The sequence below is a fragment of the Rattus norvegicus genome, chromosome 1, assembly GCF_036323735.1.
Source record: "Rattus norvegicus strain BN/NHsdMcwi chromosome 1, GRCr8, whole genome shotgun sequence".
NCBI classification, from domain to species: Eukaryota; Metazoa; Chordata; class Mammalia; order Rodentia; family Muridae; genus Rattus; species Rattus norvegicus.
In genome coordinates this window covers 173,684,225-173,828,403 of record NC_086019.1, presented here as the reverse complement: position 1 = coordinate 173,828,403, position 144,179 = coordinate 173,684,225, and the positions used below count along the sequence as shown (strand labels likewise).

Genomic DNA, 144,179 nt, shown 5'->3' with positions numbered 1-144,179 from the left:
ATCTAATTTCTCACACTCCACATCCTTAGCTTTAAAAGCTGTTCTCCTATTTTCTGCGTTTTAATTAGCTTTGAGTTTTCCCAGATTATTTGGCTATAGTCCACTCACTGTCCTCTACACTCTATGGATTCTACAGAATCTCACACAGCAGCACTCTTGAGTGTTCAAGCAACTTTAGATTCCCTCATGGGGAAAGCCTCATCCTGAAGCAAGCCAATGCTGAGGTCGATACCATTTGAAGTCCCTTACACCTGCCTCACATGTGCTGTTGTCCTTAGCATAGTGGCCTGGAGAGTTGCTATTGGTGGCACCTATAAAATGTCACCCCTTGGGGTGTTTTCTCATGTGGACTACTGATTGTGTTACAATTCGGATATCAGTTTTGAACACCAGGACAGTAACTGTTTTGATAGTACCTTTTCTTCCGCAGAGTCGATTACTGTTCTCATGTTTGAGAAACAAAAATAACAAGTAACAGCTAAAGCCAAGGCCAGTCTTGTAAGCTCTGAAGAACATGATTGGTCCCTACAGGCTGTGTTCTTACTGAAATCCACTTGGACCTTATTTCTAAATCCATGCCATTCTTTTAGAACTATTTTCTCTGTCACCTGGTATTTTGTGGTTATTTTGACATGACTTATGAAACTCAGTGCTTTTTTCCTAAGAACTGTAAATAGTCTGTAAATATTCCACTGAAAAAGTTGGTTCAGAGTAAACATATAATTTGTTTCATAAAATTCACCTTTTTCCCTTTTGAAAACTATATACATATTCTGGTAGTCATTGAATACATCATCAAAGCTTTCTGAAATCAGTTTTTCCCGGGAGCTTTCAGCTTTCTTGGGTCATGTTTCTAGGTAATTCGTTAGGCCCTGATACTATGGTGTTTGTTTCCTGAGACTACTGCAGCAAAACACCATAAATAGTGCCTTGAACAACAGGAGTCCAGAGCCAAGGCCAGTAAGTGGTTCTCCTGGGGGCTGGAAGGCAAAGGTTTAATGACCGCCTTCTAGGGGCTGAAGATTGTCTAGAAATGAGTGACATTCATTTGCTTACAGAGGCATCACTTAGATCTCTCTTCTTATCTTTATGACACTCTATGTCATGTTTTATAAGGACTCAGTCATAGGGTAGTGGGGGCTTACTCTGTTCCAGTATGGCCTTACGTTAGCTAATTACATCCACACCACACTGTTTCCAAATACAGTCACTCCTGAGGTACCAGGGGTAGGATCTCAATGCATGAGTTTGAAAGCCCCTATAACAAGTTGTGTCTAGGGTTTTCTTTTCTGGATTTTTAAAATAGGAGATACAAACTTCATTCTTCTCATTTTTTTCTTCAAAGGATTTGAAGCAAAAGGCAATATAATACATTTCTCCTTAGAGTCCTGGGATTTCTCCTATCACAAAATATTCCCAGATTTTTTTATAAGCGATTATGACTTATCCTTTCTGCGTGTGTATAGTATTGAGGGTTATGAAATTAAACCACCTACATGCTAGGCAAACACTTTGCACCTGAGTTGTACCCTACCCCAGCTTGCTCCTGAAAGGTTATACAAGTTGAAGATCTTTTATCACAAATGTCACGGACCAGATGTTTTTGACATTGTAGAGTTTTGTTTTATTTTTAGATTTTGGAATATTTACACAGACTTTAGCCTACTAAGCATCCTTCATCCAATAGTACAGAATCCAAAACCAGAAAGTTTTTGATATGTCATGTTAACATTTAAATGTTTCAGACTTTGGAGCATTTCGGGTTAACTCAGGGGTGCTCAATCTGTGTTGTCAGGAAGTAAGTCAGTGATTTTCCATTAACTTTTAATAAGAGCACAGCTTCCAGCAGATACCTACATACTTTAAGTTATCTTACCAACATCCCACTCTGTATTTTGTTTTTATAAACTTTTTCCTTCAAGAACATTTTATCTATTTCCGTGTTTAGCCAGGTGGCCTGTAAGATAAATTTTAGATTTAAAAATTTGCCTTTCCAGCTTATGGCCCATTTTATTCATACGTGAAGGTATAGCCATTATTTCTTTTTTTTTTAATGTGTATATTTTTATTGGCTCTTTATTCTATTAATCAAGAAAAAGGGGGCTGGGGATTTAGCTCAGTGGTAGAGCGCTTACCTAGGAAGCGCAAGGCCCTGGGTTCGGTCCCCAGCTCCGAAAAAAAGAACCAAAAAAAAAAAAAAAAAGAAAAAGTAAATATGATTTGAAACGGGCATCAGAACATGTACTATCCCAGCATTGAGGACACTGAGGCAGCAGAAGACCAGCCAATCTACAGATCAAGGCTCCATTTTGTGTGCATATATACATATTCATATACACACATATACATACATACATACATACATACATACATACATACATACATATATACATACATACATACATACACATATTATACACTCTTTCTTACAAGGATCTTTCACATCAGTGTTTCCTTTTTAAATAAGTCACATTTTTTTACTATATTTTAGCCTTGAAAATCACTTACTTCACTCAACTTCATTTTCTCCCCCTGCCCCCACATGTATTTTACTATTTTTTTTATTATTATTAACTTGAGTATTTCTTATATACATTTCGAGTGTTATTCCCTTTCCCGGTTTCCGGGCAAACATCCTCCTCCCCTCTCCCCTTCCTTATGAGTGTTCCCCTCCCCACCCTCCCCCCATTGCCGCCCTCCCCCCAACAGTCTAGTTCACTGGGGGTTCAGTCTTAGCAGGACCCAGGGCTTCCCCTTCCACTGGTGCTCTTACTAGGATATTCATTGCTACCTATGAGGTCAGAGTCCAGGGTCAGTCCATGTATAGTCTTTAGGTAGTGGCTTAGTCCCTGGAAGCTCTGGTTGCTTGACATTGTTGTACATATGGGGTCTCGAACCCCTTCAAGCTCTTCCAGTTCTTTCTCTGATTCCTTCAACGGGGGTCCTATTCTCAGTTCAGTGGTTTGCTGCTATAGCCATTATTTCTGATCCCTTATGCAAGTATTTTCCTGCTATAAATTTCTGTGAACTTGGTGTGTATACTTCTGACAGCTTTTTGCTCCCAACCAGTTGCCTGTCAGATGTCTTTACCAGGTCTCATTCCGTTCCTCTCTCGTCACTCCCAGAGCCTCCCGTATCTTCCAGAAGTCTGTTTACTAACATACTCCACATTCTCTGTGGCCCTCGCTGCTGTTATGTATCTCTGATGTACATTTCCCCGTATAAAGTCACGGTCTGGTGGACTGCAGGCCGTAAGTTTGGAAGTCAGAGGATCCCTATCACATGACTGACAGGCAGATGCACGTTCAGATCAGATAGGGCAAGACTAAAAATGGACGCTCCCCTGCGCGAGTTATTCCTTCGGGTACCGCTTCTTCAGCAGTCCCTCAGTCACCCTGGGGGAGAAGGGCTCTGCTCTTCCATTTTTCATTTCGGCCTCTGTTCTGCTCTTCTCTTTTCCTATTCCTTCCTTGACATGCAGTCTTAATGATGGATTTACTTCGTATGTCCACTGTACATGACTGCGAAGGCCGTCATCTTTTTTTCAGATCACTTTGTATTTAGTCTGCAAGGTGATGGATTATAAAAAAGAGCACATATCCCCTTTTTTGTTACAAAAGCCACTTAAGAAAGTGTGAAGATATGAATAATGTTTTTTGACTTGAAAGTCTATTCTTGAAGTAACTATTTCCAGGGTAAATATTTCAGTTATTTAAGATTAACTTTGCCAAGTTTACAAGTTCAATAGATAGCAGGCAATCTATTGAATATTGAACCATTTCAGTGTAACATTGATTCAATATATCTGTATCTCATGCACTGTGCTGGGTGTAAGGCCACCTTGAAAGTAAGCTATGCTGTCCTCAGAGCCAGCGTAAGCTTCTCCTTCCCATCCCTCTGTGTTTGGTCTGAACACAGTAACTGTATGTCTCATGAGAGGAATGAGCCACATCACTCCTCCACTGGCACAGTCCTCTTAACCCAGCATCACATGGTCAGACAGGCTACTATATATTGAAGGTTTATTCTATTTGAAAGGTTGAGGCAAGAGGATTAGTGTAAGACAATAATCAGATTCCAAGTCACTTGATTATAACATAAGACCCTGTCTCAAACATGTATTTTGATTATATTTAAATTAAAATTGCAGTGCTACTCTGTGATAATAAATATCAATAAGTCTTATTTCTCAGTGTTCTCATCTTTTAAATAGAAATTATTAGATAATACTTAGGCTAATTGTGAGGAATAAATAAAATAATAAATGTAAAATACTTAGTAATTAGATCTTCATAAGAGTTCAATAGAGTATTATACCAGTGCTAATAATTGTTTAAAAGGGAAAAAATGTTTTTACAGTGCACAGACTCTCATTGACTGTCTTGCTTCTCTGTTGCCTTGACAAAGCATCATGACCAAGGCGAGAGTTTATGTAGGGCTTACAGTTCCAGACAGAGTTCCTGACCATTGGCAGGGAACATGGCAACAGGTAGCAGACATGACACTGGAGCGGTAGCTGAGAACTTAGATCCTTATCCACAAACACACGGCTGAGAGAGAGAAAGCTGCGAATCAGAACCAAACCTCGTAACACACCTCCTCCAACAAGGCCACACTGTAATCCTCCCTTCACCAAGCAGAGACTACGCATTCAAGCACAGGAGTTTGCTCTTTGTAAGGGGTAGGAGTGGAACATCCTCATCCAAACCACCACACTAACCTATGGTTAGAAGATAGAAGCCATCTGCTGTCTGGGCCAGTGCCTTTCAAACTTTTCTGATCATAATTCATAACAAAACCCCCATTTTATATTTATATGCATATAAAATACTTATATTCATATAATCTAAAGCTACAATACAAAATGTATCTGTTCTAAGACTTTTTTACAAAATCAATATTCATCTATATCACATGAATCAAGCATAAAACTTTTAATTATAAACTATTTTTAAAGACACTAATTTGACAAGGTGAAGTGAAGTTATTTGGAGGCCATGAAGGGATCCTGCAGTTTGCAGAAATTTACTGCTGTAGATCCTTCGTTGGTATTAAAGGTGTCTAAAAACCACTTAGGAAATCTAAGTAGCCCTTAGTACTAGCACTACTGCAGTAAGTCAGTCCTTTGGTAAAATGACTTAAAGTTGGGACTCCAGTTCTCAAAAGCCGTCCCTGACCCCATGACATTAGTAGACCCCTCTCATCATTGCAGCTTTCTTCTAAGTGCTGCATAAGCACTAAGCAGTTTTTCACTAATAACTCTGTATTTGCAGATATGCCTAATATCTTTGTTTAATGCTATTCTTTTCACTTTTTGAGTGCAAATAATTGAGTTGAAAATGTAAGAGAGACTCACAAGAGCTCATAGTTTATTGGTTTGTAAAAAATAATAAAATAAAATCAACAAATACTTAGAATGCCTGCAAATCAAGCTGTCAGCGTGGATATAAGAACAGACACGATTAGGTCACTACTGTTGCCAGAACTTGGTTCTTTAGAGAAAAGAATATCCAAATCATCACAATGCAGTGCTACAGAGTTCAGATAGAGCTCCCTATAGCTCTTGATGGTCTGAATACCTTGTAGAGAAGTTAGCAGTGTATCTGAGTCTCACAGGACAAATAGGAAGTTCTCAGGTAAAGACATGGGAGAGAGCGTGCTCAGCAGAGAGACTAGAACATGGAAGTGAAGCACACTGAGGGGTAGCTCGACTACTCGAGCTTTACTGGATTCATTTGAGTGACACAATCCCAAGAGCAAAGCGCAAATCTGTGGCAGAGCAGAAACCGTTGGCGATTCACAGCTGGCCTCGGGCCTTTGCTAGTAGTGTTGGTCCTGGCACTGATGCTGCCTGTTTGCAGGTAGCCAGAGCTTCTGCAGCCTTCCTCGGTGTCCTTTGGCTACTAAGGCCATGCGTGTATTATTGCTTCCAAGGGTGTGAGAGAAATGAAATCACCTCCAGTTAGTTTTCTTTTATCATATTAGGAGATCTTGTTTATGCAATGTTGCTTTGTAAAGCTAACAATGTTACTAGTGATTCTAAATATATAATTATTTCCTATAATTGACTGGATGGTGCCTTTGCTGGGGAAATGATGTAACTACTCGTCATTTTTGTTATTACCAGGTAAAGTTTGCCATAGTTACAAAACACTTTCTGTATAATGGAAAAAGATATTACTCAAATTACAAAAGTATTATCTCAAGTGCTGCCTATCATTTTGGTGCAAATAAGAATTTTGAGAGAAGCCATTTACTTCAGCCATCACAAATGTGTATTGGTGGTATTACGTATTGTCACAGGATCATGAATTTTTGCTTCTTGTAACTTATTTATGAAAATAAATATAATTTCTGAATGCACATAAGAAAAGGAAGAGGTGTGGCAATGCCTAATGCTCTACTGCTAAAACGCCCTCAGTTATCCCAAATGGTTGCTAGAGCTTCGCTGTTCCCTTGGTTGGAGGACCTTGCTCAGAGAACAAATGTGTTAGACAATACATGGTGCCTGCCACTCTCCTGCAACATGAGGGCCCGTGTACTCCTAATGTTGACACATGCCCTAAATTCCTTACTCTTGTTATATAGACTTACTTCTGACCTGCAGTCTTCAAAGGCTTGTTCCATTTGGTATAATGTCTTAGTGGCACCCTCTGCTGTGCTGTCCATTCCATTGCGCTTACAGTGTTTCTAAGCAGGTGCTGAGGATGCGTCCAGCAGGCTCTCAGTCCACCTGTCATACTGTGAAGCTTCCTGTCTGTTAATTAAATCTACTTGTGTTCACATTTACCTCCTATGTTAACCTGAAAAACTAAACACCTTCTCTTGCTTGGTTGCTATGATTGTTTGCTGCTGTATACATTTCATTTCTCCTGTCTTTAACTTACCTACCAGTGCATGGGTACAGAGACAAATGTTTCACTCAGTCAAATTCCAAATCTTCAGCTAAGGAACCAGTTCATAATCAAGGTACCGTATCATGTGTCCCAGTGTGTCACTTTTTTAAAATCACCTTCTCATAAAAGTGAATGCTACAAGTAAATCTTCATGCTTGTCAAATTATCTCCTTTATTCTCATTTGTGTTATGAAGTTCCTGTGATTGCATTTAAACCCATTGCCATAATGCCTCAGATGTCATAACTTTGTATTAAGCAGAAATCACCTACCCTCTTCTTGCAAACTGGTCTATTAAGCTCCACAAATGCTGATAGAGGAGGTAACACCGCATAATTGAGGCAACTTAATCATTTAGAAATAAACCTGATTTATCACTGGGGAAGATTCTGAATCAGCCTTTCCAGGTCTACACAAGGAAACCCAACTTTGGGAAGGTTTTTACCCCTTTCCCCATCTCTGCAGCCATATGTGAAAGGCTCTGTTGCTTTAAAGATGCTGCATTTGGAATAAGTATATGCCTGTTTGAATGCTGGATATTTTAATCATCTCACATATACAAGTCCTTGATTTTTCTAATTAGTATAAATTAGGTCAGCTTATATGACATGACTCTTTGGTCTTCTTACTGTGGGTTGATTCTCTCTTGAAACATGTCTACTGACCATATATTTTAACTCCTAAATTAAGTGAAATGTGTATTACTAAATTTTTTTAGTTTTTATGGAGACTCTATAAAAGAATCTTTAGTTGTTTAAAATTAGGCCATTTTTTTTTTTTTACCTAACCAGATTTGCATTCTATACCCAGCCTCTGGCTTGAGAGGATTTCTTACATTTCTAGTTTACTTCGTGATATGGTTTCTTGCTTTTCTCTCAGATTTGCTTTAAATGCCACATTTACAATGACATGAAATGAGGCATGAATGATTTCTTAAGGTTCTTCTAAATCGAAGACAGTGATTTTTAAACTACTATATCAAATAGTATTTATATTGTTAAAAAAAAATGCCTAATGAGCGTTGTGATGCATGGCTTAGATTGATTGCCCCTTACAATTGGATTAAAGCTGTCCCCACAGCGACGAGTGTGTCTCTCTCAGCAGCATCCCACAGTGTCCATCTCATTCTGTTTTTCTTGGCTTTTGTGAAGGCGTCTGGGCAAGTCTTCGTTCCAGCACCCGTTTGATCAGCTCCCCAACATCCCTCATTGATGTTGGTGCCAGGCTGGCAGGCAAGGACCATTCAGCCTCCTTCAGTAACAGCACCTACCTACAAAACCAGCTCTCGAAACGACAAGCCGCCCTTTATATATTTGGTGAAAAGTCGCAGCTTAGGGTAAGCCTTTTCTCTCACTTAGAAAACATGGGGAAAACCAAAGGCCGCTTATGAAGCCTATCACAAGCTAACTTTACCATAAGTTTTTATAGCCTAATTCCTAACCTAGATATAATAATCTCAAAAAAAAAAAAAAAAAAAAACCAAAAACCCCACCTTAATTCTAAACCATGCACAATTGTGCCACCACACCTGTAATCTCAGTACTTGGGAGGATTAGGAGTTTAAGGCTAGCCTCCACTGTATGAAAAAACTTCCTCTTCTGTGTAGAAGAGACTAAAGAGATAACTCAATCAGTAAAACAGTTGCTAAAACAAGCATGAGGACCTTAGTTTAGTTCCTAGTGCCCACGTTAAAAACTGGGATGGTCACACATTCTATAGTCTTTGCACTGCAGAGGTAAAACAAGAAAATCGCTGGAGCTCACCCGCCAGCCAACAAGGTTCAGGTTCCATTGAAAGATCCTGTTTCAGAAAAACATGGTGGATTGGGGTGGAGAGATAGCTTAACAGTTAAAGTGCTTAACATGCAAAGTGAGGCCTGGAAACCTACTTAAGTGCTGGACAGGCTTGGCAGCCTGCCTGGAATTCCAGCTGTCAAGACAGAAGCAGGATTCCCAGCACAAGACTAACCATGTTGGGAGCTCTGGTTTGATTGGGAGACTCTGCCTCAATGAATTAGGTAGAGGAACAATTGAAAGTGAATTCTGACATCACCCTGAGCCTCCATGTGTACCCATGTGCTCACACATACATGCACACCATACACACACATGGAAAAATGGAAAAAGAGAAAAGAAAAGAAAAAGGTAGGTGGCCTGCCTCTGAGAAACGACTCCCACACTTGGCCTCTGTCTGGCCTTCACACCAACATGCTCGTTCACTCTGCATATACACACATTCCCATACACACCATAAAAGGGCCAGTAAAAGGTCTTATTTTTGTTTAATTAGCTCTGTTTATGTTTATACATACATATACAAGTTGTGTATATATGTGTGTGTGTATATTTGTGGATACATGTGCATTTTATTAGCTGTGAGGATGAATATTCATAACCTCTTTTAAAACATAACGGATATCAGAAAGTATAAATACAAAAGAGAAATAAGGCTTATTTAGACTTTATTTCCCACCATCTTCATCTACTTCCCACAGGCATCTGTACGTGTAAAACAGACAAACGACCTTTGTCCTTTGACCTGTAGAATGGCAGAGATTGCTGGACTGAATTTGGAGGCAAAGGGAGATAAGGCCTTGCTTTTTCCAACTTTTCAGAACTGTATACACAGAGATATGGGTTTTAAGATTAGATAGTTCAAAAATATCAGCTGCTAATACTGTGCTAAGGAGCTTAACTATGTAAAATCTCATAAACTGTAAAAATAGCACCAGTAATTTCTTAAATTCAATGTTTTCCAAGTCATGCAATTAAAAAAATAAATGTTGACCTGGCCCAGTGTGTAAAGGTTCTTCTTGCTACCAAGTCCAATGACCTGAAAACGACCCCAGAACCTATATAACTGGAGAGCACTGACTACTCTAACCCCCAAACAAGTGTCGTAGTCTGCACCCACCCTGCCCTACACACACACACACACACACACACACACACACACACACACACACACACACACACACACACACACACACATATATATATATATATATATATATATATACCGGGTACACAATCAATCAATGTGGGTTTTGTGTTTTGTTTGTTTCTTTTGTTGTTGCTTGTTTGGGGGGTTGTTTGTTTGCTTTTTGGTTGTTTTGGGGGGGAGGGTTGTTTTTTGAGCAGGGTTTCTGCATGTTGCCCTGGTTATCCTGGAACTCATGCTGTAGACAAGACTAGCCTCAAACTCACAGAGATCCACCTGCCTCTGCCTCTGCCTCTCTGTCTCTCTGCCTCTCTGCCTCTCTGCCTCTCTGCCTCTCTGCCTCTCTGCCCCTCTGCCCCTCTGCCCCTCTGCCCCTCTGCCCCTCTGCCCCTCTGCCTCTGCCTCTGCCTCTGCCTCTGCGAGCTAGGACTAAATAAATGCCTTTAGTGCTACCACCACCCAGCAAATAAATGTACTTTTCTTCAGCTAAAATAATATTTTTGTCAACATTTATAGAGGAAGTAGAAGCATCTGTTAATTCAGAAATCTCTGTCTACACAGACCTTTGGCTGAACCATAGAGCCGAAGACTGTTTGCAAGCTGCTCTCAGCAGGAACCCACTTGTTCAGCCCTTGTAATGCCAATGACTGAGTCATCTCTGCTGTAACAGGCTGGCATAGCTAACTATCTCCCCACTGCTTAGACAGTTGCAACCAATTAGTCACCAGCCTGAAGGGTAGAGGCCATGAAACCTTTAGGTAATGCTCAGTTTTAAAATTTGTATACATGTCTTTTGATACAGAAGTTAATTGTATATCTAGAAAATAGAACTCTGTTCAACAGCCATTGAAGAATGCCTCACAGCATTCCTGGCACCAGTGATGTCCAGAATAGGCCTGTTTTTGGTACACTTACTTGATCTGTTTCCTCCCAAGGTTAGGCTGTGTGAATTCTCACTTCTGGTGTTCCCTTTCTGTATGCGACCTCACAGTGGCTTTGTGATCATGTATATTCCGTAAGAAAGGCAAATCACTTAATCTTCCCTTTCCTCCTTCCCTTTCTCCTCTCCTTTTTCTTACAGCAAATCTTACATGTGCTATATCCTAGCTATCATTTGTGATTTTTCAGTGGTCACTCCTTTGATACATTGTATCCCAACAAAGGAAGCAGAAAGGGACTTGAACCCAGGTCCTCATGCTTGCTGCCGACTGAGCTATTCCTGCAATCCTCTTTTAAAAAAAAAAAAAAAAAAAAAGTCGTTTTGTTTTTTGAGATAGGGTCTCTGTTATGTATCCCTGGCTGTCCTGGAACTCACAGAGATCCATCTGCCTGCCTCTGAGTGCTGGGATTAAAGATCTGCACCACCGGGGCTGGGGATTTAGCTCAGTGGTAGAGCGCTTACCTAGGAAGCACAAGGCCCTGGGTTCGGTCCCCAGCTCCGAAAAAAAGAACCAAAAAAAAAAAAAAAAAAAAAGATCTGCACCACCACACCCAGCCCCTCTTTTAAAATTTTAATAGGATTTTAACATCAACAAAAATAATCAAATTAATCATCAAATGGGTCAAATATATATGTCCTTTGCAACAGTCTTAATTTTTTAAAAATTTCTTTTTATGCGCATTGAACTCAGGTCCTCTGGACGAGCAGTCACTGTCTTAACTGCTGTACATTTTTAACTTTTAAATTGTAGTCAGAATAACATTTAGCATCCTAATTATTTTTAAGTTCATAGTATTAAGTACATTCACATTGTTATACAACCAGTTTCAAGAATACTGTTTTATTCTTTGAAAAACAGGTGATCCAATAGATAGCAAAGAAAAAGAGGCTAAAAAAAAAAAAATAAGAAATTAGAGGTCCTTTTAAGTTTTTAGACTTAGCCAGATTATCAACCCGAAATTGCATCTGATTCATTCTTTATTGATAAGTGTGAGGCTAAGGATGAAGCTCTCTGGGTAGAGTGCTTGCTTTGCATGCACAAAGTCCTGGGTTTGATCCCCAGTCCCACATAACCCAGGTATGGTAGGTAGCACATACAGAGGCAGGAGGGAAATTCAAGGTCATCCTCATCCTCAGCTCTGATTGAAGCTAACCTGGAATACGTGAGAGCCTATCTTTGACCGGAGGGGGTCGGGGGTACGACACATGTCTGTCCGTCCATCCTTGAGTGCATGTGCACAAGCAAAAAGCTCATACCTCACAGTACAAATTACATGTGAAATGAAACAAAAAAAAGGGATATGCAAGTAAACATAAGTAATGTATGTTTTATGAAAAAATAACACAATTAAGAAATACTCATCGGGGCTGGGGATTTAGCTCAGTGGTAGAGCGCTTACCTAGGAAGCGCAAGGCCCTGGGTTCGGTCCCCAGCTCCGAAAAAAAGAACCAAAAAAAAAAAAAAATACTCATATTTTATTGTAGGAAAAATCTTAATGACTTAAAAAGTAACTGTAATGCAATGAGATCATAATTTTTCTTTCTTTCCAAATGTTTATCTTTTATACTTTTATAATGAATATTTTATTTGCATAATAAAAAATAAGTCTATATCTACAGAATTATTGGTTCAGCTCTGGAACCCCAACAGTACATATTCCCTCCAATTAGCAATGTGTATCCTGGGAAGTGAAGTTTATGCTGCTCTTCTGTCACTGGTTCTCTTTTTGATTATTTTGGGTTTTCTGGGTGTTTTGTTCTGTTTGTTTGTTTGTTTGTTTGTTTGTTTGTTTTCCCTGAGACAGGGTCTCTCTGTGTAGCCCTGGCTATACTGGAACTCATTCTGTAGATCAGTCTGGCCTTGAACTCAGAGATCCACCTGCCTCTGTCTCCTGAGCACGGGATTAAGGGAGGGTGCCACCGTGCCGGGTAGTTCTTTCAACCTTTAGGTTTATGGACTTAGAATTGTCTTATATTTGGTGTTAGATCCTGCATCAACTTCAGTTTACCAGTCTCTGCAGTTCGCAGAGTGACAGCCTTCCTGAGCTACATCATGTACCCCTGGAAAGCACTAAACACCATTCTGGGCAACCACTAACGCCAGCTGCACTGCTGACAGGAGAACCACGCAGGCTGGCGCCCTTGACCCACTGCAGCCTTTACAGCTCTTTGGCATCAAATGAGTGTTGATTATTAAGCAGTTCCCTGGGGAAAGTTTTATTCTTAACACATTATCTGCCTAATTCTCTGTATCTTCATATTCAGAGCTCAAAGGTAGAATTTGCTTTCAACTGTGAATTTGTTCCTGTTGAGTTCCATGAAATCCGACAAGTGAAAGCCAGTTTTAAGAAGCTGATGAGGGCTTGTATCCCAAGCACCATCCCTACAGACTCGGAAGTGACGTTCCTGAAGGCCCTGGAAGATTCTGAGTGGTTCCCACAGGTAACGTCAGGGAAAGCTTGTTGTGTAACTCAGAGAACATCCAAGTGGATACCACACCTGAAAAGCCTGTGTTTTTCCCTCTCTCCCTCGTTCTTCTTCATCATGTAACCTCTGTAAAGACCTCTCAGTTCTAAGAAACAGTAGGGCCTATGTGTAAGGAGGGAAATTCTTGATTACCTGGGGTTTTCTAAAATAAGAGAATGTGGCATGTCAGTGTAGAAAAGTGTAGAAATTTTTTTGATGCTGAGGAAAGTCAGTCATGTGTCTTCATAGACCTGCTGTGCTGTTGTCAGGTCCACAAGGGTCCAGCACAGAAGGTGACCTCTGCCTGGCTGCACACACCTTTCCCCAACTCTCTCAACTCCTCCCCTTTTCTCATGTCTGCCTTTTCTGTGTCTCTAGATTTTAGATCCACCCACACACTAGCCATCAGAGACTAAATATTCCAAACCTACCTCAGGTCTAGGAAAACTAGATATCCATCATCATTTGGACAAATATCATCTAGTTGAACTTTTATTGAAAAATTAAGTGAAATGTGGTTTGCTGACACATATATGCCTACATTTCTTCCAAGCTACAGAAGGGTATGTATGACTTGCACATTGTAAACAGTGATGCCAGTTTGGCAGAGTAACCTGCTGTGTCTATGCTCATATTCCCTTGCACACAGTGGGAAACCTCTAGTTCCTCTGATGCCTAGTTTCAGTTTTTCCCCAAGCACCCTGCCTACCTGATCCTCCCAGTGCTGGAGATCAAACCCAGGGCTCCATGCACACTAACAGACATTTGTCTCTAAGTTACAACTTTAGTTCCCCCAACTCCCCACCTAGTCCTGCTCTGTCAAGGAAGAGTTATTTCTCATAGTCAGTGGAGTAAATGGTAGACACCAGGAAGTGTGTCTCACCCAGGGCAGTGAGTATTATCAAGGCACTTAAACTATAGAGAAACATGTCCACATGTGCACTGATTATAAACATCTACTGGGATGTTCACTACCCTAAGGCAGTTCAGGACACTCTTAAGTGCCCGTGGAAGAAGTGCACTGGTGCTTCGCTCTGTCCCCAGTGCCAAACTGTTCTTAACACCCAACTCCCATAGACATTTCTGATACATTCTGTTCCTTCCTAGAAAATGGTCCTGGGCCAGAAATTAAATACTGCTATTTTACTTGTGTTAGCAGTACACTCCCCTCCCCCCCCCCCCGAACACGCAGTCTGTGTGGGAAGAAAGAGATGAGGACCCTTCTCTATCTTTTGCTCCTGTCTTTAAAGTAGTCTAGGTCTGTTTGAAATGTGGGATTTTTCATCAAAGATGGGTTTTTACTACATATTATGTCATATCCTGCTCAAAGTGCTTTTTAAAACTCAAATTTGGAACATTTGGTTTTGAAATCTATACTGTTTATACTCCCTAACTACTTATTCAGTGTGGATTTTTGAGTCAGTGGCCTGGAGTTTGAAGTTAAACTGAGGCACCAGGTATGGTAGTGGATGCCTTTAATCCCAGTACTTGGGAGACAGGGGCAGGCAGATCTCTGAGTTCAAGGCCACCCAGGGATGCACAGAGAAACTTTATCTTGGAAAACCAAAAAAAGGAAAGAGGGAGGAAGAAGGAGGAGGAAGAGGAAAAGTAGAAGTAGCTGTAGTATTGGTGGTGGTGGTGGCGGCGGCGGCAGCGGCCATGGTGGTAGAGGTTGTTAAGCTGGGGAGATAGCTCAGCCATTAAAGGCCAGACTCACAACCAAGCTGAGCACAAACAAGTCTCTTCCTGTGCAGTACACAATATAAACAGTGTCTTTTTAACATAATTGACTTAACTTAAAATCCATCTTTTTAAAAGTGTAAGTGCAGTGTTTATAGCATATTCCCAGTGTTACACAACCATCACACTAGTGCGAGGGAACGTTGAGTCTGTGAAACAGAAATTATTGTCATGAAAAAACAAACCCAAAGTTCTGTAACGAATTAGAACTTCTGTCTTTCCCACTCCGTAACATTTTAGTTTTTCCACTTCAAGGAATTTGTACAAGGCCATTTCATTATATCTCATTTAATACCTTAGATTTTTGTTTATTAGCATTTATTATACCTAATTTAGCATTCATATGTAAATATGGTATATTTTTATCACATTCACACTTTATTACTCTCATTGTTTCTCTCCTACCTTGCCGATTCCTTCCCTCTTCCCTTCTGTGAGCCCCTTCTATTGTCATGGTTTGGTGTTGCCTTTGGTAATCCAGTGCATCTCATTAGGGTTGCATGGTAAGGGCTTATTTACAGGGCCATGGGAACCTTACCAAACTACTCCACTGAAGAAAATGTCTCTTCTTTCCCCCATCCCCCAATCCCGGTCACCCATTAATCACCTACAGCAATTCCTCCCCCTGGGGTAATATATTGATAGGCCCAGTCATATGCAGGTCTTCTATAGGTAAGCACAGCTGCTGTGAATTCCCAAGTACAGCAGCTGTGTCCTTTCCAGAAGACAGGATTCCATAACATCCGTTTCTTCTGTCAGGAGCGTACATTCTTTCTGTGCCCACTTCCATGATGTTCTCACTGCCTTGGAGGTATGATATAGATGTTTCATTTAGGACTGAGCATGCCACAGTCAGTTATTTTCATCCCGTTTGCTAGTTAAGTCCCAAAAGTTAACACCACCAACTAGAAAAAGAAGCTTGCTGACCAAGACTGACAGCAACACTGACCTGTGGGCATGAGCATAATAGTTTAGAAAGCAGTTTAACAGATATATCATGGCTACTTAGAAAAACAATGGTAGTAGCCTTCCCACTAGGACATAGGACCTCTCCAGTCATGGGTGTGACTTGCCCAGGTTTGCAGTACCAGCCATGAATTCCCTTCTGTGGAGCAGGCCTCAAATCCAGTCAGGGGCAGTTGCTTACCACTCGAATGGAATCGCCACTACTGTACCAAGGGCATGCATATCTTGCCTGTACAGTTGGTAGTGTTACACACAGGAACGACAAGTGACTAAGACTGTAAAGGGTAACACTCCCAACCCGCATAACATCTTCAAGTCCTGTGAGTGCCAGCCAGGAGGAGAGAAGTTCCCACTCAGGTTCTGCTTGATTTCTCAGCGTTCTATAACCACTGGATTATCTTTAAATATATCTGCTGGGCTGGAGAAATGGCTTAGTAGTTTCAAGCATGTCCTATTCTTTCAGAGGACCCTAGCACTCCCTTTGCATGATTTACAGCTGCCCATGAATCCAACTCCAGGAGATCTGACACCTTCATCCTGCAAAGATACCTGCATGCGAGTGGCACACACACACACACACAACACATAATGTATTTTTAAATAATAAAATAATCTTTTGCAAATAAAGAGTTATAGAGATGGCAGTTAAGAATTCTCAGGACACTTATAGAGGCCCCACATGGTCTTACAGAATTTGTGAGACTTTTAATGCTATCAGAAGCAAACTAGCTAATGTATTAAAATATGTAAGTCTGAATCATTCAGAACATGAGAAGGTTATAAGGATATCATTGTCAAGCTGTTCCTTGAGAAGTGGTAATGTTTGAGGAAGATAGGAGCCATTAATAATACAAAGAAGCTTCGTTTAGTCAGTGGTCATAGCTCATGATGCAGAGTAAACAAAATAATAGAGAAGCAACAATATGGGGCTGGAGAGATACTTCAGTGGCTAAAATCACTGGCTGTTCTTTCAGAGGACCTGAGTTCAAATCCCAGCACCCACATGACAGCTAAAAACCATCTATAATTCCAGTTCCAAAGAATCCCAACAGCCTCTTCTGGCTTCCACAGGCATAAATCAGAAAAATATACCCTCACACATAAAATAAAATTAAATAATAAAAAAGAAAGATGTGCTCAGCGGCCTCCCCAGCCTCGGCTCTTACTTAGGACTGACTGAAACATGAGAATTTGGACTCTGACCCTGGCTTCATAACTTCAATTATTATTTCCATCTATCAGTTATTTGAAAAGCAGTTAGGGTTGGGGATTTAGCTCAGTGGTTGAGCGCTTGCCTAGGAAGCACAAGGCCCTGGGTTCGGTCCCCAGCTCCGAAAAAAAAGAACCAAAAAAAAAAAAAAAAAAAAAAAGCAGTTAGAGGAATTCTCATCCCTTTGGTGCCCATGAAGTAGATTCATTGATGCTAAGAAATGAGAAATATACTACCATATTGGTCTTACATCTCCACTCCCCTGAAAAATGTAAACCAGAAACTACCATTTTACCTTGGGAAGTGTGCTGTTTGTAAGATTTTAAAGTCCTTTGAAAAAACAGCAAAAGTGTTATAGCTGACACTGTAAATCTAAAATTATTTTGAGGAAGCCAACGAATAGAGGCTCTTATGAACAGGCCTAGTGACCTCAATTTAGCAGATCCTGCAAAGTAAAAGAACTGGCTCTCAAAACTTGCCCTCTGACCTCTACACATGCCCAGAGCACACATGCCTGCACTTACACACATACACCATAAAGTAAATAGGTGAATGAGTGAGTCTCACCCCCATTTATACTATGAGAAATGTAATAAGTCTAAAAAGTAAAATTCCCAAAGACACAGTGCTTCCTCTAATTGTAGCCTTCGTTTCTCTCTTAGCTTCACAGGATAATGCAGCTGGCTGTGGTTGTGTCAGAAGTACTTGAGAACGGGTCTTCAGTTTGGGTGTGTTTAGAAGAAGGCTGGGATATCACTACACAAGTAAAGTGTTACACATATTTTTCAATATTTTATATTTGTATTTCAATGTAGTTTTTACCTTCAGGGTTTAATTCAATGACTAATATGTTTATGGACAGAGAAAGGCCCCCTGCTAACCAGCCCCTGCAAGCCATCCAACAGCACTGCCCTTATAGAGATCTGGGTCACTGTCAGACCTTCCACTTCTTCAGGTGTACCAGGCAGGCTTGCAGCTAGAGCCCTTGACCAATAGAAGGAAACATAGACTTTCCTTCCTGGCTTTTCCCATCCTTTTTCTAGTTTTCTCTAAGCCCATGTTTACTCCAGAGTGAAAAAGAAAATTTGTGTTAATGTCAGCAACATTAAGACATTAACCTACCAAAGAGTAGGATATGTTTGACCTGATTGTCTGATATCATAATCAACAAACTAGCCAGTTAAGTATTGAAAGCTTAATTCTATGAAAGAAAACTTGATGTACCAAAAGTGAATTTGGGGCTTTGTTTTTACTGAAAAGTTTTTAAAATACATTGGATTGGCCATCTTGAAGCAGCGAGTCAGCACGTTTGCCCTTCAGGTAACATTGCTTGTGAATTAGCTGTCGCCAAGAGGAAGTGCAACAGGACTATTTTAGGTCTGAAATTAATGAGGTGTCCATCTGCTCTTACCCTAGGTGACATCCCTAGTCCAGCTACTCAGTGATCCCTTCTACAGGACAATAGAAGGCTTCCGGATGTTGGTTGAAAAAGAATGGCTCTCTTTTGGTCATAAGTTCAGCCAGCGCAGCAGCCTGGCCCTTAACTCTCAGGGCAGTGGTTTTGCTCCCATCTTCTTGCAGTTCTTAGACTGCGTGCACCAGGTAAGTCAGCGAGTTTAGAGTGATTTGACATGAAGAAAACGCTGTGCTGGGTACTTGCTGCCACAGCTCAGTCATAGGACACAGTGGGAATGGAGAAGAGATCTGGCCAGCTTCTGAGATTGGTAGTAGTGAGTTGGCTGTTGAGCTGGCCCCCAAGTAAGGAAATCAGCACTCTAAGTTACCATCTCCACAGAAGGGAAGTACATGTTGGCATGGTCCCCAAGTGTGGACTAAACACCAAAAGTCTCTCTGTATGGCATGCCCTGAAATGCCACATGTGGTCTTCCCAGTCTGGGTGTCTCTACTACATGCATGGGCAGAAACAAGCCTTAGAGCTTTGAGAAAGGAATAGGGCGGGCAGCTAGGCTGATAAGATTGGGAGCAGGGCTTGTTCAATGAAGGAACCAAAGTACAGCTGATATAGAGGCTGGACTGTGTGTAACCCATCAGATGCAGTGAGGGAAAGGAGAGCGCACAGTGCCCAGCTCTCCCATCTTCCTAGTGTGGCAGTTAGCTCCCTTTGCTGAAGCCTTGCTCCCGTTGGAATGAAGAGCAAGGTGGCAGGAAGCTTCCACCATGAAAGCAAAGTTGGCCTAGAAGAGCAGCCCTGTTCTGTCTGCATCACCACCCAGGAGATGAAGGTTCTCCCACATCAAAGATGGCAGTGAGCCTTTGAATGCCTACTGGGAAGAAAGTTAAAATTGCTCTCAGAATTGAAAGTGGCCTCTCTGAAGAAGCCAGATTGGCATATGATTGTATTTTGTTGGTTTTGTTTTTGTTCTATTAATCATCTGCTTTTTAAAATAAGAGCTTTGTTGAACTATCATTTATATACAAATCACAAATTTAAATGTAAAGATTTTTTTAGGATATTCTCAAAATTGCAAGATTATTACCACAGTTTTAGACAGTTTTTAACACCCAGCATATGGTCAGTAATCATTAGCAGTGACTTTCCATCCCCCTGCCCTGTACACACTTGGGACCTGTGTCTGTGATACCTCTCTCTTCTCTTTTTGGAAAAAAGCCCTGTGTCTTAGCCCACCTGCCAAGCAACATGTGAAGCAGTTGTAACAGGAGAGAACCTACACTTTGAAACTCTTTGCAAGAAATAGCATATGTTTGAACGTTAGCCTTTGCATTTGTACTCCTTTTGGCAAATAGATGGGGGAAATATTTGGGGGCAGTTGTGCTTACCTGAGACAGGAGAGAAATGCAGATCTCTTACCTCTTATTAGGTAGCCTTGAGGATTGGGGATTTGCTTTGTATCTTTTTTTTTTAACGATTTATTTATTTATTTTATGTAAACACACCAGAAGAGGGCATTAGATCCCGTTACTGATGGTTGTGAGTCACCATGTGGTTGCTGGGAATTGAACTCAGGACCTCTGAAAGAGCAGCCAGTGCTCCTAACCACTGAGCCATCTCTCCAGCCCATGAAACTGTAACAGTAGGCGGGGAAATTCATTATTTTCCTTTAGTGGAGGAATATTTCAGAAGAAATACAGTTTTTGCAGTTGAGTTAAGCTTAAATTAAATTGCTAAATGTAGTAAATCTCTGTGTTCATCTTACCAAACTCTGTATAGCTAATCAATGCCCGTATGAATGTCATTCATAGTTGATGACAATATAAAGCATACTGTCCTCCCATAGAAGCATCATTGAACCCCACATACAATTCCCTTTCTTAGAGTGCAGGTTTTCTGTTTTACTATTGGCAGTGAGGCATGAGGGTGCAGTCTATAAGAGGTAACATGCGGTCTCTGAGTTCCTTAAGCAAAATTAATTAGTGTGGTGGTTTGAATAAAATTGGCCTCCATAGGCTCATAGGGAATGGCACTATTAGGAGGTGTGAACTTGTTGGAGGAGGTAGGCTTTGTCAAATACTCAAGCCAGGTCTAGCGCAGCATTCACTTCCTGATGCCTGCTAGTCTGGGTGTAGAACTCTCAGCTCTTTCTCCAGTAGCATGTCTGTCTATGTTCTGCCATGCTTCCACCATGACAGTAATGGGCTAAACCTCTAAAACTGTGAGCCAGCCCCAATTAACTGTTTTCCTTTATAAAAGTTGCTATGGTCTTGGTGTCTCTTCACAGCAATAAAACTCTAAGACAATCAGTTTAATATAAACTGCAATGAGGTATAAGTTCTATGTCTGCTAGCTTTAGGATAAATTATAATAAATTAGGGTAAATTTTTAAAATCTCTCTGCTAAAGAAACCTGGCATAAAAGTTTAACTTTTTGAGACAGAGTTTCTTCTCTGCGTAGTCTTGCCTGTCCTGAAACTCATTCTGTAGACAGGCTGCCATTGAACTCACAGAGATCCTCCTTCCTCTGCCTTCAGAGGGCTGGGATTAAAGGCGTACACCATCACCTCCTGGCCAAAATCAACTTTTAATGAAAGCTTGATTGTTTGCAGGTCAGAGCTTCATGACCAATACAGTATGGTATTTGGGGTCTAAAGACTGGACTACTGTATCAGTCCTAGCTGTGTCATGCTAAAAAATTTAAGTGAAAAACATTTTTTAATGTGTCTGAACCTGCCTTTGACATAATAGCTCAGACATACTCTCCTGAGTGTAGACAAGCCGTGACAAAGGGCACGCGTGGCCTTAACTGTGGTACTTTAGGACTTGACCACAATAGGCATCAACTTGGATGAATCAAATTCTTTTATCTCACAAAGAGATTATTTATAACTGAAAACAGAGGACTCTAAGGAGTCTGTACTTAACAACTAGTGCTTCTGACTCTTGCTGATTTAATTATACAGTGGTGTTTCATCATCTCCTGCACACTGGTTCAAGGCATTAGAAAATGCCTTCTCTGAATATCTTTCAAGTAAATACTAGTGTTTTATATGCTCCTGACTTTACCAAATAATTTTAATTAATGCTGTCTTTATACTTTTAGGTACACAAAACAGAAACAGACCTAACTACACTAAAAAAACAAGTTCAAAATTTCACAGCCACGAGCAAAACCTTCCCTGGATAGAATGTGCTCCCTGCTCGTTCTAGAATTTATAACACTGAATACAAAAGGCAATTCATGGACACGTTCCAAGATATGTCTATTAGTATTAACAAAGTTACAAAGAAAACAGATGAAGCACCATTCTTAAATTAGAAATCCCTCATCATATAAAAAGCCGTTGTTTATGCCAGTGTACCCAGATGTCAGATGAAAAGTAATGCTACATCACGGTTTCATAACAGCAACATCTGCAATTTCGTTACTCGTAACAGTAATTGGCCTAACCAAAGTGATACTATGACAGGATGCTTCCTTTCCTTGAAATAACTGAGCCAAGTCTTTCAAAGAGAAAATATATCCAAAACATAAAAATGAAATTTTTACCTAAGTTTATTTTTAAAATGCATTACCAGGGCCAACAAAATGGCTCAGAGGCTAAAAGTGTTTCCCACGAGGCCTGAGAACCTGGGTGTAGTCCCAAGAACCCATATGGTGAGTGAGTACCCACTCTTATATGATGTCTTCTGACTCCACGCACCAACACTAGCACAGGGGCACCTGTTTCAGGAGAGCCCAACAGAGATGACCACTCAAACAGCAGTTTATAGTCAACTGAAGGTCTTTATTCCAGCTATCTGGGACTACACTCAGTCATTCAGAACCTAAGCAAACCCCAAACACTTAGAGTAGGAGATTTTATAAATCAAAAACCATATTCTGGTATCTCAGTCAGCAGTCGCAGGGAGATTGTATACAAGCAAGCAATTTAACAGAAGCTCAGGTAACTGTTTAGCTGGAGGGGGAGGTTTGGTCAGGCAGGAAGTTTAACGGAGGCTAAATTAAGTTAGCCGGGGTGTCTTGACCTCCGATTCCTAGAATAGAACTGGGTAGTTTTCTATGGGGTTCTCCACCAAGGGGATCAAATTCTAATTAAACCTAACATGGCCTCATCCAGAGTACAAGATGACGGGATCTCTGCAGTGTACAGCTCTGTCACATGTGCACAGACACACACTAAACAGATAACTGCTTTTAAAAACAAACAAAAGCTGTAGGGCCAAAGGGGAAAGTATGTGTTCTCATTGTGTGTGACTTTGGGAACCCAGCAGTGCTGGCTGTGCCTTCAGAGTTTGTTCACATTGTGAATTGGCTCACTCTGGCCTGATGTGGTGCTGCTCCTCCTCACGGTTACGCCAACACTGAAGGTCCCAACCCAAATGCAAAAGCTATTCTCCTGCTTCAGACCAGTCCCTTCCTTGTAACCATACCTGGGGAGCAGTACAGCTGCTCCCAGACATTGCTGAAGTTCATATATGTTTATTGGTAAATAGCTATAACTAATATGTATATTGGTAAATAGCTATAACTAATATGTATATTGGTAAATAGCTATAACTAATGGCTGCATGGTAAATTCAAGAATGTTGCCTGCTTCCTATACAACTGGAAACTGCTAAACTTCACATATGTCAAATGGCTTTAAAACAAAGCAATTTTCCATTGTCTTTTAATATCGTGAGCTTTAAAGCCTTATGTGAAAGGATAATACAAAATACACAGTTAGTCCTTCCTAAATCTTACTTTTGTGGTCACAAGTTATTGTCAGCTGCTTACTGGTAATCAGTGTACCTTAGCCATACCCATCAGTCTCACATGGTGCTGCTGCACATAGAACTCCAGTTTGATGTCTCTTAACACCTGAAAGCAGAATCCAGGTTTGCTGACTTAGTCCCCTGGTGTGATATTGTCTGTGTGACTTAGTCCCCTGGTGTGATACTCTCTGTGGTTTGAGTTGTAGATTTTTATGGATCTTTGTTACGTTTATAGAGAACATGGACAAAAATAGTGACTATAAATTTATATTTCTCTAAATTCCATTTCAGATTCAATTCTTAGTTATAAGTGAAGCTAGCAGGTTCTTATCCAGATGGAAATTAAACTCAAATGCCTAATGTTCAGTCCTTTAGTCTGTACTTTGAATTGTTAGCAATATAAATGCGAAATTATTTTTTAAAGAGAATTCAGATGATACCTCAGAGAAACCTACAATTCAGTAGAATTAGTTTTCTGACTGGCATGCTTATAATTCCCAGCATGATATAATACAGGGTTAAATTGTTTGATGCACATGTGCCTTGATGCCCTGAAAATCTTGTGATGAATAATAAAAAATATTGATGAAGCCCCAAAGATGCTCTTCAAGATCAATAAAAATTGATGAACCCCTAGCTAGGCTGACCACATGGCAAAGGAGGGATTAATTGATTACCCATGTTAGAAATGAGCATCACGATAGTTTATAGCAGTAACTACCAATGCTCCTCTTTGACTTGATCATTTCATTCTCAGCAGTTTACAAGAGAGATGAAAGCTTTATTCTACACACACACTTGCAACACACCTCTCTGTAACTTCTGTACATACAGTAGCCAAAACCATGGAGAGCTCCAGTCTACCAACAGGCGAATGAGTAAGGTGTGGGCTGTGGGTGCAGTGGAGTACTGTCTGCAGTAAAGAATGGACAGATCACTAAGCAGCATGGAGCCACCTCAGATAACTATGCCTGGTGATGTCAGGCAGGCAGAGCCCAGCCATGTAAGTGAAGCAAGACAGTCTCTCCTTAGAAAGCCCCGATGCCTGCGACTTCATTTGTTAACAAGGAGCAAGTCAGTGGTTTCTTGGGGAGTTTTCAGCGTTCTATTCTTCAGCATCATTAAATATCAGAAGAGTTAGGGAAGACTTCACACAGGTGTATGTGACACGGGTGGGTTCTAAAGAGAATAGTCATTGAAAGAAGTGTCCCTCAAGCATTTTTGTGGAGTGAATTCTCTCATAGAGACCTGAACCTTTCTTCGTCTGGAAATGGTGACTTGGGGTGGCCTATGACAACTGAATGTTTGTTCCCATGTTTTGCTGGAGTAGTTTGTCCTTGTATGTTGGTGTAAAAATATAAAAATAAAAGAGTATAGTTGTCTTTTACCCGACTAGGTCCAGCACTGCGGTGCCCCAAGATATCTGCTAGCTATCTTGGCGGAAACACATCCCAACCGCACACTTTCCTACACTCAAACCCTCACATAAAAGAACACACAACACAATAATCTTAGATCCAATTGATAAGATATAATTGCCCACTTAAACATACAAAGCCCGGTACCATCCATCCCTAGGAACATTAATAACAACCTGTAAATACACAGCGCAGAATCTTACCATCACCTGCCATGGCTTCACACACTCTCCTCTGTCCTGTCTCCTCCTTTCTGTTCTAATCTCCTCTTCCTTCAAACTTCTCTCCCGCCCATCCTTCCTTCTCCAATGACAGGCCTCCTTCTATCCTGTACCTGCCCCTCACCTGTACTTTACAAATTCAATGGGGAGGTGGTTCTGGTGAAGTCACCTGAGTTCTGAGTATGTGACTAGGCTGCTGTCCTTGGGGCAGTGGAATTAGCATCAAAATACAGATAACTCCAGGGCAAACCACAACACTTGTAGGCTACTCCTCCTGAGCATACTGCAGTTTCTGCCTCCCCAGGGTCTGTCCTCATCTTCCCCTCTCCACTGTCTGGCTACACAACTATGAATCACCAGCTCTCCGTGTTGTACACTAGTTCCATCCAGAATCTTGAACTAGAAAGCTTTGTATGACTTCAGAGGACGGTCGGGGAGGAACCCTGAAGTCTGAATGTTGCTTGAGAAGGGAATCAGAAGATCTGGATGAAGAGGGGTAGCTCCATGGTGCAGTGCCCGCCCGCTGTGTGAGAGCCCTGCACTCAGTTGTCAGTACCACCAAGAGGAAACAAGGCTCTGCATGGTGGCGCACACTTCAGGCTCACACTCGAGAGCCAGAGGCAGGCGGATCCATGAGTCTGAGAGCACCCTTCTCTGCATAGTGACTGGGACAGCCAGAGCTACAAAGTGAGGCCCTGTCTACTCAACCAAAAAAATATAGCATTTGAATGAGAATTACTGTTATTATAACATAGTCAACAAGACCCTAACAAAGCAAGAGGGAACATTTTTTAATTTTCCATTATAGAAATGGAGGCAAGTATTACTTAATCTAATAACTTTTTTCTTATGACAAGGTTTCAGGCTGAAGAGAAGGCGCTCTCTGACCACTGACTTCTCCTCGTTACAACAATGAAGTTGCAAGTGGTTAAGAGCACATCTTGCTCTTCCTCAGGACCTGAATTCTGCTTCCAGAACCCGAGTCAGGTGGCTTGTAACCCTCGCTGCAGGGGAATCATGCATCTCTGACCTCTGGGCACTTGCACTCCTGTGTACATGCCCTCCCCCCCACACACACACATAATTAAAATAGTAGACTTCTTTTTTAAAGACAGGGTCTCACTATGTAGCCAGGAGCTTCCAAGTGATCACCTCCCTAGTACTGGGATTAAAGGTGTGCGCCACCAACCAGGCCAGAGGATCCTATTTCAATGTACAGTGATAATGCTATAAAATAATGTTGTATGACTTGAGTTTTATTTAATTTTAGCTTTAAACTTCCCAGTTATTCATAGTCTTTCTAATTAGTTTTTATACTATAGTCACAGGAAATTCATAGGGTCTAATTGCTATTTTTTCACTAATGAGAAAATTCATACTACAGATGGTTACAGTTCTAAAGGCTACACTCCCCAGTATTCAGAACATGTCCAGAAAGAGGCACTATTGTGTGCAGGCCCACTATGTATACTTCAGATGCTTTTAGCATACTTTCTGTTTTACTTAGCATTACTTAATAAGATAAACATTTAATTCAATAAAAAAATCACTAAGAAAGTATTCTGTGAGAGAGAGAGAGAGAGAGAGAGAGAGAGAGAAAGAGAGAGAGAGAGAAGAGAGAATATCACAGAAAACTAGGTATCTAACCAGATGATAAACTTTTTAAATGTTTATTTTTAATAGGTATTTTTGATACCTTCATACTTGAACACTGCATCTACAACACCCTCACCCCTCCAACTCCTACCTGTCTTCCCTTCCCGGACTCATGATCTCTTAGTTATTGTTACATATGTACACCTGTGTGTGTATGCTAACATGTATGTGTATAGCTTACTGTGTTCCTTTAACTTTGTTTATATATACACATGTCAAGGGCTGACACCTTGGGATTTGACAGCCTCTGGAGAAGCTCATCCTCGGATAAGATTGACTCTCCCTCTCTCAGCAGCCACTGTCTACCTGGAACTCTTCATCTAGGGGTCCAGCTGTGTGGAGCTCCCATCTACAGTCGCTTGTCAGCTGGTGTTGTCAGCTGGTCTTGTTCACACGACCATATTCAGAGTTCCTTTCTCCTGTCTATCTAGAGGACACTGTATAACATAAAGCATCCAGACCTCTGGCTCATACAGTCTCATTAGTCCATTTGGATGTGTTTTTACACTGTTTGCCACACAGTTGAAGCCACATGTTGTGTTAATTTATATTTGTCAGGTTTTTGACACAGTATAATGTTGTGAATGGAACCAAACAATGCAGCATTCAAATTTGGGCCTAAAAGTTTCTGCTGTATGGTGTTGCCTCCTCATGTAAAGTGAGAGCAACAAGGCCTGTCTTGTTGTAGAAATTATATAAGAAGTCCTAGTCTAGTGTCATGCATAGTAGGGACTCAAAAAACCTGCTCCTCCCCATCTCTGTAGTGGTGGAGGTTCAAGCGTTTGTCAGATGATGACCGGAGGTCTCCTCATCTCTCAGCTAAGTGTCCTAAGCACGGCTGTTACTTTTCTGTTGGATTCTTACTCTTTGTTTGTATATTTCAGGTTCACAACCAGTATCCAACTGAGTTTGAATTCAATCTCTATTACCTAAAGTTCTTGGCTTTCCATTATGTGTCTAATCGCTTTAAAACATTTCTCCTGGATTCAGACTATGAAAGACTAGAGCATGGTATGTATTTATATGGCCCTGTCCTATCTTTTTTGTTAGTTTTGCATGTTTTTAATGGAAACTTCAATGATGTAACTGATCCCAAGCAACTGAGTGTAGAGTGATCGGAGCTACTGCCCAGCTCCAGGGAGAAGTGCTCTCTTAGCTGTTAGTTACAGCAAGTACTTATTCTTGTCCTACCTTTATAAAGTTAAATATGGGAACTGTTAGAACTCTTAAGCACTGCCATTGTGCAGGAGACATGTTTAATTCATAGTATATCCATTTTGTTCACTCTGATAGAAAGGACCTGTCCTTGGTGGCAGTTTGGGTAACAGTTCATGCAAAAGGCTCTAAACCAAACAGACACTAAGGTAAATTCTAGAACCCCTGGTCACAGGCTATACCGTGGGAAAGTAAGAACCCTCTCTGAGCCCCAACCTCCTCATCTGTAGGATAGGGACAGTGGTAAGGTACAATGGGCCATAGTGCACAGGAGGAAGCAGTGAACAATGTCTCAGCGTATTACTGTCATCTAAGAAGCACTTGAGGAATTGTAGACAGCACTCTCATATTAGTCTCTAATAGCTATGACCGTGAAAAGGAGATTCTGAAAATCTATGACAGCAATTCCTCCGGGGTTGTTGTTAGGAAAACAGGGAAATATGCATTTTTTGTTAGCACATCAAGGAAGGAAGGAAGAAGAGAGGAGAGGAAAGGAAAGAGAAAGAAAAAGCAGCCAGCCCTTGTTCCAGGTGGCTTAGTCAGAAGAATGCTTGCCTGGTATGCCTAGAGCCCTTGGTCCCCTTATGTACATCATGTAAACCAATATAGTGCTACATGCCTGTAATTCTAGAACTCAGAAGATGGGAAAATAAAGGAAAACAAAGTTGATGGTCTCTGTACATCATGTAACAGTATTTAGAAAGAAGACCTTTCATAATTAATTAAAGCTTTACCAGTGGTCTCTGTTTAAAAGCTGAAGTCAAGAAGTACTACTTCAAAAGTGTTGTTGAAATTGTCTATAATACTTCCTTTGGGTGAAGGAAAGAACCCTGGCCAGACCATTTATCCCTAGGTCTTTGTCACACATTATATCACAGCCAAAAACAGTCTCTAAAGCAGCATATGGTGAGGAGGTAGTGAGCAGAGCTGGTGACAGCTCTGGATCTGCCCTTCAGCCAGCCTGGGTGCGACAGGCTCAGTCAGTGTTCACTGAAAGGTGTATCACATGCATATATGGCTGACAAGCTGGTCAGCCAATTACCTTCCTCCCATGCAGATGTGGCCAGAGACCAAGATGCCTGCTGTACCAGATGAAGTCTCTAGTTACAGAAACACCAGAATCTGGTGTTCTCTGACCTGACTAGAATTAACTGGGGACATCCAGGCAGCACCTCCAGCCAGCTGAGTCAGAATGTGAGGGCGGGACCTGGGCAGCCAGAGCTTCTTAGAGCTTCCACCATGTTGACAAGACAAGAGTGTTCCACTGACCCAGTAAGATAGCATCAAAACTAAGACAGCAAGACAGTGGGTAACCAGCTTCCCCCTCAGCTGCTGTCAGCCTGCCTGGAAACTGACCAGGGCTGGCTGTCCTATCTGTGATCTAAAACAGATTAAACAGGAGATGAAAGGAACTGGATTAAGAGAGTGTTTTACCAAACATGTTGACAGGTGGCTGTGATTATTTGAAAGTGAAGTTATTTTCAGGCCCAGCAGTGGTGCAACACATCATTTAGTCTCAGCACTCAGGAGGCAGAGGCAGAAAGATCTCGATGAGTTTCCAGGCCAGGCTTGTCTACAAAGTGTGTTCTAGAACAGCCAATGCTATACACTGAGAAACCCTGTCTTGTGGGGTAAAAGGAAGGATGAATGAATGAATGAACTATTTTCATCCTGTGTCTTACATGTTTTTTATAAACCGCCTAACCTATTTGGAATCCTAGAATGTCATTACCACAGGATTCTCTGTCCAAACTGGCTCATACGCCAGTCCAGTCTGGGTTACCTAGTTAGAGTCTGTGCTTGCTGGGTAGACAAACCAATTGTACATCCTATTCAGTCAAACTACATTAGTTACCAACAGCTTAAGAACTGTCCTCCTCTTCCTGCCACCACTGCTGTACCTCGTTAGTCCTAACTCAAGGTTTCATCAGGAAAGCCTCATCACCATGGCCACGGTCTCGAAAGAACAGTGTGTTACTGTTTTGGAAATGGACCTCAATAGGGCTGATGCTGCAAACATTTTTCAGAGTGTTCCTACATTTGTATATTACTCTGAGACAGTCATCTGGGTACTGTAAAACACAGGGTGCATTGTCTGTGGTCCCAGTCATCGGGTAGCCCCAAGATAGAAGGGAAGAGTGTGTCCTGAGAAACAGAGGCCTGTCTCCGGGTGCTTCTTCCCCTAGTAAAACCATGAGATGACTTTAACAATTCAACTGTAAACTCTTAAACAACTTGAATCTGAGGGCGTGCGTCCCGAGAAATTCTGATACAATTGCTCTGAAGCAAGACATGGGTGTTGGGATTTTTCAAATATTGGCTTTTCTAATGTGATCGTGGTTGAGAACCACTGAGCAGGACTCTGCAGTTAAGAGAGAAAGAGAGGACAACAGAGCAGGAAGGAGACAGCCCCAGTCTTGGGTCCCACAGTTACAGGGGCTTTGTATGGCCAAGGGCCTGAGGCAGCCTCTTGTAGTATAAAGTTAACTTCACAGCATCGTTCCCTGCAAAGCAAAGTAGCACTGCCTTTCCTGGATTGTCCTTGCCTCATCTGGCGTGTGTCCCTCCCCATGGAAAACAAAAATACTCAGCAGGCATGGTGGTACACACCACTGTAACCCCAGCGCTGGGAGGCAGAGGAAGCTGATCTCTTGGGGTTGAGAGCAAGTTCTAGGACAGCCAGAACTACAGAGAGACCATGGGGAGGGAGGGAGATATAAGAATCTAAGTTTATTTAGTCACTTAAGATAGAACATACCCTCTGCTATCCAGAGTCTCAGTGAATAGCATTTATAACCAAAAACATGCTTTAAATTACTTCATAATAAGTGTTTTTAAAAAAACATAGAATTATGTTTTGAGCTAAGCTTCCTCAGTTGGCTGAGTCCATTTTCTATTAAGAAATGTGTAGCCTGTCTGCCGGCTCCTGTCTGTCTGCCGGCTCCTGTCTGCCGGCTCCTCTGTGGCTGACATTCAGAAGCAGGCTGCGCGGAGGGCCCCGTGGCCCAAGCTTCATCCAGGATGGGCCAGCCTGCCCCTGGGTTTCTTAGCTTTTAAAGTCTCTGCGCTTTCGTTCCTACTTTCAGGAATGTAAGAAATACTTCACTTTTTCTTCTCCGTGTTTCATACCTTTAGAAAAAAACTTCACTTTTGTGTTTTGGTTGATTTATTTTTAATTTACAGGAACTCTGTTTGATGATAAAGGCGACAAGCACGCCAAGAAAGGCGTCTGTATCTGGGAGTGCATTGACAAGATGCACAAGCGGAGCCCCGTTTTCTTCAATTACTTGTACTCACCAGTGGAAATAGAGGTAGAGTTAAGGAATCATTTGTCTTTTCTAAATGTTTTATACAAAAGTTTCCCTTCATTTTAGTATATGTAAGCATTTGAGTGGGTTTTATCCCAAATGTATTTAAAAGTTTGAGACAGTATAAGTTTGGGTTGTAACAGAAATGGGAGACTATTCACTGAGTACTTGATGAAAGTCTAGTCCTTAGCACTTAGAAGGGATAATGTCAACACACTCAAAGCAAAGAGCTTTCCCTGTGTAGGATTAAAGGTGACACCAGGCCATAGCCGAGATTTTTTTTAAATGTTTAAGTATATAATAAGCCTGAGGAAGAGCTGTAAGGAAAGCACTGACATTTGGACTCCAGCCCAGAGAACAGCATATCAAAGGGGCAGCAAGGCTTGGTCACATGCATCTGCATGACCTAGTCCCAAACCTGCAACAGGCAGGCTTCGCTGCCTAAAGCTAGAGCTGGTAACTCAGATCTCCGGAAGAACAACAAGTATTCACAATAGGTGAACCATCTCTAGCCCATACCTTCATCGTTTACTTATTCATGGGGCTGTGTGGGGCCCACGCCTCTGATCCAGGCACTTAAGTGATAGGAGCAGGAGGAATCATATGTTTAAAAAGAAATGCCAGCCTCTTCTACATTGTGAGTTCTAGGCCAACCTGAACTGCATAGCAAGACTTTGTTTCAAAGAAATCACCAAAAACTCATCACTGGATGGGAACAGTTTTATACAATACATGAAATATTTGGGGTCTGGGCAGATGTGATAAACGGAACTTCAGTGCTTAGGGAATGCAGATGTCCCTGCCCTAGCCCAAGCATTTAGAACTCTATCTGGCCTTTCTCCAGTGGGACCTTCAATAAGAAACCAAATGCTTGTTTCTAAGTGGTATCTTAGTTTGTGTATCATTGCTATGAAAGGACACCATGACCAAGACAACTCTTAGAAAGAAAGACATTTAATTGGGGCTTAGAGTTTCAGAGGTTCAGGCCATTATCAGCATGGCAGCACGCAGGCTGGAGAAGGAGCTGGGAATTCTACATCTTGATCCAAACGCAGCCAAAAGGAGGCTCTCTTCCCAGGCAGCCAGGAGGAGGCTCTCTTCCCCAGGCAGCCAGGAGGAGGCTCTCTTCCCCAGGCAGCCAGGAGGAGGGTCTCCTCCTTACTGGACAGCTTGAGCATAGGACCTCAAAGCCCACACCCACAGTGACTCACTTCCTCCAACAAGGACTAACCCTGCCACTTTGCTTGGGCCAAGCGTATTCAAACCACCACAGGTGGCTTCTCATCCTGTCCTTGCTCCACATTCCCGGCCTGCATCCAGCTATTCAGGCTACTTGCCAAGTCAGCCCAGCTCACCAGTGCTGAATGCCAAGGCCCAGAGCAATCAAGTAGCTGCTCAGCAAAGGATGAACAGTTTAGCTTTGTGACCTAGGGGATACAAAACATTCATGTAAGGCCAGGGTGGGAGGAGAAGGTTAAGCTGAGGTTTGTAAGCTGAGGGGACCATCTTCCCCACCACTTCCTATGAATAACACAAGGACCTTCTAGATCATTAGCAGGCTACATTTATTGGGGAAGGAAGGTTTTAACATGTTTTATTTGATGATTTATAAATATTTAGATGAATGCATATACACTCACCTGACACTCTGCAAATGTGAGGGGCTGCCTAGTAGTAGTACCAAGTATTTCAGGGTTGAGATGACGTTACATTTCAAAATTTTCCTTCAACAGGCTCTGAAGCCTAATGTAAATGTCTCCAGCCTAAAGAAGTGGGATTACTACACAGAAGAGACCCTGTCTGCAGGTCCTTCATACGACTGGATGATGCTGACCCCCAAGCATTTTCCCTACGAGGAGTCAGATGTAGCTGGAGGAGCTGGGCCCCAGAGTCAGAGGAAAACAGTGTGGCCATGCTATGATGATGTGACCTGCAGCCAGCCAGATGCCCTCACAAGACTTTTCAGTGTAAGTCAGCCGTGTATAGACACACCTTCAGTACAAGAGCAGCTTAAACTAACTTGCATACTTATGTCTGTCATGGCCCCCTTAACTCTGGGCTGTGTCACAGATGGCATTCCGAGTCTGAAGAACCCAGCCTTGATCTCATGCTGCAGTGCACATCACACCACACTGTTGGCAGAGGCATCCATAAAAGTGACTGCAGAGCTACAGGGAAGCAGCTGAGAGAACGGGCATTTTCCTGGGCTGCCTGAGGTAGCTGCAGGCAGTAGCTTGCACAGTGCTTTCCTGCCCTTGGATAGAACTATGGAGAAATAGTTGATGGTCTGGTGGGACACTTTATGCAGGCAGGATGGAGCGGAGCCATGCTGGCAGTCGCCATCCAGGAGCAGCCTTGTGTTCTGATGCGCATCAGGCAGTTCCTGAAGAGCCCTCTCTGTTTGCAAGCCAGGAAGAATATGTTGCCGTGATGGCTGTCTCAGGCCCCTGTCAGAGGAAAATCATTTTCATAAGAATCTCTTGGTTTATTCTTTTGCACATCTGGTTTGAGTCTCCAAAGTTGAGGGGCTCCTCTTTCTCAAGAGAAACTTGTAACTAACTGCCCAGTCATTAGGGTTGGGACATGGGCCCACAGTTGGCCTTTAGCTGTGGTCATCGGATTTCCTACAGGCTGTCTAAGAGCGAAGGTGTTTGAGACACACACTACATTTCTTACTATTTAAGTCAATCTGTTCAAAAAACGCTGCTGAGGCCTAATAAATCCTGAAACCCAGCTACACTCTGGCCACGCTGCTCATCTGGGCCTGCTACAAAGGAAACCTGTGCCTCCGGGTATATCCTGACCGTCTGTGAAATATTGTTCTGTCAAAACTATCTTTTTCATTTCTCTGCAGGAAATTGAAAAATTGGAGCATAAATTGAATCAAACTCCTGAGAAATGGCACCAGCTATGGGAAAAAATTACCATGGACCTCAAGGAAGAGCCAAGAACCGATCATGTGAGTTTGCAAAGGACCCTGAGCCTGGGAGGGTTCTAGGTCAGATGGAGCCCGCAACTTACAACCCAGCCATGCTTGTGGCCAGAGAAAATGGTAGAAAGAGAGGTCATGCCCTGGGGGACCCAGATGACCAAATGCTTCCTGAATGTCTCATCCCCACAGTGACATAATGCACATGTTTCAAGCACTGAGTCCAGGGGAAATTACTGGGTTCTCTATCTCGGTGCCACTGTGGTCTCTGTTGACCTACCACAAGGGACAGGGAATGCCAAGCCCATGGACGCTCCAGAGAAACAAGCAAAGAGGAATCTAAGATGACAGCTTATGCTACTTTCTGTTTCCCGCATTTCCTTTTCTGTTTGCTTTCTGTTTCTTGTACCCCATTTTCCTATTTCTGCTATTAGAAATGTTTATCAAGCACGTATCCCAAGGGACTGAGCCTATGCAGTTCACAGTGAGTGTGGTTTGTACCTTATGCATGAAGAGGAAGGCAGAGAAATCTCACAGTTCCTAACTGGCAGGGCCACCACTCAAACCCACAGTAGAACAACTCCCAGCCCAGCACAGGGAAGTGAGGAGCCACGGATGTTCTGAAAAGCAAGATTAGTGCAGTGAGAAGACGGCCCGTGATAAAAGGGCCTCCTCTGCATGCGCCTTTCCTTCAGCCTTACCTCCCACCACTGCTCAGGAACTTTGCCACTTGGACATAAAGCATCATCAGCCAGAAATAATATACTGTTTCTAGATTTTTATGAAAGTAATATGTATTTTTAAAGCAACAGTACATAGAAGGCTATCAAAAGATGTATAAGCTAGAAATAAGAGATGTGCTGTATGTGATGTTTTAAAGCCTGCCTTGTTGGCATACATGCCATCCATTTGTGTCATTTTGGCAGCTGTCTAAGGAGTAACAGTTGTTGGGCTGGTTTGCTTGCTTACCAGTCCCCATATAATAAATATTTAGTTTATTTCTACTTTCCATACCCCAAACAAAAAGACAAACACAGGATAAATGTGTTTGTACACATGTTGACTCACTAATGAGTTTTTACTCTGAGATACATTTATATGAATGAAATTATCAGGCTAGTCTCTTAAAGCCACTAGGAAACTTTCCTAGCTCCTGTTCTGTCTTTTTCAGTCCCTAAGACACTCGTCAAGGTCCCCAGGAATTGCATCTACCAATGTGCCTTCCTATCAGAAGAGGCCTGCACTGCACGCGCTGCACCGCAGCCCGACAGAGGATCAAAGTACCACCACTGCCCCGTCCAATGGCGTAGAGCACAGGGCGGCCACCCTTTACAGCCAGTACACATCCAAGAACGACGAGAACAGGTGACAAAGCTGGATCCCTAAGCCACAACCTGTTAGCCTAAGCAAGCCCTATGCAAACCGCCTTTGCAGACTCAAATGGATTCGCTTTCATTCTTTGGGTTTTAGCTTTCTTAACTGCTTCATTTAAATGGTTCTGTGAGGGACCAAGATTTGAGAGAATGTGTGTCAGGAAACATTTTTTCAATAGTATGTATCACCAATCCTACTCATCTTGGCTGAGAGAAAAGAATTCACCCACATAAATTAGGGATGCCAAGGGCATGCTAGTGTCTCTCATGACATTGTCTTCAGACTTCTGTCTCCAACTCCCATTTCCCTCAGTATTACAGAATTCCTTGCAAAGCAGAAAGTGTGGAAACCAAGAATTCCTAACCAGGGGAGTGTTGACCCCATCAAACAGTCAGCTTCTCCCCAAAGGGATAGGGACTGACTCCAAGGAGAGCTTTGACTAGGGAGACAGAAACCTGACAAAAGACAGCATTCTTGGGTTTTTCTTTTTTCTTTTTTTTTTTTTCTTTTCTTTTTTGTCTTTTTTTTTTAAATTTGGGTTTTTTTTTAATTTATTTACATTTCAAATGTTATCCCCTTTCCTCCTCCCTCTGCTTCTTTGAGGGTGTTCCCCCACCCATCCACCCACCCCTTCCCGCCCTACCCTGGGTCCAGCCATGGCAGGACCCAGGGCTTGTCCTTCTATTGGTGCCCAACAAGGCCATCCTCTGCTACATATGCTGCTGGAGCCATGAGTCTGTCCATGTGTACTCTTTAGATGGTGGTTTAGTGCCTGGGAGCTCTGGTTGGTTGGTATTGCTGTTCTTATGGGGTTGCAAACCCCTTCAGCTCCTTCAATCCTTTCTCTAACTCCTCCAATGAGGAGTTCTCAGTTCAGTGGTTGGCTGCAAAGAGTCCGTCTCTAAACTGTTTTGTTTTTTTCTTCTAGATCCTTTGAAGGAACATTATACAAAAGAGGAGCCTTGCTGAAGGGGTGGAAACCCCGTTGGTTTGTTTTAGATGTAACAAAACACCAGGTAAGGCCTAAAGACACTGCTCTGCGAAGCTCGACTCAGCCCCTGCTTGTGTTTCTCACACACGGTCTGCTCACTCAGGGCCTCCTCACCTATGCAGATGGTGGCTCTTCCAAAGCCCTACATGCCCCTGAGCCTGGTAGTAATCTTTGGAAGGAAGTTTTAAAGCAGCCTCTACCTGGAGCACAGCTAAGGCAGAGCAGTTGAGCCCAGTGTGCTCAGAGCACTGGAACTCTTAATACATAAATGTCTCTTCTTAGCATGCAGGTCTGAAAGCATCTGGGAGCTTTAACCTGGTGCATGAATGTAGGAGCTTGTGCTGCCCCTCCCCTCCAGGGTGCAGCTGCCCTTCATCCCTGCTGCATTTATGACTGCATTTACTCAACAGTTACTGCACCCCACCTCACTGCACTGGTTATTAAGCAAGGGACTATTCTTCAAAGATGGGAGCCCTGGGAGGGAATGTGCCCATGCAGTGCTGAGATTCACAGCAGACTAGGCTAGACCTTCCTTAGGACATCTCTGTCATGCTTTAGCTATTGCCCTAACTGCTACAGGTTCAACCTCCCATCATGCCCTTTGCTCCTGTGCTCTCTCCCCATCTGCCCCATAGCACCCTTCATTAGCAAGACCAGTGAAGCCCCTGACTCAGGCCGACTTGTTTGTGGTCAGAATGCAGTGTCAGGAAGGACCTCAACTGTGGGCAGCTTCAGGTGCACCCCTTCCAGGTCCAGGCTGGTCTGGGGCCACCTTTTCCTCTGGTTGAAGTGCTTTCTCGGTTTTTTGTTTGTTGATCCGTGTGAAGACTGGTGAGATTTTTTCAAATATACAAGCAGAAGCCCTTTTTAGAGCTGCATTTTAAGGTAGCAGTGTCCCCTGAAATCATAGAACCTTCACTGTGTAGAAAAGTTCCATTAAACCACTAAATATAACATAGGAAAAATCACGATTTTACTGTAATTTAAAATTACATCAAATTATACTTGTATTCTTACCAATCTTCTGGATTTCTTTAGCACGGAAAGTATATGGTTTCTCCATTTAGTCCTGCTGACACTGGGCCTGGGGTGGGGGCGAGGCATGAGCCACAGTGATGGAAACACCAATCACATTGCCACCATGCATACTGGGATCCTGACTGGGCCAGGAAGGCCTTCACCAGCAAGCTTTTAAAATACTTCATCATTCCTTCTTATTCCAAAGTAATTCATGGTTGTTGTGCCAAACTTAAACATCTCCAAGAGCTGGCAGCTGGGAGCTGTTTGTGATGTCCCTTGGCACCATTGTAGACTGCATTCCTCTCCACCCAACGTGCTGCTGCTTTCAAAGCCGTCCCTCTCCTTTGTCCGTCTCATGCTATGCGGTCACTTAGAGCCTGGAAAGCAGAGGTGGGAGGGGCTGCACACACATCACACGTCCTTCACTTTAGCAGCAGCACGAAGTTCTTTCTAAAGAGGTTTCCCACAAGGAAACTACAGTGGGAGTCCTCACTGCCCTAAGTAGTCCTCAGTCGGAGTAAAGACTGACTCCTCATTTGTTGGTCAAGGCTGGGGAGACCCCGGCTGTCTGTAGCTCAGTGATGTTTCTTGTGTGACTTGCATTTGAGATCCTTTGACCTTTTCAGATTGAGATCAGCATCCAAGAATTCCTCTTGGTTGTTTGTTTTGTTTTTGGAGACAGGGTTTCTCTGTGTAACAGCCCTGGCTGTCTTGGAACTCACTTTGAGGACCAGGCTGACCTTGAACTCAGAGATGCACTGCCTGTGCCTCTCAGGTGATGGGATTAAAGGTGATTACAAGGGGCTGGGGATTTAGCTCAGTGGTAGAGCGCTTACCTAGGAAGCACAAGGCCCTGGGTTCGCTCCCCAGCTCCGAAAAAAAAAAAAGAACCAAAAAAAAAAAAAAAAAAAAAGGTGATTACAAGAGGCAGCCAGTGTTGTTAACGCCGGAGTGTTCCTCCATGCGGTCAGCACCAACAAGCAGGGTGTGGAGGAATGGGGTCAGACAGTCTGGAAAGCCATGTCACTTCCCCTCTGTGTCCTGTCTCTCTTTTCCGTCCCAGCTTCGATATTATGACTCAGGGGAAGACACCAGCTGTAAAGGCCACATTGACCTGGCTGAGGTAGAAATGGTCGTCCCTGCTGGCCCCAGCATGGGAGCCCCAAAGTACACAAGTGACAAGGCTTTCTTTGATGTAAGTTCCTCTTTCCTGTCCTGCATGTCTCTCCATGGCCTCCAAACACTATAGGGCCCAAGGAGTTGTAGTCACTAAAAAGAGAATTAAGGCTGTGGGTGAGTGGCAATGAATTCCCATGACTTTCCTGTATCACACTGCCCCAGCAGTGTCCCCTCCTCTGCCTCTGCCTCTGCCACAGCCCTGTCACTGCCCTGGCTAGGTGGGGTGGACAAGAGGGTGGGCAAGGACAAGGAGAGCCGACATCATCCCAGAGTTGCCTTTGATGATGGGGACGGGGTCCCAGGACCAGCTGGTGCCTCTGGCCTCTTACACAGCACCAAAGCAAGAAGAGTGTGTAAAAGCTCTCTGGGGAACTGGGCCACCCCCCTTTTCAAGTGGAGCCACGACAGAAACCCAGAGCCAGGGAACAGCACTGTAGCCTGTAGAGGGGTGGCGAATGTCACCTTCATCAAACTGTCTTCATGTTAAGGACTAGTCAGGGGACTAGAGATAAGTCATCTGTCACATGGCCCTTGAGATACCCGGAGACCCACTCATGGCCTTAGAACCAGCAGTTCTGTCTGTCCAGGATGGGATTAGTTTGCCGCTCTCCCAAAGCCAGAGCAGTCCTGCTTTATATCCGCCCTCTTGTCGTTTGGTTCTGTAGCTCAAGACCAGCAAGCGAGTGTACAACTTCTGTGCCCAGGACGGACAGAGCGCCCAGCAGTGGATGGACAGGATCCAGAGCTGCATCTCCGATGCCTGATGCCCGTGACCACACAAGCAGGAGAGGCAGAGGAGCAGCCTCATCTGCCTGACAGACAGGGCGATGGTGGCCATCCCAGGGCCTGGGGTTACCCTGTCCCCTCCTGAAGCAATCGCCTTGTCACACAGGTCTGGGAAGGAGCCCTGGCCCTCTCCCTGCCGCATCCCCACAGGATTTAAGTGGCTGGGGCTCAGAGGATGCCTCCGGACGTGCTGCTGCCACCTCCTAGGCAAGGTGGCTCCCCCACCTGAGTCCTCAGTGAAGGCTCTTTGTTCTCCAAAGCCATAACGTCCTTTGAGAACTTTTGACAACAGAAATCCAAACCTCCAAAGGTCACCGTGCATCTGCAGACGTCTCCCATTAGACACACCTGCTTTTACTGCCTGATCTTTGAGAAGCTCAGTTCCCTGGTGCTGCCAAAGGGTGCTTTCCTGGGCCCTGCCCGGGAGCTTCACTCCTCAGTGGCAGGCAGAGAGGGTTGCAACAGTGGCACAGTATGACCTGGGTCAGTGCAGCAAACACTGCTTCAAACCCCCAGACTCTGAGGACACAGCACCTGGGTCCCCTGTTCCTGACAGCTTTCTGTAAAGTAACAAGCAGGAGCAAAGCATGCAACCCCACGGAACACTAGCACTGAACTAACCAGGAACCAGTTGGACAAACAGACCAGCTGCTGCCAGCACAAGTGAGACAAGGCCAGATAACCAGATGGCACTGCTGGTGAGAAGAGCTGCTCTTACAGTCTCCCAACTACGATAACCTTGTTTTCCTAAGGCTGAAACTCAAGGGCGCTGTTCCCCTGTGGTGAGCCTGAGCGGCCGCAGCTGCCGCTAGGCCCCGTGGCTTGGTCAGTGTGTCTGTCTGTGAAATGTTAATATGTTAGATACAAACTAATATTTCAAAATATGTATATATGATTTCTACATAATGATTTTTCAGATAGCTTGCTTATAATTTAATATAAAAATAACTAAACTGATTCATAAGATTTTAGTAATAAAAGGTTGTTTCCTTTTTAAATAAAAAACTACTTTGTAGATTAAAATAAAATTTTCAAATTAAAAGTTATCAACACACTAGAAAATAGAACTGTGTTAATATATAAGAAATTGGGAGATAAAAATGAAGGAGTTTTTTATCATTCATTTTATAAATTTGCCACCTGTGAAAATGGTTTTTGCACATTATTTGTATTTTCTTTGTATATGAAATAATTTTTGTAAGCTCTGGAGTCATTGTGCTTTCAGCTCTTTGTGGCTGCGCCCTCTACTGCTTTTGTAACTGGATTCTTTTAACTCCATGACGGCATTGTGTGCCGTATGCGCACTAACCACCCAGAATTAAATGTATTTCTTAAGAAAAAGAACCTGTCGAGTGCCGTGAAGTCGGGTTCGCTCTGCACTGTACACTTCTCAGGAGCACCAGGGGGGGCAAGGCTCCATCTAAACTGTGACCATATGGGCCTCGGAAGCAGCAGAAGCTGGACTGCAGCCATGAGCCTCTGGGTCCCTCTCACATAGCTCTACAGCATTAAGGAAAGTCTCAGGCATCTTCTGCTGCCTCTCCTGGGCCACAGTTCCCCTAGTGTATGACAGATCATAATGATTTCAGGCAGAAGACACTGAAGTCTTGGGGGTCACAGTTGAGGAATTGGTTTGTGTAGGGGACATTTGTGCAACAGTCTTTGGAGTTTATCATCTCACACAGCTGAAAGGAATGTTGGTCTCTGGGTCAGCCAGGAGCGTCAGCACCTTGAACAAGACAGTGCCTCCTCAGTGGCCAGCCTAGGACCTGCACAGTGCCACGCTGTGTCCCTGAAACTCAGGAGGGAAACTGGAGTGGGGGCCGAGCAGGTTCTGCGCTCACAGCATTGAGCTGTTCTCCATGGCTGCAGTCAGAACTAAAGGGGGAGCCACGGCTGTGTCTGACCCTACTGTGGCTCTGGAGAGGTGCAGTTGTGGGGCTAGCACAGGTCCCATGGCCAAGTCCTGTATCCTCTCTGGTCCCTACTCACTGTCCCTATTCAGCGCTCACACTGTTGACAACTGGTTCCCTCCATGGAAGCTGGCATCTTTAGTGACTTGGTCATGACTTAGGAGTTGTTGAGTGATACCACCATCGGATGAAAACATCGTGAGAGCCCCAGGTGAAAGCAGGGGAAGCCCTCGCAGGAGTGGAGGTGTGGGCCGTCACACGTAGCCCATGGTTAATGGCTCCTTATATAACCCACATTCAAAATGCTATTTCATAGTCATCGATACAAAACTCATCTCCAGGTGGTTCCTACTAAATCCTCAGAATCCAGGGTGTACTTTACACATACGTCTCAGCTTGGACTGGTTCTGTCTTTTCTTAGATATTAGTTCTGATATGCAAATTGCATGTCATTTTTCTACACAGTCCTATACCAAGTGGCTTGTCCAACAATTCAGTTCGGTTTTGATACTAACTGCCTAGAGACGGCACAGTCTGGTGGGTGCATGAGACCAACGACACATCTGTATGCTCCCAAGCCGCCTCCTGACACTCAAGAATTTGCTAGAGCAAAACACTGAAAGACGCATCTGCCAGTTTATCCTAAAAGAACAAACCCAGGAGGACCATAGCTCAGCAGCCTGGCGCCCAGTTGGCCCTGACCCCCTAATCTGACTGTTGAAGGGTTCAGTAATTCAGCCACATGACCACCCCCCCCCCGAAATGAGAGGAGAGACTGAAAATTCCTACCCTCTCTTTTCCTGCCACACCTTTTTAGTGATGAGCCCCCGTCCCAAAGCTACCTAGCAGTTCTGCCCTATATTGTCCCTTAGTATGAATGCAGACATGGTGGAAAAGGGTTCGTTACAGATAACTAGGCCCTCCTGTCACTCAGAATAGCGGCCATGTGGCGTCTGTTTGCACAGCCCTGTGTATTGAATCCTTACACTTCCACAGTCCTGCTCCTGCTGCTGTACCAGATAATGCAGTCGAGGCTGTACCTGTTCACAGCACAGCTGATACCAGGACAGCAGCAAGACACTTGGGTTGCCATCTTTTAATTAATTGTATGACCTTGAGCCAATCCCTTAATTCTGCTGGGCTTTGACCTATGACATAAAGGTGCATGAGGCCCAAGAGGGTTGCTCATTTGTAGATGAGGCCCTGGGTTTGGTCTACACAGATTCCAAATGCAAACTTAAATCGAAGTTTAAAAGAACTACTGAAAAGAAAAGAAACGAATCATCTTGTTAAAATGGGGATTTCAAAGGGCAGGGATGCTGCTTGGTGACAGCATGTGCTGAGCATGCATACACCCTGGCTCCCATCCCCAGCACCAAAGCAAATAGAAAAGGTTCTAACTGAATGTGTCTGTGGCGGGGCTGCCATACAAGAGTGTAGCAGGCACGCTGTCTCTATCCTCAGAAGCAGGTACCATTGAGGGGACATACAGAAAGAGTCAAAAAGCCACAATGCAAACCAAACCTTTGATTCATCTTCCAGAGACACCGGCCAATTCTGAGCATAGCTTGTTCTTCCTATTTGCACAGTCTAAGTTAGCCAGACATCCCATGACCAAGTTCCAGAGACCTACTGAATGCCCAGTCCAAGGGTGTGGGTCCCTCCCAGTGTGGTACTGGGCCAGGAGGCATTACAGGAATAAGAGAGCAACTGAGTCAGTTAAGCTTGTCCTCACACTCTGAACGGCTAGTGCCCAAAGACCAGTAGACAAGAGGAACTACTGAATGCCCAATGGAACTGAGTTTTGACACTGTTGCCTTGACCATGGGGGTGTTCAGCGGTGGCAGATCTTGCTACCATATTGGGCATTCAAGGGAGGGGCACGTCTATGTTCATGGCCTTCTAGTCATATGCTAGTTAGAGTACTGAGTCATTTGCAGGCAGTGACAAGGACGGGCACCTGTGAGCTGTACACATCACCCCCATCTGTTTACTCACGGCCTGTTCTATCTTGGGTGCTTTCTGAGGGCATTAATATGTAGTACAAAACCCACGTGTTAGCCAGATGGTAGTGGTGCACACCCTTAATCCCAGCACCAGGGAGGCAGAGGCAGGCAGATCTTTGAGTCTGAGGTCAGCCTGGTCTACAGAGCTAGTTCCAGTTTAGGCAAGGCTACACAAAGCAAACCTGTTGGGGGCGGTGGGGAGGCCATGTCTGCTCCCACATAGATACCTAGCCACACAGGTCTCCCCACCCCATCTCACCTCTTGTTCCCTTACTGACCAAATATCTAGGCTTTAGGGCTTCCCAAGTATATGTATGTACGCCCAGCACCATGGACCACCTTTCCTTAACACAAAAGACAGCCAAGCTCTGCTGGCACGAAGCTCTGCCCACATGGAAGGTTTTTCTCTGCCTTAGACGTTTTCCTCGTGGTGAACCACGCATCCGTGTGTGTTGAGGTCAGATGACAACCCCGTGAGAGTGGGGTCTCACTCCACCATGTAGGTTCTGGGAGTGGAGCTCAGGTCCTTAGGCCTGGTGGAGGACACCTTTCCATGTTTAAAGCACCTCAGCAGCCTTCCCTGCCTTTTCTACGTTCAGGAGGCCATTGTCCATCTTTACACTTGGCCCCATTAACCAGACTCGGGCTTTTCCTTCTCTTTCAGCTGATCGAGCAGGACTGACTCTAAATGACCATGTGTCCATGCAGGAGAACAGGCTCTAATCTCCTCATTCAACTTGCTCGTTCCCTCTGGCCCTGCCCAGACTCATTCCTAGACGGAAGTTTTTTCTGTTCCAATGGATTGGTGTGCCCACCTCTCTATGACTTTGTGAATCGGACAGAAACCCACTCAGGAATAGCAGCTTCACATAGCCACCAGTGTGCAGACCTCTAGGAGCCCCAAGTCCTATGCCGCGACTTCTGCACAAGGTTTGCTCTGCACTCAGCAGTCTGGCAAGCCACCGCACCACAGCCCGAAACTTCGGCTGAGTTCTTTCCTCTTGTGGGGCCCTGCAGCCTTTCCTGCCACCCAGAATGAACACATTGCCTCTGATCTCTGAAAAGGTCACTTGGTACACTATTTCCTTTATTGTGGCATTTCTTTAGCCTGGATGGGGACATCCCAGCATATTCCCAACTACTGGATCCCTCGAAACAGTGGCTTTCAGCTCAGTGTGGTGGCACATGCTTTTAATCCCACCATTCAGGAGGCAGAGGCAGTCCTGGTCTACAAACAAGTCCAGGACAGCCAGGACTTGAAAGCCAGACACAGAGAAAGCTTGTCTTATAAAACCGAAAACGAACAAAAAACAAAAATAAAACCAATGGTTCTCAACCTTTCTAATGCTTCAACCTTTTAGTATAATTCCTCATGTTGTAATGACTCCCCAACTATAAAATTATCTTGTTGCTACTTCATAACTATAATTTTGCAATGGTTATGAATCAGTGTAAATATCTGATATGCAGGATATCTGCTATGTGACCCCTGTGAAGAGATCATTCAATCCCCAAAGGGGTCACAACCCACAGTTTGAGAACCACTGCCTTACAACCTTCACTGTTGCCGGTCTCTTCATACTCCTGGGCACCACATGCCTGTGAGACAGGTTTTTATACAAGGCACTCCTGGTGTATCCCAGTGATCCACTGTGACAGCATTGACACGTGAGTGGATCAGAAATGTGGAGACCCATTCCAGACGGGCCTGGTCTTTAGACCATTAACAAGAAGCAGGAGAGGTAACACAACCATGGCAAAGCCACAAATGTATAACAGTATCTCAGGCCAATGCGAGATACACCCAAGCCTGTTTCCTAACTAGAAAGGAAAGGTCTCATTTGTCAGTGAGACCAGACCCACAACCCTCTCCTGTGGGCAGCCTAGAGCCTGCTGGCAATGAGGGTCTTTATTTATTAATCTGTGCTATGAACTGTCTCATATCTGAACGGCCGCCAGGCAGGGTGACCACTGAGCAAGTCTCAGGTGGTCTACAGTCTCCCTCGGGGCCCATTGTGTACTTACAGGAGGCAGACTGGTAACACGTGAAGAAAGAGTAGGGGCCAGCACCCCCAAATCCTTTAGCTTGCCAGTGTGGCGCTAACCTCTGACAACCATTGCAGAGAGACGCCATTTTTATTTATAACCATCATAGTTAAGGCAGCAGACTGACAACTCAGGAGGAGTTGGTTTCTCGGATTGCCAACAGATGGACCATGATAATGCTTTGATAAGGTCAACGCACGCTCCCTTTGCTAGCCTTTGACATGTGTTATGGGCTGCTGCCCTTCCCTGTAAACACACAAATAAACAGCTTATATATCAGGCCCTGCCTTAAATGGAATGAACTAGAAAATATCATCCTGAGTGAGGTTACTCAATCACAGAAAAACACACTTGGTATGCACTCACTGATAAGTGGATATTAGCCAAAAAGCTCAAATTACCCAAGATGCAATCCACAGACCACAGGAAGCTCAAGAAGAAGGATGACCAAAATGCAGATACTCCCACTCCTTCTTGAAAGGGAAAAATATTCATAGGAGGGGATATGGAAGCAAAGTTTAGAGCAGCGACTCAAGGAATGGCCATTCAGAGCCTGACCCACATGTGGTCCATATATATACTGCCACCAAAACTAGATAAGATTGATGAAGCTAGAAAACGCATGCTGAAAGGGACCGGATATAGATCTCTCCTGAGAGACACAGCCAGAGCATGTCCAATACAGAGGTCAATGCTAACAGCAAACCACTGAACTGAGAACAGGAACCCCTTGGGAGGAATTAGAGGAAGGATTCAAAGAGCTGAAGAGACTTGCAACCCCACAGGAACAACAATGCCAGCCAACCAGAGCTTCCAGGGACTAAACCACTACCTAAAGACTATACATGGACTGACCCAGGGCTCCAACTGCATAGGTAGCAGAGAATAGCCTTGTTGGAGCACCAGTGGAAGGGGAAGCCCTTGGTCCTGCCAAGGTTGGGGCCCCAGTGCAGGGGAATGTGGGGGGGGGGGTTGATGGGGGTCACCCATATGGAAGAGCGGGAGAGGAGGGGGGCTTATGGACAGGAAACCGGGAAAGGGAATAACATTTGAAATACAAATTTAAAAATAATCTAAAAAAAATTTTTTTAAAAAGGCCCAGCCTAGTTACACTGAGGCAAGCCACTTAAGGGTGGAGGGGTTTCCTTTGGCTCCTGGCTGGACGGCACTGTCTGCTGTGCGGGGAAAGCGTGATAGCGGGGGTTACAGATGGCTGGTCGCTGTGCACCCAGCCCGGGAGCAGGGAAGGATGCGGACACTCGGCCTGCCTCCCCCTTTTAACTCATCCTGGGACTCTAGCCAGGGGCTGGGGTCACCACATTCAGAATGAACCTTAGAGCCATAGTTGAATCTCTGTGGAACTGCACAGACACACTCAGAAGCATGTTTCCATGACTGCTTAAACCCCATCAAGTTGGCTGTGGACCTGAGCAGACCATCATAGCCCCTATTACGGTTTGCGTAAGGAGCTTCCGCAAGGCCTGTGCACTGAAGGCTCACTCCTCAGTCTCTAATCTGTTACACGCCAGGGCCACTAGATACGTCAACGTCACTGAGTGACGCCCACATTGGTGCAGACTCCCAGAGGATGAGCCAACTCTGGCTCTCCACTGGGAGCACTCACATGCCCAGGGTGCTGCCTTTCAGCCCCTTTAACTGAACACCTCAAAAACCTAAATTCAGGTGGGCCAGGCCTGGCCCCAGCCAGTTCACTGTCACTATTTTCTCAGAGTGTAGTCTTATTCATTTATCAGACCTAGCAATGTCTCCAGATTATTCTAGAATTCAGCATCTAATCCTTAGCAAGCCAAAGGGTAAGTGGAGATGCCTTTGCCTTAAGAGTTGAGGCCTCGGTTACTGTCAGCCCAGGACACAGCTCTCAGCAGGATGGTTGCTGCCTATAGCTTAGGCCAGAGAGGCCATGGTGCCAGTGTCCCCAGGGACACAAACGCCTAATTCTCACTGGTGACAGAGCCATAGAGCCACCCGCCTCACCCCTCCCCCACCCCTTCAGCTGCTGCTCAGTGGCCTCTGGTCCTGCACTGCAGCAGACATGGTTTCTTTATAAGCCACCACAGGGACCTCCAGTCTTCACACCTTCATGGCCAGCTTATGTTATTGACAGACAGAGCACCATAGTCCATGGTAACCGGCAAGTCCTTCAAAAACCACCCATCCATCCCCACCCTCATAGATGCCTCAAATGCTGAACCTGCTACGGCGTCCTCTCCTAGGGGAGACTTTTCCCAGCCACCTCTCGTGATCTCTATGAATCTGTTGGATCTGTCCCAACCCCACCCACACATTTAGACCGCTTGGACCATTTTAGATGCCCCAAGAAGCAGACACCCAACTGGGATCTGATACGCAAGAGATTTATTTCTAGGGAAACGGCTGTGAGGGACAAGGACAATGGAAGGCCATGACCAGGACACAGGTGTGACCCCATGAGGCACACAGAGAAGGCAGGAAGGCTATATGGAGAACCACCAAGCTCTAGGAATATACCTTCTATAGAGCCATTTGCAAGCTGTGACAACCACATGGGGTTGGGGCGTAGCTCAGTTGGTAACGTGCTTGCCCAGCATGGGTCCAATCCCCAGCACCACAGACCTATGGCCCCTGCACTGGTTGTGGGAGAATCAGAAATTTTTAGTCATTCTCAGCTACATAGGAAGTTAGGGCCAGCCTGGACTAACTACATAAGAACCATCTAAAAAAAAATAAAATAAAAATTGTCATAAAATTCTGCATCTTCCAAGAATGGAAAGCCTTAGTAACCAACAGGAGCCACCCATAGCCACCATGATGCTCCTCAGAGCAGCCGGGCCACTGGACAGCGGCACTCAGCTCATCCGAGAGGGAGCCGCCAGCAACATAGAGACTTAGCTCTCTTGGAGCGTTCTACCCAGAGGAAAAAGTGGCAGCGCCTGTGTACACAGACGCTTCTGACTGTGGGCAGTTAACCCCTCGTTTCTCTGAATGAGGATTGGCTTCACCTCAGTGATGAAAAAGGAACCCCAGGAGCCTGAGGACCTGAGTTCAACCCCTAAGGGAACAGACTCCTCAAGTGGTTCTCTGGCCTCCACACGTGTGCTGTGGGGCTCAGGTGTTCATGTAACACACACACACACACACACACACACACACACACACATGCACATGCACACACACATGTGCACACACAAAATGCAATAAAAATTGTATTGTAAAAACTGCAGGGGTTGGGGATTTAGTTCAGTGGTAGAGCGCTTGCCTAGGAAGTGCAAGGCCCTGGGTTCAGTCCTCAGCTCCAAAAAAAAAAAAAAAAAAAAAAAACTGCAACAGCCAAGAGGTGATGGCACACCTTTGATCCCAGCACTCAGGAGGCAGAGGCAGGCAGATCTCTATGAGTTCAAGGCCAGCCTGGTCTACAGACCAAGCTCCAGGATAGCTAGGGCTGTTCTACAAAGACACCCTATCTCGAAAACAAAAACAAAAACAAACAAACAAAAAACTTGAATCCATAGATGGCTCCTCTCTTAGCAATGGTTTGACTGGGTTTGTTTGTTTGTTACTTTACAATAATACAGAATACCAATTCAGTAGAAACCATAGTTCAGATCTTGACCTTACATCTTTTCCCAGGATAAAGGTCTATCAAATCCTTCTCCTGTAGGGCAGAAGAGTAGGACATCAAAGCCGGTGCATTGTCTGCCCATCACCCAACAGCATCCATTTACTAGTGCTGTCAGGCCACTTAGTGGCTACAGTGGGCCTCGGAGAAAGATCATAGGCCACCCCAGGGTCACCCTCTCTTGCTGAAGTCCCCAGGCAGCCCCCATTCCCAAGGGGACACCACTGATGTTCAGCAGTGTGCTGGGCCCTGGGTTGCTAAACAAGGGCCATGCAGTCCACACATCTTCATCTGACCCTAGTGTCTACTTAGGGTGGATTAAACAGAAAAGACCCCTGAGCCAAGGGAAGTCCGTGTATGCAATACTATACCTACTAAGCTCAAACTGAGAGCTCGGTGGGGTTTAGCCGGCTGCACAGTGACATCAGGACCTGCTGGTCCCCAGCTCTCCTGGGGGATCTACAGTTTAGGATTCAAGAAATTCACACTGTAAGGTCAAGGTCAACACTTGTGTGACAGCACAAAAATGGCCTCCACACTCTAATCCCCAGGATGTGACCCGTTGTACCCATGGTAGAGGATGAAGTAAGGTTGCAGGTTGGCTGACTGACCAGTGGGGGATATGCTGGGGCTGTGCTAGCAGAAAGACGCAGGCAGCCACCCAGGCAGCCACCCAGGCAGCCACCGAGAGCCCTGGAGATGGAAAGAAGCCTTGAGCAGGGAGCACACACCCTCCAGAAGCGCACAGTACCATGCTGCCTCTAGTCGCTTGCCATAGCATCATGAAGCTACTCATGCACCATCAGACGGGAGCTGAGGATGTGAGGAGGGAGGAGCCCTGGACGAGGAATCAGGTGAGGGTGGCCCAGGGTTAAAAGTCAGACATGGAGGGGCTGGGGATTTAGCTCAGTGATAGAGCGCTTACCTAGGAAGCGCAAGGCCCTGGGTTCGGTCCCCAGCTCCGAAAAAAAAGAACCAAAAAAAAAAAAAAAAAAAAAAAAAGTCAGACATGGGGCAGGGGTACCTCAGAGAGTGAGGGCTGATGTCGGAGGATGGGGAGATGCCATGCACGTGTCAGTGCAGTCATGGGCATGCACCAGCAGTAATGTAGAAGGTGTGTGCATTCACACGCACACAGACCACACCCTGGTGACATTAACACTCACAGGACACGGACCCACCCTCACCTGGTTCTGCCAGGTTCTGGTGGCCTCTTAACACCACTAGCTGAGTTAGTCCTTGGGGGGACTAGGAGCCTTACCATGAAGGTAAAAGCATTTCTCTTCCCAGGACCCCAGTATGTGAGAATCCTCCAACCCTCAGCCTCTTCCCCACCCCAAGCACAGGATGGTGCCTACCGTGAACGAACTGGTCATACGAAAGCCCTGACCATTGTCTATCTATTCAACTTGTGTCCCTTCATGCTCTCTGCGGTGATGCTCAGACACTCTGGGTCCTAAATAAAGTCAGCAAGCACTATGTCCAGGGTAGCCAGAGCTGTTTGCGTAAGGGCAGGCAGAAACCAGCAGAAAGGCACAAGGAACACATGACCTTCTGTGGAGAAGAGACTCCTTGACCAGTGGCATTTATGTTGACTCTTACATGTGGTGGAGGCTGGGCAGAGAGGGCGTGGGGGAAGGCAAGGAAAGAAACCCAGCCAATCTCCAGGATCTCCGGGGCGAGGCGTGCTCAGGGCAGGCAGGTTGGGAACTGTTGAGTCTGTTCAGACTTGAGGAGGCAGAAAATCTGGGTAGACTAGGCCCTATCTGGTGGGAAGGCTGGCCGGGCAGGGAGAAGCCAGGCCCTGACAGGACACTTGTATTAGGGAGATTTTTCAGGGGGTTAAATGACCTAGTCTAAGGTCACACTGCAGAGCCGAATGGAGCTAGGATTTGAGCCCAGAATTGTTGGATTTTATCCTGTGTGCCCTTCTTCTATCTAGGCCAGAGGGGGAGGGAACCTGTCAACCCTGCCTGGGCCAAGCTTCTGGACAGCTGTTCAAGGCTGGGAATCCCCTCCTGGGGACCAGACGGGACATAAAGTTCCTTCTCTAGGAGGGAACTTGAGCCTTCTAGTAGAGAACAGGGCCCCAGCTGATTTAGCCACTCATATCCTCTGCCACATACAACCAGAGCACTGGAAAGGCTGTTCAGTATGTGGTGGACTTCAGTCCCTTCCAAGAGGAGCCCAGCCCAGCTTGGCCCCGCCGCTGCCACACAGCCCAACCATAGCTGAGCCTTCTAGGAAATCCAGGCCTGGGCAGGAAACAAATGAGTTTGCTCTGGGCTCAGGGGGTGGTGCCTGGCGACCCTATGTGGGTCAGACTTTTCTCTCTCCAGGCTCCTGTAGCCTCTTTTCCTGCTTCCAGCATCCTCTCTGCAAGCCTTGGCCTCAGCCAGGCAACGGTTCAACAACAGATGCCTGGACTGTTCCCCCCTCTCTGGCCACAGCAGATCCATCTCCTCATTCCCCGAGGTCCCCTGAGGTTCCACGTTCTGTACAGCCCCAGCCAGAGGAATGTGAACCATTCCCGGCATCTCCTCCCCTGCGGCCAGCCTAGAGAGAGGCTGGGGCCTCTGGGCCCTGCTGACAGGAAATTAGCTGGGCTTGGCCTTCCCCACTGCCTGCTCTGCGGACCCTGACCTGTGTTTTCTGAAACTTGATCCTGCGAATTTCAGAACCTCTTCCAGGTCCCCAGGAGGCCTTGTGGATCTCTGCACATCCAGCAGGCCTGTACCCCACATACAGGTTGGCCCCTCCTGCCCTGCAGAGGGCTGGACCTGAGACTGGGCTGGATGGAAATCTGGAGCTGTGTCCTGAGCAGACCCCACTCCTCTAGGCCATCAACCCCTGACTCCCGCAGGGCACAGCCAGGGACAGTGGCTACAATATGAAGTACTGGAGAAGGAGGCATCCCAAAGACCACTTGTGAGACTACTGTGGGCTGAGGAGCAAGAAGTCAAGATCAACTGCAGACTGGAGTGTCAAGGGCCACTCGTGTGGGACAGCAACGTGTGTGAGAGCTCTGCAAAGTGATTATGGATAAAGACAGACACTGACCACTACAGGCCTGACCATGAAGAATGAGGGACAGACATTTCCAAAATGACCTTCTAGGTTCCCCAAACTGCACGCCTAGTTGTGTGATAGCCCTTCTCACAGAGCTGCTGATCACTGAGGGACGACCAGAGCTCAGGCTGGGAGAAGGGAACAGTAAATCTCTGCAACCCAAGGCACCAAGAGCAGAAGATGAGCTTTCAGGGACCCTCAGAGGAATGTAGGAGGCAAAAAAGCAGAAGTGGAACCAAGCCCTGGGACAGCAGCACCGTGAGAGAGCACCCCACCCTTCAGCACACTGGTGTGTTTGGCTGTGTGGCGGAAAGTGAGCCATGCAGGGGGACAGAGGGTGGGCCAGGGCCAGGCTGCAGAGCCAACAAAAGGAGCAGAGAGTTTAAGAAAAAAAGGTGAACTCCAGGCCAGGCTGGGATGCACACCTTTCACCCCATACTCAGGAGGCAGAGGCAGGTGGATCTCTGTGAGTTGAGGCCAGCCTGGTCTACACAGTAAGTTCCAGGACAGCCAGAGCTACACAGAGAAACCCTATCTTGAAAACCCCAAAAAGGAAGAGGAGGAGAAGGAAGTGGGAGAAGAGGAGGAGGAGGAGGGGGAGAAGGAAGAGGAGGAAGGAGAAGAAGAAGGCTCCAGAGGGAAGGCTAGCCAGCTGGGCAGCCTGAGCTACAAGAGAAAACATTCTCAAGAATAAAAGGCTAAGGGTAGGGGTCAATGGTAGAACACTTCCCTAGGAGGTGTAAGGCTGGGTTTGATGCCCAGCATCCAAATAATTAAATAAACGAACAAGCAAGCTGTGGGGAGGGATCTGGGGTCCTGGGGTTACCAGTGACTTGGGTGCCATTGGTGGAGTGGAGAGGGTAGAAGGCGGGCTACAGAGGGTAGGGAGAGGTGAGTGGTGAGGAATCAGGACAGGTGTGCAAGAACCACCTGGGGCGATTTCCTGGAGAACAGGAGGAAGGTGCAGACAGAGGCCTTTGTTTCCAGGCCACCTAGTAGGGCCATGGGGAGCAAAGGTTTCTGCTGAAGAGGACTTCATCTGAGCTGGCAGGAGGACTTGCCAAGGCCATTCAACATTGCCTGAGCTAGAGCAATACACAACCCTTATTTACCCAAAGAGGCAGGGACAGCTTTAGGCCACCCCATCCGACCTGAGGAGGAGACACTGATGTGAATCCTGAGGTTGAAAGAAGGTGGGAGACGCTTCCGGCCCCCAGGGGGTGGCTCCAAGGTGCAGCAGGCACCTGGGACAGTCTCTAACCCTGCAAAGGGGTTTCTGTCACCGAGTTGGCATTGGTCCCACTGTGAATGTCCTCCATGTCCCCACAACTCAGGCCTTGTGACCTCACTGCCTCTGAGCACTTTCAGCCATGTTAAGGTCGAGACAGAAGTACCATCTCTACCCTGAGGGCCTGTTGTAGCCGTTAGCCATTGCCTGGGGATCTGCTAGATGGCATCTCTGAGGCCAGAGGCCACGGGTCCTTCCTTGTCAAGGGCCTTCGAACAAAGAACCCAATGTCAAGACACCCCTGTCCCCATTATGCCAGAACATTGAAGAACACTGTGGAGTCCTCTCAGCTTCTCTCCAATCTAACAGTCTGCTCCTCCTAAGTCCTTCAGTCCGTCCTTCACAGGCGTTACCTAGCACCATGACCCAGACCCCTCTCTCCTGTCCCCAATGAGCTTTGGTTGCATGACTTCAGATGCCATCTAAATGACATACTTGCCAACTTTATGTCCAGCTCGGACCTTTCCTGAACCCCACACGCATCCAACTCCCTTCAATATCTCTACTTGCAGACACCCTAACTTGAAATGACTGAGAGTAAATACTGCACCCTACCCACAAAGGACTCACCCTTTAGAAACAGAAACTCTTATCTTTCCTGTCACCATGGCCAGTTTTAGGAGCACCATTTGCCTTTTCTCATCTGGCACCTCAACTGGCAGTCGGTCAAAATGTGCCCTCAGCCATGCCTCTGCCCCTGCCTCCAGCAAAGCAACCACCAGCTAGGAGCAGAGGGCCATCTCCTCATTCCCTTTGCTTCCCTGCCTGACACCCTCACCTTTCTACCTTTGTCTGGGGCAAAGGTCAGAAGTGAGGCATCAAGCATGGTGAAGTTTAGTGACCTGGGCCTCCTCTGACCTTGGGTCAGGGCCTGGGGCTCCTCTGAGCTTGGGTCATGGCCTGGGGCTCCTCTGGCCTTGGGTCATGGCCTGGGGCTCCTGTGACCTTGGGTCATAGCCTGGGGCTCCTCTGGCCTTGGGTCATGGCCTGGGGCTCCTGTGACCTTGGGTCATAGCCTGGGGCTCCTCTGGCCTTGGGTCAGGGCTTGGGGCTCCTGTGACCTTGGGTCAGGGCTTGGGGCTCCTCTGGCCTTGGGTCATGGCCTGGGCCTCCTCTGGCCTTGGGTCATGGCCTGGGGCTCCTGTGACCTTGGGTCAGGGCCTGGGACTCCTGTGACCTTGGGTCAGGGCCTGGGGCTCCTGTAACCTTGGGTCAGGGCTTGGGGCTCCTCTGGCCTTGGGTCATGGCCTGGGGCTCCTGTGACCTTGGGTCATAGCCTGGGGCTCCTGTGACCTTGGGTCATAGCCTGGGGCTCCTCTGGCCTTGGGTCATGGCCTGGGGCTCCTGTGACCTTGGGTCAGGGCCTGGGGCTCCTCTGGCCTTGGGTCATGGCCTGGGAATCCTGTGACCTTGGGTCAGGGCCTGGGGCTCCTGTGACCTTGGGTCATGAAATCCCTCTCCTAAGAGCCTGGCCTGCAGGATCTCTGCATGGTCACCCCCACCCACCCTGAACAGGTGTCTCCCCGCCTTAACATCACACTTGACAGTTTTTATTCAGACATCTTCCCAGTTCAGCCTAGTCTAAGGAAAGGACCGATGACCCGGGGTGATAACAGAGAGAGGCCAGACCAGGTGAACTTCTAGGGAAAATCCTATATTTACTATGTCTTGCCTATGCGTACTTGGAGATTCATATGGTTAGAATCAGAAGCATTGTGGGAGAGAACTTATGCAGTAGAAAAATTACGTGACCTGTCATAAAAAAAAAAAAAGAAAAAGAAAAAGAAAAGAACCACCCTCATTAAACTTCTTAGTGACCAAACAACGCCTTCCCTTGAACCCCATAAAAGGAGCCCCAACAACACCTGGGCCCCTGGAGTACCTTCCCTCTCAAGGCAGCTGCGCCCTGGCTGTCCGTTCCTAGCTCCCCTGTGAAGGACATTTTCTTGCTACTTTTATAAATGTGTGGGGGCTTTTATTTCAATTCCTTGACTAAGAACCTGGCAACACCCGGCTCGGACTGGACCGGCAGCAGCAGGCATCCTTTGGACAGCTTCATGATCCGGCTTCTCTGGCCCTGTGACCCAGCTCTCACTCCATTAGCTGCACTGGCCTCTGTGTTCCTTAAAGGAGTCCCCACCACAAAGCAATTACAGGTGCCACTCCCTCTTCCTAGAACATTCTTCTCCCAGGTGTCTTCAGATGTCTGTTTAAACAAGGTTTGTCGGAGACACCCCCAGCACCCCACACAGCATCAACCCCACCCTCTTCAGTACCCTTGCCCACCTTTCTCCACAGCATCGACCATACCAGTTCACTGTCTGGCTCCTTTAAGAAACCTGCTTCTTGTGGGATTGGGGGCGGGGTTTTTTTGGGTCTTTCTTCCCAGCACATGAGAAGCAGAGGCAGGAGGATCCCTGAGTTTGAGGCCAGCCTGGTCTACAGATCAAGTTCCAGGACAGCCAGGACCACACAGAGAAACCCTGTCTCAAAATAAAAAAAAATAAAAGAGGAAGAGGAAATGGAGGAGAAGAAAGAAAGAGAGAGAGAGGGGAGGAAGGGAAGGGAAGGAAGGAAGAAAGGAAAGAAAGAAAGAAAGAAGGAAAGAAAGAAAGAAAGAAAGAAAGAGAGAGAGAGAAAGGAGGAAGGAAGGAAGAAAGGAAAGAAAGGGAAGGAAGAAAGGGAAAGAATAAAGGAAAGAAAGAAAGGGAAGGAAGAAAGGAAAGAATGAAAGAAAAGGAAGGAAAAAAGGAAGGAAGGAAGGAAAGAAAGGGAAGGGAAGGAAGGAGAAAGGAAAGAAGAAAGGAAAGAGGGCTGGGCCCTCCCCATCGATCACTAATTAAGAAAATGCCTTACAGGTTTACCAAAACCTGATCTTAGGGAGTCATTTCCTCAATTGAGGGTCCTTCCTCTAAGATGACTCTAGCTAGCTTGTGTCAAGTTGACATAAAAATAGCTAGCACAACTGACCCTCTTGTCAACCTGACACACAAATGTGACACTTTTCAATTAGAACCTTTCCTGCCTCAATTGTCCCCAGGATAGCATGTTAATATTTCAATATAAAACATAAATGACTTTAAAGTCACACCATCTCTATAAATTCAAACACCTTAAAAGTTTAAAAGTCTCTCAACTGTGGGCCCCTATAAAACCAAAAAAAAGTTAAATACTTCATTACTTCAAGAGGGAAAAACCAGGGCACAAAGTCTTTTAAAAGGCAAAACTAAATTCCAACAGTGAAAATAACCCAGGGTCCATACTCTGCAATCCACTCCTCCTGAGAACTAGGCTAATTTCTCCGGCTCCGCCCTCTGCAGCACGCACGGCTCTACCCCTGCTAGCGCCATTCCACGCCACGCCACAGCTGTCCTTAATGGTCATCCCACAGTACTGCCATCTCCAACATGCTGCATCTTCTGCTGCCACAGGGCTGCATTTCTACCAATAACCACTCCTGAACTCCACTCATGCCTCAGTTTCCCTCCATGACCCCTTCAGTGTTGGGATTTCAACCTATGGCCTCCCCTGGCCTCTCACTGTGCCAAGCTTTAGCTGTTCCCCATGACCCCTAGATGCCTTCAAAACCAGTGCCACCTGGGAGACCGAAGTGGAACCATCTTGGTCACTGCTGAAACACAACCTCTGTGGAAACACTTCCCAGAAGATTCCACCTCACAATGCTGGTCTCTTCTTAATCACCGCTAACTTCTCAGCTCCAGCTAACCAGCATCAATTGTCCAGCAAAGCAAAGGTTTTACCCCAGTGGTTCTGGCCTCTTGTTAATCATAGCCTATTCTTTAACCCCAGCTGACCAGAACCACAGATTCTCATTTGAAAATATGCTCTGACCCCAACATAAGGGATTCCCAAACTTCCCTCCAGAACTTCATTCACAAGTCAGGCCTCTCTTACTTACATTTCTCTCTCCGTTCTTATCTCCCAAGCTCCCACAGGATAGCTCACCGAGCTTTGAACATTCCATGGCTTTTCTAACCCAAAGGTCCAAAGTCCTTCCACAATCTTCTTAAAAATAACATAGTCAGCCTATTACAGTAATACTCCGCAATCCTGGTACCAATTTCTGTCTGAATTAGGATTACTGTTGCTATGATGAGACATCATGACCATAGCCCCACAGTCCCATAGCACAGCCCCTTACTGAAGGCAGAAACAGGGCAGGAACCTGGAGGCAGGAGCTGATGCAGAGGCCATGGAGGGGTGCTGCCTACTTGCTTGTTCCCCATGGCTTACTCAGCCTGCTTTCTTGGAACCTAGGACCATAAACCCAGGGATAGAACCACCCACAATGGGCTGGGCCCCTCTTCCATCAATCGCTAATTAAGAAAATGCCCCTCAGACTAGCCTACAGCTGATCTTATGAAGACATTTTTCTCAGCTGAGGCTCCCTCCTCTCTGATGACTAGCCAGTGTCAGGTTGACATAAAGTTAGCCAGCACATTGTCCGTGTCACAGCCTTTCGAAACACCCAGGTAGGGTGGACCCAGGAAAGATGGTTTGAGCACCAGGGGAGGCGTCTAACCTGCTGCTCACCACTGGGAGCCACAGGGACCCTTTCCAACAGAAAAGGCTGAGTCAGATCTTTATTTTAGAAAAGTGCCCGACAGCTGTGGGCAGGGCAGAGCAGAGGGACAAGGTCTAAAGGCAGGAAGGCCAACTCGGGTAAACTGCAACTGCCCAGTTGAATCAAGGCATTGGAGTGGGTGGGGGGCGTCAAGAAAAGAGGATCCTACCCAGTCCCAGTGGGTGCATCTTCCAAACGTGCCACACCCAAGACTCAGGGAACAAAGATTGCAGGAGCTAGAGGATCAGTTTGCTGTGAGTCCTGTCTCCTAGTCATGTCAGATGCTACACCCATGAAGTCTCACAAACATGGCTACCTAAATGTAAGCTAGTGAGAACACCAACCATAGACATGTCAAAGTGGACAGGGGGGCCCACAAGGCCCCAACCCTCCATAAAGAACTACAGGCAACTAAGGAACGCTAAAAGTCTTTCTCAAGGAAAAGCACACCAAATGATTTTCTAATGCCAAATGGTCAGGCCTGAAAACAAACATACAAGTAACATACAGACTGAGCAGGGTATATCCAGGAAAATAAGCACACACACACACACACACTCATACACACACACACTCACACACAAATATATACACACACTCTCACACACACACTCACACACACCCATACACACACATGCACCCACACACTCACATACACATACACACACACTCACACACACCCATACACACAAATGCACCCACACACTCACATACACATACACACACACTCACACACACACACACACACATGTAACCACAATTAATGGGGAAAAAAGGAAGCCAGGAATTGAAAGAGAGCATGGGGTTTATTTGGGAGTGTTTGCAGGGAGGAAAGAGAAGGGGGGAAATGATGTAATTACATTATAATCTCAAAAATAAAAGAAATAATAAAAAAAGAAAGATTCCAGAAACAAAGGCGTGTCCCTGGGAGCAAGCCCAGGCCAGAGGGTTGTCCCTGCCAGATGATGGGCAGCCCAGCAGGGGGTCTGGGTTATGCAATCAGCAGGCAGCTCCCCCACCCCCCCTTCCCCAAGGAGCGCCAGCCCAGAAGCTCTCTGTACCCATCTGCATCAGCCCTGTCCCACAGTCCCAGGTGCCAAGCGGTGGCACGGACAGCTCCAGCCCCGCAGGTCAAGCCTGGCTGTGGGAAGCTGGGCCTCTGTTCATTTTCTCCAAGTCCACAGAGGCTGGGCCTTGGGCCCAGTGAAGTCACTGCCTGGGAAGCATCCCTGGCTCCCTGCCCACCCATGAAGGCTATATTTGGAGCAAGACGACTCCGTGCAGACACAGAGCTCTGGACCCACCCTGAGGAGCTGCCCTGACCAATTTTACCAAGCAGGGGGTGGTCACCCGTCTCTTCATTTGTCTGCCCATTCATTCTGCTCACCTGTTCATCCAAGTGTCTTTGGCACCCCCCCACCCCAGTACAAAGAAGCGGGTAGGTTGAGCTGTACTTTAAGCCTACATCTATGTGTAGGCTTGTGGGCGTTTGCTTTTAAACAGGGATGGCAGAACAGACTCCAGAGCTGGCTGGCACCAGTGACTCACAGTCAGGTGCACCCTGTCTCTGTGTACCTGTGTACACATGCGAGCCAGCACGTGCTCCCCGAGGAGTGACAGTGACTCAGCTGCACAAGGCATCTGGATACCTGTGTGGCTGTGTCTGTGGGCACAGCCCTGAGCACAGGCTCCTGTTCCCCAGGGGCTGTGACTCAACTGCACATGGTGACCCAGGAGCGCACAGGCCAGCTGTGTCTTCTCAGCTTCCACCAACTTGCCAAGCCAAATAGACAGTGTTGGGTGCAAACATTCTCTCCCAGAGTGTGCCTGGAGTACTGTGAGGCCAGGTGACCTTGGAAGACCAGAAAGCAGTAGCAGTTCTTATCCAACAGCGGTGGCCATGGATCCCTACCTCGGCCCAGCTCTTAATGCCCTCAACCTCTTTCTTTGCTGATGCTTCCTGGAACCTCAGAGGTAACGCTCGCTCCACTGGCCCCATCGTCACACCAGAGCACCAGCCTCAAGAGTCACACACAGAGACCCAGGCCCAGGCATCAGAGCTGTGTCCTTCAAGCTGGCGGCACAATCAATGTTCCTGCTGTACCCACCAAGTCTCTCTGTTGCAGGCCCCGACAATCAACCAGCTTTGAGCAAGCGGAGACAGGGGGTCTGGTGCTGACCTCTGGGCTTCCCCACAGACTGCTGCCCCATCTTCACCTCTAGGCTCCATCTGTCCCTGGCTGTCTCTGTCCTTATCTGTCCCCAGTCTATCTTTGTCTCTTCTCCCCGGCAGGCTGTCTACCACAGAGGCCTCACTGGAGCGGAGGTGCTGACAGAGAGGGGGTGTGGGGTGGACACTCAGTGTCCCTTTTTCAGCCTTATCAAGAAAACTGAAGTCATTGCTCAGGGGGCTCAAGCTGGAATTTCGCCCTAGATGACCTCCCTGGGTTTGGGGCCTCCACAGAGACAGCCCGGGTCAGGGAGTCAGGAAACAGGCCCCTTCTCACCGGCTGCTGACTCTCCACCCTCCACCCTCCCCCATCTCCAAGGCGCCTCCAGCCAAAACTCCAAGCTTGCTGGCTTGCTCCCAGAAGGCATTGTAAAAGACGGTTAGACAGAAAGCTGTGGTGACCACACTGGACCAAGGATGCAATTCAGGGTCTCCTCAGATCCCAAGGGAAAGTGGGAAGAGCCTCAGGGACAGAGAGGCCATAGAACTGCCACCCCAGGCATTAGGCCTGCCTGCATCGTAGAAGTGGTGGGGATCCTCTGGCATAAAGGACCCCTCATTTGGGCTTTCTGGTCCCCAGAGCCTGTGACTCCTTGGGACGGACTGCCTGCCTCCCTAAGCCCGACTTTTCACATCTCTAAAATAGGTAAATCATGTCAACGGAATGGGGTGGCGAAATTGGGTGGGGTGGCTCCCGGCAGTGCTCAGAGTTGGGGCTGTCCCCACTGACAGGATCCTGGTCTTAACCCGCGGACGCGGTGCACGGCTGCCACCTGGCGGCCGACCGGCCAGAAGCACAAGCGCAGCAGCGAGGTCCCAGATCCAACAGCTCTCCCTTCTGAATCCTGGCGACTGTCCCAAAAGGTGACTTCATACCTGCTTTTCCGTTCCCCACACGGAGTATCACATCACCTTGGGATAGCAAAAGGCTAGAGTATTGTTTGTTAGGAGAAAGAGTTCAAATGAGCCTGCCCATCAAAGGAGTCTGGGAAGTCTCCTCAAAGGCATGAGGGGTGTTTTCCACTTAGTATCTGTTTTCATGACGATTCCTGGGAGAAATGGAGACTAGACGCTAGGATTGGCTTTCCTTAGAAAGGAGATGAGTCTCCAATGTCGGGGCAGGATGGAGTAGATTCAGTTCCCACAGTCAGAGCTAAGGTTTGACCCCACTGCGGGGTCTACTCAGGCTCAGACGGGGCCTGCTAACATCCGGGTCATGTTTGTGGGCGGGGCATTTATACGGTAAGTTGGAAACGCCTGTGGCTCACCTGTGGGAGCTTCTCAGCTTGGTTCTGAGGGGCTTGGGACACAGCTGCTGAAACAATGTCGGGGCAGCAGGAGTTGGTCAACCCCAAAGACAGAACATCTCTGACCAGAGCATAAAACGTCAGTGGCCACCCAAGAAGTCACAGGTGCAGGGCAGAGATGTGAATCCATGGGAACCCGCTGGGCAGTCCCAGCCCCTAGAGATCCCCTTGAGCACCCCTTACTTAGGGCTAAGGCAGACTGTGAGATGACAAGAACTAGGTATTTCTGGGCCCCATTCTCAGACCGTTTGGTTCATTCCTCCTTGGACACTTCAGAGGTTGCACACCTGCCTGTAGAGACACAAAAAGCATCTAAGACATTTCCCCAATTCTCCAGAAGCCTTGCATGAGTAACTTAATACACACACCTGCCAGACAGTCGGCAGAAATCCCCGTCACATGGCCTTGCCTCGCTCAGATGGAAAGTCCCCCTCCACATGACTTCCCCCGACAGCATTATGGGGTGTGGGGAGTGTCCCCACCAGCCTTTAAGGGGCAGATGGCCATCTGGTGCTCCAGGGGTGACATGCTGGGACATCATCTGTGCAGTGTCTTCTGAGGGCAGAGAGCCTGAATCTAACCCTTTTAGCGGAAGGTGAGCTGAGATTGTCACCAGCAGCCCCAGGCAATCCCCTTAGAGCCTTGGGAGTCGGGGGCTCAGTTTGGTTGCAGGTGGGTTTTGACTTAGTCGCAGAAAAGAACGTTGCCCATTAACTACTCCAGCACACTATGATGAGTGGCGCCCGTGGCCATCTGAGAATGTCACCTTTCAATTCAGTGCAGCTGTGCCAGCAATTAGCCAGAGATGTTTCTCTGCCGTAAGCAGCAGCTAATGCAGAGCCTCAACTCCTCAGAGCGCTGAGAGCACGTGACTGCGGAGTGATCAGCCCTAACTGGAGCATCCGTAACAAGTCCATCCCATGGCTCAGGGAACATCAAGGCAGAACAAAGTCAGGAGTAGAGCTGTACTACGGAATGCTGCGTTCTTGACCAGACATAGCCACTGTGCTCAGGAAGTCACGGCAGCCATTAACTGCACATGATCAAACCAACAAGACCAGTCAGCATCCCAAAAGGCAACACTGACTGGACTCAGCTACAAAAACGAAAGGGGAAAAAGTGGAGGAGGGTCGTGCTGGGGGTGCAGGACAGGGCTATAACTGAGATGGGTATAACTGAGATGCACCACAGACGTGTGGGTCGGTAAACAACAAATAAAAGCCTAAAAATGGCAACTTCAAGTAAGGTGACTTAGTGAGTTTACTGTTTAAGCAGGAAGACAAGACACCCTTGAGGAAGGTCACACTCAGGGAAAGGACACGGTGGCTCTCCACAGACCCGGGGGAGGGCGGTTTGGGGGGATAAGGTGACCTGGGGGCTCTGTAAGGAGGTTCAGGTATTGAAGAAGGCATGAGCTGGCGCACCTTTTGCTGGTCCATATGAAGTTGTCCTTGAGGCTTTCTGTAGGCACACTGTGCATGTTCATGCGTGAACGTGCGTGTGTGTGTGTGTGTGTGTGTGTGTGTGTGCGCGCGCGCACGTGCGCGCGCAGCTGGAAGTTTTGTTCTTGTAAAGAAAAAACATATGTCACCCAGAGAATGGGCTGAAGACTGGTCCATCTAGTGGGAGGTGTTTCTCAGAAGGGAGCACTGTCCTAATACAGGAAGCATCAGTAGTCAAAAACCCCTGGTCAGCCCTGCAGGGCGGGGCTCAGAACTAGGAATGTACGGAAGTAGGGGTGAGAGGAGTTGTAGCCATCCTGCCTCGGAGCCACAGCTAAGCCCAGATCTGTGACTGATGCCCAAACTCCTTCCCAGGTGAGTCCTCTGATCCAAGCAGAGCTGGAAAACACAAAACACTGGAAAAGTCCCTTTCCTGCCCTGTCATCAGCTTCCAGCTCAGGACCAGGGCTGCAGGTCTTGGGACTCTGAGATGAAGTCTTTTCCTCAGTTCATGTTCTCTGTGAACACTCGTTCTATCCTGGTTTTCATAACCAGAAAGGAGTGTGCTGGCTGCAGCAGATGCCTCAAATCAGCCCCACTTGGAGGGGAAGCTGTCGATTCCTGTAAAACCTCACTGACCCTGCTGAGGCTTCAGAGTCACTGGTCTTGGGTAGTGGGCACGTTTGTGGTGGACACTAAATTCCAGCCCCGAAACACTTTCCCCTCGTACAAAACTTGCTCAGCAGCCTAGGACAGCCTAACGCCCACTGGACAGACTCTGAGGGGAACACGGAGGTGGCAGCCAGTCTGAAACCAGTCTGTGATGGACCCTGTCCCTGGGGTGCTCCTGGCTAAAGAGCAGAGGGGAAACACAAGAAAGTGAGGCCCAGGAATGCCACCTTCAGAATCCCAGTTTAGGCTACTGGTCTATTTGGGGGAGAATTGGGGTGGAACGACTTCGAATGGGGAGGTGGGATCTGTCAGAATGAGGGTCACTGGACAGAACCCTCTTACCTACTAACAATCTCTCTGGCCCTCTCAACTGCCATGCAGGAGGCAGACATAGAGAAAGGCCCACATTCCTGTGGGTGCACGGCCCTGACAGACCGTCTCTGCTGTAGTAAACTGGACAGGGAGGCCGAGTCTAGACTAGGGTTAGAATTTAGTGTCCACCACAAACGTGCCCACTACCCAAGACCAGTGACTTGGAAACCTCAGAAGGGACAATGAGGCTTAACAGGATTTAACAGCCTCCCCTCCACTCGGGGGTGATGTGAGGCACCGCCTACAGCCAGCACACTCCTTCCAGTTACGAAAACCGCAAATGTTTCCAGACACTGCCAAGTGTCCCCTCAGGAACAAGTGTCCTTACTTGAGAGCATCACAATTGAGAAAGAAGAATAGTTTGACAAACACGAGGTAGGTGTCCATGAGGGGAGACCAGTTTACCAATACACAGTCAAGCTAGAACAAGGGACTGCTTCATCCACAGTAAGAGTTTTAATCTTGGTGACCATGGAAAACCAAATAGAAAACCACAATGTTTATTCTAGCTAAAGAAAATTTGAGAAAACAGACAAGAGGAAAAGGCTTCAGAGGTAACAACAACAATAAAGTCGGTTCTGTAGGTTCCTGAGCTGACACAGCCACCAAGGCTTCCCACAGCTGTGACTCACACACCCAACATGAGGTCACAGCTAACTTCTCGAGGTCGTAACTCCCAAACCCAGTATTTTCAGGAATATCCCTAAACCATGTCCACATGACTGTATGAAACTGAAGATTAGCAAAAACACACACGCAGGCACACACGCACACATGCACGCAGGCATGCACACACTAAACTGGTTTTATTAAACCGGTTCAAAATGTATGATACTCTGGTATGTTTAATTTTGTTATTGAGTCTATCGCATTAAAAAACAGAAACCGAAAATCCCATAGAAAACATTTTAATATCTTAGAAAAATTAGCAAAAAATAAAAAGTGGAGCACATTACATTGTACATGTAGATAAGAATACTTTAAAATTATAAATATTTTGTTCATTCTCAATACAGTAGATTCCAAAACATTTTCAAATGCTTTTCACTCACAATTCCTACAGACAATCTCGCCTCTAGTTGGAGGGAAGGGTTGATTCCAATGAAACACAGACATTCCCGAAGCTTCCTGTCGTTGTTACAGAGATGAGGCAGGGGGTCTACAGGCACTTAGCTGAGAGCACCGTGAGTCTTAGGAGAGGCCCACGAGCATCAGAGCATCGGCCAAATGGGAGTCGCACAGTCCACAGCTGTGCACTCTTACACGCTGTTTAAAAAGGACTTTCACTTCCCAGACACAGTGCTACTGAAGCCGGTGTGGCAACCAGTAACAGACGCTAGACTGCAGACACCTTCTGCATAGCCCATACAGCACTGCAGGAGGGAGCACGCAGCATTCAGGCTCGCAGACCAGACAAGGAGGGCTGTGGCAGCTACGGTCACGCTCTGGTGTGCTTTAAGATAGTCCAGGTTTAAGGAGGGAGGCTGTGCCAGCCTGGACCCAGCAATTCCTTTATCCCAGTCTCTCCCGAACCCCAGGCCCCTGCTTCCGTCCAGACATTTCATGCCACCCAGTACCTTCTTTTCCTCTTCTCTCCAGGGCCACTGGGTCCCTAGGAGATATCATCAAGACAGGGGCACTCTGGTCCCCTTGGTCTGACTCCCAGCAGCACTGGCAAGGAAACACGGTGAGAATGGTCAGACCCAAGCCTACACGCAAGTTATCTGCTAACCAAGAAGGTTCATGACACGGTGATACTTTGCATATAAATCTAAACTGTATGAAGGCAGCTATAAACATTAAATAAAATTACTTTTGTTAAGTATCCCAAAATCTTAAGAAAAATTGTTAAGACTTCCATTGGCAAATGTTTTCCAATCATAAAAGGTAGAGATTAATGAATTCTATCCAGTCCTTATGTAGATCCAGGAACACTGGAATCTATTCTAGACTTGCGCATGTCTAGAATGGCCTCCTTACTGCTTGCTCCAAGGCAAGGCTGGACCGACACTTGGGGTTCTCTGCTCTGCTACTGAATCCCACCTTTTCTGTAACACACAGATCCCCTTCCTGCTCATATGTTAGCCTCTGGGCTGTCCATGGAGTCACTGCTGTTACAGAGCCCAGCGATGTGCTGAGGCTTACCCTCATAAGCACTAGTCTCGGGCTCAGAGCAGGTTATAGCTAAAAGCAGTCCTCAGAGAGAAGCACAGAAACCAAGACCTGTGTCACCCTAGGAGGGGAAGCAGAGAGAGATACAGTCCTAGAGAAAGCCACAGGGTCTGCCATCATCCTGTGACACTTTACATCTGACAGACCCACATACTGTCAGCTTCCACTGTGCCCACGTAACCTCCCAAACTATCCAATCACCATGGATTCCCACAGGCAGCCGGGGACAGAACACCTGAAGAACTAAGAAGAGGCACTGAGGCAGGGTATGTTTTGCTTTGAGGAGAGGGAAAGAAAATGCCATGAGGCGAAAGCCCTGTGTGTGGTGGTCAGGAAAGGAAGTGTCTCAGCTGAAGCTGGGAAGCGTCACCAGCCAGATCCCATCCACAAGGGCAGTGGCTGGTGACCTGTCCATCAGACACCAACACGAAGGCTTGCCGTGTCACTTGACACGAAAAGGCAAGCAGACTGGCCAATCAGTGGAGGGGATGTGCTGCGTGAGGAGACAGCTGACCTCCTGTCCAAGGAGGGGCTGAGACTGGGGGCTGCAAGGGCTGCAGAAGGCGACAGTGAAAGTGGCCCCAGCCACACCCGTGCCTATGTTCTTGCTCAGGAGAGCTGAGACCTCGCTAGAAGGTAAATATGGCATCCTCCTCACAGGGAACCTGCTGGAGTCCTGAGGGGAGACTAGAAGCAGCAAAGCCAGTGTCCCTGTCCCAGGCACGAAGCTCGACTCCTCACTGATGTGACTGACTGGGGTGGCCGCTGGGACAGCTGTCAGTCTGTGGTCTTCTTCTCTTTCCAGCTCTTCTCTCGCTCCTCGAGCTCTGCCTGCGTGAATGCTGCAGGTCCCCAGTTGGTGATCAGGTGAGGGTTCTTGGAACCTAAGTGACAAGCATGCCCTCAGTGCAGGAGCCTGGCCTCTCCACGCCTGTCAGCGCATCAAGACAACAACTTTCCCACCTCCTCTCTAAGGAATACCCCAGAACATCCACCAGCCAAAAGAGCAGCACGATGAGCGCAGGCAGGTTACCTGGGGTCACTTATTAAAGTGGACAAGCTTCTTACCTTGGCTTCAGGGTGACTCTGCTCCCATCCCCTGTAGAGCCCTGGGGTGGCAAATGTATATCCCCACCCAGGCACTGGTAACGTAAGCAGTCAGGCCTACACGGTGCTTTAACCCGAGCCACCTCAAGGAGGAGCTCACGCTTCAGACCCCAAGGCTAGCAGTACAGGTGGACGCCCCTACCCCCAGTTTTATGTGGTGCTATGTGCAGAAGCAAGGGCTTTGTGCCCCTAAGAAAGCTTTGGTTGTTTGTTTAAATAAGTTCAGTCACATAAACACAACAGGAAATAAATTAAAATAGGCGATTTTACATATAAAACTATTACCTGGTTCTATCAAGCGTATTAATCCCTCATGATGGGCCACTTTGTCCTTCCAGCTCTTGGTCGTATTTGTTGCCATCTCTAGCTTCCTTTTGACTCCCTAGGACAAAAGTGGCAGTTTAAGAACCAAGTAGCATGGACTGGCACCTACTGTATACCCATGAGTTATCTCACGAAATGACCAGAATCACTGTAAGGAGGAGCTGTCACTACCCACTGCACCTTAGCAAACTCAGGCTCCAAGCGCTAAGGTGCCTGCCCAAGGTGCAGGAAGCAGGGCTGGAGGCCAAGCCATCTGACTCCAAGGCTTCTCTCACCTCATGCATGCGACAGTGAGGCCTGGGTCAGCTTCCTGCCTCTGCTCCACACCTGCCCTTCCCCAGCTCAGCTCTCTCAGGAGAGCTGCCAGTCCTAACTTCTGAAGGAAGAGCTGTTCTCTCTGCTGACACACACTCGGGACAGCCACAGCCACGGTGGCTAGAATGAGTAGCCCTAGCAGGCTCACATGCTTGAATGCTTGGTCCCCAGTTGGTGGTCTTATTTGGGAAGGATTAGTTCCTCCTTGTGGGGGAGCTGTGTCACTGGGGGTTCCAAAAGACTCAAGCCACTCCAGAGTTTCTCTGCCTTGTGCTCTGAGAAGATGTGGGTGCTCAGCTGTCCCTGCCTCTGCCTTCACTGCCCCAACATGGGCTCTAACCGTGAAACCGTAAGTCCAACTGAATGCTTTCTTTGTAAGTTGCCTTAGTCACAGTGTCTTGACACAGCGACAGAACAGTAACTGGGACAATGGTGTTGAGGAAGCAGCTTCTCATTGACTTCCTCTGGCCTCGAATGTCAGTCACCTCTGCAACCCTGGGCCTCTCCAATGAGGTCTGAGTGAGGAGCTGGGAGCAAGCGACCTCCCTGGTTCTCTACCTCAGGGTGTGGCACTGGGTACTGCTTACACTTGCTGTCCCTGTGTTCTCGGAGTCCATTCTGCAGCGTGGGGACCTCTGTCACAGGGTGTAACTCAATTTCCCCACTCACACTCCTGCATGGTCCCTGAGTGGACAGACGCCTCATCTCTATAGAAAACAAAATAAGACTGACTTCTTTCTTCCTTCTCTTTCCTAAGCAAGATTCTGCCAAGTGAGTGCTGGCGTTCATTTGCTTTTGTTTTGCGGGTTGGGTGCAGAGCCCCGCCCCCGCCCCAGCTGATCTACCCCCAGTTACAGGTGTGTCAGGGCTAAGTCTGGGCCACCTCATACTGCTCCAGGGCCTGCTTCCGCTCCAACTCCAGCTGCTCCAGCTGTGCCATGGCCTCCTGCAGGGCCTGCTCCTTCAGGACACGCTGCTGTTCCAACTCCTGCTTCTCCGCCTCTGTTGTCTGAATGGCCTGCTGCTGTGCCAGGTGCCACTTTTCCAGCTCTGCCCTCTTAGAAGACTCTTCCTCCAGCAGCCTGTAACACAGAGGACACTCGGGGTCAGACCCGCGCCAAGATGGGCAAGCATTTCAGAAGACAATTTCTCAGTCACCTAAGGCCTCCCATCTTTAAAGGAGACTAGGAGCTAAGCAGTGTGTATCAGAAAGCCTGTGATCAGCCCATATGTCCTGCTCTAAGTGTCCTCAGTCTTACATGAAGGACAAAGAAAATTAGCATTAAGGCAATGGCGAGTGTATGCCAAGAACTGAGCCAAGTGTGTTTTCTCTGATGTTTTGCAGAGTGCGCGAAACTGATTGCACTAATGCGCACTCTGCAAAACATCTGAAACATCGGAGAAAAGACAAGTGCAATCAGTAGTCACATCTGAGATGGAGAAGTAAGGCCCAGCGCTTAAGTCATCTACCGGCCAGGGGGTGGGGCCAAGTCCTGTAGCCTGCCTGGTCGCTATGACATTAAAACATCTATTCGTCCAATAAAGATCTAGGACCAACAACAATCTGGGAGATACTAGTCCCTTGTCACAGACGAAGGAATGTGTGCACAGGTGTACTGCGGAGGTCACAGTGGACTTCAATGCCGGTGTGTGATGCCAGATGTTAGCCGCAGTAACAAGCTGGCTTGGATTAGCCAACTGCACTTGTGTTTAAATAAATAAACCAATATACAGCTCAGACCTGCACTCAAGATGCAGGGAGTGTGGTCAGATGCCAACAATGGTCAAGGCACTAGCCTCACAAAGAGCCAAACAGTCAAGTCGCATGGCACATGGCAGCAGGGCCACTCCCACCTGCAGCCCCTGCTCTCTACAGCAGCAGCAAGGGAAGAGGAAAGGACCATGCCACCCCTCCCAGAATCCAAATGCCTGGAGACACACTGAGCCCACCCAGCACTGCGGACAGCCTGATGTGCACTCCTCATTCATCTCTGTCCATTATGCATCTGTGTTCTTTCCCAGTGCTCTTCACAGACAGTGACAGTGCTCAAGTACAGAGGGCAGTAGGCATTCAGAGGGCTGGGCTGCTTCATGCAGCTAGAGAATAGCACAGTAGGGGTCTGAGGGAGGTGGAGCCCCATCCCCCACAGTACAGAACCTACAGCCTGCCCTTGGCAGCAGAGCAGGGTGGAACGAGAACTGAGCTTGGCAAAGCAATTGCTCCCCCTGGAACTCAAAAGCAGCTGGCACAGAACCAGAGACAATGGATAATTTCTCTTCCGGGTGGCAGGGGCGATGGCAGTGCTAACACTCAGTACCTGTGTCTGTGGCATCCTCCCTACGCTCATCCCCCTGGTTCCTGCCACCGTTCAAGACCAGGCCACCTGCCCTCCATGGAATTGGAGAACTACTTAAGAGTGTTCCCATAAATCATCTTGCCTTCCCTCTTCCAAGTCGGTTTCTGTGGTTTGTAAACTGACCTCTGACTAAAGACTTCAGCACTTCCACCCTTCCTGTGTCTAGGCTTCCTCCTTTACAGAGGAGGAATAAGCCAAGTGTGTACACACGCCTGTCATCCTGGCCACTCGGGGTTGAGGCAGGGGAATCAGTTGTGACCTAGACCTTAGGCCTCCACAAGAGCAGCCAGCGCTCTCAGCTGCTGAGCTGTCCTGAGTCCCTCTACTTGTTTTTCTGTTGTTCTCTTGGCCTAACACTATCATCCAACATCTTCCTTAATTCTGCGTGATGTATCTTCCCCATCCGTGAATGAGGTAAGAACAGAAAGCTACATGCAGCTATGCTACATACCAGACCTGCTACATCTACCTTCATCCTCACAGTCCTGAAACCGGCAATCAGCGTCATTTTATGGATAAAAAACTAAGTTTGACATAATGAAATGCTGCTTTAAACTCGAGTACCATGGGAATGAAGTACCCACACCTCACTTAAGAACCCAGATCCTGGCTGCCTTCAAACCCATGAAAATCATCCCAGCAGCCGGCGGGAGGCAGCAGCACACACCACGGCACAACGTGGACCCTTTCAGGCACTCAAGAGCTATTCCCTGGGCCTGTAGCTCAGATGGTAGAGCCCTTGTCCATCTTGTGCAAAGCTCGGGGTTCAATAGCCAGTAACATGGTACATGTCTGTAACCAGGCATGAAGATCGGGAGTTCAGGGTCATCCTCAACTACACAGCATTTTCCTACTGAGGACAGCCTTTCTCGCACAGTGATAAGCTGGCCGAGGTGGTGCACACCTTCAATCCCACTACTCGGGAGTCAGAGGCAGGTGGACCAGGTCTGTAGAGTGAGTTCCAGGGCAGTCAAGGCTACACAGAAAAACCCTGTCTTGAAAAACCAAAAATAAAAATAGCACTAGTTACCCCGGCACTTACCAGCTCAGCTGTGGATACTGCCCTAGCTGGGAATGCAGACACAAATAAGACCTAAACTTGGTTGTCTGGTTGAACTTCTGAGACGGGTCTTATATAAACGGAGCAAGTGGCCTCAAACTCGCAGTAATCCTCCTGCCTCTGTCTCCTAAGTGCTGGAATTAGAGGCATGCACTACCATGTGTAGCCTGAAGTTTGGCTATTAATGTATAATTGAAGATTATCTGATAAGAAATTCAGAAGAAAACTTTTAGCATTTTATTGGAAAGTTCTGGAAGCTAAGTCATGAGCTATCTCATTATAACTTTACTCACTAAAGGTTTAGAATTGAGCCAGACATGGTGGTGCACGCCTTTAGTCCCAGCACTGAGGAGGCAGAGGCAGGTGGATCTCTGAGTTCGGACCAGCCTGGTCTACAGAGCAAGTTCCAGGCCATCTGGGGTTACATAGTGAGATTCTGTCTTAAAAGTAAAGATCGACCTTAGTTTGGTGACATAAAAACTTACAGCCTTTTAGCCGACCCTTCTTCCAGTCCCACTCCTTTGTATCCCAGGGTGCAGGCTCTGTTAGCCTCACCTCAGTTCCTGTTCCTTCAAAGTGTGGTAAGTCACTTCCTGCTCTTGCCACCACGCCATGCCTTCCCAGCAATTACAGACTCCCCTCTGGAACCACAAGCCACAGTAAAGCCCCCTTCCCCTAGGTGTTTTTATCATTATCAAAGCAAGAGAAAAGTCACCACTGCAGAAAGCATCATTTACCCCACACACAGGAGAGCTGGTACTTCAGTGAAGTTCAGAGTTACCCGGTCTTCTGAGACTTAATCTCTGCCGTGTTATATCCAATTTCCCTCAAGACTGCTGAAACCCCATGCCTTCCCCAGATTCTGTGCATTAGAGTAATCTATAAACTCCCGACTATAAATCTGTGGCTCAAAATATGTCTAGTGTCACTCAGAGTGCCACTCTCTGGAAGTGACATGGGATTTGCACCTTCTCCTGAATGACCTACTAATGCCACTGTCAACAGCACCGTTGGCAGCTCCAAGTAGCTGGCTGGGGCAGAGGGCAAGCCTGTGGAGTGGCTTCTTTTCTCCCACCTTCACGTGGGTCCCGTGGACTGGACCTGGGTTGCCAGGCTTATGCAGCAAGCGGCTTTACCCACTGAGTCATCTTGATGGCCCCAAATCATTTATTTTTCAAATGATACATTAGATGTCCTTTAGTCACGTGTGTTTGGGTGTGGCTGCATGCTGAGGCGCACATGTGGAAATTACACAGGTTGGCTCTCTCCTTCCACCATGTGGATCTCGGGGATCAAACTCAGGTCATAGAGCTTGACCTTTGCCCACTGAGCCATCTCACCAGCTCCATCACTTTTGGTAAAGTATACAACTACAGGAGACTCCTTTTCCAGTTTATTTTCCATTTTTAATATTTAAATTATTATCATGTGCATGTGTGTGTGATGTGTGTGATACGGCATGCGTGTGGAGGTCAGGGGGCAATCCCGTGAGTCAGTTTCCTCCTCCATCTTTACATGGGTGGCAGCAATAGAACTAGGGACATCAGGCTTGCACAGCGTCAAGCATCTTAGCATCTTTTACCTGGTGAGTCACCTCAGGTCCTTTCCTTTTCTTCCCAGGTTTAAACAGCATCTTTTGCTTCTCTCTATGAGAATTGGCAGCTATACAAATTCTACATGGGGCAGGTGCTACAGCTCAAGGCCCAGGTACATCTGTAAACCTCCCACAAGGCATCAGGAGAAGTAGAGGGTTAAACCATGACAGCTCCTCAGCCCTCTGGCATCCTCCCTGATGTTACAAAGCCCAGAGCAGGGGCTGGTGAAATGGCTCAGCGGTTAGCACAGGCTGCTCTTCCAGAGGACCAGGGTTCAATTCCCAGCACCCACATGGCAGCTCACACCAGCCTGTAACTCTAGTTCCAGGGATCTAATACCCTCACACAGATGTACACGCACTAAAAAAGAAAAAAATTCAAATAAAAAATTTCCTCTGAGAATGTATCATAAATTATAAACTGGGATTTAAAAGTTCAGGGTGTGGGGGAAATCTAGTTCCAAAACTTTAGAACTTGGGATTACATGTAATAGATATTGAAGAAATGGTGCCAATCCCACACAATCAAACAGAGAGTACATACTCCCTTCCAATCCACCAAACTCTGCTGCAGCCTGACCCAAGGTAGGCCTGCCTCTGCGGCAAGGCCACTCAGGTCAAACTCAAGTTTCCACTAAAGCTGATCGGCTGACAGACGCTCTGGAATAGAATGAAGGGCATCCCGGCAAACACAGCCACCAGACTGTTCTCAGTACAAGGCCCTTAGACCCCCAAGCAAAGGTTTCTGTAGCCCAGGATCACGAGAACCACCCCTGCCAGCCCACTCTCCCAGGCTAGACAGCACACAGCTCAGGCTCCCTTTCTAACAGCGGGCTGAGCCAGCAAGGCCCACGAGGGAGCTGCAAACCGATGTGCACCTGGCCTGAAGCTTGCGCACAGTCTCTTCATCCTGCCGGGCCTGCCTCTCGTCCTCCAGTGCCTCCTGCAGCTTTAGGTACATGTCTTCCAGCTCCCGAACTCGCTGCAGATACTGCTCCAGTTCAGAGGACTTCTGGGCAACCTGCTCCTCCATTTGCTGTCTGATCTGGAGGGATGAGAGGAGTGTGGTTTTGCTTAAATTGGGGTGACCGTCCCCAGGGCGAGGTTCCCACCGCACCTCTGCCTTTCAGCTAAGGGTGTAGGAAAAGGAATGTACAAACAGCATCCGTACTAGGAATCCAAGAAAATGAACTGCGAGCCAGCACTCACTCCCTCTGTGTGCTGTCCTTTTACTGTATATTTGTATTCAAGTCTAGAAAAAGTGTAACTTCTCTTTAGATTCTTTTCTGTCTTAAAGTCAGAAACCTCTTTTCAGATCTTAAGAAGAATGAACCTTTGCCCAGGCAGAGCAGCTTATGAGCTGCAGGCCCTACAGCCTCTACTCCTTCCCCACCCCTGGGCGCCAGTATACTCAACAAGTGCATGGCTTTCCCCTCTGGATTGAAGAGGCTTTAATCCCTGTCTTCAAAAACACAAAGACAGGGCTGGGGTTCAGCTTACTGGTAGAGTGTTTACTTCACATGTGTGCCCAGTACCCTGACACACACTGTCACACATTGGTGTACTTCTCTGCACCTTAGAATTATGTCACTAGCGTTAGCTCCCTGTGTCTGTGAGTCCTGAGAGCTCACAGAATAACCTGTGCAGGGAGCACACACCAATCACAATCACACTAGTGCTCAGAGAGACAGCAGGGAGGGAGGGCAGCTGGACATCACATACATCACATGCGCCTTCCTGAACACACGCAGGAACCTTGCCTCTAAGAACAAGTGACTAACACCAGATCGCGTTCAGACGCAGGGCCCAGCACAGCAGCACTCCATGAGAGACCTGTGCTCCGGTAACTGCCTAGCTCCAGAAAGCAACTGGACCTTGGTGTGGTCTGAACAGCAAACGGAGCTCAGAGCTGTGTTCACCTTGCTCATTACGGAGGAGAAATGCTGTGTGTTGAGGTGTCCTCTCAAACAGCTAGTGACTGCCCATACTACAAAGCTTTTGAGAATGAAAAGGTCCTGGTTGCCCCAGGATGACAGAGACATCTCAAAGCAAATGAGGACATGTAACCATGCTGACTAAGCACTCCTCACCCCACCACACACAATTCTGCTTTAGGGGTGTGGCAAACAAGGTGCCCATCCTCTTCCTCCACCTCTCAAATACACAGAAGATGCTTAAAGAATAGTCACAAACAAGCGCACGACTCCCCAGTCGCCACCACAAGGCACAGCAAAGCCAGGGTGAGGTAGCAGCCAGGCCTTCCTGAGCTGATCGGCCATTCTGACTTACCAGCTTCTCCCGCTCCAACTCTGTGCTGAACCTGGTCTGTAGCTCTACCTGAGTCTGCAGGCGCTTCTTTTCCTCGTCTGCGGCACGAGATGCTGCTTCCTCCAGTTTCTAATCAATCAATCAATCAACCAATCAATCAGAAACCCATTCCCAAAAAAAGCAAAACTGTTACAGTGGAAGAGAAAGTCTTGCTTAAGCATGTAACAAAACCATACGCTCAATAAAACAGAACTAAGTCAAAGCCGTGAGACACACTGGAATTCCATCCAGTCTGCCCAGTCAGCATATAAAACAAATCAGGTATGAATGCTTGAGTATAAACACTGTACACAGAGAATCTGAGGAGGCCACTGAAACATAACCATGTGCAACTACGCTCACACAGTTTGACCAAGTTCCGGAGCTTTCTATACAGTGCTGTCTCCTAGCACGCTATTCCTTACGTCTGTAACCAGAGTTCAGCTTCCAGGTAGGTGACACTGACAGCTTCCTCAGCACCCACACCCATCCTCAACCCCTCCAAGACCAACTGGTTTCAAAAAAACAAAACATATTAAACTCTGCAGGCCATGCCATCGCATATTCATCTAGGAAAACTCTGGAGTTGAGACTGTAGCTGTGCAGTAGGGTGCCTGCCTAGCAAGCCACGAGGCCCCACAGTTGATCCCCTCCACCCTCAAAGCAAATCACAAACAAACAAAAACACAGAAAACAACAACAAAAGATAATCAACTGGACCTTAGGACACAGACACTGGGGCATTTCAGGCACTCCCTCCCCTCCCCCAGGCAAGAAGGAGTGCTCCTGGCAGATGAAAATGAGACAAGGGCGCCCTCTGTCCTCTGCTCACAGCTCAGTTTACAGTAAGGGAGGAGCAGCTGCTGGGTTTTCATGAAGCTTCCCCAGGGTGGGGTCAAGGGCACTGGCAGGCAGAGAAGACAGGTCTGACCACCCTGGTCTCAACTCACTTGGGCAAAAGGTCCATGGAGAGAAGGAAGTAAAAGTGACAGAGGCTGTGCCCTCTGCTTGGTGGCAGAGGATCTTAAAGCAGGACTGTGGATGGCTCCAAGTCTGTGCTGCTGACTCCACCCAAGCTCACGAAACTTGCAATCCTCCTGCTTCAGCCTTCCAAGTGCTGGGGTTGTAGGTCTGTGCCATCACACACCCAGCCTTCCAGGGAAGTTTTGCTCAAGGAGAAAAGCAGGCTCTGCAGCCCTCACCGAACCTAACTTTGTTATGTGAGGCGTACAAACTAGATTCGGGCAGGGATTAGGAGTAGCCCCACCAGGAAGCAGCCAACCAGATTAGTTGAGCCTGACAGAAGCAGGAAGGTCTGGCTAGGCAGAGCCCTCTTTAAGACTGGCCTTGAGAGGAATGGCTCTGAAGTTAACCTCAGACTGTAAGCATTCCTAGGGTTCTGCAGAAAACATTATCAACCATCCAGAAACCAGTGAACTCTGGCAGGCAGTCAGGGGTGAGTGCACTGAAAGTGTACAGTAATAGGGAGGGGAGGGGAGCCTGCGGAGGGAGGGTCATTCCAGGCGACTGTGGCTGTGCACAGCCCAGCTTGCAGCCCTGAGGAGCAGACTGAAGGCCTCAAGGGTCCAGGAAATAGTCCAGCCAAGTCACTAAATAAATAACCACACAATGACAAGCTTCGGGTAGGGGCATCAGGATCAGTATCCATGGTTCCCACACCACCTTATCTTCTAAAAACATCCAGTTTTCAACTAAAAAAAGAGTATGAGAAACAGGAAAGTGTAACCCCTATGTGGGAAAACAGTCAACAGGCACTGCCTTTGAAGCAGCCCAGGAGGCATATCTACAAAGCCATTACAGTAAATATACTATAAAGAATGAAAGGAAGTCATGGTTAAAGACATAATGGAAGGAATAGCAAAATCCCACACGTGGAGAAAGCATATAGATAAAGAGGCTCCTTTAAGAGCCAAGTGGAGATTGCTGAGCTGTAATGTTCAAGAACTGACTGAAAAGTCCTCTAGAGGGCCGGGTAGAGCAAGAGGACAGTATGCACAGCATTAGGAGGCCAGGACGTGGTATGCCGAGCACGCCTATGATTCCTAACGTGGAGGCTGGAAACGGAAAGATCAGAAGTTCAAGGCCAACATCCCTAAGTAGAGCGCTGAAGGCTAGCCTGGGCTACAAGATCTTATTTCAAAAAATAATCAACCGGAGGGGCTCAACGGTCTACTTGGGCTACTACAAGACCTGCACTAAAGAGATACACAGAAATTATACCATCAGAAGGACAGAAAACCAAGCAAAATAAACAGCTCCAGAGAATCTAGGCACTTTTATACACAATATTCTGTTCAACAACATATGGAACAACTAAGAAGGGAAGAAAAATACTTGAAGAAATACACTGGGACTAGAGAGATGGCTCAGTGGTTAAGAGCACTGGCTTTTCTTCCAGAGATCCTGAGTTCAATTCCCAGCAACCACATGGTGGCTCACAACCATCTGTCATGGGATCTGATGCCCTCTTTCTGGTGTGTCTGAAGACAGCTACAGTGTACCTATATATAATACATAAATAAATCTTTAAAATAAAAAGAGACATTTAAAAATCTACACTGAAAATTTATCCAACTTAATGGAAAACCAAACCTTGGTCCACGTTCTATAAATTCTAAATAGGTGAAAATCAAAGGCAGCCAAACATGGTGGCCTCAGCTTTAATCCCAGGCAGAGGAAGCAGATCTGAGTTAGAGGCCAGCCTGGTCTATACAACACAGTTTGAGCCAGCCAGACTACATATTGAGGCCCTGAATTAAAAACAAGGACAGCAGCAGCCACACCTCCACAGTAAAAACCACAAAACGACGTTGAGAGCAGCTAAAAAAAAAGGACCTCCAGCTAACACCACAGCGAGTTAGTTCCCTTCAGAAACACATGACTCGCCATAGACAAAATACAGTTAATAAACTGAAACACGGATGTCTGGCGCGGCAGCTGACTGCTGAGCCTCCTGTAGCAGAGTGAACAGCACTGTCCAAGATGGCTCTTCCACAAGCCCAGCCCTCCTCCCTACAGATGTGGTTCAGCTTCTGCTTCTCGGTTCTACTTGTGTGTATCCCACAGGCATAGCCATGGTTCCAGTCTAAGCCCTTTAGCACCATCTTGAAGAGGACAGCTCTGAGCTTTACTCTACAAACACAGCTTGCTGGCCCCAGGGCTGGACACTTCCTGAGAACTCAGCTCACCAAACCGCTCTAACCTAGCGTGCATGAAGCCAAGATCCCGAAGCTGCGTGTGGCCTGCGTACTGAAGTGCTCCCTTGCTGTCCCGAGCCCACCTTCCGCACACTCTCCAGCTCCTGCTGCTTGTTTTCATTGGCCGCTTGGAGCTCCTTCATCTGCCGCTCCAGCTCCTCCTGCTCTGCCAGCAGCTTCCTTCGGAGCTCTTTCCGACGCTGGCGGGCTTCCTTGTGTGGTGGGGGGCTGCCCAGCTTCAACAGATGGATGGTAGAATGGATGGCTATAAGGAAAAGGAGAAAGAAGGGACTCATAGTCATAGATCTGAACTGGAATAATATCGAACACCACACGGGGTGAGATGTTGCCAGTGAGCGGGGGCTCAGCCGGAGTGGCATCGTCTTCTCCAGCTCCCACATGAGAAAGACGTGCAGTAAAGTCTTCCGAGTCCAGGTCCACAGCTGTGCACCTGTGCTCACGGACACTCCACACTGCCCTCAACCCTGCTGTCTATGGTTACCAAGTGCTGATACCACATACCTGGCTTTCCTACTCCCCGAAAAGCTAAAAAAGGACAGGCAAGATGAATCAGTGTGTAAAGACGCTAGCTTCGCAAACCTGGACCAGTTTAGTCCTTGGGGCCCACACATGAGACAAAGCATGAGTGCCCATACACACACACCATAGGCATACATACACATATCAACAGTTTTTAAATGCCAAATAAAATTAAGACACACTAAGGGCAGAGAATCAAAGTTCTTAGCATCTGGTGTGCAGTCTATTACACTGATTCTGCCCTCAGCTATGTCTATGAAACAACTTCCCTCCCTATATGTGAATACATATCACAGTAGTCACCATTTACTGAAAATCTACATATAGCATAGCACGCAGAGACTTCATAAGACATTACATTTCATATAAAATCTCATTTCTTTTTCTGCTTTTTAAAAAATTTGTCTTATGTATATGAGTGGTTTGCCTGCATGTGTATATGTGCACCATGTGTGTATCTGATCCCCGAGAAAGTCAATGGAGGGTGTCAAATCCCCTGGGACTGGCGTTAAGGATGGTTGTGAACCATCAGGTAGGTACTGAACATCGAACCCTGGTCCTTTAGAGGAGCAGCCAGTGCTCTTAATCACTGAGCCATCACTCTAGCCCCTTTTCTGATTTGACTCTAACTGAAGTTGACCTGAAACCTATTATGTAGTGCAGACTGGCTGTGAACCAACTGCAATCTACTGCCTCTGCCTCCTGGGTGGTGGGATCACAGGTATGACCTACCACACCTGGCTCTCGGTGTTTTCAACCACTTAAATTTAATTTCTTGGTTAACTAATACCTATTGTTCAAATTCAAGAAGCATGAACAGACATTCAGGAAAGTCTGCCTACTTTTATCCTCCAAGCTTTGGGTTTCCTGTCCATCAACAACTAATGCTAACAGGTTCTTATGTTTCTTCTAAGATACTTTAAGCAAATGAGTAAGGTTATATCATCCACTTCCTTTTAAATGCTAACACGACGCTCTCTCCTCAAGTTATTGGTTTCTTGAGTTACAAAACCACTCCATAAATCCCTTTTCCGTCTTGTGCATGACCAAAATCTCAACATTTGCTAACATTTTTCATTCACCTAAAGGAAAATCCCATACTTTCAAGAGTAAGGGCAGTAAGACCTAAAATAGAGTTTTATCCCCACAAAGTCAGAATGCAAATAAATTGGCCAATTTTTTTTTTTTAACTTTTAAAAAGGGAACTTGTTCCTTGGTTTTCTTTCACATGTGGCAATAGGCACAACATAAGGAAACAAACTGTGCCAGTGTCTTAGGCGAGGTTTGAAAACACAAAGTTGGAGCACTGACAGTTTGGTTTGGTTTGGTTTGGTTTGGTTAGGTTTGGTTTGGTTTGGTTTGGTTAGGCAGGGTCTAAAGTAGCAAGGGCTGGCTTGGCACTTTGTGTAGAGCGCTCCTGTTTCTTCTGTCTCCCTCCCACATGCTGGGATTGAAAGCCTGTGCCCATGCCCATCTTCTGCTCCCTGTTGTGGAAAATAATAAAAAAATGTCTTACCCTGAATCCATTCTTGTTTCTTCTTCTTATCCGAGGCACTGATTTCAAAGGTCTTATCAAAGCATTTTATTAGAAAAAGACATTTCTTTCCATCTTTGTCAGGCAGAGACTAAAACAGAAACCATGATTATTAGTTCTCTAAAATCTTCTTTTTTGTTTGTGTTAGATTATTTAAAAAGCAGCTGGGGGGAGAGAAAGGGAAGAGAGAGAGGCTGGGTCTAACCTTAGGTGGGGTCATGTTTACTCATGACAAGGTGGCATCTTTGTCACCCACATACTTGGATGCCAAAAGGTCCAGAGGAAGATCGGATGTGGCCTCTTGTGGGGGTGGAAATGACTTCCATAGTCCTCAGGGACACTTCAAAGTGTAGTCCATCAGCAGGAAACTACCATTTTGTTTATGGAGACAGGGTCTCACAATGTTGACTAGGAGGATCCTGAACTCACAACCCTTCAGCCCCAGCCTCCTAAATACTGGGATTTGTAAGGCATGTGTCACACCACACCTGGCCTAGTTTTCTTCTTAAGTATTTCAATTAATTTCTTTTTTTTTTTTTTTTCCCGGAGCTGGGGACCGAACCCAGGGCCTTGTGCTTGCTAGGCAAGCGCTCTACCACTGAGCTAAATCCCCAACCCTTCAATTAATTTCTTAACTATATAAATCTAACTGAAATTCAATGCCAATGAAAAACACGCACAGATGCAAATGTCTGATTACTAATGCTGTCCCCAGGCAGGCAGCCTCATGAGTGGTTACAATGATCCCTGGCTGAAATGCCATATCTACACGAGCTACAACATGGGGTGAGGACAAGAGGACCCCTTTGCTTGCACTCTAGCAATTGAGTGTGCCCCTGTAGGAGGAACCCTAGAAGGAACACTCCCATAACTGTTATAGGAGGACACTGACTGCTAGGCTTTTCCTACACCTGAGGTGTTACCGCTGGTGCCCTGTGGTCCTTTACGAGTAAAATGGCAGAGCTCATGAAAATCCTGTAGATCTCAGTTCAGCTGAGCACGAGCAAGCCACACAGTATTAATATAGCTTTATACCATTCTATAGTTTGAGTGCGAATCCCCATATTTTAAATGTTATTCAACAACACCGAGACACTAGTGGTGGCTACTGTACAAATCAAATCTAAAAAACAAAAAATAAATTTTTTGAGACAGTGTCTTGCCACACAGCCCTGGCTAAGCAGAGCAGGCAATCTCCAGCCTCCTGAGTGCTGGGATTACAGATATGTGTCACCTTGCCCTACAAAATTTACATTCTTGAGGACTCTGCATCGTTACAGAATTTACAGCTATAAAATATATCACTCAAGGCAGGCATGGAGGTTCACACTTGTGGTCTCTAGTACTGTGTAGAAAGAGGCAAAAGGATGAAGAGTTCAAGGCTATAGCAAGTCTAAAGCCACTCAGAGGAGAGCCTGTCCTCATAAAGAAATACATCCTTTCTTTTACAAGAGGAGTGCAGTAGCACACGCCGGTAATCCCTAGACCTGGGATAGACACGGCAGGAAGGTAAGGATTTCAAGGCCAGCCTTGACTACAGAGTGATACTATGTGAGACCCTATTGTACCAAAAAGATCAATTTTCTTCTCTTTTTCTTCTCCAGATCTTTAGTCTATTGATAATTTCTAATATCATCTCACTGCAATTTCTTTTGCCTTTTTAATGACTTGATTTTACTCACTAATTCCTTAAATACAAATCTTTCAGATTTAATCTTTATACTTTATTCACAAGCATAAGACAGAAAATAAATTCATATTAGGTACACATCTTGTCAGCTCTCTTTAATTTTCGGTTTTAGAATACTATATTTTGAAAATTTCCACTTGTGGATTATTTGCAGGTTTAGTCTAGAAGAGTGAGGCTGGGAAAACCCATGGACAGCAGGGAGCAGCAGAGGGCGGCAGAGGGCAAGCATACAGAGAGGCCACACCCACTCACCTCCACACAGCAGTTTTCATCCAACATGATGTCTCCTTTCTTATCTTTCAGATCCTCGCTCACATAGTAGGAAATTATGTTGGGTTTTAATACAAACCAGCGCTCAGTCCAGTTTTTCCGTTTGTGGCCTTTCTTCATCATGTAACCCTATGGCAGGTTAAACCAAATGTCACCTGTGTGCTTTTATGTGCAAGAGCTCACAATCCTTTGACTGTATGATTTACGCCATTATCTGACACCTGGTCCAAAATATACAAATGTCAATGGTTCTCACTTGTGTGGACAATGAACCAGAGTCTCTGAGAATCTGTGATCCAGAGACATGATCCCCAGTGAAATCCACATAACCACACACAAAGGTTTACATATAAATTTAGACATTTCAGAGTCTCTGCAAGTGACATACAGATAACAGAACCTTTGGTATTAATTAATAGTGAATTTTCCCACATTGCCTTACCTTTTAAGACATTTATTGAAATATTTACAGGTGAAGAGAAATGTTTGGGATGCTCACTCAGCAAAGGAGACATAAAGGTGTGTGGACAGAGACAGCACACACACATCCTTGGGATACCAGATCCCTATGCAATCTCCAGCCTCCTGAGTGCTAACTCCTGAGTTAGGCCTTAATTAATGCTTACTGACGGAAAAAAGGACAGGGACAATAATCACCTACTGAACAAAGAAAGTGATATGTATGGAAAACTAAAAGCAGATTATTTCACATAATGTAAGACTGTGTGTGTGTGTGTGTGTGTGTGTGTGTGTGTGTGTGTATACATGCTTGCAGCGGGTGCCTATCTTAATCCCAGCAGGCAGACTGAGGCCACCCTGGTCTATACAATGAGTTTTAAGCCAGCTAGGGTGAGAGCCTGTCTCAAGACAGACAGACGTTCTATTTAGTAAGTATTTAGTTTCCTACATGTATATCAGACACTGTTGGGTGCTGAGGAAAAAATAGTCACTATAATAAATACAACTTTGCTATATGAATAGAGATGTAGCTCAGCTGTGAAGCACTTGGCTCAAATGCATAATACCTTGGTTTAATCCTCAATATCCCAGCAGGGTGGGGCAAATCCTGAAACTCTAATAACAGAGAAAACAGAAAACTTTATTTTTGTTGTAAATCATTTAAAGAGTGTAAGTGACTTATGGAGAGGGAAGGAAGCTATTTGGTTTCAAACATCAGATTCTAGAGACGAGGGAGAGTGTTATGGCCCTCTTACCTGTTTCAATACATCTAAAATAAGCTCATTGAAGACCTCATTAATGGCCATAGACACTGTCTGACGATCCATGCCCTTGCTAAACTGTCCATTTCCAATTAGTTCAATAAGTTCCCAGGCAGACAGGCCATCTTTATTGTCATCAAAGTTTATTTTGTAATGTTCAAATTGCTCTTGTTGCCAACCTCCTCCCATAGCTTCTGTAAGTTTCTTAAGTAGGTATTCGATCTGTATGGAAAAAAAAATTTAGTTATTTCCTTTTAAAATTTTTTGTTAGTTTTTTCTTTTTTTGAGGAAATTATGTCGGGTTTTAATAATTTCTCTGTATAGCCCTAGCTACAATGGAACTTGCTCTGCAGACCAGGCTAGCCTTGAACACAGAGATCCCCAGCCTCTGACTCCTAAGTACTGGGATTGAAGATATTCTCCACCATCACCTAGCTAATCATTTCTTATTTTTAACATAGGTATCCATTTGTATTATTCACCCTAGTGGGTTTAACTCAGAATGTATTCTTTTTTTTTTTTTTTTTTTTTGGTTCTTTTTTTCGGAGCTGGGGACCGAACCCAGGGCCTTGTGCTTCCTAGGTAAGCGCTCTACCACTGAGCTAAATCCCCAGCCCCCAGAATGTATTCTTTATGCTTCCAAAAAGCACTTGTTTTAAAAAGGAAAATCTGCCTTTGCTAGGGAAAGCTGTGCACATGAAACAGCAATGGCTGCTGTCTGCTGGTGTATTCTGAATCAAACTGGACAGCCCGCACTTGTACGAGTATGGAGCCAAGGGAAGCTGCAACACGCCACACACAAACAAATTACTGTCACCTCTTTTGGGGAAAATACTATACCAAGAACATCAATCTTTTCTTCCTCCTGTTTTGATTTGTCTGGTTATACTGACACAAGGTCTCATATAGTCCAGACTGGTCTCAAACTTACTATATGTGGCCAAGTATGACCTTGAACTGATTCTCCTGACCCCACCTCCCGTGTACTGAATTACTGATGCATACACAACTAGCACCCAGCTCTGCACGCGAATCTCACTAAACATTAGTGTTAAATCAAAGAAACATCTCAAGTGCACACATTATCCCCTAATTTACAGATTTGCTGTGTAAACCAGCTACTTCTTTCTGTTGTCTCCATCCACTAGAACACTGATGTTATAAATATGACTGGACTCCCAGTATGAATCAGAAAGGCTTACTAAATCCTGAAACAGCAGACATTATGTAGGAAAATATTGGAGGGTGGGGGGTGAGGCAGTATGCTGAATAAGTAGACGGCATTGCTTATGTTCAGCAACCCCCAGTGTGATAATTCTCAAACACTGCCATTCATCTCTGCCTTTCCAATGTCTCCCCTCTATCTGATACATCTCAAGAGCATGCTCAGAGTACACACTGATGGGTCTGACCATGACAATTTCATATGTGCACATCATCCGCTTTGCAAATATTTACCCCACCTCTTGTCCTCTGATCCCCTCCCCTCGCTGCTGACTTCAGCTGGTGTAAAACCATCCACAAAACCCCCCACCCGTATTCCATGTCCTTATCACTTACATCAAACCCACTCAGTAACAAAGTGCTCTGACAATATTCCTGAGATCAATGGTTTTTCACTATGAATTAAGCCAGCATTTTTGTGATGGAATGAAAACATTCTACTTCAATCACAACAGGGCCAGAGACAGTTTTATACGGTTTCTGTGTACGTGCATTTGTTTGTGCTGGGTCAAATTATAAAATGCTTATCTTCCTATAACATTGAAATGGAAAATAAATATTTAGTTGGGTGTCATGACATACTTAATCACAACACTTGGGAGACTAAAGCACAGCTCTTTCAGGCCAGCCAGGGCTACATAGTGAAACTCTGCTCAAAAAATTAAAAAACATAAAAAAGAAAAAGAAATAAATAATAATAAATAAATAAAAATAGAAACCCATAGGAGAGAGAAAGAAAGTACTGTTTCTCCGGATGGTTCACAAACGTGGTCCTCCTCCGTCTGAAAGCTTCCGGCCCCACACTTGGCATCTCTGTAGGTCATGCTGCGGTTTAACAAGACCCCAGGTGTCCTCACCAACCAACCCTACAGCAGGCACTGTATTCCCTGCCTCCTCTCCTTGTCACTGCATCAGTGTGCTGTGTTCCATGTTCTAATCCCCATTTGCTTTTCCACCCTTTTCTGAATTCTTCACAGGTGCCCCATCTATCTTTGAACTCCAGGAGCTCCTCGGGGGACCTCAAGTACAGCAGGACTCAGCTGACCCCTAAAACGAATGAGCTAAGATCCAACCTCCTCATCTGTGAAGTGAGGATAATAATACTCATCACATAGAGAGACAGAAAAAGACACAGAGAGAACAGTCAGCACAAAGCCGCCCAGCAGCCACACCATCGGTGTCGGTCGCTTCCCCTCTCCACACTGGGTGACACAGTATACAATCATTTAGAACTACACTTGAGAAAAGTTTACCAGGTATGAAAGCAAAGAATGCAAGCCCGTGGTTTCACCTGCCTAAACAGAAAATGCAGGTTTTCTGGCAAACATTTGTCAAAAACACAGAAAATACTTAGTTACAAATAAGACTTGGGGTTCATTTTTCTTTTTTATTCTTTGTCTCCCCATTAATGTGATTATAATGCTGTTTGTGAAATAATAAAGTGTAATGGGAAATGGAAAGCAATTCCATTTACGGGGCTGGGGATTTAGCTCAGTGGTAGAGCGCTTACCTAGGAAGCGCAAGGCCCTGGGTTCGGTCCCCAGCTCCGAAAAAAAGAACCAAAAAAAAAAAAAAAAAAAAAAGAAATTCCATTTACTAAGTACCACAAGTTCAAAACCATCACAAGTTTAGTGATAGACGCTCCTTTGGGATGAACATTAACAGAGGCCTTGAAAAAGTGTGAGCAGTGCAGGAAATGCTCTCTGTAGAAGAGAAGCACACTTAGGCCCTTCTCTGCCCTTGGTGAAGCGGTGTCACTTACTGCTGAGCCCCTCCTACTTTGAAGGGGGTGGAGGGCAGTAACAGATGATGGAAGAGGAGAAAAAGATAATGGGAAAGATGATTAACGTCAAGAGAGACTAAAAACAAAATAACGAGAGAGAGAGAGAGAGAGAGAGAGAGAGAGAGAGAGAGAGAGAGAGAACAAGCAGTAAGCATCAGCTGGTGGCAAGAGGATCAAATCTATCCCTGGCTAAATAGAGAATTCAAGACTGTGACTTAGCTCATCAAGGGAATACCATGAGGAAGCACACATTATGGCCATGTGTGCACAGGATGAAGGACTACAGTGGGTTTGACAGGATGCTGTAGCCATGACATCTGCACAAGTCAAGGAGACAGCCTTTGCTTACCCACCACAGTGAGGCCAAGCCACCACCTTCAAGCTCCAGGTGACCTTTTGTTTGCAACTCATATTCTCTATTCAATTCTCAAAGCAGCTTCCTGAGTTCTTCTGGAACCTTCTAAAATAGTACCTCTCAAGCCTGAGAGGCTGACTTTCAGCCCCTGCACCAACAAGACCTGGCTCCCAGCAACTGTGTCTTTCCTGTTGACTTGGGACACATTCATATACATTATAACCAAGGAGCAGAAGGACCTTTTGACCGTAGCACAAAGAGACACTTTCTCACTCTACTATCCAAGTAAGCTGAACAATGAGTCACGTGTGTGCCAAGCTTGCTTTACAGAAGAGCCCCAAGCAATTCTAAGGCTCGTTCAGCTCAGGAAGCAGCCTGCTTCCTCCTTCCAGGCAGATTTCACTAAAAATAACAAAGAAACTTCAAGCTGGATGTGATTTTTCTAGGTCTTTGGCTTGAATTTTTATTCTGTCAAAAGTTCTCTCTGTCATTAAAGGAGCAACCTACATTTTACCTCACTTAAGATCTCTTTAAAAGTATTTCAAGTTTGAGTTTTCACTGCTGAAAGGCAATTCTTCCAAGTAAGTGTGTGGCAGACACATCCTGTTTTGTTCTTGGTTCTAAGGGAAATGACACTAATAAAAACTACACTTTATGCTTTACAGGCATACGTTTCCAGGAACATCGCCAGAAGAAAATGTGGAACCAACTCAAAGGGGCGTTCTCTCTCTCTCTCTCTCTCTCTCTCTCTCTCTCTCTCTCTCTCTCTCCAAATGTGCCAATAGAAACACCTTGACTTTACCATGTGATTTAAATATTTATTTAACATTCTTTTTTTTTGGAGCTGGGGACCGAACCCAGGGCCTTGCGCTCGCTAGGCAAGCGCTCTACCGCTGAGCTAAATCCCCAACCCCTTATTTAACATTCTTAACAATCATTCTGGGTGATGGAAAACACAGTCAAACGAATACTGTAGATGCGTTATTCACACACTGCCACTGTTAAACAATATTGGCTGAAGTAGAGAAAAAAACCGACTCTTTGGGTACGATACATCATATCTATGATCTCAGCACTTGGGGTGGAAACAGAATAGCCACAAGTTTGAGGCCAGTCTCAAACCATGTCTCAAAAAACAAAACAAGTAACAACATCAAAAACTGTAAACTTAAAACACAAGTGAACATTATGATAGATGGATTACTAGAAATATAAAAATTACACAGGAGTGGTGGATCAGGAGCACACGTTTGACCCAGCACTCAGGAGGCAGAGAGGCAGGTGGATCTCTGGTGAATTCAAGGCCAGTCTTGTCTACATGGTAGGTTCCAGGCCAGCCAGGAAGAGCGATCCTGTCTCAAACAAACAAACAAGAAACAAACAAACAAACAAACAAGTGTGTGTGTGTGTGTGTGTGTGTGTGTACAAGACAAATACATCCTATTTAGACTCTATGTAATGACCAGTAAGCTTCTCATATGTACATGAGACTCTCTGAACTTGTAAGACTTTAAAATTCCCAACAGACAAGTAGAACCCACAAAGACATTGCATTTTAAATTTTATTTTTTAAAAATGTATGTTTTTATGTTACGTTTTCTAAAACTCTGCATTTCAAAAACAGTTCAAATATATAGTTTTTATGTTGTTAAGTATGTAGAAAGAAAACAACATTGACTAGGTCCACAACCTAGTGTGACCTTGAGGTGCAGTGCTTGGTCAAAGGGCAAGTGACTTGCTGGAGCTCAGTATGCCAAGGCAATGCTTAAACCTCAAGAGGCTGACTCAGGAACTGAAGCAATTCCACATTAATCTGCTCCAGTAACCCATTCTCTACCCCACAGAAATACTCCTGCTCACTGAAGGGTATAATTCTAACTCCATTTCTACCGCTGTCATGTAAACCAGGTAGGCCTCAACCTCCTGATCCTCCTGCCTCAACCTCCCCTGGTGCTGGAACTGCAGCACACGCTCCTGATTCTGAGAGGAATTCTCCATCTCACGAGGAGGCACTCAAGGATGCAAAGCACAGAGTGAGCCCACAGGAGACTCGACAAAGTCCGCTGCACCAGAGAGAGGTCGCTCTCCTCCCAACAGGACTTCATGTCTGAAGGAGACAGAATGTTCATGCCAGCCTGCAATGATGGAGTCCAGGCTGGGTTCTGGGCTGCAGCAAAGACAGCACCAGGCCTGTTAAGGCCCACGTGGGTCCTGTTGCTCCTCTGGGTTATCAAGAAGCTGACCAGAGTAGTGGCTCAGTGATAACAAAGCCCCCAATCAAGAAGGCACTTCCTATGTCTACAATAAAGTAAGCACTCATCCTTGCTGCTTAAGTGCAAATTCTGAAAGTAAGACAAAATGGCTTGCAAGTCCGCCATGGGTATTTTAGTAACAGAAAAAAAATCTAAAATGTCAAGGATAAGAGAGCCATCCACTTCTAGTTCCAACACACATATAAACTTGGAATTCTGAGTGTGGGCACAATATCTTCAAAGACCATATTGGAAGGCCGGGAATGGTGGCACGTACCTCTAGACTCAGCACTCAGGAAGACAGAGGCAGGCAGATCTCTCTGAGTTTGAGACCAGCCTGGTCTACATTGTCTGTGCCAAAAGAGCTAGGACTCTGTATAGAGACCCTGTATCCAAAAAGAAAAAAAGGCCATGGGGTTGGGGATTTAGCTCAGTGGTAGAGCGCTTGCCTAGCAAGCACAAGGCCCTGGATTAGGTCCCCAGCTCCGAAAAAAAGAAAAAAGAAAAAAAGGCCATGTTAGAAACCTTTCATGGAGCTGGAGAGATGGGTCAGCAGCTAAGACCACTGCCCACACCCACCAGGTGGCACACAACTTTCCATAATTCCAGTTCAAGGAAATCCAATGCCCTCCTCTGACCTCTAAGGCTGCCAGCACCAGGCACACATATGGTGCACAGACATATATGTAAACAAACACTGATACACAGTAGTAGTAGAGCAGCAGCAACAGCAGCAGCAGCAGCAGTAGGAATAAAATTCTCTTCCAAGAAAAAACATACCACTGAGCAGCAGCCATGTCTGTTACAGGCCTTCAGGTCACCCATTCTGAATTAAGCTGGGCAGTGCTCTAGGGTGTTGCTTTCCATGTCCCCTTTAACTGTCACATACACTTAATACCTAGACAGGATCATATTTAACACCAAGACAGTGTTCCCCCACAACCATAGAGAAACTGCCTCTCCCTTGCTATCAACGGCTACCTATTGTTAATCCGGAAGCCCCTTCTTACCACTATCTGATTTTTCTGCAATTTACATTCTCATTGCCTCCTCTTATCTCACAGCCTACACCGTTCTGCTTCCTTTACCAAGTCGACTTCCTCCTGCTGCTATAGAAACAGCCCCAGGTTCCCCTTGGCCCTCACAACTCCTACTATGGTCACTTCCTCCCTGTAACCCACTCCTGTGGTTTCTCCATGTCTCTCTCCAGCCCTGGCTTCTCACACACTCTAGCAGTGTATTTCCACAAGGATATTCTACCTATAACACTAAACATGCCACACCCATTACATGCCCCATTTGGTGAGCATGTATCCTGGGTTCCAGCACTACATCAAGTGTTTCAGTACCGTCAACTTCTCTAGCCTCACAGGGTACACTGTAGAAAGCAGCTATCTCCATTCTAAAGGTGGGGAGACACAGACTGGAAGATTACTTGCACTCTGTGAAGAAGTGGTAAAGCTGGGTTTCAAAATCAGTCTGTTTCAAAGACCATGCTTTATAAAAAGCATTGTGCTACCTCTAGATGCCCAGGATTGAAATGTGCCTGTGATTTCCCATGACCAGGCACTATCAACATGTGCAGACAGGGGACAGAGGATAGAAATTTAATCTGCTGGTTATGACCAGTTAGCTGTGCTCTGCAGAGGACTCCATAACATCACAATCACAATTTCATGAATGTAACTGCCTCACTCGGGAAACTGTCATCTTGACTCAGAAAGATCCATGACTGGTCAAACCTGTCCTGCATGTCTGGTTTCCAGGAAACTGCACAGGAACCTTACTCCTAGTCCCCAGTGCCCTCACCTGGGACATTCCAGGGGTAATGCAGGATAGAATCAGCAGGTGCTTTCCTTTGCGTTGAGATCTAGTGAAAGCCATCCCCCTAGGCTTTAAACTTGAAGCGGAAAAGCAGTAGCTCCTCCTAACAGAAGAGAACAGTGTTCTGGGTCCTACGTATTCCCCACAGAGCACCAGCCAGCTCGTCCACAAGCAGACAATTATGCTGTCCTTGCACTGAGCAAACACTCTTAAGATACCATGAGGATGGGGTCACCTACAATCACTCACTGTCCCTGCAAAGCTCCAAGGGAGATTTTTGATTTCCCCCAAATCCCCAAGTTTGAGCTTTTCTGTTTTCAACCTGTTTTGCCTCTGATCAAAAAACAACAAAAGTAAAAACAAAAACAACAATTATCAACACTGAATCAACACAAATTTTGCAGGCCAGGTCCTCTAGTGCTTATACATCTAAAAAGTCCCCAAAGCCACACCTTACCTCTTCTGGCACAATAATTAATGGATACTTGTCCTCCGACAAAAAGTTGAAAATGACCCACACTTTGAATGCATCATCTTCTGTAATAAGGAGTGGACTCTTTGTGAGGTTTTTCTTGACACAGAGGGTCCAACACATTCTATTGAATTCAATCTTGTCAAAGTTGTCTTGGACCTAAAAAGGAAAGAGGAAAACTCACAAGCCTGCCCAAAATAAGGTGTCACACACACACACACACACACACACACACACACGCCATGCACACAAGCACAAGTACATAATAAAACAAGACAGGCCTTACTCCTGATACTAACACTAGGTGGCTGAGCTAAGTAATTCCACTCAGCCTCTGTCCTTGACGCTGAGCACAGATATCCGTCAGAGCTGAGAATGCCAAGCACTGTAGGCCAAATTCCGTTATCTTTTTTACCCCATTTTTATTTATATAGACAAAGATGAAACCTTGATGCAGGAAAACTGTACCCCTGAGACAGCTGTACCACTCATATCCTAAACCTAACACTCTGAGTCGATTACTATGCTATGAAATAAAAGGCAAAGTTATAGAACTTGGTCTATGTGCTTACATGTTAAGTTTATTAGAGAAAACATAGTAAGTAGACAGTATTATTAGTACGTAATCAATAGTTTCTCGTTCCTCAACAAGAAAAATGTATACCATAATTATTACTTTCCAGAAACAGATACCACTCAATACTAGCCTGTCTCTCTGAGAAACATAACCACAATTATACTATGGTGTGACAAATGTTGTAACTAAGATTCCATGGGAACCCTGAGCAGCTAATCCAACCTGAATGTGGGGCCATTGATATCTGAGCTGAGGTGTGGCTCAGTGGTGGAATGCTTATATCACATGTTCAAGGCCTGGGTTTGTAAGTAGGAAACTACATGCTGGAAGGTGGTCTCAGTTGGACAGAATCCACCTGGTGGTCATTTAAACACAAAGGAAGTTTATTAGGAGAACAATGAATCACAGATCCAACATCATCAAGAAAAAAGAGGCGAAAAAAATTAAAAAAAAAAAAAAGAAAAAAGAGGCGGTGCTGTGCCAGTACCACAGTACAGTAGGAGTCAGAACTTCAGCCTGAGTCAGTCAGAGGATAGACTAGTGGGGACCCCACAGCCAGTACAACATGAAGACAGCACCTCTGTGCCTTTCCTGGGGCCTCTATGCCACTCACACAGGGTCTCCCTTAGCCTGGGGCATGTTTTCATGTTCAAGTGTCATGGAGTAGGGAAAATAAGCACCTATACTTTTCTGTGTCTCCATGTGAGACAGGTCTTGCTCCCCACCAAGAGCCTGGGATATGTCTCACATTAGAGTTCAATGCCAGCCAGACCAACCTGGCAAATGTGCATGACAAGGAGAGTTGAGGCTATAAGGAGAAGAGCTGATCAGAAAGAGGTTGGTCACTCCTGGTAAGGAGTCAGGACTTTATCTGTACTGATAGCTGAAGGCTCAGTGGTCTTCATTTTTTAAGCCGTATTCTGGGACAATATGGAAGGCAGTGTGGAGGAGCTAGAGAGCAGGAACAAGAGCTTTTCATTTATCTTTGGAGAAGCACTCTGTGTTGTGTATAATGTGAAGCATTTGCTGGCCTCACAGACGCGTCTCTTGATCTTTAACCAGTCTGTGGTTGGCAAGCCAGCCTCCGAGAAGTCGAGAGATGCTCTCTGTACTCTGTCTTTACCCCATCACTTCCCATGCTTCTCCATGTGTGGCAGATCAAGTGTCCCTGCTTGACTTGTTTATTTATTTAGCCCCAACACCATTTATTGAAGACTTATTTATATGTGAAGGTCAGGAGCTATCTTTCAGGGGTCAGTTCCTTCCACCACGTGGATCTTGGAAACCAAACTCAGGTTGCCAGATTACCAAGTGCGTCAGCCACCAGGGATGAAACCCCGAGCCTTGTGAATGTTAGACAGGCATTTGAACTTAGTACATCACCCCAGCCCTCACTTAGACTAACTTCCTATTAATTTTATAATTTGAAAAACACCCCTGTTTTATAGATCAGGAAATAGGTTCAGAAAACAGGGAGGTGCTTTACTCAAGTTTACATGATTGGTTCACATGAAAACTAAAGCTTAAAGGGCAACTCTTTCCACTCTGTCAGAGATAAAAAGCCCTGTGGGACACACGTTATCTGTGCAGAACTGCTTATAACAGCCACGGACAGGACACCAGCTCAAAGCACTAAGTGAAAGCAGGCCATGTGGAAAGGGCATGTGCATAAAAGCACAAATTCCTGCTCTGAGGAACAAGAACTGATTCCCTGATTGTGTGGTAACTCGAAGGGAGCGGCTTGATATGTAACTGGAAAATGAACTGAGGCCACATCACAAAGGGCTTAAGAAATGGTACCCAGTCCAGCTTAGTACTTTGTAGAAAAGAGAGCATTTGAAGTGCACCTTAAAGGACTTTGGAGACCAGCTAGATGGCTCAGTGGGTAAAGACACTTACTGCTAAGCCTGATGATGTAAGTTTGGTACCTGGATGCCACACAGTGGGAACAGAGAACTGACCATTAAGTGGTCCTCAGTCTTTTGTAACACAGTGATGTGCACACACACTAAATACATGTTCTGTTTGTTTTTTAAAATCAGGGGGATTGACGAAGACAAGGTAAAGCATCCAAGAGCAGGAGAGGAAATGGCTGAAGCAAAGGCACGGGGTCAGCAGCACTCACACAGGGTGACTTGGGCTGACCAGCAGGAAGATGACAGATCAAACACCAGTGGTAAAGTCAAACTTATGCTACGTCCAAGCACAAGAGGAAACAAAGGTTTTTAAAGGTAGGATGTGGCTCTGCTTGAAAAGAGCAAACTAAACACACTGACATGTTGTGTAGAGGTTTTCAGGAGGTAGAAGGAAGGTGCACAAAACAAGGGAGAAGGAGGGAGGTATTCGTCTGTGGACATCTTTAAGTTGGTATTCTAGAAATAGACATCCAAAAACAAAGAAGGGAAAAGCAAGCCACAAGAGGTCAACTTGTGAGACAGAAGACAATGGCACTGTGATGACCACAGACAGAGGATAGAAAGCAAAAATAACTGAAACCAGAAAAAGAACTTCAAGGTGGGCACAACACACCTGTAATCCCAGCACTTGGGAGGTAGAGGCAGGAGGATCAGCAGGTCAACATCATCCCCCTCTACTTGGTGAATTCAAGGCTCCTAGGTTAAGAACAAAGGACTTATCTGGAAAAATAATAGTAACATCACATCCAATGGTGAGAAGCAGAAAGCCCTTCCTCTAAGAGGAAGAATAAGGCAAGGACATCCACCTTGTTACTTCTTGACATAATACTAGAAGTACTAGCCAAAGCAATGAGGCAAGGAAAATAAGTAAAAAGCACACAGATTGGAAAGGAGCAAGCCAAGTAAGTCCCTAGTGTAGATGACTGAATCTCATGTACTGTGTATCTCTTCTTACTTCAAGAACATAAAAGACTTACAGTGAAAACTGTAACATAAAATACTGCTGAAAAAAAAGATATGAATAGGTAGCAACACATCTCATTATGTTCATGGATTAAAAGAACTAAGATGTTCGTAACACCTAGAGTAATCTACAGATTCTAAGAAATTCCTGGGGTTGGGGATTTAGCTCAGTGGTAGAGCGCTTGCCTAGGAAGCGCAAGGCCCTGGGTTCGGTCCCCAGCTCCGAAAAAAAAAAGAACCAAAAAAAAAAAAAAAGAAATTCCTACCAAAATGCATTTTTGCAGAACCAGACACAGAAAAAAAATTCTAACATTCATATGGAATCTCAAGGGATTCTATATAGCCAAAAACAATGTTACAAAAAAGAGAGCGAGCGAGAGAGAGAGAGAGAGAGAGAGAGAGAGAGAGAGAACACAAAGCTGGAGGCCTCACATTTCCTAAAGTACAAACAAAGCTAAAATAACCACAGCGTTACATTATGAGGATGTAAAGACAGGCCTGGAAACACACAGAACAGAATGAGTCTTCAGGTGTATAATCATGTGATCTTCAATAAAGGGCCAAGAATACACAGCGAAAAGACAGTCCTCAATTAGTACCGTTCCAGAGACTAGATAATAACACACAGTAGAATGCCCTTTACACAAAAATCAACTCATAAATGTTTGAAGCTAGCTCAGTGGCCGGGTGCTTACCTAACACGCACAAGTCCCTGAGTTCGATCCTTAACAACACATAACTGGGCAAGGTGGTGGCAGCTGCTATCCAGCACTGGGTAGATCAAAAGCTCAAGAACATCTGTAGCTACACAGTAGGTGTGAGGCCAGCCTGGACTACATGAGATCCTGCCTCAAAAAACAAACAATTATATCAAAGTGAATTAAAGATCTAAACTATACTCATACAACTTCTCAAAGAAAACATGGAACACTCCAAGACACTCTAACAACAAGGGTATCTTATTTTTAGTAAGCATGCATTTATAAGGGGTTAATTATTAGAAAACAAGATTCCTACAACTCAGTGACAAAACTACCCAACTTAACAATGGCCAAAGGAAAAGATCTAAATGAGCAAAGGCTCGACTAGACAAGCCTACATATATAGATAGAGATAGATAGAGATAGATAGATATAGAGATAGAGATAGAGATAGAGATAGATAGATAGATAGATATAGATATAGATATAGATATAGATATAGATATCAAGAGAATGTCTACAAGTGGCCAATAAGTCTATGAAAAGATATTCAAAGTCACTTATCACAGGGAAATGCAAATCAAACTCAATGAGCTAAGAGCTCATACCTATCAGATGGCCATCATCAAAAGAAAATCAGTGAGGTAAGGGTGTAGAGAAACTGAGCAACGGAATACAAAGGGCCCAGTTTCTGTACATCCCCCTTTGTGTGCTGTTGCTAAAACTGAAAAATGGCACAACTACTGAGAAAAGCGGTACAGACGTTCCTTAAAAATTAAAAATGAAACTACCACATTATCCAGCAATCTCATTACTGGGTAAATATCCAGAAGAACTGAAAACGGGACCTTGAAGAGATACTGTATCCCCAAATCCACTGCAGCACTGTTAAACGACAGCCAAGAAGAAACACAGAAAAGGCAAAGTCATGAAGCAGAAAGTAGGTTACTCATTTCCTGGAGTCTGGGAAAAGGGAGAACTGAGAGTGATATAAAGGAATACAGGATTTCTCCGAGGGATGATGGGATAGTGAATGTCCTGACAACTACTACTATTTATAACTATTCAACTACTAAGTTGTGCACTTTAAGATAGTAATTGTGAGCTAAGCATGGTGGTACACACCTGTAATCTTAGCACTCACAGGGCTAAAAGCAAGCAGAGTGCTACAAGTTAAAGGCCAACATGGACTGCGTAACAAATATATAAAGGCCAACCAGAGCTGCGTGGCAAGATACTATCCCAAAAAAACAAAAACAAAACTGGGTATCATCAAACATGTCTTTTATCAGAACACTTGTGAAGCAGAGGCAGGCAGATTTCTGTGAGTTCAAGGACAGCCTGGTCTATGTAGTAACGTCTGGGCTAGCCAGAGAAATCTTGTTTTTAAAAAAAAAAAACAACCAAGGTAGGGAGTAGGCACTGGGGAGGTGGTTCAGTGGGTAGAGTGTCTGTCACACAAGCATGAGGACCAGAGTTCAAATCCCCTGAAACTAACATAAAGCTGGGCGTGGTCACGTGTCTGTAATCACAGCACCCCGATATACAGAGAGAAGGGAGGCAAAGACACTCACAAGGTAGTTAGACTAGCATTAAGAGTGGATAAAGAACAAAGAGATCCTTACTCTTGTGCGCACCAAAGAGGATCAGTTGGGGCTGTGATGATGTCCAGCATGTCAGAAGGCAAACAAAAGAACGAGTTTTATATGATGTGAATTGTACCATAATGAGAAAAAAATAGTTTTATGAGCCATAAAACCAGAGCAAAGGTGTGGAGCTAAGAAAATGCAGGACAAGGGAAGGCTCCTGCTGTGGTCTCATGCATTTCTACCCTCAGATTCCTCCCTAAACACAAGCTCTTCATTGTCCTAGCCCAGTGGCTCTCACCCTTCCTAATGCTGTGACCCTTCAATGCAGCTCTCATGTTGTGCTGACCCCAACCATATAATTGTTTTATTGCTACTTCATAACTGCAATCTTGCTGTTATAAATTGTAATGTGCAGGATATCTGATATGTGACCCCAAATGGGTCCCAACCCACAGGATGAGCACTGCTGCTCTAGTTCATACCAAAAACAAAAAACAAAGCACAAATCCTTTCCAATATAAGGCCATATTGTATTCACATCTGAATCCCCAGTGTCTAGTATGCAAGGTTCATTTGTTTAACTATTTGTAAAGGAGCCAAGTATGGTGTTTTATGCCTGTAATACCAGCACTTAGAGGACAGATACAGGAGGACCACCATGAATTCAAGATCAACCTAGACTACAGGATGAGTTCAGGCCTGCCTGGGGGCTACAGGACAACAGAGCTTTTTTTTTTTTTTTTTTTTTTTTTTTAGTGGTAAGCATTTACCAGGTATCAGTCACTGTACTCAAACTCAACAGCAGTGAGCTGACCGCTTGGGCACAGAATGCCCATTCCAGAGGCTGAACCAGATCCTTAACACCACTGTTGTAACAGAGCAGCGCAGAATGCTGTGAGAATTCCAGTTCACTCTGAAAGGGTGGGGCACTACCTAGGGAAGTGACTAGAGGATGAACAAGACTGACTGTATTCTAAAGTGAAGCCTGACTGAGGGAAAGCAGGAAGAACCTTGGCATAAGAGGAACAGAGAAAAGGTCAAACTAGTCAGTCACGCTGAAGCACAGCTTAAATGTCCACCAACTGCTGAAGGTGTGAACAAAACATAGTATGTCAGTGAGAGAATGGGGAGAGGGGAAATGAAGGGAGGGCTTTTCTTTTTTAAGAATGCTTGCTGCTCTTGCTTCTTGCTGGAACCCAAATTTAGTTCTCAGTACTCATATCAGGTGGTTCATTATTGATAACACCAAAGCCAGGGTTAATCCCATGTCCTCTGCTGGACTACAAGGGCAATGCAAGCACTTGCATGTATAAATACATACAGGCACATGTGTGAATGCGCGCGCGCACACACACACACACACACACACACACGAATAAAACTAAAAATAAATCTTTTTTATTTTTAATAATATTCTGCCATAAGAACTGAAACAAGAGAAACAGGCAAGGTGACAGATGTCAGATACAAAAGCTGAATGTGGGATGATTCCATTCAAAATGAATGGCAAAAACAGGCAATGTATAGACCAGTGCTTGCCTAGAACTGTGGGGAAAGATAATATGAATGATAGTCGGATTAGATTTTTTTTTTTGGAAGGGAATAACCAAACTGTTCTAAAATTGATTATGGTATGGTTATACAAAACCAGCCATACTAAAAACCAACAAACTAGAAGGTTAAGCAGCTAGATTGCATGGGATGTGAATTCTCTGCCAACAGCACTGCTATTTCTTTTTATTTTTTTTTTTTTTTTTTTGGTTCTTTTTTTCGGAGCTGGGGACTGAACCCAGGGCCTTGCGCTTCCTAGGTAAGCGCTCTACCACTGAGCTAAATCCCCAGCCCCTGCTATTTCTAAACATATCGTTTCTTTAAACCACATTGCTCTTGCATTTACTGACCACGGTATTTAGGAGCATAAAGTCATGAAATGCCTTATTCACTCAAAAGTGCACAGCCTAGAACAGCAAGGGATAGTGGTGAGTGCCTACAATTCCCAACCCTAGGGAGGTGCATATAGGACAATCAGGAGTTCAGGGTCACCCTGGATGACTGAGTAAGTCTGAGGTCAGACTGGGCTACATAAACTGTTTCAAACCACCTCCCCCTCCAGAAAGAAGGGATTTATAAATATGATGAAAGGCAATTTGGCCATTGTAGTAAATTAAAACTACTTAATCTTCAGGCTGGAAAAATGACTTAGCAGTTAAAGCGCACTGGCTGCTCTCCCAGAGGGCCTGAGTTGGATTTCCACTTGTGGTTCAAAATCAGCTATAACCCCAATTCCAGGAGATCTGACCCTCTTCTGGCCTCCGCAGGCACTAGGGACACACACTGTGTATAGACATACATACAGGAAAAACACCCATACATATAAATAAAAAAATGTTTAAAGTTTTTTTTTAATTTACTAACTTTAGAACAACATAGGTAGATGCAGTGAGGAAAAAACATGGACCAGCCTGGGCTAATGCTTAAGGACAATACCACCCATGGTCAATAACAGTTGAGTGAGCGGGAGAGCCAATGTGCAGTCATTCATTAATAGAAGAAACAAGGAGCAGATTTTTATGGGGATCAAGATGACTCTCTGGATAAGAGCACCTGCTGCTCCTCACGAAGATCCCAGTTCCGTCCTCACCTGTAACTCCAGGTTTAGGGGATCTGCCTCTGGCTCCCTTTGGCACTGCATGAATGTGGTGCACAAGTATGCATGCAGGCAAAACACCCGTGCACATAAAATATATCTTTTAAATTTTTCAGAAACTCTGTCAAAAAAAGCTTTGAAAAAGAACCGTTTTTATGCAAGAACTGTAACTATTACATGAGCACCAAACATGGTAAGAAAGTATAGAAAAGGAAAACTGCGAAAAGTGCGGCCCAGAGGAAACAACACTGAGATGAGACGCTGTGGTCTCTCTGCTTCCTAAGTGCAAATGACAACAAAGCAAAGTGGACTCTGCTGGAAAGCATGGGCATCACCAACGAGAACTCGGCATGTGGCCGGCCACTGGACTACTGGTGAACCTTTAACACTCAAGGAGGAGAGCTGCCAACAGTGAGGCCAGCAAGCCTAATGAGATCCATGGGAGAACCAGACTGTATCAAAACATGCTGAGGCAGAACGCTGTAGCTAATGAGACATGGTTTTTGTAAAAGGAATATCCCAGTCAGACGGTGGTGGCACACCTTTAATCCCAGCACTCAGGAGACAGAGACAGGTGGATCTCTGTGAATTCTAGGCCAGCCTGGTCTACAGAGCAAGTTCCAGGACAGCCAGGGCTACACAAAGAAACCTTGTCTCAGAAAAAAAAAATAATAATAATAACTGACCAATGTCTTCAATTATTCACCATCAAGTAATCCAAGTATAATGCTTTCAAAAAGAGAAGGAGGGTGAGGAGGAGAAAGAAAGGAAAAAGAAGGCCTATAAAACTAACCTCCCCTCCCCCCAAAAAAAACCCTACAAAATTAATACTCAGGAAAAGTATTTGGTAAAAAAATAACAGACTGGCTAACCATCTGAAGTTTCAGAAAAACTGAAAGTAAATTCTGTCAGCATGACTAACATCAGAAATGTCTATCTGGCAGTAAATGCAGTTGCCAAAAACGAAAGTTATTTTTCCAAAAGCAGGTTTTAATGTAATGCACTCCATCTAGGGCCCAGGCTATTCAGAGTAAAACACCCAGGCAGTAACAGAAGATGCAGAGAAAGCGACCAGTGGACATAAAAAACACTAAAGAGACACAGAAGAGATCTAAAAGCATCTGAGACAACTGGATAAGAGCCAAGATAGTCTGAGATTATTAGAAAGTTTTCAAATAACTCCACCCCTGCCTTCAACCATCATGCCCCCTATGTAGAAAATAATAATAGTAGCAGTAATAATAATTCTGAAAAAGAGTAAAATTTAGTCTTTAAGAGTACAGTTAAAAGAACACTGCTGAGAGAAGTTAAACGGTTTAAGTTCAAATTCTGCTTACAGGCCAGCAAACGCTCAGTGAGTAAAGGTGTTTGCCACCATGCCTGAAAACTGAGTTCAATCACCAGAGCCCACACAGTGGGAGAAGCTGACTTCTACAAGTTGACCTCCAACTTCCACAAGGGCACCCTCTTCAACTTCATACAGACAATAAACACATAAAACGTAATTTTAAAAGTTGTTTTAGGACTGGAGAGATGGCTCAGTAGTTAAGAGCACTGGCTGTTCTTCTAAAGGTCCTGAGTTCAATTCCCAGCAACCACATGGTGGCTCACAACCATCTGTAATGGAATCTGAAGCCCTCTTCTGGTGTGTCTGAAGACAGCTACTTACATACATAAAATAAATAAATAATTTTTTAAAAAAAAAGTATTAAGTATTGTTTTAATCTATTTGCCGCTTATTGGCTAAGCTACTTCTGCTCACAGAGTTACCGCTGGGATCCAGCAAAGTTACAGGAATGTACGTCTAGCAAGTGTATGCTCAATAGTTCATATTCTCACCGCATAAGGAACAGCTATCTTCCTCCTGTCATTCCTCACACTATTTGGCTTTATTTCTCCCCAAAGCAAATTTCAAAACAAGATGGTAATCTTTAAATTTTTCTCTTTTTTTTTTTTTGAATATTTATTTATTCTGCAGGCCAGAAGAGGGCACTGGATCTCAAGACGGGTGGTCAGCTTCCGCTCCAGGTGGCCAGGCATCGAGGAACAGGGTACACTATTCCATCACATCCTCACTGGCTGCATGACAAAGCTTTACTCCAAATGTTGGGTTTCCCAATTCTGCTATCTGTTGGGGAATGTTTTCTCCCCAGTTATAGAACTTTAAAGTATCAGACATTGAGAGTGTTTCAAAACTTAACATGCAAATCTAAAAACATACTACACCAAGAGGAACAAACTACAGTAGCACAGAATTTCAGAGTACGAGGCCAGTGGACCATGCCCCTGCCGCTGACTCAGCCCATGCTAATCCTGGTGCTGGAAAACAAAGCAATTTCCAGACTTCTGAGAATTCTGTGGTATGTTTCATAACGTCTTAATAACACAAATAATTCTCCTTACTGCCTATAATTTGTTTATTTTGATTTTAAAAATAGGGTCTCATATAGTCCAGGCTGGCTTGGAAATTACTCTGTAGCAGAGGGTGACCTTGAATCTCTAATCCCCCTATATCTATCTCCCAAATGATAGAATTATAGGCATTTTCAGCCACCCCAAGTACTATCTATAATGTTTATGATTATGTCTGGACATGGTTCTACATATCTTTAATGCTAGCACTCTAAGAGGCAGAGACAGGTGGATCACTGCATATAGCAACAGGAAAAGTCTGCAGCCAGCCTGGTCTACCTATATAGCAAGTTCTAGGAAAGCTAGGACTATACAGAGGGAACTTGTCTCAAGAAACATAAACACTTAAGGTACAGAGGGTTGGTTCTAGCATACCTTAGGGCATGCAACCCTTTAATACAGTTAGTTCCACACACCATGGTGACCCCCCCCCACACACACACACCATGAAATTCTTTTGTAGCTACTTTATAACTATAATTTCACTACTCTTATGAATCATGATGTGAATATCTGACATCCAGGACACCTCTTATTGGACCTCAGGGATCCTGAGGTTGAAAACCACTGTGGCCTTAGAGTGTGTCTGTGACACCACTCCCAGAGGACTAACTTAGGAGGGATGACCCATCCTGATGTGTGTGGTGCCATTCTGCCGGCTTTAGAATTAGGCTTAGGGAAAAGGGAAAAGAGAGAAAGTGAGCTGAGCTCCACCATCATCCTTCCCTCTAATCTGCTTCCCGGTCTGCCTGATGTGAGCAAGCAGCTTCGCACCTCTGCTGCCATAGCCACTAACCCCTCCTACTGCTAAGCCTTCCCCATCAGGTCTTGATTAAAGCAGGAGCCAAAGTATCTCCCTCCTTAAGTTGCTTCTTGTCGGGTACTTGCACATAGTAATAGGAAAAGGAACTAGTGCTCACCTTAGGATAAGTGTGCGATGCAGTTTGCTGTGTGGGATCTACCCAGTAACAATAATCATCCCCTTCCTACCCCTGCTTAACTCCATCACACTCATTCTCTCACAACCCCTGCCACACTGCCCTACTTTCCAGGATAAGTAAAGCATCCTGACAGAAGATGGACACAGAGCAACACAAACGCATTTTTAATTTGAAAGAAGGAACCAACCTGGGGGTATCTGACGGAAAGAGGAGGAGCAGAAGCCTCAGCCTCCTGAGGCCTCAGCACCCAGCTTCTTTTTTGTTTGTCTTTGTTTTTAGAGACAGGGTTTCTCTGTGTAGCCCTGGCTGTTCTAAAATCCAGAGATAACACCTACCTCTGCCTCCCACCGTCCCGGCACTAAAGGCGTGCGCCATCATGTCTGGCTTCAAACCTAGCTTCTTAATGTGCACACCAATAAGGGCTGCCTTGGCCCACTTGATGCTCAAAAGCAAAAAAGGAAAAGAAAAGGCTGTAGGTGAGAAGGGTTAGTTAGCATCATACCTTTTCCAAAATGAACTTGTTTAAATATGGCATGTAGCCCTGATTGGAGACAGGCCCCTCATCGTCATCCCGGAAGTGCTCCTCAAGGGCAACAGGGTCGTGTGGAACCTTCAGCACCGTGCACAGGTTATGGGAAAGGACCTAAGAGGCGGAAAAAAAAACAATGTAAAGACACCCGCTTACTACCATGTAACACTTAGCCATGTGAACACAACATACTCTTAAGTAAAAGAAGATGAGAAGAATCTACCAAGCACAGGGCATGGCTGAAGTTTCTTCATTCTTTTTTTCCAAGATCTGTTTCACTTCAATCAAGTTTATATACTACCTGCTCACTATGAGCCAGGCTCCATGACGGCCTGAGAACAAATACTCCTTGTCGATTTTTATTAACTAGTCCACATTAAGGAAGGAAGGGGAGCAAGCACAATAGAATGCATCCAAAATTAAAGTCTCATGGCAGCTTGGCCATGAGACTTTGTTTAGGGAAACTAGCAAACGTTGTAATATATTTTGGAGACGGTATTTGACCTGGACAAGACCCAGCTGTTCTGGGCTCAACATTTCCCATTTATTAGAAAGAACCATATTAATATATAAATATATCAAGTATTAATTTTTAATCTTCAAGTATACTAATATATCTAAATTCTTATGACTTTAGGCTAACTTTGGCATCGGCAAAAAGACACAAGACAGTCATAGCAATCTGCAATCCCGGCACTTAGCCCTTGGGAAGCTCCAGCAGAAGACTGAGCTTGTAGTCAGGCTGGGCAACAAGTTTCAGGCCAGACTGACATATCCCTAGTCTCAAAACCAAAAGGGATAAATATTCACAGATACACAAGAAAAGGTAGGCCAGAGCTGGAGATGCACCTCAGGGGTAGACTTCTTGCCTAGTGAGCGGAGGCCCTGGGTTGCATCCTCAGCAAAAGAGGGTGAGTGGAGTGGGAGGGAAGAGAAATGTTATGCCAGAGCACACACAAAGGACTATAGCTATGGTACAGTAACCCAAGTGCACACTTTAGCACTCGTGAGAGAATCAGGAAACTCAGGTGCCTCAAGTTTTAAATTAAATTAAAACCGAGAAACTTCCATTTCACTCGAACACTCTGAACAGGTCACATTACAAAGGCAAGGCCACATTCTTTGCCACATTCGCTGGTCATGGTTGTGCACTTTAGTCCTCTAGTCCCAGAGGCAGGTGGATCTGAGTTCAGGGTCAGCCAGGGCTACACAAAGAAACCCGGATGGGGAGGGAGGGAGCCACATTCATCTACCATAAGCACCTTCATTTCATTAAGGAAGTCAACTTCTGCATACACCTATTTCAGTTAGGATTTTTTAAGATTAAAACTTTGAATCTATAAAAAGAACATTTGCATATCTCTTCTCTATACTGGTTTTGTTTCTCAAAGCTTCATCTGTGTGGAGATCCTTTGTGCATGCTCTATCAATTTTAAGGAAGTCAATTTACTAGTGGTCGTAAGTGCAGCAATGCTGACATTTACCAGCCCTACAAAGCAGGCTGAGTGGCTGTGTTCCTCAGACCCTGTACTTGCCAGTGGAGCCTCTGAGAGGAACATGGTAGGGAGTGTCATGAAGCCTTGCACACTATAGTCAACAAAATCCTAAATTATTATTTCTTCTGTCTACCAAGTATACCCTACTTTACCACAAAGAGGTTTTATTATTTTAAAGATTTATTTGTTTATTTGTGAGATTTATTGCTGTCTTCAAACACACCAGAAGAGGGAATTAGATCTCATTAAAGATGGTTGTGAGCCACCATGTGCTTGCTGGGATTTGAACTCAGGACCTCTGGAAGAGCAGTCAGTGCTCTTAACCACTGAGCCATCTCTCCAGCCCCCAAAAGAGGTTTTATAAGGATTGATTTCAAGACTGTAAAGTGCTTTAAAATAACAGAGAAAAGTTCCCACACCAGACACAAAGACCATCTGGACATAAAAATCATTCGGGACTTTACCAAGTAAAAATCCCCAGCCACTGGTCAAATTATGGTATGTCTATAAAACGTCAAAATCATGATGAAACTCACTGTGTACTGATAGGGAAATAACTCCAAGATAAAGCACATTTTGTAAAGAGTATATAATATTCAAGTGTCACAAGATAAGTGAAAAGGAAGAAAAGTAAGAAATTCCTAAGGAATACACAGGAAAATAGTAACAGTGAGAGAAAGGATTTGGTTGATAGGAGGCCAGGGACAGAAGACAGGGCTCATAGCAACTCCTTTTAAAAAAAAAAAAAGTTATTTGCTTTTGTTGTCTGGTTTATTGCTTTCTGTTCTTGGATTTGAATCCAGGGCGTTATACATGGCTAGGCAAGAACTCTACATCTGAACTACTCTGTACCTCTCCTTTTGCTTAAGTGCAGAGACAGACAGACAGACAGAGACACAGACACAGACACACAGAGCGAGCCTGGGAGATGGTTCAGAGCGCTTGCTGCTCACAAACAAGGACCTGAGTTTAAATCCTGGCCCCCAGGATGTAAGGCAAGCTGTGGGCACATGCGCTTGTAACCCCTGCCCAGAGGAGAGCAGGGATGGCTGCATTTGCAATCCCAGCACTCTGAAGGAAGGCTGGGAGGCGAGCACCTGGACACACCAGCTCGAATTGATTCCGAGTTCAGAGTACAGAGCAATTAAGGAAGATACCTGGCATTTAACTTTGAGCCACCAAAGTGCATGCACCCATGTGTACATAAACCACACACACACACACACACACACACACACACACACACACACACACACACTTTAAAAAGATAGTTGGGTTGGGGGAGGGTCTAAGGATACTTCGCTAACATGCACAAGGCCCTTGGTTTGATGCCCATCAGGGCATATACTACACACATGGTACATGCTTACAATCCCAGCACTTAGATGTGGAGACAGGACAATCAGTTCAAAGTCATCCACAGTCTGGGATATGTGAGACTTGAGACTCCCATGTTCTCAAAAAATAATAATAGTAATAATAAAAATAAAAATAAATAAATACAGAAAACATAACATATGGAGGAATAAAATGTGAAAATATCTGATAAACGCAAAGCTCTCCACTTGGAGAAACGGCTCAGAAGTTAAGAGTGCTCATCACTCTTGCAGACCTGGGCTAGATTCCCAACACCCACCCACACGGCAGTGCACAGTCATCTATAACTCCAGTTCCGAGGCATCTGATGCCCTCTCTGGCCTCTTTTGGCACCAAGCACACACATGGTACACAGGCATGTATGCAGGTAAGACATTCACACACAAAATAAAATGAATAAACCTAATACATTTTTCTTAAATATTTTTAAAAATAAGATTAAATTTTAAAAAATAAAGCAAAACCCTCAGAAAACAAAAAGGCACCAATCTCTCCCACACCTTCCTTATTCCCTGCATTTGAGTTTCACAGATTCTCTCCTGAAAGTCTTGCCATGGGGCCTGGACACCATCCTTCTCACCTTATAAACAGAAAGTACTAGCTCAAAGAGATTAAGCTGAATTTTCTTGACTAATGTTGGCACACAGAACCGAGACCAGAACTTGGGCTTCCAGGGTTGGGGATTTAGCTCAGCGGTAGAGCGCTTGCCTAGGAAGCGCAAGGCCCTGGGTTCGGTCCCCAGCTCCGAGAAAAAAAAAAAAGAAAGGAAAAAAGAACTTGGGCTTCCTGTGTAGTAGTAAACTTGATTTTTCAGTTCTCTGAGAAGAATGTTGTTGTTCCTGGGTGTCCCTCCCATAGAACCCCTCCCTCACTCCCACACTCAAGAGTTCTCACTTTCTCTAATAAATCTGTCTGCCCTACTTCCACAAAAAGAAAAAGGAAGAGAAAGAAAGAAAAGCTGTTTGCTGTTTGTATGTGGACATGCAGTTTGGCCCAATGACCCTGAAGATTCAATGAGCACTCTAGACCGTCTTGTTGAACAGATCCAGGGAAGGCTGGGTTTACCTCCCACTACGTGGGGGTTTTCTTAACAACCTTTCTAACTCACGCTATAGTAATAGCACTTGGAGGAGACCTGGGCCTCAGGATGTGTGGCTGGCCTGGTCTCAGTACCCTCAATATAAAATAAGGAAACGGGCTTAGTCTAAACTTTGGAAGAAAAAACCCAATGATTGTTAACCCAAACTCATTTCATGAGTTAATTCTGTAAAAAAAGAGCTATAATTTAGATCAATGGATCGCTTTGTTACCATTTCTTTTTCTAATTTTACAGTAAGGCTGAGAAAACGTAGTCTTCAAAAAGATTAACAACAAAACAACACAAAACAAGTGAAAAACTTTCTAAAGTGGTATTATCTTTAAAACTTTCATCAACAATTTTTTAAAGACCTAGACAATATCCCTTCTTCTTTAATTTAAAAAAGTATAAAGAATTCAAAATGTAGGGCTTAGGAAGTTACTCTGACAGTAAACTGGCTTGCTTCTCAGGACCTGAGCTTCACTGTCAGCCCATGCAAGCATGGTGGTGTCACTTGTAACCTCAGCACTGGGGAGGCAGAGAGGCAGAAACCCCTGGGGCTGGCTGGCCAGCTAGTCAGGCCTACTTTGTGAGCACCAGGACAATGAGGGACCCTGTCTCCAAAGAGGTAAACAATACTCCTGAAGAGATACCTGAGGTTCTCTTTGTTTCCACATCCAAAGATACACACACACGTGTGTACATGTACACATGCGCACACACGCACTCGCACAATTTAAAAAAAAAAAAAGGAAAAAGGATAAATTCTGATGCCCAAAATACAAGCTGGTAAGAAAACTGAAAGGTTAGCCGCCAGGTGGTGGCACTCACCTTTAATTCCAGAACTCAGGAGGCAGAGGCAGGTGCATCTCTCTGAGTTCCAGGCAGCCTGGTCTACAGAGTGAGTTCCAAGACAGCCAGGGATACACAGAGACACCCTGTCTTGATTTTAAGAAAAGTATGGAGAAAGAGGTTGGAAAGTTTCATTAACCTCCACAGCAACCTGGGTCTTTAGAGCAGATCTACGGTCTACACCGTCCACTTTAGACACACTGCAAGGAACGTCGCTTTACCGATGAAGACGTTAAGTGTGAAGATTAGAAGGCGTGCCCCAAATTAATCTTGCATGTCAGGAACTGAGATTAGAACCCAGGCTGCACGCTCTGGATTCTTTCCTTGTTGCATCGCCTTTCTCTCCGATGGTAGACTGCCTTGCCTGTGAAGTGGTAACTGCAAAGACACGTGTGCGTGCTGCTGTCCAGGCTGCAGGGGTCGTAGTGCTCCCTTGTCAGTTCCCCAGACCCTGCGAGATGACTGGCACTAACCCTGTGGTGAACCAACGACTACAAACCCAGAACTTTTCCCTGTGTGGAAACCCTCTTCTCCCAGCACAGGCTTATGAGGAAACCATGCCCAGAAGCAGTAGCCCTTTCTCCACATGAGAAAGCAGAAAAACAGACCAAACAAAAGCAATCAGAAGCAAAAAAGACTACAAGTCCCTCATTTGTAAAAGGGTTGCCATGAGCTGCTCCTATTAGAGTCTTTACAAGTTGCTTGAAAAAGCTGAATTTATCCCACTTCAAATGCCTGCTCCTTCAAAGGCCATTCTTTTAGCACCCACGTGATGGCTAAGCAACTTTGCTCCCAGTCCTCTAGTCTGAAGAATAAATCATTGTTACACAAGAAAATATCCACATCCATGCCAGAAACTCATCTCTCTAAGCCCTTCATGGCCGCCTGCTGCTGGCCCTGTAGTGGCTCTGCTCTGAAGCACCGACTCCGTGTCCATGTGAGTGGCTGCTGTGCACTGCTTGCATTTATCCTTTTAAGCGTTTTGCCCCAGCTATCATAAAATCAAGGATGGTGAGCAACTGGTGTTCTTTTAACACACACACACACACACACACACACACACACACACACACACAGAGAGAGAGAGAGAGAGAGAGAGAGAGAGAGAGAGAGAGAGAAAGAGAGAGAGAGAGAGAGAGACTGAGAGAGAGACTGACTATGGAATGTTCGCCCTCCTCCCTCTCAAAGATGATGTAGAGATTCTAAAGGGCTCTTTGAAATGTGCCCAGAGTCACACAGTTTCCCTTTACAGGATGTGCGCAATGGGCAAGATTCAGCGCTGAGAAAAGGGGGTGGGGATCTCTGTTCCAAACACTTGCCTGATCTGGCACAATCACAGAACTGTAATTCATAATGAGTGGTCTTTTTAAAACATGAAAATTCCTGTCTGATTTACAAAGTTTCAAGCTAATGGCAAGTTACCAGAAAATTCTCCCTAACAAAGAGTCAGAATGACCAACTTCCTACCTCGACTGTGCCCTGCCTTAAAGGCATTGTCTACTAAGAGTTCTGCCCTCTTTCCACACAGAGTCATTTTCCCTTTCTGCCAACAGCCTTTCCTCCTGCTTATCCCTGCTGTGTCTTACCTGCTTCTTTTAAATTATCTTCATTCTACTCAGCATCAAAAACAAAAACAACAACAGCATAAAAACCCAAGTCCGAGTCAATTAACATCCTAGACACTTTTACTAAATAAATCTTCAAGTGTAAATTTCATCTCTTAAGTTTTAAATTTTCCCTTCCAGAAAAAAAATAAACCCAAGCAAACGAAACCACTCTTAGAAGTAAAAGGCAGAAATAGGAACATATAATAGGAAAATGAGCAATGAACATGGATAAAAAGCCGATAAAGGAAACTGAAGACTAAAATGTGAGACATCTTGCACGTTCAGTTCCCGACTGGACAACTGGAGCCAAAAGCTGATTGTTGTATGTGGGTTTTGATGTCTTACCGTCTCTCTACATCTTAAATTTTTATTACGTTATTTATGTATGAGTTGGGGTGGGGACAGGAGCAGAGGGTATGCATGTCATAGCACACGTGCAAGTCAAAGAACAAGTTGGTTCTCTCTTTCGCCACGTGGGTCCCAGAGATCAAACCGCTGTCAGGCTTGACAGCATCCTCACCGACTCATTTACTGCTCTCTACATTTGCTGTCTACGGGGAGAAGGCGAAGCACATGTGTACCACGGGGGAGTACAGAAGTCAGAGGGCAGCTTTGGGGAGTGAGTTCTCTCCTTTTCCAGGGAGCATTCCGGAGACTGAACTAAAGTCATCAGGGTTGACAGCCTCCCCTTCTCTCACCAAGCCATTTCACCAGCCCTCATCTGTCTGTATTCAAGAGAATTTTTAAACATGGTTTGTTAGGCTAGCAGTCTTACAAGGACGCTCCACTTAAGGAGTTGTAACTGAGTGTGGTGTGGCATGCCCCCTTAACCCCAGCACTCAGAAAGCAGAGGCAGATGTCTGAGTTCCAGGCCATCCAGGGCTACCTGGTGAGACCCTGACTCAAGAAGAAGCCCTGAACTATATATATTGTGTGGAGATCATCCTCTGAATTGCTTCTTGGTTTGCTGTTTGTTGTTTTGGAGGGGTAGTTGCTGTTCTCATTCAGTTGGGTTTTTGGACAGTTGGTTGGTTGGTTTTTTTGTTTTGTTTTTCAGACAAGATCATTTAAAGTCCAGGCTTGCCGAGGATGAGTGTGAACTCCTCTACCTCTACCACCAAATACTGTGATTACAGCAATGTGCCAACCACCATGCCTAGCCAAGTTTCTTGTTTCTGTGATTTCACGTCTTGTAGTGCACTACAAAGATTAACTTCTACCCTATTCTTTGTTGAAACATTCTTTACAGTGAACAAATAAAGGATAAGACAAGATACCCAACCTTACTAATGTAGATTAAATAAGCTGCCTTTTTGTTGAGTAACATTGATACTTAAGCAACTACCACAGCATCTACTCTTACAGACTCAGTCAATGTCCACTGCTGAAGAAAGCAGAGCCATGGGGCTGGGGATTTAGCTCAGTGGTAGAGCGCTTACCTAGGAAGCTCAAGGCCCTGGGTTCGGTCCCCAGCTCCGAAAAAAAGAACCAAAAAAAAAAAAAAAAAAAAAAAAAAAAAAAGAAAGCAGAGCCACTCTCCTGACTACAGCATGACTGACAGGTGGGAACAGATGATCATCTGAGCAGAGACAACAGAGAAGTGACCTATGCATTGTAGCATGTTTGGCAATGTGTTTGAGGGAAAACAAAAACATCTAAAAATTCCATGAATGAAAAACAGTAAAGTAAAACAACATATTAACACTACGGAACAGTTCAAAGTGTTATAAAGAATGACATTGGTTTGATATTGAAAAGTATTCCCAACACGCTATAAAGGGAGATCACAAAAGCACATGAAATATGATCCTACTTATGTCAAAGCATATGTTAGTCTCAAATTACACGCACACACACACACCTGCATATCACCACACACATATGTATTCAATAATAGGAGTATTAGGAAAGATAATCACTGAAGCCAGACGTGTTCACCTGTAATTCTGGCACTGAGGCGGCTGAGGCAGAAGGACTGCCAAGAGTTTAAAATCAATCTTGGTCCCATAATGACCTCCAGGTCAAAGAGTGACTTCCTGTCTCAAAAAAGAATCATCAGTGAAAACAAAATTCAATAAGCTTCTGTGACTTGCACCCCTGTGCACACTCCTTGTGCATGGGGTCTTTTATCCATGTGTGCAACACTCCCCAAAAAAACCAATAAAGTACTTCATGAGAGATGTGGCCAACAAACACTAATTGCTAAATCAAGGACACTTGACATTTTCCCAGATTTTTTTCTTTTCTTCTCCACCATCCTTACACGTATGTGCACCTTTTATTTTACCATCCTTCCAGAAAGAACTTTAACTGCAATGTCTCCTTTAGATAACGTTTGGGGTCATTATTAGTTATTAACAGTACTACAGCTAGGCAAGCACACTTCACCAGGCTTGAGATCCTGTGTGGCAGCCTCACTCCTTACTCAAGTATAAAGTCTGCCTTGCATGCTTGATGCCCTGGGGTTGACCTCCACGTGGAGGGAGAGACCTCAAATACAGACTTCTAATGAAAGGAAAGAGTCGTGGGATAGCTCAGTGTAGTACTCTCTTCTCCAGGAAAAAATCTGAAGCCATAGTGTACAGTCAACCAACGACCAAGTTCTCAAGTCTGAGGTCTACCTACCTCTGCTGTCTTCTGTCCTGGCCTCCTGCCTTGGTGTGGTGCCTACGATAAGGCTTCTGTCCCCTGCCAGCCTCCCAGCTAATCTGCAGAGACACATTCCAACAGCTCCCCAAAATGCATGAGACCACAAACAGTACCAGATCCCCAGAATACCAGATTTTCCTCATGTGTGAATGATAAGATAATAATAACACAATAAATTAACAACTAGGGCAACACACTATAATAACTTATTTAAAATTCGTGAGCTATTCATTTCTGGAATTTTCCACTTGATATTTTGGGCTGATAAGTGACAGAAGCAATAGAAAGTAAAAACCAAGGATAAGAGACAGGAAAGGGAGAAGTATCCTGCCTCTCAATCTTCCCATTTAACAGAAAAATACAGAAGTAGAGGGCTGGAGAGATGGTTCCCTGGCTAAGACCCTTGATGCCAAGCTTCACAACCTTAGTTCCCTCCCAGAACCCTCACAGTGGAAGAACCACCCCCAGCAAGTTGTGCTCTGACCTCCACGTGCATGCCAATATATGCGCATACCCCTCCACTCACAAAATAAATGAAAATGAAACTAATGGAAAGTTACCCAAGTAAAAAGGCCTCAGAATTTTAATCCAGTGTGATCTACCAAAGTCTGCATAAAACAGAGGTTCTCAGTCTCTCACTGAAATCCATGTCAGGTGCCAACAGCTGTCTCTCAACTCCAGGAGAACAGCTACCTCACTGAGCATGCATCATCCTATGTCAGAAGGAACTGCTGAGGGCAGACGGTAGCCCTCCTTTCACAATTCAGTGAAATGCAACACCTTCCAATGCTGTCTCTACAAGCAGTGAGAACTGGTTTGGCTTTGATAGTGGTGTTGTTTTGTTTTTTGTATATTGGGGAGGGAGGGATTGGAAGTCTGGAACCAAGACCCTCCCTCCTGTATACCAGACAAGTACTCTACCACTAGGTCATACATGCCCTAGCTCCAGAATAGCTTTTTTTTCTATCTAGTGTCATTTCCGGCTGATTCACCATGCACACATTTATGAGTCTTCTAATTGAAAGCAAAGGTGACAAAGCTAATTATTCCTAAAGAGACAAGAGATACAGAAGGCCTAGAAATATTCCATCTTTCTTCTTCCTATAAAAATGTTAGCATATGTGGAGTTCCTAACCAAGGCTTTTCCTCTCAATTGCTGAGAGCTGCAGTGTCAAGCAGACTTGTAATACAGAAAGGACTGTGAATAAGTGACAGATTGCCCAGTGAGAGCATCCTGTGAACCCATGAGTTCGAGGCCAAGCTGGGCAAAACAGTGAGAACCCTATTTCAGGAGGAAAAGAATTAGGCACGAGTGCTCACTACTATAATCCCAGTACTGGGAGACTGAAGAAAGAGGGTCATCTTAAGTTTTAAGCCAATCTGACGTACACAATAAGCTCCAAGCCACAGTGGACTTTATCCAGACAAAAAGACTTTGTCTCAAAAAAGAGAGCGGGATGAGAACTAAAGGAGCTGAGACACAGGCTGCAATTCTGTTGTGAAAAGGAGACATGAGAGAGAGAGAACTCGACTGCTCTCATCTACTACTTACCACTGACAGGAAGGAGGTTGTGAACACCCCTCAACTGGGTAGGAATGGGAAACACCTCTCCAGAGGAAGAAAGCTTAGAAAGCAGGTAACTCTAGCTTCCTTACTGTGTCCCTGTAAGACTGTGGTGAGACCCAAAAGAAAGAGGAAGTGAGGCTCCAGAGGTTGTAAACTCTGAGATGTTTGTGTGGTTGTAGAACTCTGTAGACTAGGCTGGCCTTGAACTCACAGAGCTCCACCTGCCTCTGCCTCCAAAGTGCTGAGATTAAAGGCATGTGCCACCACTGCCCGGTAAACTCTTGAGTTTTAAGACCAGAAATGCTGGGTTAAAGTGGACAGACAAGACCAAAAATAATGCCCCGAGACTCAAGTGTTCTCTTCAATAAGACAAGGGTGTACTTTTTTTAAGACTTATTTATTTTTGGTCTACAGATCAAGTTCCAGGGCAGCCAGGGCTACGAAGAGAAAGAAATCCTGTCTCAAAACAGAAAAAGTAAAAACAAACAAAAAAGATTTATTGTATGTGCATCAGGGTTTTACATGCATGTATATATGTACACCATATGTATGCCTGGTGCCCATAGGGATAAAAGGAAGTGTCGGATCCCCCCTCTTTAGCCCCCAACTTGTATTTTTTTAAGCACCAAATTTCCAAGTTATCACACTGAAAATTTTCTACCAAAGAATGGAAAATAGAAATTCACTCTAATTCACTCCTACCCACTTTAAGATTTGGAAATGTCTGATACTCTTTTTATTTAGAAAGCTATCTTTACTCTTCTGTTTTGGTAAAATATTAAAACTATTTGCAAAGACTTTTTTCTTTGAGGCATCTTCTGTGTGATCTAAACCAGGCTTTCTCATTCTCTCAGGCCTGTCTCAAGCCTGAGGAGTGCAGCAGTTACAGTCAGCGACCTCCACCATGCTGGCTGACGATGACTTTTAGTAAGCTCACTCATAATTCCAATCCTCCGACCCTGCTTCTTACAATTAGAGTGTTTGGTTTCCCAATATAAAGAGCTGTTACCTCAGTGGTTAGCAGGTTTAGAGACTCAGTGCTATTCATGGCAAGAACATGAGAACTAACCACTGCTTGGTGTGCTGAATGTCACACAGAGTAAGGTCTTAACGGCCATTTCCTCCCTTTATGCTTTCAACTGATTTCTCTCAATTACTTAAGCAATCCACGTTAAAACTTTGGAAGCTAGATGCCTACACGGGAACAAAGCACAAGGTATTATTCAAAAGACATGCAAACCGTACCACGGTTTAGAATTAAAAAAACAACTGACTCAAAAATTCTTCAAGCCTAATAATGGTTCAGTCCTGTAATCCGACCTCTTGGGAGGCTAACACAGATGCATCCCTGTGAGTCTGAGGCCAACCTGGGCTACAGAATAAGAATCTATTGGGGGAGAATATGAATGAATATCTGTCATTGAGAAAATAAGATGCAAATTTACCCATACTGCCCCTCTTAACGTGATTTGTATTTAAATCGTCACTATAGTTGTAAGCTCTTCAACTTCAAAAATGTACCAAAAAGAAAAAAAAAAGTGTTTCTAAAAACAAAAGCATCGGAACAGGGCCAGCACATTTATTTTAAGATATTCCCAGCACTAATGTGTAATTCACACTGAAGCCATAATTGCAAACTAAACTTTATAATAGAGGTTGCAAAAATATCACTAGAGTTTGCTATATTTAAGAGAAAAACATTCGCTATATAACAGTAAGAGTATTAAATTAAGGTACATTGTGAACTCTGGAAGGAACAGAATGGCAGAGAACTAGTGTGGGCTGGGAGACTTTTTCATGCCATAAATGCCCTTTTTTTAGTCTTAAGAATTTAATGCCATGTGTATAAGTGAACTATGACAGTTCCTCTTAAATAGTTAAGTAATAACATTTATTATTGTGTTGGCATTGTATATAATTCTTAGCAAGGAACAACCAGTGAAATGCTAAACAATGGGATGATAATTTTTAAATAATCACAGAATAAACAACAATCGGAGCCCAATAAAATGACATTTGCTGCCAATCCTGACTAGCTGAGTCTGATCCCTGGGACCACATCTAGAAGGAAAGACCCATGTCGCCCAAGTTAGCCTCTGACCTGTGTGTGCACACTTTGACACACTCACACCTCCCTAAATGGAAAAATAAATGTAACAGAAGAATAATCATTTCCTCTATTTCAAATAATACACCCAAATTTACTTCCATTATGACTTCTGCAAATTTAAACCATGATCTAAAAGTAAAGGCTCTTTAAGTGGCAGATTACTAAGGTCTCCTAAACTATGGAATCGACACGCAATTGTCTCTCATTTAAAAATAATAATAAGGGGGGCTGCAGAGATGGCTCAGCGGTTAAGAGCACTGACTGCTCTTCCAGAGGTCCTGAGTTCAATTCCCAGCAACCACATGGTGGCTCACAAAAATCTGTAATGAGATCTGATGCCCTCTTCTGGTGTGTCTGAAGACAGCTACAATGTTATTCATGTACCTTAAATAAATACTCCTTTAAAAATAATAACAATAACAATAACAAAAATAATAATAATAACAATAAAAGTCAGCCAAAGCTACATACTGAGACCCTGTCTCAAAAAACTAAAACATGAGCCCCAAACCCCACAACAGTTAGGAGTCAGGCAGATGGATCTCTGTGTAGGAGGCAAGCCTGCTCTACGGAGTGAGTTCCAGAGGTTGTCCTCTATCTCAAAACTCACTGTCTCGGGGTTGGGGATTTAGCTCAGTGGTAGAGCGCTTGCCTAGGAAGCGCAAGGCCCTGGGTTCGGTCCCCAGCTCCGAAAAAATAAAAAAATAAAATAAAAAATAAAAAAAATAAAAATTAAAAAAAAAACTCACTGTCTCAAAAACAAAAAGCAAACAACAAATGAAAACCATGAAACAAGTAGGAATAATAATAAAAGCTGGGTGTGGTGGTGGGTGCTCACAGTCCTAGGGCTGCGGAAGCTGAGACAAGCGGCCTCTAGCTCCAGCCAGTCTGTCCTGTGAGCCCCAGAGCAGCAAGGGACTGTGTAAAAGTAAGTAGATCTCACTCAAGGAATAAAAGCTAAGGTTGTCCTCTGGCCTCCACATGAAGGCACACATGTGCACTTGCACATAATCACACACACACACACACACACACACACACACACACACACACTCACACTCATTCTCTTTCTCTGTTTCTCACAATACACACCCATAAGTAAATACATACAGACATAGATAGATATATACATACATACATAAAATAGCAAATACAACTAGACAAGAGACTAAGACGTTGGCTCAGGGACTAAAGGCTGTGCTGGCTAACCATGAGAACCAAAGTTCAGATCCCCAGCCCCAAATGAGAGCCTGATGTGGTAACTTGTGCACTGTAACCCCAGCACCCCTACCAGGAGGTGCAATGTAGCTGGTCTTTGCTACTTTGTGGGTTCTTCTTTTTTCCCACCCTTCATCCTCCCAGGTTCACCCCAGCACTATAAATAGAAGAGAAAGAAGGATGGAGGGGAGGGAGAAAGGGAGGAAGGAAAGAAAGGAGAGACACAGAGAGAAAGACAGACAGACATTTGGAATCTAAGTTCTTTCCTCTTGTTTCTTCTTTTACCACAGTTACTAACAAGCCACAACTAACCTCCCTAAACAACCAACAACCCACCCCACCTCCTGGGGTTCCTAGCATCTATGGACCCTCTGTAAAGTTCCCAAAATTCCAAATGTCACGCCATCACAGAAACTATCTGCAGCTTGAGAAACCACGCTTCTGCTGGTATGAGGCACTGAGGCAAATCACAGTAAGATGCTGTGAACTCTCCGAAGCAGCCTCACAGCTCTACACTGGGATCAAAATGAAAGCATATTATAATAGTCCGTGTTTTTTAAAGAGAGCAAAATTCCAGAATTCTCAAAAAATGTCACCATGGAAGGCAGGGAAAGGACTGCAGGAAGTGTACAGGACGACTAGTTTGCTGTAAGCCGCAAGGAGCAAAACTGTTTTCAAGAAGGTGGAAGGCTAAGACTGACTCCAGAGGTTGTCCTCTGACTCTGTGGGACACACACATAAATAAGAACAAAAACAAAAACAAAATCAAACCAAACCAAGGGAAAACATTATTTAAAAAAAAAGATATTCAAACTTCAATTCAGCCATATTTATTCAGTTTCCATAAATAGCCCTTTCCTACAAGAAAAGGTGCCAGGGTCTCTCCATAGTTGACAATCTTTTATTTTTCTTCTTCTTCTTCTTCTTCTTCTTCTTCTTCTTCTTCTTCTTCTTCTTCTTCTTCTTCTTCTTCTTCTTCTTCTTCTTTTTTCTTTTTTTCGGGGCTGGGGACTGAACCCAGGGCTCTACCACTTAGCTAAATCCCCAACCCCAACAATCTTTTAATAGCTATCAGAAAACACAAGAGAATTGCATCCAAGATGAGTGATATAATCAATTTGTTCTAAGAAAGGCATATTCTTGGAAACAAGTTTGAAGGTTTCTCCCCTATGACTCTAATGCTATCTACTCCCACTGACCAGCACATCTCTAGTCAATTAGAAAAGGCTGAACTTAGTAGCCAGGAGTAGTGTGATGCTTGCCTGTAATCCCAGCATTTGGGATATGGAGGCAGCCGGATCAGTCAAGGGTAACCTTGGCTACATGAGTCCTTATCAGAAAAATAAAATGGAGGTGAGAATTATGCTAGACAGAGGTCTCAGTGGTTAAGATTGAAACTGCTCTTGCAGAGAACCCAAGTTCAGTTCCCAGCAGCCACATCAGGTAGCTTGAAACCATCTGTAACTCAGGCACTATGGGATCTGATGGCTCTTGTCTCCACAGGTACCTAAACTCCTGTGCACATAACTACTCTCAGATGCACACACCACATACCTAAAATTCTCTTTTAAATTATTACAATTTTAAAAAAATTTTTTTTATTTTACGTATGTTGACATTTTGCCTGATGTATGTATGTGCAACAAGTACCTGTCTGGTACCAAAGAGGACATCAAAGATCCTGGAGCTGGAATTAAAAACCGCTGTGAGCCACCATGTGGGTACTGGAATCCAACACTGGTTCTGTGCAAGACCAAGTGTATTCAAGTGTAGTGATGCACACCTTTAACCCAGCCCTCAGAGGCAAAGGCAGCAGATCTCTCTGAATCTGAGGACAGTGGTCTACACGGTGAGTCCCAGGACAACCAGAGCCACATAGGTTGGGTTCTGGGGTTTGAGGGAACACAACAAAAGCAACAAGTACTCCTACAGCACTGTGATTAAAATTGTTTTTATATTTATTTATTTTATGTCTATGAGTACACTGTAGCTGTCCTCAGACACACCAGAAGAGGGCATCAGATCCCATTACAGATGGTCGTGAGCCATCATGTGGTTGCTGGGAATTGAACTCAGGACCTCTGGAAGAGCAGTCAGTGCTCTTAACCTCTGAGCCATCTCTCCAGCCCTGATTAAAATTTTTAAAAAAGAAACTGAACATAATCTCTCTTAAATGTCTGTGTATTCAAACCTATGAAACACAGTAACACCAAATCAATATTAGAATAAAGTAATGAGTTGCTTTTTAACAGTATTTTATAAATTGGGCTAATGGAGCTGATGGTTTCTACAGTGGGCAGAAATGGTTCCCTTCTTTGTGAGGAGAAGGGGACTTTTGAAAACTTTCAGGAAAACCACTGACCTGCAGTAACCTTATACCCACTCATTTTAACAGAGAAGCATCCCTGTGACAACACTGAACTGCTCCTATCAAAACTTTGCAAGTCACACGGGGTTTTGACAATGTGTTCCATGTTTTAATATTTATTTGTTTGTTTTCACATGTAGATGTGTGTGCCTGAATGCACATGTGTGCACTGTGTATATGCAGGAGCCCCTGAGGTCAGAAGAGAGCACTGGATCCCTAGAGCTGGAATTACAAATGGCTGTGAGTAGCAGTACATGCTCCTTAACTGTTGAGCCATCTCTCTACCCCCATATATTTATTTTACTGACAAGTTCAGTGAAAGTCCGTATTTGTAACACTGAATTACATTATTGATTTTTTTCCCTTTGGATCTTAAGTTTCAAACTGAGTATCTTCTATTCACTATTTCTACTGTCTTTGTGTTTCCCTCTGTACCACAATACATGATGTCATATATGCCTACACTGCATGCACGTAGAGGTCAGTGGACAGTGCAGGAATCAATTCTCTCCTTCTACCACAGGGCTCCCAGGCATCAACTCAGGTAGTCAACTTTGGAAGCAAGTGTCCTTACCAGCTGAGGCCAACAGTCTCGCTCTGAGCTTTGGCTCACTATATAGCCAAGACTATATCAAACTTGTACTAATCCTACTGCCTCAGATTCTCAACTGTTGGAATTACAAGTGAGAACTCCCATTGCTAGCAGACTTCCTGTCTTTTCAAGATAGGGCAACCATCTGAGCAATATAGTCTAGTCTATATGAACAGGGGGCAGAGAGAAAGAGCAAACAGGTATTCTCTAATGATTTCATCCTCTTAATTAAATTTTGTTTTAAAAATTAAAATTTTGGGGCTGGGGATTTAGCTCAGTGGTAGAGCGCTTACCTAGGAAGCGCAAGGCCCTGGGTTCGGTCCCCAGCTCCGGAAAAAAGAACCAAAAAAAAAAAATTAAAATTTTAAATTAATCCAAACTCTTTGAGAGCAAAGACTCCTATTTCTTTTTTCTCCCATATCTCACAACTCTATCTCCTGCACTGGGCACAGTGCCCAGCACATTCTGTTTTATCAAATGTATCCATCTGTGCCAAAGGTATAAAGGTAAGCCAGCAAGACGGCTCAGCAGTACAACCTGAAGAGGTGAGCTCCATCCCCACCTTGCAGGAAGAGAACAGATGCTCGGAAAGTTATTCTCTGAACACCACAGACACACCATGGTCTGCATGTTTCTGATTTCACACACATGAACACACACACACACACATGAACACACACACACACACACACAAAATAAGTTTTTAAAACGTTCTAGTTATGAAGGTGAGCTGGAAAGAAGGCTCAACAGTTAAGAGCATGTACTGATCTCGCAAAGGACCAGAGTTTGGTTCCCAGCACCCACTCATAACTACCTGTCACTCCCATCCCAGGGGATTTGATGTCTCTGGCCTCCTCAGACATGTGCAGCCATGTGCATATACCCACACAGAGACAAACATACACATAATTTAAAAACTAATAAAAATAATCTTTTAACACTAAAAGTTTTAATTAAAAAATAAATTTAAAAGTAGAGCAGCAAAATGGCTCACTGGGTAAAGGCATTTGCACCAAGTCTAACCTGAATCCAATCTCCTGAGTGCAGAGGGTGAAAGGAGGGAGCTGACTCATTTCCACATGCGTGCCACAGCACACACATGCTCATATGATTGTGCACACACAAAAATATACACTATAAATAAAATAGTTAATGAATATAAACAAATGAAAAGATAAAGCAGGAGTTTGAGGCCATTCTGGTCTACAGAGTGAGTTCCAGGACAGCCAGGGCTACAAGAAGAAACCTGTCTTAGGAAAAAGTAAATAAATAAACGAAACATGGTTTCTATCTGCAATCTCAGCACCTGAAAAGGAGAGACAGGAAGACTGATGTGAGTTTAAAGGCTGCCTGATCTACACAGCAAGTTCTAGCCCATTCCGGGACACACAGAAAGATTCTGTCTAAAAACAGAATAAAATAAATATATATAAATGGAAGTATAAAGTATAGCTCAGTGATACAGAGCTTGCTTAGAATGCAGTAAGTTCAATTTCCAGCACTACAAAAGCAGGAGGGGTGGGTGTGTGTGTGTGTGTGTGTGTGTGTGTGTGTGTGTGTGTAAAGTGGTTTGGGGATCTGAATTCAATCCCTAGCTCCTCTGTGAAAATACTCAACATGGTAGTGTGTGCTTAGAATTTGAGCACTGGGAAGGAGGTGGAGGCAGGAAGATTGGGACTCTAGCCAGCCAGTCTAGTGTAACTGGTAAGTTCAAGCCAATGAGGGACCTTGTCTGAGAGAGGTGCATGGCACTCCTAAGGACGGCACCTGAGGTTATCTCTGCCTTCCATAACTACCGTGAACCCATGTGCATCCACACATAAGAACACGTGCATACAAAGACACATATACTTGTTTTTAAGTAAAAATAGGACTAAAAGTAGAGCTTAGGGGTGGTGTGCTCACCTAATATGCTGGGTTCCATCCCCAATACAGAGAAGAAAAAAAACTTAACAGTCTAAAACTACTAACCTTTCATTAAATTAGTATAGTGCAGGGGAGGGGGGCTGGAGAGATGGCTCAGTGGTTAAGAGCACTGACTGCTCTTCCAGAGGTCCTGAGTTCAATTCCCAGCAACCACATGGTGGCTCACAACCATCTGTAATGGGATTTGGCACCCTCTTCTGGTGTGTCTGAAGACAGCTACAATGTACTCATATACACAAATAAATAATTCTTTTTAAAAAATTAGCATGGTGCATGGTACCTTATACACAAATCAATATATGAGTTCCAAAACACAACTTTCCCCAGTGAAATGGAGTCAGGCACAAAGAAAATTTTAAATTAAAATATTTTCAGTTCCAAAAACACTGGCAAGATGTACACACTGAATTAATCCAAAGTCTCTTATGTCATTGCAGGAAAGACCAAATACAACTTCGCAAATGTGCTACCAACATGTGTTTGAAAACTATGAACTGAGAGTTTACACTTCCAGCCTAGCTTGATGCCAATAATCTCCTAAGGGGACCAGCAAGATGGCTCAGTGGCTAAAAGTTGCTTGCTGCAAAGCCTGATGACTTGAGTTTGACCCTGGGAATTCATACAATAGAACAACAAAACTGACTCATGAAAGTTATCTTCTGATCTCCATATCTACACTGTGACAGGACAACCACAGAAGTAAGCACACACACACACACACACACAAACACACACACACACACACACACACACACACACAAAGACATCAAATAAATGAAGACCAGCAGAGGTTTCATTTAATTTAAAAAAAAAAAAAACTAGGTTCTTTCCCTCAAAAAAAATTTTTTAGATTTATTTATTTACTTATTTTATGTATGTGAGTACATGGTCACTGTCTTCAGACACATCAGAAGAGGGCATCGGATCCCATTACAGATGGTTGTGAGCCACCATGTGGTTGCTGGGAATTGAATCAGGACCTCTGGAAGAGCAGTCAATGCTCTTAAGCACTGAGCCACCTCTCCAGCCTCCCTCAAATTTTTAATGGAGTACAATGAAAGTAAGAGAATGTTATGTCACCAATTTGAAGGGTCAGGAGAGGCTGATTAAAAAACACTGGCTTTAAAATGTGAAAAGCTTGTCAAGCTTGGTGTCACTCTTTAATCCCAGAACTAGGGAGGCAGAAGGAGGTGGATCTCTGTGAGCTCCAGGCCAGCCTGGTCTACATAGTGAGTTCCAGTATGGTCAGGGCTATAGAGAGAGATCCTGTCTCAAAATAGACAGGCAGACAGACAGATAGATAGATACAGACAGACAGAGATAGGCAGGCAAGCAGACAGACATATCTTGGTTCTAAACTAGATACTGTTTACACTGTAACTTGGGACAAATCACATCTCTGAAGCTTCAACTACTATATCAACAAAATTGAGCAGTACCCTGGGACACTCTGGAGGGAAGATGAGCTATTTTCTAAAGTTCTTTAAAAGTTAGAATTAAACAGATGATGATGATGTTTTTCAATGTTTGTAGAGTAATAAACATGGTAATTACAACATAAAGCAGCTTCCTGGCATAAGGTTTCTACATTCCCCTTAAAGTGGCAAAATAGTAATTCTAAGTACACAGAAAAAAAAAAATTAAGGAAGAAAGAAAACCGAAGCCAATCATAAAATGGCAACCTTAAATCTATCAATATCAATCATTACATTATATGTAAATGGCCTAAATACTCTAAGACACATCAGAATGGTTAAAAGAAAACCTGGCTCCACACTATCTAAAATGTATAATAAGTAAAAGTAAAAAAAAAAAGTCATACAGCTCTATTCAGATCACAAATCAAATAGAAATAACAAATCTTCAAGGGTGAATGGATAACTATGGCACACCTATAAGATGCAATTCCTATCGATAACAACACACACAAAACAGGTTAATTTCTAAGGCATTCATCTGAGTAAAGGAAGCGGGTTTCAGAAGATCCCGTTCATATCACACTAGAAGAAGGAAGACTAGAACAGATAGATCAGTGGTTACCACCTGTTGAAGATGGGGCAGTATGACAAAGCTCTGTGGGACGGAACTGATGAAACCCTAGTTAGTGATAGTGACTTCCTACGTGTGCTAAAACTCATTGAACTGTACACCAGAAAAACTATTATTAACTTTTAAAAATATTATTTTTAAATTATGAGCGTACGTGTGAAAATGTGTGTGCTGCTGTCCACAGACTTGAGAGGCATCCCCTGGAGATGGAATTATAGGCTACCCTATAGCTATGTGAGCTAACTCCACGTGGGTGCTGGGAACGGAATTCTGGACTTTTGGAAGAGCAGTCGCCCTTAACCACTGAGCAGCCATCTCTCCAAGACCTTATATATTACTTTTTTTTTTTTAAGTAAAAGTGTGTGGCTAATTTCCATCGGTCCTTCCAGACTATGATTTAATGAATAATATCAAAAGGAAAACAAGTGAGAACGCCAGATCCTGCTGGCATAAAAGTCACTACTGAAAAGAACTTCCTCATTTACTGCACAAAATATACAAAGCAAACCCAAACTTCGGAAATTTCTCCTCAGGAGAGGCTAAGAAAACCTAGTCATTCAGATCCAAAATGTGTATATTTTAAAAATGCCTGTTGAATGGCTCCTCTTGTCTGTTTCTATATTTCAGGCTTTTCAAGACGCTGCCAATTTCTCCTGGCTGAGTGCCACTTTGGGTTTTACTCAACTTACAAGTATCCCTTTATGCGTACCTCATACTATGGGGTCTCTGGGCAGCCCTTAAGGAGGACTCTACAAAAGCAATGGCCTTTGCAGGGAGCCCGCAAGACACGAGCCGCTTGGCACGCGCTCAGTAGCCCCAAGACCTGTGGACGCTGGCGGGGAGGCTCTGCTCAGTGTCCCGGAGACGAGGCTGAGGCTCCCGGGCCCCCATACATCCCGTCGCCGGGGGACGCTCTGCAGGTCCCGCGGTGCCTCTTGGAGCGCACCTCAGCCGTCGTGGGAGCCGCAGCAGCGCGCTCGCCCCCGCGCACCGCCCGGACGCCTGAAGGAAGAGTAAGGACCGCCGCCCCGCCGCATTCCCAACCAGCCCTCCCTGTGGACACTGCGGCGGGACCCGTGCCCTACGGGAAGCGCCGGCAGGGGGCTCACCTTGAGTTGCGACTTGGAGACCTTGCCGCTGCGGTCCAGGTCGAGCGCGGTGAAGGCGTGCCAGATGGCTTTGAGCAGTTCGTCTTTCAAGCCCCCCATGGCCGCGGCCGCGCTGCCCCAACAGACCCGATTCCCCGTCGGCCCTTCAGCTACTCTGCTTCCAGCAGGATCTCCACAGACGACGCTGCCCGCCGTGCGGTCACCTGACCGCTGCAGGCCCCGCCCTCCCGAGGACACGCCCCTCTGGTCCCGCCCCTCCGCCTTACCAGCCAGCCCCTGGAATACCCTCTGTCCACTACAGGTACGTGAACACTACCCTTGAGGGGGGTTTCCACATCAACTCAGACCATTTTCAAAGCTCGTATGTGCTCCCAAAGAAATGTCGACCAACCCGAGGAACGCGCAAGACTGGAGTGATCAGCCTCTGCGGCTTCTGCAGGAGTCTCGCAGCTATTAAAGGAGGTTGGTTCAGTCCTGGGATTGAGTCAAGGTCTCAAGAGGCCAGACGAGACCCCGAAAAATGCCCAGGCAGAACCTGGAATACTCCAAATCAGGAAGAATGAAGAAGGAGACAGAAACAAAAACAGAAATCTGAGAAAGTTGCTTCACGCACTTTACAAATATGTTGTGATGGCCTCTGGGGGCACAGCAACAAGATTTTTTTTAGGCATTTTTATTGGATATTTTCTTTATTTACATTTCAAATGTTATCCCGTTTCCTGGGTTTCCCTCCGGAAACCTCCTATACCATCCCCTCTCCCACTACTTCTATGAGGCTGCTCACCCACCCACCAACCCACTCCCTCCTGCTTCCCGACCCTGACTTTCCCCTACTTTAGGGCACAAGACCAAGGACCTCTCTTCGCATTGATGCCTGATAAAGCCATTCTCTGCTACATAAGAGCTTGGAGCCATGGGTCTGTCCATGTGTACTCTTTGGTTGGTGGATTAGTCCCTGAGAGCTCTGGGGGACTCTGGTTGGTTGACACTGTTGCTATTCTTATGGGGTTACAAACCCCTTCAGCTCCTTCAGTCCTTTCTCTAACTCCTCCAATGAGGACCCCATTCTCAGTTCAATGGTTGGCTGTGAGAATCCGCCTCTGTATTTGTCACACTCTGGCAGAGCCTCTCAGCATACAGCTATATCAGGCTCCTGTCAGCATACACCTTTTAGCATCAGCAGTATTGTCTGGGTTTCATGGCTGTATATGGATTGGCTGGATCCCCATGTGGGGATCTCATATAAATGTAATAATATAAATCGTTTTTTAAAAAAAAATGATGCTTGCAGCTAACCATCAGACTTCTAACTCCTCCATTGAACTCCCGTAAGAAGTCAAAGACTGGCTGATAAGACAGCTCAATAAAGGCTCTTGATGGGGTTGGGGATTTAGCTCAGTGGTAGAGCACTTGCCTAGCAACCGCAAGGCCCTGGGTTCGGTCCCCAGCTCCTTAAAAAAAAAAGAAAGGAAGGAAGGAAAAAAAAAAGATAAAGGCTCTTGATGCCAAGCGTAATGACTTTGAGTTCCATCTCCTGAACCCACATAGTGGAATGAGAACCGCAAGTCATCTTCTGACTTCACCGCATGCCCACACACCTACACTAAATAAACAGTGTGTAAAAAGAAGTCGATAAGTCCAGCAACATTTTCTTTCTAACCCCAGTCGCTGAGGGTCAGTTCACATCTTAGGAAGAGCTTCATGGAGGTGAGGTTGCTGTCGCTGGTGGATTGTGCTTGCGTGAACGGAAATCATGCAAATCACTCCATCCATTTTGCTAATGAGAATGGTTGACCCACTTAAAAGAACCCATCTCGACCGACTGAGAGAAGTGCCGGAATGACAATCTCACATCTTCTGTCTCTTACACTTGAACTCTCCTAGCTTCATATCCTCCACAGATGAAATGGGCATGGATACCAGATGTTCCAGAAGGCTCTTTTCCACTGCCTGGGGAAGTGACTATGACTGGGTAACTTGAATCTCATCACAATAGCACAATCCTTAGACACATGAAAGGGATAACTATCAAAAAAGTCAAAAGCTGGAGATTCTCAGATAAAAGCGTAGTTTATTTTCCCTCTTTACAGTTCCTTTGGGCTAAGGGTGTAGCTCAGTTGGTAAGAGAGCTTATCTAGCATGTACAAAGTCCTGAGTTTGTCCCTAGCACTACATGGTGCTAGACCAGGCATGATGGTGCATACCCGTAACCCAACACTTGAAATTTGGAGGTCCAGGGTCATCCTTAGCTACATATGGAGTTCAAAGACAGCCAGGACTAAATGAAACCCTGCCTGTAAATAAATTGATAAGTAAACTTCTTGATGTCCACACGTGTCTTATTTTAAAGGGGAAAGAAACAGATTTGGAAAGAGTCAAAAAAATTGAATCAATGAGGTTAAGGCCAAAGCGAATCTCATAGAGCTGAAGGTAGGAACGAAAAAGGACCATGATGTCACCTCTTCCTCACTTTGACAACCTTAAGGGTGCCGCCCCATTTCATTACCACTGGTCAGGATTATTCTTGCCCTCCCAGAATCCGGTGTCTATTGTTGATCTTCTTTAGCTCCAGACCAAGTCTTCAGTCAGCAAAAAACACAAGGTTTAACCTCTAATTTATTTATGCCAACTCAGCTTGCCCTAAGTAGTGACAAAAAAAAAGAAAGAAAGAAAAGAGAAGAGAAGAGAAGAAAAAAGAAAAACTAAATCAGGCATGGTAATATACACCTGTACTCAGTAAAGAGAGGTAGGGGATGGCTACATGTTTGAGGCCACTATGGTCTGCACACTGCATTCCAGAGCTATGGAGCAAAACTCTGCCTCGGGAGAGGAAGAAAGAGAAGGAGGAGAAGAAAGAGGAGGAGAGGAGGCAAGGGGAAGGAGAGGAGGAGGGAAAGGAGGAAAGAAATCCTAATTCTGAAAGTTCAGTTTAACCACTAGATGACACTTTGAGAATCCAGACACACTAAGCATATTTCTCTGGGCTATCCTGGACTTCCTAATGCCTACTTCTAAAATCCTCGTTCCTTTTTCTTTTAGGTTGGTTAGTTTATTTGCTAGTATTTCAAGTAAGAACCACCATGTCTTGTTCCTATTTTTTTATATCCAGCCCTGAGGATCATGCACCATCACTTATTCAGTGTCTTACTAATTTCTCAAGTCCATTCTAGTTAATTGGGAGCGAAACTATTAAAAGAAGATCAGTAGGCTCGAGTCATTTGGGGTCAGTTGGGAAGATGGCTGGTTGGACAGAACCTTGGTTTTCCTATTCACTTATCTATGAATAAATATGAAGTGTTACTTCCTTGCTTGTAAAATGGAATGGAATACTATTATTTATCTGGAGTACTATTAAATAGCATGATATTTAAATGATTAACATGATAAAATAGAATAACATGAGGCTCAAATGAAAAGCTAGCATGGGGGTTGGGGATTTAGCTCAGTGGTAGAGCGCTTGCCTAGGAAGCGCAAGGCCCTGGGTTCGGTTCCCAGCTCCGAAAAAAAGAACCCCCCCCCCAAAAAAAAAGAAAAGCTAGCATGGCACACACTATCACAGTAAGGCTCCTATAATGGATTTGTCCTATGGCAATTTAACCAAACTACAATTTAGTTCCCTAAAATTCCACCCACCCACCTTTTTTGACACAGTGTTTCACTGTGTGGCTTTAGCTGGGGTGAGGGGGACTTCCTATATGAACAAGGACCTGCCTGGTCTCCAGCTCATCACCCTTTTGCCTGCCTTTGCCCCTGCCTCTGGAGTGGTGAAATTAAAGTATACACCACCACCACACCTGAAACTTTTTTCTTTATATTTACATGTGCATGTGCTTTGTGTGTGCGGGTATCCAAGGAAGCCATAAGAGGGCATCATATCTCCCTGAAGCTGGAGCTACAGGAGGTTGTGAGCCATGTGAACCATGGTACTGGGAACCAAACTCAGATCATCTACAAGCCCAGTACACACTCTTAACCATCTGGCCAGGCCTCACGATGAACACATTTTAAGTTCTAGCACTCAGGAGACTGAAACAAGAAGATCATCAAATCAGGGATAACTTGAGCTGCATTGTGAGGTCAGGGCCTGTCTGAGCTGTATAGAAAGGATCTACCTCAAAAACATGGAGAGGGGTGCAGAAGTTAAGCCTGTCTCTTCCTCCCAGTCCTGTGCTCACTTAGACTCAGACTCAAAATATATTTACAAATATCTTGCCCCATCACTAGGCCCTTCTCTGATTAAAACCATAACTTACATTATCCCATTTATTTTAATCCACTTTCTGTCACATGGCTGTTTACCTGTGCTGAGGTACCAAGGCAATGTCTGGCTCTATCCCAGAATTCTTTCTACCTCCCAGATGTCTCTCCTTCTATTCTACCCTTTCCTACAGGACATAGGTTTTTTAATTGACAGGTGATGCATTCATACAATACACAATACAGTCTGTCTACAGGGGTGAAAGAAGAAAGTAAAGAAAAGAAAGAATAAAGCAGATATTAGTGTCATCCCCAAAATTCACATGCTGAAGTCCTAACCCCCAATCCTTCAGAATAAGATCACATTTGGAGATGGGGGTCTTTTTAGAGATAATTCTGATCCAATATGATTGGTATCATCATTAAAAAAGGCCAAATTTGGACACAAACATGCATATGGGGAGAGCAGCATGCAAATAGGAAGGCAGACATCAGAGTCATACACTTCTACATGCTAAGGAACACTCAGGAGTATGAGCAAACAGCCAGCAGCTGCTTCCTCACAGACCTGAGGTAAAAACCGAGCCTGCCAACAACTTGGTATTATAATTATTAATAATACCACCCACACCCACCATCCACTGCCCCCTTCCATTCCCCCAGGCCCCACCCTTACTCTCCCAACACCCAACAGGAAATCCCTCTTGCTTAATGCTGGCACTAACGAAGTTTAAGGCACTCGTTCTGGGATACTTTGTGACAATACTTCCAGAAGCAAACTAATACAGTTGTAGTAAAGATGACCCCCCTGTTACATAGTGACACTGTTGCCTGAAGTTACAAAAACTAGAAGTGAGAGACTAGCCCGATTGTTCAGTGTTAGGCAAAAGCATTAGCCACCGATGGTTTAACCAGAGTCTGAATCCTAGAACCCACACGCCGAAACAATCAACTCCAGACAGTTGTCCTCTGTTGGTCCAAATACTCACCGTGATGTGTGTGTGGTGACACACATGCATACCAGTGTACACACATGCACCAAATGAATAAATGTAATTCTTAAAAGTTCAAAAATAGAAAGGAAGCTGGGAGGTGTTGTCACACACCTTTAATCCCTGAGCTGGGGAGGCAAATTCGTGTGAGTTTGAGGCCAGCCTAGTCTACAAAGCTAGTTCCAGGACAACCAAGACTACACAAAGAAATTCCATCTTGAAAAAAACAAAATTAACTAATTAAATAAGTAATTCAATAATTGTTAAGATTAATTTTAATTAATTAAATTTATTGGCTTATTTATACTTCATAATAATGTTTTATTGATTTATAATTAATAATTATAGTTTATTGAATAATTAATAAAATTACTTATTTAATTAATTGGTTGAATAAAATAGAACATGCTGATTTAAAAATACTTTAAGAAGGTTTGAACAAAGACCTCACATGAATGGACCGTACCAGGCATAGGATATATCCCTGTGATTTATTGACCAGGGAAGACCAAGAGTATCTTCTCCATGAACAGAATAGACTACAGCTATTACTTTTAGTTGCCCACTAGAATTAGACTACAAAGTCCTATTAAGGCAACTCTGTTGTTGCAGAACAGAAATCAAGCTGGAACTAATCTGAAAGTTTCCTCCCTGTTCACTAGACCTCTTAGTGCCAGAGGCATGCAGACCTCTGGGGAACAAAGCCACCAGGGACAGCAGCAAATCTTGCATCTTAGTTCCTGTTCTATTGCTTTGAAAAGACACCATGACCAAGACAATGTACAGAAGAAAGCATTTAACTCAAAGCTTACTTACGGTTTCTAAGAGTTAGTTCATGATCTTCTTCATGGCAGGGAACATGGCAGCAAACAGTCAGGCATGGCTTTGGAGCAATAGCTGAGAGCTCACATCTGATATGTAAGTTGCAGTCAAAGACTGGGCCTGGCATGGGCTTTTGAAAGCTCATGACATACCTTCTCCAACAAGGCAACACCTCCTAATCCTTCCCAAACAATTCCACTAACTGGGGACCAAACATTTGAACATATGAATCTATGAGGGCCATTCTTAAGAACACTACACCCTGTATTCTACAATACTGACCTGTCAGGTATGATGAACACTGTTGTAGGTTCAGTGAGAGACCTTGTTTTAGTACATAAAGGTTCAAAACAGTAGACATCAACTTCTGGCCTGAGAAAGCATGCAAACATACACACACTCACACACACACACACACACACACACACACACACACACACACACCCCACATACACATGAAAAAGAAGAAGCCAAGTTCAGAAATAAAGCTGCCGCTAATCCTTAGTCTTTGCCAACAAAAGACAAAAGACTCTCCAAGCAGGAAATGGTCAAATACTAAAGACTGGATATGCTAGCACATTTCAGGGAAAGCACAGCCTCCGGGTAAAAATAGTCTCTGAATTTTCTCAACACAGGGAACAGCTCTAAGGCTGAGGACCATTCTTCTAATTAGAAAACAAAGCTCCAAGAAATCCTAAGAGTTTCGTCTCAGAACCGAACTCCAAATCCAAGAAAGAAAAAAGTATTTTAGAGACTTTAAGGTGTGGCTTTTTGTGAACCTCAACACTATCACTTGAAAACTCACTGAGGTATTTTTGGTTTTGTGTTTGTCTTAAAGTTTATTTATTTCATTTCATGTGCAAAGGTGTTTTTCATGCATGTATATATGTCCATCACGTGCCCAAAGATGTCAGAATAGGGTGCTGAATCCTGTAGTGGTAATGGGCTAAACAGCTTTAAGCTCCCAGCAGGTCATGCTCCCAGCCACCCGCCAAAGCCCTCTGGATTCACAAATGAAACACACACACACACACACACACACACACACACACACACACACACACCCCTCAGTTAATTTTTGGAACGCTGTGACTAGCTCAAAGGTTGGGCACTCCTAAACCTTCCCCTGCTGGCAGATGCTCCTCTCTGATATTCCTGAAACCCCTACACCTTTCTCTGCTACCCAGGCCCAATCAGGGAAGTGGCTAGTGGCCACTTACCAAATTCTTACGTGGCTGGTTGGCTTTCTCTCCTGAAGTGCTTATATCCCATCCTTCTCCCCCAAATCATGGTGATTTCCTCTCTTCCTTTCTCCTAGTTCCTAGCCCTCATAAATCTAAAAGTCCCGCTTTAGTCTACCTGTCCAGACACTGGCCATTGGCTCTTTATTGACCAGTCAAAAACTAACTTGAGACAAGGACCTTCAGGGTTTGGATAGCAGTTTCCCAATTTGGGGGTCTGGTTTAACTCAAAGCCTTGGAACCAATTCCCAACAGAATCTCCTGGAAATGGAGTTATAGATAGATGTGAAAGACCATGTGGATGCTGGGAACTGAACCTGGTTCCTCTAGCTCCAAAGGCTTAACCACTGAGCAATCTCCCCAGCCCCTTTCACTGTGCTTTTAAGTTACTTTTATTGGTAAAACTACCATCAATTTGGACGGAAAACAACAGAGATTGTACTCAAAATAAAAAGAGGCCCCAGGGCACCCAGTATTAATGAGGGGGGGTGGGCAGGCTGAAAAGGCAACAGGTTTGCAAACACAGACTATCTCCTTGGAAAATATCTTCATGTCTAAAGGTAGTGTCAACAGGCCAAAGAACAGAGCCAAGAATCTCCTGTAGCAAGACTGGTCATTAATCAAAGACGAAGAAATGAGTCTGGATGAGTTTCAGAGTTTCTATGGACAAATGACTACTATGTGTCTCATGAGGTCCTTTGCTTCTCCTTCCTGTTTTGAATGGAATTGTTTAACGTTATTCTTATATCATCGTTACGTGTCTGCCAGCGTTCAAAAACAGGCTCTACTGCTTATCCTTAGAAAAACCTACTTCTTAATATTTGTAATTATGTTATGTGGGGAGGGGGGCACATGCACATATGTGCAAGCAACCGTGGGAGCCAACGGTCTGGATTCTTTGGAGCTGGAGTTACAGGCAGTGTGAGTAGTAGGAACCAAACTCTAGTCCTCTGTAAGAGCAGCGAAGGCTCTTAACAGTTAAGTTGCTCTCCAGCCCCTAGAAAGACCTATTAATGACTAGTGAGATGTCTCAACAGGTAAAAGTGCTTGCTGCCAAGCTTGACACCTGAGCTCAGTTCCAGGATCCGTACGGTGGAAGGAGAGAACCAACTCCTGTAGCCTATCCTCCAGCCTCCGTACAGTGCCGTGGCCCACTCGTGCCCGCCGACATCCATGGTCACACGCACACACGAAATAAACACAATACAAGATCTATTTAAAACATTGGCCTTTGGCTAGCAACTGGGAACTTTGATTTGTTAACTAGTTAACTACATTAGTGACTTCTCTCCTTGTTGTTTCCACCACTACCTGCCTTTTTGCTTCCTGGTCCCTCAAGCTGTGAGCAGGCTCATAAATGTTCCTTCCTGCTGCTGCTGCTGCCCCTTCCCCTTCCTGTCTTAAGTTACTTCTTGTTGGTTACTTGGTTTCAGCAACCAACATATCCATACCTCTCAGAACTCTCACTCTGGGCCGTTCATCTCAGGATCATGTTGCCATGATATAAGAAGCTAAGTCATACAGAAAGGCTACATGGGGAAGGGATATAAGCCTATCCCCTTATGTTTCAGTCACACTGGCCCAGACATCACATGTGTGAGGAAAGAGGTTTAGGAAGCCCAGATACGACAGGCAGGCAAGCTGACCCTGCCATCTCCGGCCCTCTGAGCCAATCCAGGTAATCCTCAGACTCTGGGACTGGGACTCAAAGACAACTACCACATGCCACTGTGCCCAGTCTTCTGAGTTGCTGGATGATGACTGGGTTTTGCCACTGTTTGGAGTCAGGTGATTAAATTGCATTAGAGAGCAGCGGTGACAAGATGTTTCCAAAATGGTGTTTCCTCTCCCCACCCCCCAGAAGATTGTGTCTTAACCTACTCAGATTCTCCCCTCAACACCCCTCGGAAGGAAGGGCCTCCATTCTCAGACCAACCCTTAAACTGCTTTCTATAATGCAGAACTAAAAAAAGCAGGGGACTGAAAATCACCAGGCAGAAATGGGTCTTATCTGTTTTAGGGGACAGTGAGGTGGGTAGGAGGAAAATAGCTGTCAGCTGTGGAAACAGTGACATGGGAAGGGCTGAAAACTGAATCCAAGGGGTTCAAATGACTATGCTTTCATAGTGACCAAGAGCTACAGAGAGTTTTGAACTGGGAGGGGAACTGTGAAAAAGTGTTTTCATTTTTGTTTTTAAATTTTCTAGTGTGGACAGCAAAAAGGACCTTGCACACACAGATAAGCATGGGAGAAGGCAGGAAAAGTTAAACACACAACTGATCTCTCCTAAGGAGGAAGATTGGCTGATCTCCCAGAATGCTGGGGGAAATGTAGTTTACAATGTGGTAATTCTTTACTACCTGGTGAGCCAGTCTCCACCCATATCCCCAGAATATTATGTTTGTTTGTCCCAGCTCCTTTCCCCCTAAAACCTTGAGCAATACTTCTAGGCCATAAAACTAATCCTTATTAAAAAAAAAAAAAGTCGGGTTGGGGATTTAGCTCAGTGGTAGAGCGCTTGCCTAGGAAGCGCAAGGCCCTGGGTTCGGTCCCCAGCTCCGAAAAAAAGAACCAAAAAAAAAAAAAAAAAAAAAAAGTCATTTGTGGTTTACAACAGCCTAATTGATTTCTATGTTATCTTAGGGCCAGGCCAATCCTGACTCCCACTTGTCTACCCCAGGCATTCTCCCTAGACCCCTGTCTTGAGCCTTGTTTCTAAGTCAACAAGACCACATCTGACAGATGAAGTCACATGGACGTTGTAAAGAGCTTCAGCAAAAACGTGCCTTAACCTTTGTTGTACTCACGGGGCTGAGTCATTACCTGAAAACTTTTTTCCAAAATTGTAGTTTGCTTGACTATGGCAAAAATACACAAGCTGATGTCAGACTCTCAAAGTACTGTCCTAATGCTTGGTACCAAAAACTTGGGCTGAACTGGGTTTTGTTCTTGTCTTTTCAAGGATCATTTCAGTGGGCAGGACCCTCCACATTTATTTATGTCTGTGTAAGACATGTTACATGGGTATTGACAGAAACATGAAGAACATGTTGGAACTCCTGGAGCTGGAGTTTCAGGCAGTTATGAACCAGTTAACATGGGTGCTAGGAAAGGAACTTGAGTCCTCTAAAGAGCAGTTGATGCCCTTAACCACTGAGCTATCCTTCCAGCACCTCACCCAGTCTTTATCTTTGAGGTAAGGCTCTGTCATCCAGGCTGACTCCAAATTTATAGGTTCAAGTGACCCTTCTCCTTCAGCCTCTAAAGTAGTGAGTCCACAAACACCTGCCATTGCCCTAACTGTGAATTTTAGTGGCAATGAAAAGGTCAAGATAGGATCTCACTAACACAGGCTGGCCTCAAACTTACTATTTAGCCAAAGATGACCTCAAACTCTTGATCTAACTGCCTCCATCTCCCAAGCATTAGGACCACAAGCATGTGCTGCCACACCCAGCCGCAAGTGAAATACTTCTAAGTTAGCTTTATGGTTTTGCTCTTGGTTTCATTTGTTTGTTTATTTGTTTGGTTTGTTTTGTTTTTGAGGATCTTGAGTAGCCCAAGCTGACCCCAAACTCACTGTGTATGAGAGGAATTGTGTGAACATAGTGAGATTTTAGACATCGCCACGTGGGGCTCAAGTGCTCCTGAGGATGGAGCCCAGGGCTTGCTGCATGCTAGGCCAGCACTCTACCAACTGAACTACGTTCTTGGTCTGAGTTTGTTTTGTCTGCACAGTCTTTGGCCTTTCATTCAGGACTAGCTTAGTCTTTTTAGGTGTCACAGAGGAGTAGCATTCCCTCTCCTGGGTCCCTGTTCCATGTGTTACCTGCTACAGTGTCAGGGGTTGATAAGGCAGCATACACATGAGCATAGTGGTCTGTTGGAGACAAGGAATCGGTCGTGAGTTTGAATTGCAAAGAATGAGTCACTTGCCTGAGCCAAAGATGGGAGCTGAGCCTTCTAAGCAGAAAAAGCTATCTGAAAAGAGGATGGTTTGGTGAGAAACCATAGTGAGAAGGCAGTGTGACCAGAGCAGGGCGATTGATGAGCAGAATGGAGACAATGCGGAGATTGACAGCAAAGCCCAATTAGACCTGTTGTTAGTCCTGTAGAATGCTTATCTCCCACCAAAGGCCTGAAATACCCCGTAATCAGTGGGCACAATCTGGCAGCCGGAAACAGAAATGCTGAGTGTCTATGGCGGAAGTTGGCAGATGTGGACTGATATCCTGCCCCTGACACTGGGATCCTCGACTGATAACACCCTCATCCTGCCACTACCCGGAAACTTTCCTAGGGAAGTGAGGAGACTTCTGGGCTCAGAGGAAGGTTCACAAGCCCTTCTCAGGATTTAGAATAAGACTCAGGGAACTTGGCCAGCCCCCAAGTCTTCAGAGGCCGACTGAGTGAGGCAATGGGCTATTCAACTGGCGGAAATGATGTCCTCTCGGCCTTGCAGGGTTATTTTATGGTGATGAATGAATAAGATAGTAACAGTCGGGCCATTGAGATGTCTCAGTGGGTAAAAGGGCCTGCTTCCAAGCCTGATGAGCAGCGTTCAACACCTCAATCCCACATGGTAGAAAGAGACAAGCAACTCCCAAAGCTGTTCTCTGACCTTCGAATGCAGCCACAGTACAACGTAAGCCCCCACACACATTTAAAATCATATATATTTTTTACAAAGGTAACAGCTGTCATTCAGATGATGGGGTATATCTGTAATCCCAGTACTCAGGAAGCCAATTGAGACGATTGAGAATCCAAGGCCAATGTGGGCTATCTAGATATAGATAGTCCTTTCCTCAAAGCAAACAGCCGTGAAGGAAGATACAGAGAGCTCTGTTCTCTTTGGTTTTTAGGTTGTAGATTTTTGTTCCTGTGATTGTTATTGTTTGCTCATTTGGTTTTGTGTTAGTCTTATCGTTTGCTTGTCTGGTATTTTGAAACAGGGTCTTTAATAACCCTGGCGCTATTACTCATTGTCCAGGGTGGCCTCAGGCTTATTTATAGTGATCCACCTGCCTCAGCTTCCCAAGTCTGGCATAATAGTCCTGATAACAAATACACAGCTTCTACAACAAGAACTCAAGCCTTGGGGTTGGCTGTTTCATTCAAGATTTAAGTGATTTAAGTAATGGGAAAAGGGAAGCAGGGCAGACCACCAAAGACTTGGGCATTGCCTGGCTGCCTTTCGTTCTATGCAAAGTTTCAGTGTAACGGGCCATCCCCTGAGACCGAGGCCAGGTGTGTGTAGCACTGAACTCGTGAAGGAAGAGCAGGCAAGCCAGCTGGGCTCCCTGAGGACAGAAATAAGAGCAGTCAGCAAAAGCTCATCAGAGGTGAGAGCTGAGCTTCGAGAGCCTGTGAAAGGTCACCGATGGCTGCAGGGAAGAAGGAAGGACATTCTGTAAGAGGGACCAAGCCGCATGTGCAGAGGTATGGAAGAAACAGCAACAGCAAAAAATGATGAAAAAGGGGGATGCAGAAAAGAATAGTGTTCAGACTGAGAGGTGTTTGTTTGTTTGTTGTCTTTGTTTTTGTTGTTGCTTTTGCAGGCAGAACCACATTTTCAGCAGATGCTCAGTCTATACAACCTACAACAAACATCTTACCTAAAGGTGTAAAAATGAAAACTTTCCTGTAAGGTCAGGGCCAAGGCAAGGTTGCCTGCTATCTTAGTTAGGGTTTTACTAACAGGCACCATGCCCAAGACAACTCCTATAAGAACAACATTTTATTGGAGCTGGCTTACTGTTTCAGAGGTTCAGTCCATTATCATCAAGGCAGGAACACGGCAGCATCCAGGCAGGCATGGTGCAGGAGGAGTTGAGAGTTCTATTATCTTCATCTGAAGGCTGCTAGCAGAATACTGGCTTCCAGGCAGCTAGGATGAGGGTCTTAAAGCCCACACTCACAGTGACACACCTACTCCAAACAAGGCCATACCTTTTAATAGTGCCATTCCCTGGGCCAAGTACATTCAAACCATGACACCTGCCACTGTCACTTTTAGTCAGGATAGTAGTAGACAAAGATAATGAGTCAAAACTAACTTAAAGGGACTGAAGAAATAACTCAGTGGTTAGAAGCACTTGTTGTAAAGAACCCAGGTTCAGTTCCCAACACCCACATAGTGGCTCGCAATCATAAGGAACTCCAATTTCAAGGGATCTGATACCCTCTTCTGACTTCCATGGGCACTAGGAATGCATGTGGTATTCATAACATATATGAAGACAAAGCATTCATAAACATAAAAATTAAAAACATAACTCAGAGGGTGAGGAAGTAGTTCAGGAGGTAGAGTGCTTGTGTAGCACGCAGTGAGCCCTAGGTTCCATCCCGCGCTAACTGAGCATGGCGATACATGCCTATAATGTCAGCATCTTCACATAGCGAAGCAGAAGATCCAAAGTTTGAGTTCCTACTCATACTCAGTGAGTTTGAGGTTAGTCTGGGATAGATGAGATTCTGTCTCAAGGAAAAACAAAAGCAAATAAAAAAAATCTAATTTATGCTAAGGACCAGCCAGTCTTAGCTTACTCCAGGGCACTAAGGATGCGGTGTCTGGGAGCAGCAGAAGAAACAACTCCAAGTCAGTGATGGAGTACAAGCTGACAGCTCTGTAATCTGTTTGAGATGGCCCTCTAGACAGCTCTCTGATAGAGATAGCTCTCTGCTAGAGACAGCTCTCAGCCAGATTTCTAGATAGTTCTTGGAGTTTCCCACCAAAGTCAGAAAACCTGCTAGAAAAATTCTTGCGTTTTCTGACCAAAGTCAGAAAGTCCACCAGACAAAATCCAATGAGAACTACAATAGCTCTCTAGACAGTTTATGTCTTTTTTTTTTTTTTTTTTTGGTTCTTTTTTTCGGAGCTGGGGACCGAACCCAGGGCCTTGCGCTTCCTAGGCAAGCGCTCTACCACTGAGCTAAATCCCCAGCCCCGACAGTTTATGTCTTGTTGACCAAAGCTCCATTTTTTATTTACATATCAATTCAATCATTTACCCAGATTCCCTTTTGATTATCCCACAAATCAGCATTTTATGACCTAAGTCTCTTGATTCTTAGAAAAAGACAGCAAGTACATTTTTTTAACATAACAAATGAATTCAGAGATCTGCCTGCCTTTGTAAGCACAAACAATAAACTAACTGAGTGGGATCCCATCCTGGTACCACCACTCCCTAAATCTCTTTATCTCCTTCCTTAATATCTTTCAGACATGCTGGCTCATTAGTGCAGCAGTCTCTGTTCTTTTAGGTCTGTGAAGCCCTTCATAAAATTTACATTATATCCTTATATGTTCCATAGTTGAAAAATTCTGTTTATATATTCATGGACTCCTGTTTTCAGAGTTCTTTCCCATAGCCTGAGGGCCATCCTGAAGCTCACAGCTTTACTATTTTGCTGAGGAACATATTCTTGCCTCCTAAACTCATGCTATTGCTAATTATCATGGAGTCATTGGCAGGGAAGACATTACCCCAAAGGAGGAACATAAAGTAAAATATATACATTATTATACAAACAAGCCTTCAGCCTACAACAAGCATCAATACCTGTGGAGGCTTATGCTCTGATGGGGTGGAAACCATGACACACTGTTCCTTCTGCAGCCATGAAGGACCCAGGACTCGCAAATTTAGAAGCTAGGCAACGATAGTACATGTCTTTAATTCTAGCACTCAGGAAGTAAAGACAGGAAGATCTCTGTGAATTTGAGGCCAGTGTGGTCTACAGAACTAGTTCCAAGACAGCCAGGGCTACACAAAGAAACCCTGTCGTGGGGCTGGGGATTTAGCTCAGTGGTAGAGAGCTTGCCTAGGAAGCACAAGGCCCTGGGTTCGGTCCCCAGCTCCGAAAAAAAGACCAAAAAAAAAAAAAAAAAGAAACCCTGTCTTGAATAACAAAAAAAAATTAATTTAGAGGGGTTGGGGATTTAGCTCAGTGGTAGAGCACTTGCCTAGCAAGCGCAAGGCCCTGGGTTCAGTCCCCAGCTCCGAGAAAAAAAAATTTAAATATTTAGAAATATGTTTGGGGGCACATGCCCATCATCCAGTACTGGGAGGTAGAGGCAGGAATCTCACACATGCACACACAATGAAAATAAATTATAGAAATGTAATTAAAAAAAACAACTTTATATTGAGCTGGGCAGTGCTGGCACACACATCTAATCCCAGAACTTGAGAGGCAGAAGTGGGTAGATCAAGGCTAGTCTGGTCTATAGAGTAAGTTCTAAGACAGCCAAGGCTACATATCTCAAAAAAACAAACAAACAAACAAACAAACAAAAATTTTATCAAAACAAAGCATAGAGACCAGTAAAATTTAAGGGTACAGCCCAGGAAGCCTTAAGAACCCAAGTTCAATCCCACTATAGACATGGCAAGGGGAGAGAATTGGCTCCTGCAAATTGTACTTGGGCTTCCACACTATCACTGAGGCATGCATGACCTACATACACAAAACAAATCAATAAATATTTTTTAAAGTCAGTATCAAGCCTGGAAAGTTGGTTCTGTGGCCAAGAGTACTTCCTGCTCTTGCTGAGGACCTGAGTTCAGTTCCCAGCACCCATGTCAGGCGGCTCATAGCTGCTCCTGACTCCAGATCCAGATAACCTCTTCTGGATTCCACAGGTTCCCTTACACAGATGTACACACAGAAATAAAATCAATTGACTTTTTTTTAAGGCAGCATCAGTTGGATGTAGTCTACATAGCAAGTTTAGGGCAGCCAGGTAAGTGATACCAAAAACAAAGTTAGCATTGACATAAGTCTGTAAGTTCCACATCTCTGATAAGGCTTTAATATTAACAATATATTTTTACATTCCATAAATCTCAACAAGAGAAAAACTAAACAGCTCAATTCAAAGATCTAAAGGGCACAAGCAGGGACTTCTTCTTTAATATGCAAAATAACACTAATCCTTAAAAATGAATGTGGAAACTGGGTCACACCCCTAATGGTTTGCACTAGGTTGCTAACTAGCAGGAGAGGAAAAGAAAACAGAAAATAAAAATGCTTCAGGAGAGACTAATTTTTGTGTGCTGTGTCGTTAAGAGTATAAAATGGCACAGACACTTTGGAGAACTGAATGATGGTTCCTCAAAAAGTTAAAAATAGATTACCATAACCTAGCAATTCCACTTCTGTATACAAGCCCAGAAGAATTGAAAACAGAGCCATACACACACACTAGAAAAAAATAAAATGAATTAAGAACAAGATATAGTTTTTGTAAACTCTTATTTTTTATTATTTTTCAATCATGTTGGTAAACTCATGCGAGTTCAGGAGCTATAGTGATAAGTGGCTCTGAGCTGCCCAACATGGAAGGTAAAAACTGAACTTGGACTCTCGGCAAGAGCAGCATATGTTCCCAACCACTGGTTTTTACATAACCCTTCATTTGTTTATTGGAGGCAGAATCTCATTATATAACCAAGGTTCATCTTGAACTCACTTTGTGACCCAGGTTGTCCTTGAACTCATGACACTCCTCCTGCCTCACTCACCCTCTGGATCCTGGGATGATAAGCATATGCTAACATGCTCACTTTTTGTTATTCACAGTAATGGAGAGATAGAGGCAGCCTAAGTTTGTGTGGGTTTCTGAGTGGAGAAGTACAGTTCGATCTATACACACTCAGTTAGTCAGGTGCAACCCTTAAAGAGGGTAAAGTTCATGCTGTGTGCGTTTTACCGCAGTAAATGATACTGGGAGTAAGGAAGGCCATGCAGGCCTCAAATAGAGGACCAGACGTAGAGGAAGGGAGTGTAGTTAAACCAGAGGTACAGAAATCAGGAGAGCAGACCACATACCACAGAGGGTGGAGGCAGAGCCTGAGGAAGCGCCTGTGGTCAGAGGCAAGGGTGTGGCATGAGGGCTTATGGGTAAGGCCAGCTCAGGTATGACGTTCATGTGGACAGATGAGACAAGAGTCTTAGGGAAGAATCCCAGGAAGGCATGGCTTAAAGGAAGAACCCTGGCAGATCTCAGTGAGTTCCAGGCCAGCCTCGTCTACATAGTGAGTTCCAAGCCAGCCAGGATATGTAGTGAGACCTGTCTCAAAAAAAGAAAAGAAAAGAAAAAGAAAGAGAAAAGAAAGGAAGGACGAATCAAAAACCATGAAAGAGGCTAAGAAAAGGTAGCCAGAAAGATCCAAAGTGTTGTAGCCACTAGCACCCTGGCCCCCACACTTCTTTTGCTGTTGAGTCAGTTGATTTTTTGTTGTCGTTGTTTGTTTGTTTGTTTGTTTGTCTTTTCCCTTTGAGACAGGGTCTTGATATGTAGCCCTTTTCATCTTCTATCTACTAGAAGAGCCATACCAGGACACAGGCTGTGCAGTCAGCCGTTCTATGTGCAGGACACATAACCGACTTGCCACTTGCTATCAAACCCCCTTCCCCTGGTCTCCATGTGGCCATCGGGATTATTCTGTGTTTCCTGTCTTTGCTTCAGCTCCTGTTTTTTGAGATAGCTCTCTGGCTTAATCACAGGCTTCAGTAAACATTCTCTTTTCGAAGAAGTTAAATGTGCCCTTCAGAACTCATTCTGAACAGTGGGGATGTCGTTCAGCTGATGTAATGCTTTCTGGGGTTAGAAAAAGCCTGGGTTTGACCCCCCAGTGCCATGTACACCAGGCATGGTGGCACACGCCTGTTATCCCAAAACCCCAGAGGTGAAGGTAGGAAAACAGTTAGAGTTGGTCACAGTTTGAGGCCAGCCTGGGCGACATAAGAACAGTCCGCAAAACAAACAAAATCATGCCATGTCGAAACATTATTGTGAGGTAAGGCAGTAAGAGCAAATCCTAACTCAACTATGTCACTGGGGATGGGGCCTTCACAGGGTAATGGATGTTAGAAGAGGCTGTAAGTGGGGAACTCATGCATTGGGACTGTGGCTTCTTAAGAAGAAACATGAACTTGAGCTCTGCCTCACCGTATTAGGCTCTGCAATCCCTTGGAAGTCCACAGATGCCCCTCCAGCAGGAAGGACATCACCAGAAGTGGCCTCCCACTCTGAACCTCCCAATCTTGTGA

General features: G+C 44.9%; 2 protein-coding genes across 14 annotated transcripts in view; one reads left to right on the top strand and one right to left on the bottom strand.

Annotated features, from left to right (window-relative positions):
• Sbf2 (SET binding factor 2) overlaps positions 1-40,766 on the top strand; it is a 366,952-nt gene extending 326,186 nt beyond the window's left edge. For 5 of the 11 annotated variants that reach the window (XM_039091527.2, XM_008759798.4, XM_008759801.4 and 2 more), the window contains 13 exons: positions 6,895-6,969; positions 8,047-8,231; positions 13,041-13,217; positions 17,820-17,921; positions 18,574-18,759; positions 27,508-27,634; positions 31,022-31,149; positions 32,880-33,113; positions 34,001-34,105; positions 35,247-35,440; positions 36,378-36,465; positions 38,524-38,655; positions 39,305-40,766. In XM_039091527.2, coding sequence (XP_038947455.1) covers positions 6,895-6,969; positions 8,047-8,231; positions 13,041-13,217; positions 17,820-17,921; positions 18,574-18,759; positions 27,508-27,634; positions 31,022-31,149; positions 32,880-33,113; positions 34,001-34,105; positions 35,247-35,440; positions 36,378-36,465; positions 38,524-38,655; positions 39,305-39,403 — 1,832 coding nt within the window. In that variant the 3' untranslated portion in view covers positions 39,404-40,766. 11 annotated transcript variants of the gene reach the window in all.
• Positions 40,767-64,863: 24,097 nt separating this feature from the next.
• On the bottom strand, positions 64,864-126,066 carry Swap70 (switching B-cell complex subunit SWAP70). 3 transcript variants are annotated; one of them, XM_063285799.1, is made up of 12 exons: positions 108,647-109,351; positions 103,838-103,978; positions 91,575-91,748; positions 83,674-83,901; positions 82,442-82,588; positions 80,482-80,590; positions 78,509-78,690; positions 75,190-75,297; positions 73,779-73,945; positions 68,773-68,971; positions 67,536-67,632; positions 64,864-67,027 (listed from the first exon to the last, which is right to left on the bottom strand). In XM_063285799.1, exons 2-12 carry the CDS (start codon positions 103,868-103,870, stop codon positions 66,921-66,923), a joined length of 1,551 nt encoding a protein of 516 aa, XP_063141869.1. In that variant the 5' UTR covers positions 103,871-103,978; positions 108,647-109,351; the 3' UTR covers positions 64,864-66,920. The 3 variants fall into 3 exon arrangements, with proteins under 3 accessions (XP_063141869.1, XP_017444475.3, NP_001099758.1); NM_001106288.1 differs by lacking the exon at positions 108,647-109,351 and adding an exon at positions 125,863-126,018 and having other exon boundaries at positions 64,865-67,027; XM_017588986.3 differs by lacking the exons at positions 75,190-75,297; positions 108,647-109,351 and adding an exon at positions 125,863-126,066.
• Positions 126,067-144,179: the final 18,113 nt, after the last annotated feature.

Bases quoted from the DNA above. Each gene is read 5' to 3' on its own strand.
- Swap70 (NM_001106288.1), bottom strand. From the start codon at position 125,961: ATGGGGGGCTTGAAAGACGAACTGCTCAAAGCCATCTGGCACGCCTTC. The intron at 83,902-91,574 runs GTAAGGTGTGGC...TTTTCCATACAG, and splicing joins TAATTATTGTGCCAGAAGAG to ATCGAATACCTACTTAAGAA. The intron at 67,633-68,772 runs GTGGCCCAGACT...CTTTTGTCCTAG, and splicing joins AGGCCCTGGAGCAGTATGAG to GGAGTCAAAAGGAAGCTAGA.